This window comes from Capricornis sumatraensis, chromosome 2 (assembly GCF_032405125.1).
Source record: "Capricornis sumatraensis isolate serow.1 chromosome 2, serow.2, whole genome shotgun sequence".
NCBI classification, from domain to species: domain Eukaryota; kingdom Metazoa; phylum Chordata; class Mammalia; order Artiodactyla; family Bovidae; genus Capricornis; species Capricornis sumatraensis.
Genome location: NC_091070.1, coordinates 194,168,841 through 194,273,991, shown reverse-complemented (window position 1 = coordinate 194,273,991; position 105,151 = coordinate 194,168,841). Strand labels below are relative to the sequence as shown.

The following is a 105,151-nucleotide window of genomic DNA, read 5'->3' as shown; positions in this document are numbered from 1 at the left end:
AATGGTAACCCACTCCAGTATTCTTGCCTGGAGAATCCCATGGACGGAGGAGCCTGGTGGGCTACAGTCCATGGGGTCGCAAAGAGTTGGAAACGATTGAGTGACTTCACTTCAAAGTCATCAGAGAGTGGACTACTTCCGACTGCTTCCAAGAGCAGCTTACTGCACATGGGAAATGTCTTTGAAATCCCAGTTTTGTTTTAAAAATTCATAGGATTTTTTTTTTTTAATTTGACCACACCAGGCAGAGTGTGGACTCTTAGTTCCCCAACCAGAGATCGAACTTGTGCCGCATGCACTGGGAGTACAGTCTTAACCATTGGACTACCAAGGAAGTCCCAATATGATTTTCCACTCAATTCCATAATACATCATTCATAGCATAGCATATTCCAGTTGCTGTGCCACGTTTACTAGTAGTTTCTCAAACCCCTGATTACCTTCAAAGATCTCTCAGTATAGACATGTACTGACCTTTCACTATGAGTTCACCTTCCTTCACCTGTCCTCCAAGGTCCTGCATAATCTGACTATAGCCTCATCTCCTGTCTCCCTTCCCCTATACCACACCCAGCTTTCTGTTCTCTGAATCCGTCCCAGGTTTGTGTCCCTGTTTACTATTGCTCCTGATACTTTGACTACCCTTCTCAAATCAGAGAACTTCTCCTCTGTAAAGTCTCTGATGCAACAACCATACATTCCCAAAGTAGATTTAGAGGCTCCCACTTCAGTTTTCCATCCTACTTGGTTTATTCTGATATAATGTGATAGGAGATGACTGGTGTTGAGGGGCAGACAGATCTCAGTCAGAATCTATGTCCTATGTATACAAAATTGTGTCCTTGAGCTGGTTATATTTGTGAGCCTGATTCCTCCTCTTTAAATACAGATCCCCTGTATGGCTGTCAGTAGGACTAAAATTTCATGTATGCAGTATGCTTAGCACAGTGCTTACCTCAGATCGTTCCTGTTCTAGAAATGTTTGTTAAGTCCAAAAAGACATGAAAGTCTGTGTTCCCCCACGTAATGTGAGCTCTATATCCTTTGGGCTGGTCACAGGACCAAAAATAGAGCAGAGCTTGGTGAGGGTGATGTAGATAACCAAAGTCAAGGATTGGGTCACAAGGATGTCATGTGCTGTGCTGTGCTTAGTTGCTCAGTCATGTCCGCCTCTTTGCGACCCAATGACCATAGCCCTCCAGGCTCTTCTGTCCATGGAATTCTCCAGGCAAGAATACTAGAGTGGTTTGCCATGCCCTCCTCCAGGAGAGCTTCCCAACCCAGGGGTTGAACCCAGGTCTCCCACATTGCAGGTGGATTCTTTAATGTCTGAGCCACCAGGGAAGCCCAAACATGTAATACTTTTCCCTTTATCTTATTTGCGGAGTTGAACTGCATTGAAATGAGACAACCTGAGCAGCAGAGGGCGATAGACATTTGGGTAAAAAATGGAAGAGAGGCTGGGCCAAGTACGAAGTCATATTTTTAAAAGACTTTTAAGGTCATCAAAAGAGCAACCAGCTTCCTTTTTTCAGTCCTGTCCTTATGTATATAGTTTTATTCCCCTCTAGTCTTATAAATGTTTGCATTTACTTTGAAAAATTATTTATTTTAATTATTCAAGTGATTCATGAATATGTGCTTGCTGCTGCTGCTGCTGCTGCTAAGTCGCTTCAGTCTTGTCTGACTCTGTGCAACCCCGTAGACTGCAGCCTACCAGGCTCCCCGTCCCTGGGATTCTCCAGGCAAGAACACTGGAGTGGGTTGCCATTTCCTTCTCCAATGAATGAAGTTAATCTCATGTTTTCCACCTAAAAATTCTTTTTGATAAGCATAATATAGGTTGTAGGTGGTTGCAGTGAAATTAAGTTGCTGAGAAGTTAAGTGATTTACCTTAAGACACACAGTGAGAGGACCAGGAGAAACCAGGCCTCTTTGAATCCTAGAAACCATCTGACACCCTGTAGGAAAGAATTCAAGAGCATTGTAGTGCTCACTTAAAGAGTCAGACACGACTGAGCGACTGAACTGAACTGAACTGAATAATATTAATTTTGAGTTTAGTTCTTTAGAGATGTTATCTCTAAAGTACTAATTATCATTTATTCTTTTATTATATTATTTTTTATTATAATTAACATTTATTGCATGCTTATAATATCCCTGACGGCTCAGACAGTAAAGAATCTGCCTGCAGTGTGGGAGACCCAGGTTTGATTCCTGGGTCAGGAAGATCCCCTGGAGAAGGAAACGGCAACCCACTCCAGTATTCTTGCCTGGAGAATCCCATGGACAAAGGAGCTTGGCGGGCTACCGTCCATGGGGTCGCAGAGTCGGACACGACTGAGCGACTAACACAGCATGTTAGGCACTTCACACATCCTATTTTATGTTTTTAATGTTCACAGATTCCTTTTTTTAAAGCTAATTTTTATTGGAGTATAATTGCTTTACAATGTTGTGTTAATTTCTACTGTATAGCAAAGTGAATCAGCTATACATATACATGTATCCCCTCTTTTTTGGATTTCCTTCCCATTTAGGTCACCACGGAGCACTGAGTTCCCTGTGCTATATGATAGGTTCTCATTAAGCACCAAAGAATTGATGCTTTTGAACTGTGGTGTTGGAAAAGACTGTTGAGAGTCCCTTGGACTGCAAGGAGATCCAACCAGTCCATTCTAAAGGAGATCAGTCCTGGGTGTTCATTGGAAGGACTGATGCTAAAGCTGAAACTCCAATACTTTGGCCACCTGATGCGAAGAGTTGACTCATTGGAAAAGACTCTGATGCTGGGAGAGATTGAGGGTAGGAGGAGAAGGGGACGACAGAGGATGAGATGGCTGGATGGCATCACTGACTCGATGGACATGAGTTTGAGTGAACTCCGGGAGTTGGTGATGGACAGGGAGGCCTGACGTGCTGCAATTCATGGGGTCCCAGAGTCGGCCATGACTGAGCGACTGAACTGAACTGAACTATCTATTTTATATGTAGTATTAATAGCGTATATATATCAATCTCAATTTCCCAAATTTACCACCACCACCCTTCTTTCCCCCTTGATATCCATACATTTGTTCTCTACATCCGTGTCTCTACTTTTGCTTTACAAATAAGATCACCTATATCATTTTTCTAGAATCCACATATTTGTGTTAATATATGGTATTTGTTTTTCTCTTTCTGACTTATTTCACTTTGTATGACAGTCTCTAGGTCCATCTGTGTCTCTGCTAATAATCCAATTTCCTTCGTTTTTATAGCTGAATATCTAATTTATTCTTTACACAATTACACTTCATTTGTTCAACAAACCTTCCCTGGATGTTTAATAATACTAGGGTCTAAGGGGTGCAGAATTGAAGAAAGCAAGATTTCAACAAGAGCATATAACTTTTAGAAGACGAAAAGCACTTGTTAGTGATTATATGGTGAAATGCTCCTCCTAATGATTAAAGGAAGGCAAAGTTAAAGCAGTGGTATTTTTTAATCTTTAGATCAACAGAAATTGGCATCCTATATTTGTGAGGGTGCTGAGAAACCAGCATTCCCATACACTGCTGTTGGAAATAATAGATTGATACCTCCTCCTTAGAGATCAATTTGGTAATATCTATTAACATTTAAAGTGTGCTTTGGTATTTTTGGACGGTGGAAGAAAATATTTGCAAACTGTCTAACAGCTGAGTGACTAAGCACACAGCACAGCCCACAATAGGCTTGTATCCAGAATATGCAAAGAGCACTCACAGCACAACAATAAAAAGATAATTATTAAGAAGTGGGCAATAGAAACTTCCATGGTAGTCCAGTAGCTTAGAGTCCAGTTTCCCAATGCAGGGGGCCCAGTTTTAATCCCTCTTCAGGGAACTATCAATAGATTCCACATGCTGAAACTAAACATTCCCATGCCAAATCTGGAAGATACCACATGCCGCAACTGAGACCCAGGGCAGACAAATAAATAAATGCATTTTTTTAAAGAAAGAAAATAGGCAATATATTTGAGTACACATTTCACCAAAGACATTGGATGGGTAATGAGCACACAAAAAAACACCCAGCATAGGGAAATGCAAATAAAAATCTACAATGATGTAATGCTATAAAATTACTAGAATGGCTATAATCAACAAGAGAAATATACCAAGTGTTTATGAGGATATGATAAAAGATTAGAACTTGTATACATTTCTGGTCAGAATGTAAAATGCTGCAGTCACTTTGTATTTTTGTTTATTTGAATTTTTTATCTTGTACTAAGGACACTTAAAATGAGATCTACCCTCTTAGCAAATTTTGTATACACATGCATTATTATTGACTATAGGTACAATGTACAGTGTTATACAGAAGATTTCCAAGAGCTTGTTAATCTTGCTTAAGTCAAACTTTGTCCCCTTAGTTAGTAGCTCCCAGTTTCCCCTTCTTCCTAGCCCCTGGCAACCATCATTCTTCTGTTTGAGTCTATGAATTTGACAATTTTAGATATGTCATGTAAGTGGAAATATGCAGTATTTGTCTTTCTATAACTAGTTCATTTCGCTTAGCATAATGTCCTGAAGTGTCATCCATGTCGTAGCTTATTGCAGAATTTCCTTCTTTATTAAGGCTGAGTAGTATCCCATGTATATTTATTTGTTGTTCTTGTTGTTTGGTCACTAAGTTGTGTCCTACTCTTTGCAACCCCATGGACTGTAGCCTGCCAGGCTCCTCTGTCCGTGGGGTTTCCCAGGCAAGGATATTGGAGTGAGTTGCCAATTTCTTCTCCAGGGGATCATATATATATATATCCACTCACCTGTCAATAACATTTAGTTGTTTCCACATCTTAGTTACTTACTGTTGTGGAACCAAACTGAAAGGAATCACTTATGTCAGGGAAAAAATGGAGATGGTCAATGCAAGCACATAAGGAAAACTTAACCTTATAGAAATTTACAGCTCTCAGAAGTCATACGCCACCCAATCTTCAAACACCAAATCTGTTCACACTATTTCTAGACTTTTCCCCCCGACTCAGCTACCTTGATCCAAATAAGGAGGACCACCAGACAACCAATTAGCTGAAAAAACCAAATAAGTTCCACATTTATTCCATAAAAATTCCTTAGTCTGTGAGCAACTCAGTACTCATTGCTCCTTGTAGTCTCAAGTTTCCTGCCTTGCATGTTGAAAGCCTTGCAATAAACTCATCTTTCTGCTGTTTTGTTTTCAGTATGCAGGGTTTGAATTTGTCAAAAACCAAATTCTGTGAATAGTGAAGCAATGAACATGGTGATGCTAATATTTCAGCTCTTTTGGATAAATGCCCAGGAGTTGGGGACACTGGATTAAATGGTAATTTAATGTTTAAATTGTTGAGGTATCTCCATACTGTTTTCCATAGTAGCTGCACCATTTTGCATTCGCATCAACAGTGTGCAAGGAAAAAAGTGTGCAAGGATTCCAGTTTCTCCATATCTTTGATATTGCTTGCTGTCCTGACTGGTGTAAGGTAATATCTCATTGTGGTTCTTATTTGCATTTTCCTAATGATTAGACCTTTGAAATATCTTTTCATATGCCTGTCAACCATTTGCACATCTTATTTGGAGAAATGTCCATTCTAGTCCCTAGCTCATTTTTAGATCATGCTATTAGTTTTCTGCTATTGAGATATAGGAGTTCCCCACATATCTGGAAGATTAGCCCTTTATCAGACATCTGGTCTGCAAACATTCCCTCCCATTCCGTAGCTTGCTTTTTCATTAAGCTGATTGTTTTCTTTGCTGTGCAGATGCTTTTTATTTTGATGTAGTTCTACATGTTTATTTCTGGTTTTGTTGCCTGTACTTTTGGTGTTATTAAAATGTGCTTACAGGGAATTCCCTGGTGGTCCAGTACTTAGGACTCAGTGCTTTCTCTGCCTGGCCCAGGAACTAAGAGCCCCCAAGCCATGGGGCTGGAAAAAAAAAATTGTTACATTTTTAACCTGGAGATTTAACTTCCAAAAATGTATGCTACAGCAATTCTTACATAAATATTTACTGCAGTTTTTGTTGTTGCTGCTGCTGTTTTTGTAATAGAAGCAACACATATCCAAGGATAAGAGCTTTAACTACAAGGTAGACATTTAAAAGAAATGAAAGAGGTCTTTTCACACCAACTTTTAAAATGTTCAAATATATTGTTAAGTGAAAAAGAAAGTTGTGTAAATGACTTAATTTTTGTTTAAAAACTAACCTTCTGTATATTCATTGAAAAAAAAAAAACCTGAGAGAAAATACACTGAACTGTTAATAGTCAACTATGGGCTAGGAAGAAGAGAGGGAGTAGTGCGTAAGGAATGTCCACTATTTCTCTTACATTTTTATTTTTGTAATAGTCCTATATTACTTTTGTAAGCAGACAACAATACAAGAAAAATTTAAGGCGATGATGTCTTTACTAGACATGTTCACTTTTGTGGGTCATTTCAGAGTTTTCATACCCCTTTTATAAACGAGGTTCTGAGAAATAAAGTGATTTCAAGGTCACAGAGCCCGCCAATTCTCCCCCAGAGGTCACTTGACAGTGAGCTGACAGGACCCGCTCGAGCAGAGAGATGGGACCAATCACGTTTGCTGTGAGGTCACTTCGAAGGCCTGGGATTGGTGCTAGTATCTTAAGCGGAGCCGGCAGTCAGCAACCCCTGCAGCTGCGCGTGGCAGAAAGCTCGTGAGGGTGGCGGGAGGCCTAGGGGTTGGTCTGGGGGCACCAGCACTCTGTGCCTCAGCATCGGATGGGCTACCTGTAGAGACCTGCCCTTCTGGCTGTGGCCAGTCAGTCCCCCCAAGCCCGTGCCCGCCTAGTCTGCAGCCGTTGTCCCTGCCTCTCTCCCACCGAGCACAGGGAAAGGCAGGTCTCAGCCCTGCTCAGACTCCTTTTCAGCAGCGGTGATTACACATCACAGTCTCCATATGACTTGTCTGATCTGAAGCCAGCACAAGCGATCAGAGGCAGGCCTCACGCAATCTCTCCTTCCCTGCCTATTCTTGAGTCTCCCGCGGCTATGCTGCAGAGCTGGAAAGACCCCTGCTTTGTAGAGAAAAGGAGGGAGGGAGGTTCAGAGAAAGGAAGGGGTTTGGTTCAGAGCACACAGTAAGTTAATGACAGAACCATGCACCTTTCCTTCAGGACAGCAAATTCGATGGTAACCTTTCCAATTTTATCTTCACCTCCTCCTAACAAACACCTTCATTCTTCTCTGTCTCTGACTTCCTCTGTGTCTCAAGCCCATAAAACATCTGAAGCAGCAAGTTTTATCAAGAATGATAAAGACTTTAGAATCCCACACTTCCTGTAAGACCTTGGACTTATCTGCCCTTATTTTCCTCTCTGCTGTGGGATATTGTTCTCTACTCTGCTGCTGCTGCTGCTGCTAAGTTGCTTCAGTCGTGTCTGACTCTGTGCGACCCCATAAACAGCAGCCCACCAGGCTCCCCCGTCCTTGGGATTCTCCAGGCGAGAACACTGGAGTGGGTTGCCATTTCCTTCTCCAATGCATGAAAGTGAAAAGTGAAAGTGAAGACGCTCAGTTGTGTCCGACTCTTAGTGACCCCATGGACTGCAGCCCACCAGGCTCCTCCGTCCATGGGATTTTCCAGGCAAGAGTACTGGAGTGGGGTGCCATTGCCTTCTCCGGTTCTCTACTCTACCTTATGAGAATAAATGAGAAATTGGGAGGCAGTTTGTTATAGAGCAGTGGTTTTCAAAGTATGATCCCTGGACCATCACCACTGAAATCACCCAGGAATTTGATAGAAATGAATACTTTCCAACCCTACAACAGATCTCCTGAATCAGAAACTTCAGGGCCCAGCAATCTATGTCTTAACAAATTCTCCAAGTGATTCTGATGCATGCTAAAGTTTGAGAACCACTAGTATACAAAGGGTAAAACTACTGGGTTTGGAGTCAATTATCAGTTCTTCTAAAAGTGTCTTCATTCTGCCCAGTACTATTTGGGAGTCCTCAGGCAAAGCATGTCACCTACATGCTCTTTAGTTCACTTACTTGTGAAATGGAGGTAATGGTTCTATCTACATAACAGTGTTATTTATTTGTTTGTTCAACACATTTTTATTTGAGTGACTATTATATGACAATCACTCTTCTAGGTTCTACAGATACAACAGTGAACAAAACAGGCAAAAATCTCTGACCTCACATAATGTACATTTAATGAGACTTTTGAAGATTAATTAATATAATTATGCTCATGTATAATGCTTAGTTGGAGAAGGCAATGGCACCCCACTCCAGTACTCTTGCCTGGAAAATCCTATGGACGAAGGAGCCTGGTAGGCTGCAGTCCATCGGGTCGCTAAGAGTCGGATACGACTGAGCGACTTCCCTTTCACTTTTCACTTTCTTGCATTGGAGACGGAAATGGCAACCTACTCTAGTGTTCTTGCCTGGAGAATCCCAGAGACGGGGGAGCCTGGTGGGCTGCCGTCTATGGGGTCGCACAGAGTCAGACACGACTGAAGTGACTTAGCAGTATAATGCTTAGTATAACATGAGGACATATTAAGCATTCAGCAAGTGGAAGCTATGATAGAAAAAGCACTTGGAAGGAGTGAAATGTTCTATTAGACCTAGTTGTGAACTAAGAAATGTATGATTCATGCCCATGTCATCAAAATCTTACACAGGACTTGGTGCTGAGTAGGGCGTGGTAAATATCTGATGAATATATGTACAAAAGGCAGGGATTAATGATCTCTCTCTTGTCTGACTGGCTTTCCTTGATAATCCTTTAGAGTTGACGCTCACCAATAAGTCACACCCTCCATAAACCTTCCTCTTTTCCTACATTTGTTTATTTCACTCGATCCAGTTATTGAAAGATAATTTTCTCCACATTAACATGTGTTATGGGTCTGAAATGTAGTTGTTGTATGATAAATCTATATAGAGTGAATGAATGGATGCCAGAGAAGCATAGAAGTATACCAGAAATACCACTGAAATAGGAATCAGAAGGCTTCAATTCTAATTCCTATTCTGCCTCTTCTATAATGTTTGGTCTTAACTTAAATCTATCTTATTTTCAGATCCTCAGTCTCTTCATCTGTAACATGGAATTTACAATCCCAACTCCACCACAATGCTGAGAGGAGACAGACTAACTTTGATACCTAAGTTTTAAGAACGGCTCACACAACCGTGAATGTGTGGTCTCCTTTTCTTACTTCTCAAGAAGAATTGCTAAAAGCAGTAAAGGAGATAATGTATATCTCTTTGCAAACCTTAAAACACTGTAAAAATTAGATACTATTTCAAATCAAATAATCTATAACCTATAGAATTTATAGTTTGGAAACATCTTCTTATCCTTGCAACTGAAAGGGTGATCTTCAGCCTTGGTACCACTTGAGATCTTCGTAAGAATGCAGACTCTAGAGCCCCACCCAAACCAACTAAACCAGAATCTTCATTTTAACAACACCGGCCGCTGGCTCAGTGGTAAAGAATCTGCTTGCAATGCAGGGGACTGCGGTTTGATCGCTGGGTCGGGAGGATTCCTTGGAGGAGGAAATGGCAACCCACTCTAGTATTCTTGCTGGGATAGTCTCATGGACAGAGGAGCCTGGCAGGTTTCAAGAGTCAGACACAGTTTATCGACCAAACCACTACCACCACCACCACCATCTGGTGATTCAAATGGACAGTGAAGCTAGAAGCACTGCTGTAAATCAGGGGCTTCCCAGGGGGCTCAGTGGTAAAGAATCTGCCTGCCAATGCAAGAAGCTCAAGAGATGCAGGTTAGATCCCTGGGTTGGGAAGATCTCCTGGAGGAGGAAATGGCACCCTAATTCAGTATTCTTGCCTGGAAAATCCTGTGAACAGGAATTGTAGGGTTTGTAGGGCTATAGTCCATGGGGTATCAAAGAGTCAGACACCACTGAGCATGCACACGTGCTGTCAATCAGACTTATAGGACATAAGCATTGAAAAGATTTGAAGATCATCTTCAACTCTCTCATTTTATAGATGAGTACACTGGAGCCCTGCAATGAAAGGGACTTGTCTTTCTAAAAGGCAGATCTGTGTCACCCACACCTCACATTGCAAAACCGTGGTTTCACATTGCCCGTATTCTTAGCTCAGCATCATCTGGCTGCTGCTGACTCCTCAGTTGATACGTCCCCATACAGACTAGACAAACCAAATCACTCTGACCCCTACTCCTCTGCTCTAAACTCTTTGGGCTATTTTCTCTATGTGGGCTCCCCTTTCCACTTCACTCCAGGCTCTTCCCACCAGCTCAGACTATGACAGCCCCCAGCTTTCATTTAGGACACTTATCTAACCTTTAAGGTTGACAGTGGGCACGATTAGCCAGTTGAGGTCTCCTCTGCCTCCTGAAGCACTGTGGTTATTATCTGTTCTTACATTACTTATTTTACCAGACTGTGAGCTCCTTAAGGATGGAAACCAGGATTCAGGTTCCAACACAGAGTCAGGCACCTTGTAAGACCTCAATTTATCCCAATGTGACTAATGTTGTCTAGCATGTCTTCCAGGTCCAACTTTCTACATTTTTCAACTGTGAAACCCCAGAGAGCAGGGACTTGATATTCCTTCTCTTTCCATCTCACTCATGAGGCTCCATGTATCTGAGTACAGTAGGCACTGACTCACCACCCAGGCTGACTTGTTTAGCTGTTGGTGACAGCAGACATTCCCATGATGTGCCCCTCAGAGTGGTTCACTGCAGCATGTTCAGGGAAGTCCAAGTGACACACAGGTTGCAACACCAAGGGTAGGAAAAGGATTAGCCTTCAGAATAAATCACTTCAACTCTGGGCTGAGATCTAGTGCCTTCTAAAAATGCTCACAAGAAAAGGGAACCCTCCTACTGTGGTGGGAATGTAAGTTGGTGCAGCCACTATGGAAAACAGAATAGAGTTTCTTTAGAAAACTAAAAATAAAGTTTCCATATGATCCAGCAATCCCACTCCTAGGCATGTATCTGGTGAAAACTATAATTTAAAATGATTCATGCACCCAAAACTTCATAGTAGTGCTATGTACAATATTCAAGACAGGGAAGCCACCTAAATGTCCATCTACAGATAAATGGATTAAGAAGATGTAGTATATTTACACAATGGAATACTACTCAGTCATTAAAAGAATGAAATCTTGCCATTCGCAGCAACATGGATGCACCTGGAAATTATCATACTAAATGAAGCAAGTCAGAGAGAGAGACAAATACCATATGCTATAACTTATATATGGAATCTAAAATACTACATAAATGAGTATATTTTTGAAACAGAAACAGATTGACAGACATAGAAAAACTTATGGTTTCTAAAAGGGACAGGGGATGATAAAAGGATAAATTGGGAGTTTGGGATTAGCAGATACAAACTATTATATATAAAATAGATAAACAACAAGGTCCTACTGTTTGGCACAGGGAACTATATTCAATATCTTCTAATAAACCATGATGGGAAAAGATACAAAAAAGAATATGTACATGTATGTATAACATGTACATATTATAGATACATACACACATATGTATAACACATATGTATGTTATATGTATAACATACATACAAATGTATACATATATATACATGTATGTATAACATTTACAGAATCATTTTTCTGTATACTAGAAACTAACACATTATAAACAAACTATACTTCAATTTAAAAACTAAAATAAAAATTTGAATGTACAGAACAAAATTAAGTACTTTGCAAAAGTGTTTAGAAACTGTTCACAAGATTTCAAGCTGTGTCCCAAAAGTCAATTCCTGAGGCCTCCTATCTCCATAGAAGAACTGATACAAGTAGGTACTCAGTACATGTTGATGAATGAATAAACGATTGAATGGGTAAAGTGTTCTGGATTTCTAAAGGTAACCAAATGCTTTCAAAAAAAGCAGTTGTGGGGATTCCCTGGTGGTCCAGTGGTTAGGAGTCTGCACTTTCACTTCTGAGGGCTTGGGCTCAATCTCTGGTAGGAGAATGAAGATACCACAAGCCACATGGCTCCACCGAAAAAAAAAAAGAGAGAGAGAGAAAAGCAGTTGTGTAGGGAGAGAGTTATAACCAAATGACACATAGCATTAAAGATGAAATGTTTAAGTTCTTGACCTTTGCCCACAAGCCCTGTGCAGTCTGACCCAGCCTGCCTTGCCGGCTTTGTCTCTTCCCCTCCCATACATACAATTTTTGCCTCGTCCCAAAAGATCTGTAGCCCCTAAACATATCATCTGCTTTCATGCTCCAGTGCCTTCACACACATTTTTCCTATACCCAGAGTCCTTTCTCTTCCCCTCTTAATTTAGGTAATTCTTACTTGTCTTTCCAAGACCGGGGAAGCCTGGGAAAGACTGCTCCTGGGAAGCCTGCTCTGACTGCACAACTGCGCTGGATGCCTCTTCCGTGCTCTGGCAGGGGCCTCGCTCCTTTTCAGAGTACTGATCATGTTCTTTTGCTGTTGTCTACCTTTCCCCCCCAAAGATTTGAGCACCTTGAGGACAGAGACTAGGTCTTATTTATTTCTGTGTCCTCAGTGTCCAGTATATGACATGACAGAAAGGAGAGATATTTATTGGGCGCATTACCCAGCGGTAAGGATGGAGAGGAAAAGAGTTACCATTAGTCAGGACCTTTGTCACCCGTAGAATTCCATGCTTAAGAAGAGCTTTGCAGGGACTCCCCTCGTGGTCCAGTGGCTAAGAATCTGCCTTGCAGTGGAGAGGACACAGGTTTGATCCATGGTTGGGGAACTTAAATCCTATATGCCACGGGGCAACTACACCAGCATGCTGCAACTGCTGAAGCCAGCGTGATCCAGAACCCATGTGCCACAACTAGAGAGTCCACAAACCACAGTGAAAGATCCTGCATGACACAACGAAGCTCCTGCATGTGGCAACTACACCCAATTTCGCCAAATAAGCAAATATTAAAAAAACAACAACAAGCAAACAAAAGACCCGAAGAGACCTCAACCTTAACTCCAAACTTGTAAGTTAATTTAAGAGTACTTGTTTTAATGCTAATGTTTGGGAGAAACCAACAAAACACTGTAAAGCAACTATTTTTCAATTAAAAATAAATTTAAAAAATGAGTCCTTGTTATAAAAAAAGATAGAAGAGCTTTGCAAAGCCTCATTTAATATTTGTTGATGAATAAATTGTTTACACACATATGAAAAGGGCTGGGACAGTGAATAGTAAATGACAGGCAAGGACGCCTGGGGATGCAGAATTTTACCACCACCATCACTATCAGCCCACCCTGCCGCAAGTCCATAGTAGACGAATGAGGAGGACATTAACAGATGACCCTCTACAGAAGGGCACACTGGTGACAAGACCCCAATAGTCTGATTGGAATGACTGTTCCAAACTAGCTGCCACTTTTTCCTTTCTCCTACCCCACCCTGACAGAGAGTTACAGAAGAGTTAATGACAAGAAAATATCATCTAGATCAGTTGCCAGACCTGAAAATCAAGTCAGTTTTTTAAATTCACTCCTCTAAGCTTCAGTTTCTTCATTGTAAGAAGAAATAGTAATATCTAGCTTGCAGAATTGGCAGGAGGACTTTATAATAATAGTTAATACTTGTATAACATATATCATTGCAAGTCCTATTATAATACAAATATATTATTGCACATTATATATGTACATGTACATATATGAATAGTAACTCAATTAATCCTTACTAGAACTCTATAAGGTAAGCACAATTTTCATGTCAATTTTATAAATAAAGAAGCTGAGACACAGAAATATCACAAAACTTCGGGGTTTCCCTGGTGATCCAGTGGCTAAGACTTCACGTTCCCAATGTAGGAGGCACAGATTCGACTTCTGGTTAGGGAATCAGATCCCACATGCCATAATGAAGACTGAAGATCCCGTATGCTGTGCAACTAAGACCTGGCACAGCCAAATAAGTAAATATTTTTCTAAAAAAGAAAGAAATGTCACATAACTTTTCCAAGATCATACAGCTGGAAAGTATGGAGCAGGGAGTGAAACCCAAGCATATTGGTTTGCTCCAGAGCCTTTAATCTTAGCAAGATCTTAACAAGTATTATATGCTGCCTCTTAAGATAATTATGTGAGAGTGAAGATGTCTGGCTCATAATAGTACATAAGAAACAATGACCATAAGTAAAGTAACCCATGACCTGAGATGGCATAAAATGGATTCATATTAAGAGGTACAGTATTACCTTATTACTCTTTAAAAATGTCTTGAGCCCCATTCCTTCGACCTCTGCCGCCGCGGCCGCCGCCACCTCCGTGGAAGAGAGGAAGCGGAAAATTTATAAAAAAAATAAATAAATAAAATAAAATAAAATAAAAATGTCTTATCTTTATTACATAGTGTTTATGTACAAGTCACATAGTTTATGTAATAGTTTATGTAATGGTCACATAGTCCTGTGATTGGAAGACTATTTTCTGCTTGAACAATCTGGGCTATTTTAAGATGCCCTAAAGGTAAGCTGGCTTTGCCTTCTCCTGAGGAACTGAAACAAGTTCTTAGCACTTCAGCCAGAGAACTTTTGAGGGGCTTGAAGATCTCATGAAATTAATTCCTCCAGTCAGGCCCTGAAGACAGAGACAAATCGAATCCAGTCAGTGCTCTCAAGGAACTCACAACTAAACTGGGGAGACAAACAAAAGAGATCATCTCAATATAACAGTGTTACATTGGAGAGAAGCTTGTAAGGGACATTTAACTTAATTATGGACGGAGTGATCAGGGAAGACCTTTTAAGAGAAGGAGACACATGAAGTCTAGTATCAAAGGGCAAGTGAGACATTTGAAGACATCAAGAAGGGGTTTCTTGGTAGAGGGAATGCTATGAACAAATGAATGGGGGTTTGAAATAGCACTGTATATTCCAAGAACTACAGTACTGTAGTTCACGATGGCTAGAACAGAGCAGGAGTCATGAAACGGTAGTGCCAGACAGAGGCAGAGTCCAGATGGGGAAATGCCTCAGTTGTCAAATTAAGGGGTTTGGCCCTAATCTTATAGGTGACGTAGAGCCATTGACTCAAGTTCCAAACAAAAATATAATATGGTTTAAAAGATAATCTTGGTAGCAAACGTGGGTTAAATTAGAGGTTTAAGACTATAGATAGCTTTTAAGCACATGAAAAGATACTCAATATCATTAGTCATTAGAGAAATGCAAATTAAAGCCATAATAGATATCATCTCACACCCACTGGGATGCCCATAATAAAAAAAGATGAACAACAAGTGTCAGCAAGGATGTGGAGAATTTGGAACCCTCATACATTGCTGGTAGGATCTGAAAATGGTGCAGCTGCTTTGGAAAACAGTTTGCCGTGTCATCAAAAGTTAAATATAGAGTTCCATATGACCCAGTAATTCCACTTCTAGAGAAATGAAGACATACATTCACATAAAAACATTTACATGTAGTATTATAGCAGCATTATTCATAATAGCCAAAAAATGGAAACAATCCAAATATTTATCAGCTGATGAATAAACAGAATATGGTACATCCATATGGAATACATAATGGAATACTGTTCAGCCATAAAAGGGTATAAAGTCCTGATACATGCTACAACGTAGATAAGCCTTGAAAACATAATGCTAAGAGGGAAAAGTCAAACACAAAGGGCCACATAGCATATAATTCCATTTATATGAAATATTCAGAATAGCCAAGTTCATAGGGACATAGATTAGTGGTTGCCAGGGGCTGGGGGTAGGAAGGAACGAGGAGTGACTGCTATTGAGTACACCTGTATGTGTTGCTTCAGTTGTGTCTGACTCTTTGTGACCCTATGGACTATATAGCCTGCCAGTTCCTCTGTCCATGGGGTTCTCCAGGCAACCATACTGGAGTGGGGTGCCATGCCCTCCTCCAGGGGATCTCCCCAACCCAGGGATCTAACCTGCATCTCTTACGTCTCCTGAACTGGCAGGAGGATTCTTTGTCAGTAGTGCCACCCCAGAAGCCCTCCTATTGAGTACAGGTCTCTGGAGTTAGTGGTGATGGTGGTACAAGATTTTGAATATACTAAACCCCACTGATTAGTATTTAAAAAGTGTAAGTTTTATGACATGTGAATTATATATATGCATAGAGACTGGTGGCAGAGTGACAAGTGAGGCTGCTGAAATGGCCTAAGCAGCAGACTTCAAACAGGGGAATCCACACCCTTGGAGGTTCATGAAGAATTTCTGGGGGCCACACAGGCATAAATAAATTCCATATCTCTAACTTTTATGTGTCCATTCTTTTCTAAAACTAATCTGCCTGATAACGTGTTTTTTATTTCTCCTCTTTCACAGTAACTTTTCCCTCATCTTCAAAGGAAAGATATGTCACTGATGAACCTTGACTATCACTATGCAAGTATTGAAGTGAAGTGAAAGTCACTCAGTCATGTCCGACTCTTTGTGACCCCAAGGACTGTACAGTCCATGAAATTCTCCAGGCCAGAATATTGGAGTGGGTAGCCTTTCCCCTCTCCAGGAGATCTTCCCAACCCAGGGATCGAACCCAGGTCTCCCACATTGCAAGCAGATTCTTTACCAGCTAAGCCACAAGGGAAACCTAAGAATACTGGAGTGGATAGCCTATCCCTTCTCCAGTGGATCTTACTGACCCAGGAATTGAACCTGGGTCTCCTGCATTGCAGGTGGATTCTTTACCAACTGAGCTAACAGGGAAATCCCAATGAAAGTATTGTCCTGGGCTAAAAATATCTGGACCATCACTGAAAGGATAATTTGAATGTTCTGGACTTCTGATGGACAGCAAAGCAAGAGTGTTCAGTAAGCAATGATTAAACTGATAACAAAAATGTAGATGTCAAATTAAAAATATATGAGGAGGGCCATAGTGTCTCAAAATTCTTCTAAAGGGTACCAAAAGATAAACTCTAGAATTAGCTTTACCTTAGGATCACCAAGTTGCTTAATGTTCAAAACTCTAGTTTTGTGGTACCTTCAGATAATGGAACATTATTTAGCACTAAAAGAAATGAGTCAGTAAGTCACAAAACACATGGAGGAAATGTAATACTTAGCATTTTCATCATGTAAAAGAAACCAACCTAAAAAAAGCTACATATGCCATATGATTCTAACTATACAACATTCTGGAAAAGGCAAAACTGTGGAGACAATAAAAAGATGAGTGGTTGTCAGGGTTAGGGAGAGAAAGGGATAAATAGAACACAGAGGATTTTTAGGGCAGTGAAACTTCATACATCTAATTATGTATTTGTCCAGATCTTTAAAAATAAACTCATTTTTGGGCATCTGCTCCTGCAATAGAGAAGACAAAAAGGGAAATAAGTTTCTAGGAAAGACAGGGAGTTAATCTTTGAGCCTGAGGTTATGAGATATCAGTGGGATATCCAAGCGGAGTCTGCATTTGACATTAGATCTAGAGGCCTGGAGCCTGGGAGGAAGATTTAGGATAAAAATTTTGGACTCATCAGAACAGAGGGCTGGCCTCTCTCCTTGTCTGCATGAAACCACTGGAGAGTTTGTCACCATTCAAGAAAAGCATAGAGAGTACAAAGATAAAGAGACTGTGATGCATGGATAGGATGTTTTTAGACTTCACACATGAAGGAATTTTCAGTTTGACAAAGTTCAGGGTGCAGCCATAGGGTGCAGGGTGTGATCAGTCTAATGACTGATGTGGAAAGGGAAGTCATTAGAACTGAGGAAGTCAAGGAATTGAGAGGCCAGAGGGCAGGATGGGTCATTAAGGTGAATGTTTGAAGTCACCCAAGTTACTGTAGGTTTGTACCAGCCTGCTGGCTGCTGCTGCTGCTGCTGCTAAGTCGCTTCACCTAGTGGCTCTTTAACTTTAGTGTGGATCAGAATAAGTTGGAAGCCTTGATAAAACGTAGATTTCTGGGCCCCATATCCAGAATTTCTGATTTAGTTTGTCTTGATGGCCCAAGAATTTGCATTTATAATAAGTTCCCAGATGAGGCTGATACTGGTGGTCTGGGGACCACACTTGGACAATCACTGCGATAGAATGAGGACTGAGGACTGAGTCAGGTGTTAAGGTTTTCTATGAATGTGTTTAATTGGTGAGAGTAATGAAGAGGGAGCGATACCAATCCTAAACAACGGATTTAGAAAGTAGCCCTGACAGTTGGACACTTCACCTGAGGGTCAGTTCTTTGTTCATCTTAGGCACATACTTCTCAGTACCATCTATACCAGAAATTTAGGTCGCCTTCATCTTCCCTCTCTGGTTTAAACCTCTACCTCCTAGCACTTTGATTTCTTGCTGGAATAAAACAAAGGCATGGAATACATTTCACCTTGATGTTTGAATCAGAAATAGCTAGAAGCATCTTAACTCTGAAACCACCAACTTCAAGGGAAGAGAGAAGACTGAATTGTCAAACTGCTTTCTAACCCAGAGATTTCATTATGTGTTGGGAAGTTAAGAAAAGGAAAAGAAATCACTGCAGAGGCCATGTATAGATTAAATGAGTAACAGCTGGCATATTTCTCAGACCAATGCTCTTTCTCACAAAAAATGTTTTGTGCCTTTATGCAAGTCTCTGAAACATATATTATAAGCCTTAAAAGTTAATTTTATCTATTCACATTAAAGATCAGAAAAATACAGGATGGACTCATAACTTCTAATAAGAGAGAATGGTAGGGAATTCCCTGGTGGTCCAGTGGTTAGGACTCTGCACTTTCACTGCCAAGGGCCAGAGTTCAGTCCCTGGTTGGGGAACTAAAATCCCACAAGCTTTGTGGAGAGGCTGGAAAAAAAAAAAGATGAGGGAGAGAGAGAATATGTAATCTTACTGATTAGCCACATAAGAAAATTTACTCTAACTCATGTACCACGGTATTTGTTGGAGCACTGTTTGCAATAGCCAGGACCTGGAAGCAGCCTAAATGTCCATCAACAGATAAATGGATAAAGAATATGTGATATATATAAATAGATAATGAAATATTGCTCTACCATAAAAAGGAATGAAATTGAGTCATTTGTAGTGATGTGGAGGGACCTAGAGTCTGTCATACAGAGTAAGTGAAAAGCAAATACTGTATACTAACCCATCTATATGGAATCTAGAAAAATGGTAGAGATGAACCTATCTGGAAGGCAGGAATACAGACGCAGAGGTAGGGAATGGATGTGTGGTTACAGGGTGGGAGGGGAAGTGTGGGATGAATTGAGAGAGTAGTATTAACATACACACATCACCATGTGTAAAATAGATAGCTAGTGGGGATCTGCTGTACTGCAGAGGGAGCTCAGCTCCGTGCTCTGTGACGGGTGGGCTGGGGAGGGTGAGAGGGAGGCTCAAGAGGGAGAGGGTATATGTATACACATAGCTGATTCACTTTGTTGTTCGGCAGAAACTAATACAACATTGTAAAGTGATTAGACTCCAATTAAAAAAAAAAAAAGCTCACTTTACATCATTGTAGGTCTAGGTCCAAGGAATTTGTTTCCTTTCTGAACAAAACTCTCTGTTCATTGTTCCTTTTTAATTAAGACAAGACAGGAGGATATTTAACTGGTTTTTAATCCACATTTCTCTTCTCTGGAGATGTGTTTCTGATTCCACAGTCAGAAGTTCACACCAGTTTCCCCGTAAGCGCTTAGAGCCACCATGTAAAGAGGATTTCTCATATATTAATACCCTCTAATCTTTCAGAGCGCCCTGGCCAATTAAATACCACCTATGCCTTGTCCACCCTGGAGGCATAGATATCTAGGGAAATCAACACTCTTGCTAGGTAAGTTCTGAACTACAATGTTAGAACTGGTAGAGGGGACTTGGGGGCCATCCTTCCAGGCCATTTAACCCTTAGGACATTTTATAGATGATCACACTGAGCGCCAGACAGAGGAAAGATTTGCCCAAGGTCTCAGCATCTCAGGGTTCCAAGGTTCCTTAGTATCAAATCCCACCTCCCCAGTGTCTGGAAAGCAGCCCTTCCGACTCCTGGCGCAGTGCCCCTCAGACTCATCCTGAGGTGTACTTGTGTCTCAGCAGTGGGGAGAGCTATAAAATCCTGCTGTTTTTCTACTCAAATCACTCTTATTTGCCTTCTAGCATCTTACAGAAGGTACTAGGAAGGAGAGACTTCCCTGATGGCTCAGCAATAAAGAATCCACCTGGAATGCAGGAGACGTAGGAGATGCAGTTTTGATCCCTGAGTGGAGAAGATCCCCTGGAGGAGGAGATGGCAACCCACTCTAGTATTCTTGCCTGGAGAATCCCATGGACAGAGGAGCCTGGTGGGCTACAGTCCATAGGGTCCCAAAGAGCTGGACTCTAGTGAAGCAACTTCATACGCACAAACACACTATGAAGGAAGGATAGAGTGGGAGAGTGATTTTCCCAGTGCCTTCCTGGACTAGTATCATCAGCATCTCCTGGGAACAAGCTAGTGGCACAAAATCTTGAGCCCTTAGTCAGACCTAATGGATCAGAAATTCTGGGGGAGACACCTAGCAATCTGCTTTAACAGGTGCTCCAGTTGATTCTGATCAGTTCAGTTCAGTTCAGTCTCTCAGTCATGTCCGACTCTTTGCGACCCCATGAATTGCAGCAAACCAGGCCTCCCTGTCCATCACCAACTTCTGGAGTTCACTCAGACTCACGTCCATTGAGTCAGTGATGCCATCCAGCCATCTCATCCTCTGTCATCCCCTTCTCCTCCTGCCCCCAATCCCTCCCAGCATCAGAGTCTTTCCCAATGAGTCAACTCTTCGCATGAGGTGGCCAAAGTACTAATATTTACGACGGATTATAATCAAAAAACAATTTTGCATTAGAAAGACCTCCTGTTCACCCGGTCCTTCCTATCCTAGAGAGAAATTCCAATTCTCTTCAAGGCAATGAGGTAGTGGAATTGATTGTGGGGTCAGCATTAGTTCTCACATGACTGACTTGAGGGGTTTCCTATCTCTGAGCCTGTGTTTTCTCATCTATCAAATGGAATAGTCACCTTTTTTACCAGCCCCAGGGGATTGTTGGGAGGCTTGAATGTGAAGCTTGCTGATAAACTGCTTTCTAAAACACTGCTGTGACTTTGTAAGAGATTGCTAGAGTTAATATTTGGATTGCTACTTTCAGGCTGAAAAAAAATCCCTTTGATATTGCCTAGCTCTACGCAGAGTAGCCAGCCCAGTGACTAGGGTGGACCTCTGTTAATAGAGAGAATGCTTGTAGGAAACTTCTGCTTGGGTTCTGATGAGTGGTTGGAATGGGGCTCAGCACCTCACGCTCAAGAGAAACCAGCTGAAATTTCATCATACTAAGTTTGCTTTCTCTCATATTAAATTGGTAAGGAGGATCTTATGCTTATTTCTAACTGGAAGTCTTTTCTTTTATCCAACAGAGTAGTACAAAAGACAGTAGGCCTTCAGAGTAATTCCCTCCCTTAAAGCTTCAGGGCACTGAGTAGTAAAAAATAACATGAAATCATGCCTTAGAAAAATAAGTGAGTTGTGCTGAAATTCCTATTCCTTTGCTTTTGTCTTTTCCCATTTAACTTTCTTGAACTGCTTTCAGTATTAGGAGAAAATTGAACAATTATTAAATTTGTTTTAAAACTCATTATTAGAACTCCCATCTATTATATCCCCAACATTTTGTCTATCAGCCCCTTTCTTTGGTGACCAAGAGTTTACTATGTCACAAATACACAGTCCATTCCATGTGAGATAGTTTTTGCCCTTAGAATGTTCTTTTCTTTTTGAGCTAAAAATCTACCTTGCAAAAGCTTCCTATTCCCTCTTTGCCTCCAGCTTTGCCTTCTAGAGCGAAATGGAATAAATCGATATTTTGTCATAATAATAATAATAACAACAGCTATTTAAGAATAAAAGAATCTTCCAAATTCTGTAAACAATTGATTTTCTAGAGAAATAAATTTTCATAAATCTTGAATACATTAGATTAAACCTTGACTATAGTTAGAGACCAAAGGTCACAAGCTTCAATAGCAGGAATTTTTAAAGGATACAAGTGTTTTAGAGAGGATGAAGCACTCACTGAATTAACCGTTAACTTCTGTTTACATAGATAAGTGAAGTGAAGTCGCTCAGTCGTGTCCGACTCTTCGCGACTCCATGGACTGTAGCCCACCAGGCTCCTCCGTCCATGGAATTCTCTAGGCAAGAATACTGGAGTGGGTTGTCATTTTCTTCTCCAGAGGATCTTCCTGACCCAGGGATTGAACCCAGGTCTCCCTCGTTGTAGGCTTACATAGATAAAAGGAAAGAATAGTGTATAATTATATGCCATATATTATTGAATTTAAGTTAAATTTAAGTTGAATTCAGTTAGTCTGAATCTTTTCTCATAAAGTTGAATTTCTGTGTTTATAAAAGGAGCAGACTTTCCCAATAACATCAAAAGATTTATTTCCATAGTTCCAAAGACTCTATAAATTACTCTTTATCATCCTGAGATTATGAGTTACTATAGGAAACTATGTTTGTTGTAAAGTATTATATTTGTTCACTTTAAGTCATAAACTCTGTTTGCCAAAGGAGGTTGATTATATTCGCCAAACATGATGAGTAACTAGTTTGGTTTAATCTAGTTCTGATTAAATCAACAAAAATAAAAGTATAAAGACTCTCTTATAATAGGGACATTATAAAGTCATTCCTCATGGTAAAAAATTGTTTTAATTGTAAAATGAATAAGCAGCTCCAAGTCAGTTTTATTTATTTACTTCTAGAATAGGTCATACAGCCTTATGATTAAAAAGTCAAAAGTCTAGTCTGTGAAGAGTCTTCTACCTGTCTCCCGCTATCTAGTTGTTTTCCCTAGCAGCAATCAGACAATCAATGATGTCTATTTCTGTTAAATTCTTCCAGGGATATTTTCTGCAAATATAAGCAATCATGAATACATATTATTACCCTCACTTCTTACAGCAACACTAATATGCAATACACATTTTTAGCACCTTGCTTTTTCACTTAGCAATAGATCTTGAAGATTATTTGAAGAACTTTCTTGTTCTTTTTATGGCTGCCAGATAAGCTTTGTAGGAATATACTACTACTGTGTTTAACCAGTGTATTAATAAACTGTGTATTAATGTTTACGAATAAACATTTGTTTCCAGTCTTTTGCTATTACAAACAAAATTTGTACACATGCTTGAGTGTATGTGTAGATTAAATTTTTAAAAGTAGAGGTAATTCCCTGGCAGTCCACTAATTAGGGGACTTTCCCAGTGGCTCAGCAGTAAAGAATCTGCCTGCAATGCAGGAGACATGGGTTTGATCCCTGGGTGGGGAAGGTCCCCTGGAGGAAGGCATGGCACCCCATGTTTTCGCCTGGAAAATCCCATGGACAGAGGAGCCTGGAGGGCTATGGTCCACTGGGTTGCAAAGAGGCAGACACTACTGTATCGACTGGGCACACACACATGCACCAGTAATTAGGACTCTGCACTTCCACTGCAGGGGTCACAGGTTGGACCCCTGGTGGGGAAGGTAAGACCCTGTATGCCGTGTCACCAAAAATAAATAACTAAAAATTTAAAAAAATTAATAATATAAAAGTCCTTGTGACTTAAATATTCTGAACAATTTTTTTTTTAGAGGTAGAATTTCTGGGTCCAAGGGAATAGTAATTTAAAAATTTGATAAATACCGCCACCAAGGGACTTCCCTGGTGGACCAGTGGCTAACACTCCATGCTCCCAATGAAGGGGGCCCTGATTCGATCCCTGGATGAGGGAACTGGGTTCCACACGCTGCAACTAAAGATTCTGCATCAGCAACTGAGACCTGGAGTCGCCAAACAAATAAATAAATATTATTTAAAAAATACCACTACTGAACTGTCCGCCATAAAAGTTGCTTGAATTTACACTCCCACCAACAAAATATGAGTTCAGTTCAGTTCAGTTGCTCAGTCATGTCCAACTCTTTGTGACCCCATGAATCGCAGCATGCCAGGCCTCCCTGTCCATCACCGTCTCCCGGGGTTCACTCAGACTCACATCCATCGAGTCCGTGATGCCATCCAGCCATCTCATCCTGGGTCGTCCCCTTCTCCTCCTGCCCCCAATCTCTCCCAGGATCAGAGTCTTTTCCAATGAGTCAACTCTTCGCATGAGGTGGCCAAAGCACTGGAGTTTCAGGTTTAGCATCATTCCTTCCAAAGAAATCCCAGGGCTGATCTCCTTCAGAATGGACTGGTTGGATCTCCTTGCAGTCCAAGGGACTCTCAAGAGTCTTCTCCAACACCACAGTTCAAAAGCATCAATTCTTCGGCACTCAGCCTTCTTCACAGTCCAACTCTCACATCCATACATGACCACTGGAAAAACCATAGCCTTGACTAAACGGACCTTAGTCAGCAAAGTAATGTCTCTGCTCTTGAATATACTATCTAGGTTGGTCATAACTTTTCTTCCAAGGGGTAAGCCTCTTTTAATTTCATGGCTGCAGTCACCATCTGCAGTGATTTTGGAGCCCCCCAAAATAAAGTCTGACACTGTTTCCACTGTTTCCCCATCTATTTCCCATGAAGTGATGGGACCAGATGCCATGATCTTCGTTTTCTGAATGTTGACCTTTAAGCCAACTTTTTCACTCTCCTCTTTCACTTTCATCAAGAGGCTTTTTAGCTCCTCTTCACTTTCTGCCATAAGGGTGGTGTCATCTGCATATCTGAGGTTATTGATATTTCTCTCAGCAATCTTGATTCCAGCTTGTGTTTCTTCCAGTCCAGCGTTTCTCATGATGTACTCTGCATAGAAGTTAAATAAGCAGGGTGACAATATACAGCCTTGACGTACTCCTTTTCCTATTTGGAAAATATGAGAGTACCTGTTAAAACCACCACTACCACCACCACACAGTCTTATGAGTCTTATAGATCCTTGTTAATCTGACAGGTGAAAAATAATATTTCAAAAAAATTCTAATTTACATTTCTCTTATCCTGGGCAAGAGTGAGCATTTAAGAGCCATTGCTATTAACATCTCTTTTTCTGTGACTATTAGGTCACATCTCTGCACTTTTTCCTCTTGGATTTTGGTTCTTATAGATTTAATCTTTTTATATAAATATGACAATCACCCATTTTCTTATGATACAAACTGCAAATACATATATATAATATATATTTATATATAGTCATTTTCATCTCACGCTTCTTATGGTGGTTTTTGCATTACAGATAATTTTTATTTCCAGACAGTTGTATTTATCCATCTTTTATAGCATATACATTTTGTTTTGTACTTTAAAAGATATTCCTCACTTTGAGATTATAAAAACTGCCATGGTCCCTTCAAAAACATTTTGATTTCTTTTCTTTCCTTTTTAAAATCATTGATGTATTTTAAATTTCTCTTGAATAGTGAGGTGTAGGTCCAAGCTAAATTTTTCTAAATGGCTGTCCATTTATTGTAACACCAAAAATAGTGCCACTTTTTTTTTTTTTCTGACTTGAAATTTTACCTTTATTATACAAAATTATCAAGTATATTTGGATGTACTTTTGGACTTTCTGTTCTATTTCATTGAATAGAGGTCAATTGTGGCTCCATTCTTCATTGATGGCAGAGTCCTGATTTTTTTATGGTGATTTTCCACCACTACCATTGGTTTCTTTTCTCTTCTTTTAAAAATCATTGATATATTTTAAATATATTTAAAATTGGGAAGATGATCTTCAGATCGAACACAGATAATAAATCATTATTGGTCTAAGCTAATACTAGTGGCCTTCTTTCTTTTAAAAAATATTTATTTATTTACTTGGCTGCTCTGGGTCTTAGTTTCAGCATGCGGGATCTAGTTCCCCAACCAGGTATCAAATCCAGGCCCCCTGCACTGGGAGCTCAGAGTCTCATCCCCTGGATCACCAGGGAAATCCCTCCCTTTTCTATTTGTTGGTTTATGCATGGCCAATAGGCTTGAGAAGAACCATACTGAATGGCTACTAGGAATAATAAAAATCTATTATACATACAAAGGGGGATGTTTACAAGTTGGCAGTTGGATGTATAAGTCTGAAATTCAGAAAAGAGGTCTGGAAATGGAGGTGTCCTTTGGGGGATTATCACTACCTAGATTGTATTTTTTAAAAATGTGATAGGATATGATTATCAAGGAGTGGACATAAATGGAAAAGGCAAGAGGTCAAAGTATTGAGCCCTGGGACACTGCAGTATTTAGAGGTCAGAGAAACGTGGAGAGATGAAGAGCAGCCAGTAAGGCATAAGAAGAACCAAGGGAATGGAGTGTCATGTGGGCAAGGAGGAAGAATTGATTAGCTAAGTCTACTGCTCTTGGTATGTAAAGTAACAATGACCATGGATTTTTGTGAGTAAATGGATGTCACTGGTGTCTCTTGACAAGAGCATTTCAGTGGAGTGGCAGAGGGGAAAGCCCAACTGGACAGGGTCCCATAGGAGATGGGAGACAGGAAGTGAAGACAGTATAGTACTGGGCACCTTTGTGAGACATTTTGCTGTGAAAAAGAGCAGAGAAATGGGGTAATGGTTGGAGGGTCAAGCCCAGTCAAGAGGGTTTTTGTTTTGTTTTAAGATGGAAGAAAAGAATTTATTTTGGTATGCCAATGGAAAGAAAAACCATGATGTAGATGAGGAGAACTGCCGGATAGATGACTTAAAGAAAGTGAAACAGCAGCATCGTGGCACTGTCCTACTCAAAGTGTGATCTGTGTGCTAGTGATGGCCCACAAAAGTTTGTCACCAGTTTGTGACAGAAATTGAGAGGAAATATTTAGAAACTTTTATAACAATTTGACAGAAATTTTATGTCTATCAGATCTAATAACAGCAACAAAAAAATCTGACCTGGAGTGTCCAAATTCACAGAGATAGAAAGTAACATGGTGGTTGTTATGATCTGAGGTGAGGAGGAAATGAAGAGTTATTGTTTAAAGAGTTCAGAGATTCGGTTTTGCAGGATGACAAGAACTCTGGAGCTGGATGATGGTTGCTGCTGCTGCTGCTGCTAAGTCGCTTCAGTTGTGTCCGACTCTGTGCGACCCCATAGATGGCAGCTGACCAGGCTCCTCCGTCCCTGGGATTCTCCAGGCAAGAACACTGGAGTGCGTTGCCATTTCCTTCTCCAATGCGTGAAAGTGAAAAGTGAGAGTGAAGTCGCTCAGTCTTATGGTAGCACAATAATGTGAAGGTATTTAATGCCACTGAACTCTATACTTAAGAATGGTTGGGAGGGTTAAAAAAAAAAAACTTTATTTGGGCTTGCATTTTTGTATGTCTGTTTTTAAAATTTAATTTTTCTAGCAATTAATTTTTATCACTGCTGCTGCTGCTGCTAAATTGCTTCAGTCGTGTCCGACTCTGTGCGACCCCAGAGATGGCAGCCCACCAAGGGTCCGCCATCCCTGGGATTCTATTTTATAAAAATATAGGTTTATGGCTAACTGGGGGGAGAAAACAAGTCTTTTTGCACAGATAGTGTGAGAAGAATTGAGGAGGATTTGACCTTAGCTAAAAGGTAAATAGTTCCTTGTAATAAACAAAGGAAGGCAGAGTGTAACAGCACGGTCAGGAGCATAGCAGAGGTACAGGTAGGCTGGAGGTCATGGCAGTGATGGGAACCTAGAGATGTTTTCTTTTGGTTGCTTCAATTTCACAGAAAATTTTAAATGAAATCATCAGGTAAGTGAGAAGCTTTGGAAGTTTGAAGAGAGATCTTTGACATAGTCACTCAGTGGGGAGGGGGAGTGTGATGGAACTGGATAAATGTAGTAGGAGAGCCAAGAATTAAGGGTTTATTTGACAATAATGATATTGAATTGTAGGTGGAGGTCAGTCAGTATGATTTCAGGTTTTTCTCCACTCTACCCCATTTTGCTGCAGGTTTAGGATTAAAGTTTCCTTAGGTGAGTACAGGGAACAGAAAGAATTAGAGAAATGCAGGTGAATACCTAGGAAAGATTTTCATAACCGATGTAGAAGCTAAGCTGTTCATGAAAGGAAATGAGGATACAGGATAGTGTGAAGAACAGTGAAAAATGTATTAGGACAGTGGGTTCTGAGTCTTGGTGGACTTGATCAGTTTTGGAGCTGAGTATTAGAAGAAATGAGCTAGAAAGGAAGGAGGTTGAGGTGGGAGAGTTGGTGATTAAAACTGAGATTATATTAATAGATTTCAGCGCTAGCTGGAATCAAGATTGCAGGGAGAAATATCTACAACCTCAGATATGCAGATGACACCACCCTTATTGCAGAAAGCAAAGAACTAAAGAGCGTCTTGGTGAAAGTGAAAGAAGAGAGTGAAAAAGTTGGCTTAAAATTCAACATTCAGAAAACTAAAAGCATGGCATCTGGTTCCATCACTTCATGGCAAATAGATGGGAAAGCAATGGAAACAGTGACAGGCTTTATTTTCTTGGGCTCCAAAATCACTGCAGATGGTGACTGCAGCCATGAAATTAAAAGACACTTGCTCCTTGGAAGAAAAGTTATGACCAACCTAGATAGGATATTAAAAAGCAGAGATATTAATTTGCTATCAAAGGTCTGTCTAGTCAAAGCTATGGTTTTTTCAGTAGTCATGTATGGATATGAGAGCTGGACTATAAAGAAAGCTGAGCACTTAAGAATTGATGCTTTTGAACTGTGGTGTTGGAGAAGACTCTTGAGAGTCTCTTGGACTGCAAGGACATCCAACCAGTCCATCCTAAAGGAGATCAGTCCTGGGTGTTCATTGGAAGGACTGATGCTGAAGCTGAAACTCCAATACTTTGGCCACCTGAAACAAAGAGCTGACTCATTTGAAAAAACCCTGATGCTGGGAAAGATTGAGGGCGGGAGGAGAAGGCGGGAGGATGAGATAGTTGGATGGGATCGTCGACTCAACGGACATGAGTTTGAGTAAACTCCAGGGAGGCCTAGTGTGCTGCAGTTCACGGGGTCGCCAAGAGTCGGACACGACTGAGCGACAGAACTGAACTGAACTACAGTTATTAGAAATAAGAACAAAAGTTATGAGCAGGGAAATGAAAAGCTGAGGCAAGGGTGGTCCCTAGTGGAGAGAACCATGAGAAGTTAGGGCATTGGAGGTATAATCTAAAATAACTGAAATGATCAAGAATTATGATAATGGTAATTAATGACAGAGAACCAGAAACACAGCGATCTGAAGGTTACCGAAGAGAGTGACTGCTCTAGTCTCCTGTTAGGACGTATATTTAAAGTTTTTATGTTTAAAGCTCTGGTTATTTGACGAAGTACACCTCCTTTAAAAGCCTGGGAGAGCAAAAAGCCACAGAACCAGAGATGTGCGCGAGCTTTTGTCGGGACTCCTCCGCCGAGACTGCGCAGTGAGAGCGGAGGCGGGGCTAATCGTGGGCTCGCGGACGAGGGCGGGGCTTTGGGGGCGGAGTCTGAGCTCCGGGTTGGGCTGCGGCTGAGGCTGCTGCACTTCCAGCTTCTGAGGCCAGGAGGCCGAGGCCTGGGCCCAGCCCGGAGCCGCCGCTCGTCGGAGCCTCCTGGAGCCCCCGCGCAGGCTCAGCCTGGGGGCGGGCTCAGGCCCGGCCCGCCGCGGAACCCAGGACAGAGGCTGCATGCCCGAGGACCAGGCCGGCGCAGCCATGGTGAGAGAGCTAGGCCTGCCCGAGCCGCGGCCGCCCGCCACCCTGGCCCCCGCGGGCCTGCCCTCCCCAACTCTGATGCCCCGTGCTCCTGCCTTTACCTCCCTTCCTTGTTACCTACCCCTGACTGATCCGCTCCTTCTTCCCCTTGTGTCCCGGCCACCTGCTGGGGTAACCCCCCCCAACACCCCCTGCATCTCTCTCCACTCGGTGACATCCCCCCCTTTTTTAAGTCACCCCCCAGTGACAGCCTCTTTCGCGTTCCCCTTTGCCTTCCCCTCCTCGTCCTTTAATCCGACCTTCCTTTTCTCCTCTATGGTTTTGCCTTGTTCTCTCTTTTGGGATCTCTATACCGTCCTTCGGTTTCCTCCCTCCTTTTTGCTCCTGGTCTTTGCTCTCGCTACTTGCCCCCTTTCATCATTTTATCTCCTCTCCGTATCCTTTATCCCCTTCGTCCTCCACCATCCTACATTTCCTCTCCCCCTTATTGGATGTCCTCTCTTCCGCGCTCTCACAGCTGTCCCCATTTCCTTCTACGGGATTCAAGGGTCTAAGCAGGAACAATTTGAGGGCGGTTGCTTCCCAGGAGCTGTTGGGCGGGCAGATAGGGAGTCGGAGGCTTTCTTCCTTTTCTTTTTTGTCGAGGGAAGGGAGTAGATTGGAGAGAGCTTGCAAGCCTGATTACCTAATGTCTTTGCAAAAACTGAGTGATAGTGTGTTTTGGAGCGGCGGAGTGAGACGTGGGGTGCGGGTCGGCATGCATACTATGGCCTTATGAGATATCTAGCTTTTTGATAGAAGTAACTTAAAATGTTTTAAATTGAATATTTATTTTGAGCATCTTTTATTGTGGAAGTATAGTTTGGGAAATTTAAAAATATTTATTTACAGGCTTTTTTGTTACTCAGAACAAATGGTTTGTTTTTGTTTGGAGACTGAGACCAGGACATCTGGAGATGGAAGATCAGCTTGGCAGTCAGTTTGTGACAGTCTCCTTAGTACCTCTATTATCTTCATTTGTTTTACCCTGTCTGCTTTTAGTTGGGAGAGCCTTACATTTGCAGATTTTCTCTCTTCTTCCTGTTTGAAGCTTCAGTGGGTCTTTCATTGAGTTGGGTTACACATGGTTTGCAGTTCATTTGATTAATCCGTTGCTCCAGCATATGCAGCAATCTAAATTTCGGTCTCTGGGAGGAATAAGACATTCTAGTCAAAACAAAGTCCTGGTAATTATGTTCTCCTAGGAGGATAGTCACTTTCTGTTTTTTTCCCTATTTTTTGAAGAGTGGTTCAAAATTACTTAATTTGTGAACTTTCTCTAACTCACTGACTCTGCATTTTTAGATGGTCATTCTCCAGTGTCTGCCTGCACAACAACCCTTCACATTCACAACCCATCACACAGCTATTGTATGTTAATCTGTTTCTTCCCCTGTAATGTGAGTTCTACACAGTTACTATGCCTTACTCCAGTTATTCCCAGCGCCCAGGCAAAGTAGGTACTTGAAATGATTTCACTTTATGGTCTCATTTCCTCTCTGACAAATGTGATCTTGAACTGAAATTTGAGAAAACTAGTGGGCTACTCAGAAAGAGTGAGTTTGAGATTCTTATTTTTGGTGCAGAAAGGAAATTTATTAAGATGTGACCTTTTCAGAATAAAGAGCTGTCCCAACAAATACACCAAGTGGCTAGATTTTTGAAAGTGCTAGCCTTCCCACAGAGAGTGAATGTATGAGTACAGAGGGAGAAGTTATAAACTCCTTTTTGGGGGTTTAGGATCCAAGTGTTCCATTTGATCTGGGCTTGAAAAGTGAATAGGGTTTATATAGATCGTTTTGGGTAGGGGAAGAATGTTGTGAATGTGAATAGAAAGTAATGAAGATGTATTGTAGGTAGTAGGATTACTTTTATGTGGCATGAAGAATGCAGGAATGAGGATGTGTAGTAGGAAATGAGACTAGAATTAGATATATTAGACACGGTTATGGTTTAGACTGTTTCGAACTAACTGGATTTTTCCTTGTTAAGATACATACACACAGTGTAAAAGTATATGTATGCGAGAGTTGAAGAGAAGGCAAAATTTTAGCTTATTGTGAGCTAAAAATTATTTGTAGAGGCTACTTAAAAAAAATTTCCTTGTGTAATAGGTGTAATAGGCACTCAATAAATAGAACCAAATATTATGATAAAGCCTTGTGTTTCATATTTTTCAAAATTTTCATTGTTAGGTTGTGTTTTGAATAGTTGATGTAGCTAAGACAGGGATTCTCAAATTTTATCATGAATCAGAATTACCTGGAGGGCTTATGGTCTGCCACTTCTAGAGTTTGATTTATTAGGTCTGGAGTAGGACCTGAGAGTTTGCATTTCTACCAAGTACCATGTCATGCTGGTGTTCCTGAACTATAAGCCACATTTTTGAGAACCACTGGTTTAAGATGTAGTCCTTTTTATTCATCTAACAGTTTTTGGACTGCCATTGACTGGTGACATTGAGGATATTGCAAGTAATAAAACGGATGTGGTCTCCGCTTTTTTGTACATTTTGTCTGTGGACAGTATAGGATCAAGCAAAGAGAGTAATTATAAATGTGAAGAGTGCTAAAAAAGGAAAAGTGGCAGGATCATGATATGGGAAAGTTAGGGATGGCTTCCCAGAGGGTCTTACTTTTAGGGGAAACCTAAGGGACTAAATGACAGGAGTTGAGTTGTGTTGTAGGAAACCTGTTTAGAAGGAATAGCATATGTGAATGACCTAGTCCTGTCTCTTGCCTGCTTAACTACGTATCTTGGAGTTCTCAGCTCAAGAGAGTCAGGGAAACCCCAACTCCCCTGCCTACTCATCAAAACAAAAACACCTCGAAGTCACACACTTCCGTCATGTCAGTCTCTTTGATAGAATACACATCAATTGTAATTTTATATTTCTTGCTATGATTTTTCAGTTAATATCTGTCTCTGCCTTCAGACTGTAAAAATCATTGATACAGAAGTGACTTGACTAGCTTCTAAGGGCCAGGTGATGTTCTAGGCACTGTGGTTAAAGTGGTTAAAAAAAAGAAAAGACAGTAAACAAATATATTATGAGAATAGTTGTAAATGCTAAGAAGAAATAAAATCAGGGTAAGGTATAAAATTAAATATATTTGTGTGTGGAACTATTTCAAATGATATGGTTAGGCAGCAGCATTAATAGCTGCTATTTACTAAACATGGCTGTGTATAAGACCTGTTTTGTGTCTCATATTGTGTCTTTAACACCTAAATAGCGCCTGATGCATAACATGTGCTTAATAAATATTTGTTGAATGGATGGCTGACTTTGGGAAGGATCAGAAAGTCAGGTAGACTTTGTTGAGAAAGACCATTTCAGTTAGAGTTTTACCTTTTGAGGGTTTATTGGATAAGAATTTGAGAAGGAAAGCTATTCTTGGCAAAGGGACTGATTTGAGCATAGAAGCTGAAACCGAAGGAGGCATGATGTATGTGGGGAAATGCCTGCCGACGGGTTTGTTTCCTGGTCCTGGAAGACCCCACATGCCACGGAGCACCTAAGCCCATGCACCACAACTGTTAAGACTGTGTTCTAAAGCCCGGAAGCTGGAACAGTGAAGCCCACAAGCCCTAGAGCCTGTGCTCTGCGCAAGAGAAGTCACAGCAGTGAGAAGCCTACGCACTGGCAACTAGAGAGTAGCCCCTGCTTGCTGCAACTAGAGAAAAATAAAAGCCCTTGCAGCAACAAAGACCCACATATTCAAAAATAAAAATTAATTAATTAAAAAAATACATAAGAACTGACTTTTAACCTTAAATTAGGAATTCTTGCCCTTTTGTACTTTAAAAATCAGTAGCTCTTTTTTTTAAAATTACTTTTTATTTGACTATAGTTGATTTACAATATTGTGTTAGTTTCTGCTGTACAGCAAAGTTAATCAGTTATACATAGATTTTTTGTTTTTTTAGATTCCTTACCCATATAGTTCCCTGTGCTATACAGTAGGTCCTTATTATAGTAGTGTGTATATGTCCATCCTAATTTCCCAATTTACCCCTCCCCCTTTCCCTGATGGTAACCATCAGAATGTTTTCAGTACCTGTTACTCTATTTCTGTTTTATAAAGAAGTTATATATACCATTTTTTAAGATTACTTGAGCGCTATTATATGAAATTTGTCTTTCTCTGACTTAATTCACTCAGTATGACAATCTCTAGGTCCAGCCATGTTGCTGCAAATGGCATTATTTGGTTATTTTTTATGGTTGAGTAATATTGCTTTGTATCTGTGTAATACATATTATATGTGTATTGTACATATAAAGATATAAAAATATCTTCTTTATTCATTTGTCCATGGACACTTAGGTTGCTTCCATGTTCTGGCTATTGTAAATAGCGCTGCAGTGAACACTGCGGTGCGTGTACCTTTTTGAATTATAGTTTTCTCCAGATATATGCCAAAGAGTGAGATTGTTGGATTATATGCCAGCACTATTTTTAGTTTTTTAAGGAACCTCTAGTCTGTTTTCTATGACTGCACTAATTCATTCCCACCAGCAGTGTGGGAGGGTTTTTCTTTTCTCCACACCCTTTCCACCATTTATTGTTTGTAGATTTTTTGATGATGGCTAGTCTGACTGGTGTGAGATGATACCTCATTGTGGTTTTGATTTGCATTTCTCTAATAATTAGTGATGTTGAACATCTTTTCATGTGCTTTTTGGCCATCTGTGTGTCTTGTTTGGAGAAGTGTATGTTTAGATCTTCCATCTGTTTTTTGATTAGATTGTTTGATTTTTTTTTTTTTTAATATTGAGCTGCATGAGCTCTTTGTATATTTTGGAGGTTAATCCTTTGTCAGTTATTTTGTTTTGCTTTTGGTTTCCTTGGTTGTGCAAAAGCTTTTAAGTTTAATTAGGTCCTATTTGCTTATTTTTGTTTTGATTTTCATTACTCTGAGCAGTAGATAAATAAAAATTAGTAGGTTTTTCTAATTTTTCTATGTTTTTTTCTAAATGACAAAATAAAAAGAATGCTTCCAGGCTGCTGCTTACAAGCTTGTCTCCACAAATAAAACATTGGAAGTACAGATATTGCAGTAGTGCTTAGTCACTTAGTTGTGTCCGGCTCTTTGCAACCCCATGGACTGTAGCCCTCCAGGCTCCTCTATCCATGAGACTCTCCGGGCAAGAATACTAGGATAGGTTGCCATTTCCTTCTCCAGGGGATCTTCCTGACCCAGGGATCGAACCCGGGTCTCCTGCATTGTAGATGGATTCTTTACCATTGGAGCCACCAGGAAGTATGGTTAGTTTACTTCTAATATTGAAAATCCAAATTGGATAGAATTATCATCACATTTCTTTTTTCAATACTTAAAAATACTGAGATATCTTGATGTACCATTTAAGAGTCCTGATAAGATAAATGCACTCATTTACTCCTATTTTGTCATCGCAACTTATGTTTCCTGTCTTTCTTTTACCAACAGTTCATTATAAGAATAAAAATAATTTAAAATTACTGTTTTGTTCAGTATGTAACAATTGAGTGTCTGTAATATGATGAGCCCGTTTCCTAATTTCCACTAATTCACACATGTTCAGTAGATAAAATTTTGGATACTCTCAAACTATTCTGTTTTCAAAGGAGAATATTTTAAGTAATTTTTTCATTATATGGTAAAAAAAAATACACAAATCAGTGTCTATTTGTGTATAACTGAGTCACCTTGCTGTACAGCAGAGATTGGTACAACACTGTAAATCAACTATACTTCAATTAAATGAAACTTAAAAAAATACAAAGTAAAATATCAATGTTGAATTTAATGATTGAGTCATCCTTGAATTAGGAAAGTTTGGCTGGAACACTACTTTTTTCATAGGTTCTGAAGCTAACCCTTAAAACACACAACCAATAAGTAGCAGAAATAGTCATTATTTGCAGTGGAATAAAAGATATTTTTAATGCTAGTAATTAATAGAGGAAAATGTTAAGACAAAGTTCTTGAGTGCTGGGACATTTATTTAGAGAGCATGATCTCACACATTTAGTGAGCACACAGTATCAGATGATGTATTAATTAATCTTCACAATTCCATGCGGTTGATGATATTTTCTCAAGGCACAGTTAAGAAAACTGAGACTTAGAGAAATCAGGCAATTATGGTCATATACCGAATAAGTGACTGAACAGGATTCAAGCACAGGTTTGTCAGACCCCTAAGTCTATGCTATTTCAAACACCTTCCCTGGACTCTGAGATTTTCAGAATCTAAACTGAATTCAAGCATTTAAAATATTTGTACTATTGTTTCCATTTTAAAAGTAATTTAATATTGAGAGAAAATTGGTCAAAGAGTGTGTATAATTTTATGGTTCTTGATCTGTCTTGCCAAATCACCTTCTGCGAGCATTTGTAGAGTGTCAGATGTTGGTGGCATTCTGTCTTTAGCATTTAGATACCTTTTTCATGTTGAAAAGCTTGAGACACATGACAAGAATATACTTTTAGAACACAATAATTAGGGGAAAAGCCCCAAAGGCTGGTGGAAATCATAATTCTAATAGCATCTGTTGGGCATTGAAAGTGTACATTTCAAGATATTACTGTGTACAGAGCATACTTGGTATGAATGTAAATTTGTGGATTCTTCACTCCACAAAAGAAACCTACAGTTTAGGGCCCAACTAGTTTACAGTGGTCTTATAGGGCTGCTGCAGCCACACAGATTGTACTGCACAGCACAGGTAGCAACTGTACCTGTGGCCAGCAGTGGGTCTACAAACATCTGTATCCTGTGTACTTGGCAGCGTAAATCAAATCACATATTGGGAGTCCAGCAAATAGTTCTGTGCAGTATACGAGGATTCTTAAGATCTAATTCTTTAATGAGCTAATCATTTTATGAGAAAAAGTCCTTGCATTTTATGTTCAGTTATATTGAGCACACATACTGTTTATTATGTCTCTAGTTTTGCTTAGACTCTTCCTTTAGCCTGGAATGCTGTCTGCTTGAGTATTTAACTTTCAAGTTCCTTTTAAGCCCTACCTCCTTTGTGAAGCCTGCATTTACCCTCAGGTAGCCTTGGGCTCCTCTTCTTATGCCTTTCTTGTACATTATATGTGCTTTGGGTACGGGAATTACTGTATGGTGTTAGTATTTTTAATGAGGCTGGCTGTCTCTCCAGATTATGAGCTGTCTGTGGGTAAGTACAGTATTGTGTTTTTTCAGCTTCGTGTCTTAAACAGTTGACATAATTCCTGATACTGAAAGAATGTGTGTACTTTGTAGAGAATTGCATAAGGTGAATGTTTACTGAGATGTGAGTCATGGAAAAGGGGGAAATAGATGAACACTTCGTACAGGTCCTCTGAGAAGGGGGAAAAGAGTTTTGGTGGGAAAGAAATTTTGGATCAGATAGTTTCTCTTACTAGCATAAGTAGTAGTTTTAACCCGGGATAAACATTTCTTTCGAGAGAGTTCATCAGGAAGAGCTAGGGAAGAAGCCAGATGATTTTGAGATGAATTGCAAAGCACTATCCTTTTGTATAAACATTTACAAATTATTTGGCTATAATTTGTGGAAGTATCCTTCCAAATAATAGAATATTTAAATACAGATAGTAAAGAATCAGTCACTTGTAAATGTAGAGGGGTGGTTAAATTATTTAAACATTTTGTTAACTCTATATAAAGATCTTTTTTCTTTATTCCTATCTCCAGTTCTCCCTTGTATGAACACTTTGCTTAGCTCTCAAAAGCATCTTAATGCATGTTCAATGTCATAGTCTCCTTTTCTAAGGGCATTTAAAAAAAAGTTTCAGTGCTCTTGGTTATGTAATATCAGTTATTTTCTTTCCATAGGCCTTGTAACCTTTGGCAAGTCGTTTCACCTCGCTGTGCCTCCCATTTTAAATCTAAAGTGAAAAGGTTGTATTAAATCCTCTCTCTGTGACCTTTTACACCTGTTAAAAACTGTAGTAAGATTGTAGCATGTTAAAGGTAAATATTTTAGTAAAGTAGGTACATTCACCTGTAGTGGCAGACGGTTTAATAGGTTTTAATTTCGGGTGAACCTGAACGCTTACCTCCATTAATATACTATCCAACTTTTCACAGCGGAAACCCTTCTTTCAATTATGTTAATATTTCCATAGTATGTTAGTATTTTAAAGGCATTTTCATACACATCCCATTTATTCCTCAGTGCCATTTTGTGAGGTAGTCAAGGTAGAGGTTTAGCAGATAAGAAAACTGAGAAGTTAATTTCTTTACCTAAGGTCACACAGCTACTAAATAGCAGAGCTGGGACTGACTGCAAGCCCAGTGCTCTTTCCATTATTAACCCAGCTTCTCTGTTTACCATATTATATTTCAAACTAATGCTAGTAGTTAAGAGGAAAATAATGCTAAAGTATCTCTTTGAGTTACTGACTGCTATGATCTGCTCTTCTGCTAAATGACTGCTGACCTGAATTTTTGTATTGTTTCATGGAATAGCTTTATTACATGAGCTAAGATGGAAGGGAAGGGGATTTATTTACCTTTGCAAGCCTTGATCTTTTGTAGATAGAAATCTAGCTTCTTGCCCTTTAACACAGAGCCCTTTGCCACACTGGCCAAGCCTTGAAGTGATACATGTAAGAAGGTTGCCTTCGGTTCAGTTCAGTTCAGTCGCTCAGTCGTGTCCAACTGTTTGCGACCCCATGAACTGCAGCACGCCAGGCCTCCCTGTCCATCACCAACTCCTGGAGTTTACCCAGACTCATGTCCATTGAGTTGGTGATGCCATCCAACCATCCCATCCCCTGTCATCCCCTTCTCCTCCTGCCCTCAATCTTTCCCAGCCTCAGGGTCTTTTCCAATGAGTCAGCTCTTCGCATCAGGTGGCCAAAGTATTGGAGTTTCAGCTTCAACATTAGTCCTTCCAGTGAACACCCAGGACTTATCTCCTTTAGGATGGACTGGCTGGATCTCCATGCAGTCCAAGGGACTCTCAAGAGTCTTCTCCAACACCACAGTTCAAAAGCATCAATTCTTAAGTGCTCAGCTTTCTTTATAGTCCAACTCTCACATCCATACATGACCACTGGAAAAAGCATAGCCTTGACTAGACGGACCTTTGTTAACAAAGTAATGTCTCTGCTTTTTGATTTAGGTTCGTCATACCTGCAACTTTATTTGGTGTCTAGGGATCTCTGCAGAGTAGTTGGTGGTTTTTGCTTGTTTTTTTCTTTTTTTCTGGCCATACTGCATGGCATGTGACCAGGAATCGAACCCATGTCCCCTGCAGTGGAAGCGGGGAGTCCTAACCGTTGGACTGCCAGGGAATTCCCTAGTATTTTTTTAAAAAGAAAATAACTCCCCTCAGTCCATGGCAAATAATTGAAAATACCTGTACCCTTGAGTGCAGTATACCTGTGCCTTTACTACTACCACAAGGGGGAAGAAACTCCATAAACTAAAAAGAAATATCCCACGGAATACTACTAAAACGAGGAGTCAAAGATTGTTTCAATATCTTGAAGTGTCTTATATCCATGAAGTCAAATGACACTGTCTGCTTTTCAATCCCATTGTTTAATTTTATTGCTAGACTTGGGACTTAATATTTCTCTCTGAACATATGGTCTCTTTCTCTAGGGGCAAATAAATACTTTAAACACACCTAACAATAAATTTGTGTTGACTGTTCATTTACTCATTCAGTAAACATTCAGTGCCTATCTGTTAGACGTTCTTGTTGGCTCTGGGAATAGAGCAGTGAACAAAACATAGTGTTTGTTTTATGGAGTTTACATTGGATGGTAATAGCTAACGATTATTGAGCATTTATGGCTCCCTTGTTATCTCAGATGGTGAAGAATCTGCCTGCAGTGTGGGAGACCCGGGTTCGATCCCTGGGTCAAGAAGATCCCCTGGAGAAGGAAATGGCAGCCCACCAGTGTTCTCGCCTGGAGCATTTCATGGACAGAGGAGCCTGGCAGGCTACATGGGATCACATAGAATTGGACACGACTGATTGACTCACACACACACACTGAGCATTTAATATATGCCAGAACTTGATGTTTTTGAACTGTGGTGTTGGAGAAGACTCTTGAGAGTCCCTTGGACTGCAAGCAGATCCAACCAGTCTATCCTAAAGGAGGTCAGTCCTGGGTGTTCATTGGAAGGACTGATGTTGAAGCTGAAACTCCAGTACTTTGGCCACTTGATGCAGAGAGCTGACTCTTTTGAAAAGACCCTGATGCTGGGAAAGATTGAGGGCAGGAGGAGAAGGGGACGACAGAGGATGAGATGGTTGGATGGTATCACTGACACAATGGACACGGGTTTGAGTGGACTCTGGGAGTTGGTGATGGACAGGGAGGCCTGGCGTGCTGTGGTTCATGGGGTTGCAAAGAATCAGGCACAACTGAGCAACTGAACTGAACTGAGTCACTATTCTAAGTGTCTTACTCCTAAAATTTATTTATGGCAACAATCCTGTGATGTAGGTACTGTTATTGTGTGTTTTTATAGATCAGGAAACTGAGGTACAGGAAGATTAAGTACTTATGCTTAAACTTACATCGTTTTGTAAGTGATAGAGCTGGCATTTTAATTCAGGCAGTCTGATTTCCAAACACACACTTTTCACCACAGTATTTATTACATAGTCCCTCAGAGAGACGTCCGTAAAAAATTTATTTCTAATACTGAAATTGTCAAGTTTGTGATCTTTGTAGTCACCTGGTTGTTGGTCCAATCTTTAGGAAAAAATCATCCGAGGATATAGAAAAAACGAGTATCAGAGCCTTTTTGCCTTCTATTGGAGGATCTGTCAGTCCTAGGAACTTTTCAGGTAGGAGGTAAGATCTTGAATCTGATTCATGAATCATAACCAAGACAACTACATAAAGCCAGGGCCCTCATACCTAACATCACGCCATTGGTGAAAACATAGACTAAAAATACGTGCCTCGTGGTGGAGGGAAACAAAGGAGCGTACTTGTCTTGACATGGTCTCTGGACGGGAATAGTCTCTCTCGAGAATTTACAGTCATGAACTTTCTGCCTTATGTGCCTGAAACTTGAACTTATATAACTTGTGCAAGATCATGGCTATTAAGTAGGAAGGGAACATTTACTGAGTAATTGCTCTGCCAGGCATTGTGCTGGGGGCTTTAAAAACAGTCTCTCACTTCACCCTGACAATAGCACCATGAGATAAGTACTAATATTATCCCCATTCTACAAAGGATAGGACAGAGGATCAGAAAAGCTAGATAATTTGCAGTGTAACACCACTGAATTCAAATCAAGGTCGAGTATTCTTCCTATTAAGCACAGGGTCTTTGGAAATATCACTTCATTTTTGTGCCTCAGCTTCCTTAACTGTGAAATGAAATTTGTAATATTTTTCCTTTTACTGTATAAGGTTATTATAGGTATCAAATTATATAAAGGATGTGATTTTGATTTTTTTACTGTTAGATACTGTTCCTGGTATCATCCATGAAGTTTTTTTTCCTTTTAATTCATTAATCAAAAGAGTAAGTGTCAATCGCTCAGTCGTGCCCGACTCTTTGTGACCCCATGAACTGCAGCCCACCAGGCTTCGCTGTACATGAGATTTTCCAGGCCAAGGATACTGGAGTGGGTTGCCGTTTCCTTCTCCAGGGAATCTTCCCAACCCAGGGATTGAACCCAGGTCTCCTGCACTGCAGGCAGATTCCTTACTGACTGAGCTACAAGGGAAGCCCTTCATTATTTAATAGTTTTGAAGTCCACAAGGTCTGTCTTGAGGAATTAAGGCAGTCTTACTATTTTTTGTATCAGATGTTTCCTGAAGTAGTTTCTTGAGAAATAAAATTAATTCTGAGATGTCATCTAGTAACTTACTAATTCATTCAACAAATGAGTTATCTGATGCATTTTTTGGGACTTTAGGCCCTAAGTATAAAGGATGCCTGATCGATGAGGAGTTCATTTTTTATCACTCCAGCAACAGCGGAAGCCCCAGTCTCCTCCAGCAGTAGACTACAGTTGCAATATGTAGTCAGTTCCCAGTGTCCCCCACCTCCCCACTTGCTGGAAATGGGTAGACCACTGCTCAGAATGCTGAAAGGCTTCTTTGCCCTGACCCTGGTGACATAGTAACAGAGTGAAGCTTTTACATATAGAAAACAAACCAACCAACAAATTATATAACTAAGTCATGGGAAAGTGACTGAGTATGCCTCTAGCTGAATATTGCATAGATGACTAAATGCATCAAGAATGGAGAATATAAGAAAATTTAAAAATTAGGAAGATTAAAAGAAAGCCATAAGAAGATTAGGAAGAGCTAATGACTATCAGCATATGATTCCTCAAAGACTCCTTAGGAAGAAGTCTGTTCTGTATGATACTTGGAAGTGTTGCAAATCTCCTACTACGTATGTACAAATGTAGCTTATTGTAATTCCCGTACTTTGGAAGAGAGATTTGTAATCAGTGCTTCAGCATTGTTGTATTGAGATGATGGTATTTTTTTTTTATTGTTACTAGTTTGTGTCTTAATTGTAAATTATCATTGACTTAACCTAGTGTGTGGTTATATATATATATTTGTACTAAAAGAACTTTTGACATAAAAATTTCCAGATTTAGACTGTTGACAGTGTGTTGTAACTTGAATAGGAATCGTCCATTTTTCTTGGTGAAGGAAATGTTGGTAAAATTCCGTTGTAGTGATATTGTTAATATGGTTTTGCATTGGGAACCAGGAGGGATGGATAGGCTATGAGGTTTTTTTTGCCCCACTTACGTGGATCTTAGACAAAAAGCATTTGAGAACTACTAACTTACCTTGAATTCGTAGTCTTGAGAGGGAGATGGCCATCTAAACAAGTAAAAATTATACAGTGGACAATTGAAATAGAACTGTATAGAGAATGTCATGTGATTATATCAGTTGTATTTTGGGATATGAGGAACAGCTTCATGGAGCAGTGCACATGTGTCCTGGCTCTTGTAGTGTCGGTAGGAATTTGACAGATGAGAGGAAGAGAAGGGTATTCTAAGGAGAGAGGACAGCATGTATTAAGAAAGGTAGGCATGACTGAGTACCACTGGCGACATTTCTTCTCTGAACCTCAGCTTCTTCAACAAAGATAATCTCTTTTCTCCTTACTTCATAGAATCGTAATGATGATTGTTTTCGAGAGACTTGATATTTATCTATTTAAAGTCATTTCTGATTGCACGGGTTCTTCGTTGTTGCACACAGGCTTTGTCTGGTCTTGGTGAGCAGGGTTACTCTAGTTGCAGCGTGCGGGCTTTTCCCTGCAGTGGCTTCTCTTGTCGCAGAGCACGGGCTCCAGGTGCTCAGGGGCTCAGTAATTGTGGCTCATGGGCTCTAGAGCGCAAGCTTGGTAGTTGCGGCACATGGACTTAGTTGCCCTGCAGCATGTGGGATTGTCCCAGAATAGGGATTGACTGGTGTCCTCTGCATTGCAAGGCAGATTCTTAACCATTGGATTACCACTGGACTACCGAAAAGACTTTATAAATCGAAGAGTTAGACAGCTGTTAAATGATGAAGGTGTGGACCTACATCTTGGCTCTTGTAGCGCGAGCTGTTAGTCTCATTATTACTTTTTTTGTTTTTTTTCCTTTTCCTCATTTGAAAGCCTCCTGTGTCTCCAGGGAGGCCTGGCGTGCTGCGGCTCACGGGGTCGCAGAGTCAGACACGACTGAGCGACTGAACTGAACTGAACTGTGTCTCCCCTAGGTAGTGTCATCTCAAGACCTCTCCTAACCTCCTTTCAGTCCAGTTGTTCTTTATTTTTGTTGTTCTTTTCTTTTGTTGTTCCTTCAAGGTTCTGCTTTGTGGCATCTAAAGACAGGAGCAGAAGAGAAGATATATGTTTGTATAACTAGCTTTAATAGCAGGAAAAATTCTTTAATTGTTTATGTATAACTATGTAAGCTATGATCCATGTTGTTTAGCCTCAGAACAGTGTCATAATCTATGGAGTATAATCCTTCAGCCAGAAAGTCATTTAGTAAAACTCAGAGTCTTTATTTGCAAAATTTTTGGACACCTGAATAGAACAGAGTTCACAGGTATATTTCTTAAAATTTCTTTTTTATTTCCTATTTGCTTTCCTTTATATACATCATAACTGTCCCCCTGCCTTTCCCCTGAAACCTTTCTCAAGATGCCCTTCCCAACCCAGTCCATCACTGTTAGATGGTAAAACTTCAGAAATGTAAGACTTCATAGGGAAGGGGTGTAGGAGCAGTGGTGAGAAGTTACATTATGACCCATTTAGGAAAAATAAAAATGTGTGTGTACATGTGTATGGGTTTCCCTGGTAGCTCAGCTGGTAAAGAATCTGCCTGCAATGCAGGAGGCCCCAGTTTGATTCCAGGGTCCAGAAGATCCCTTGGAGGAGGATAGGTTACCTACTCCGGTATTCTTGGGTTTACCTGGTGGCTCAGTTGGTTAAGAAACCACCTGCAATTCGGGAGACCTGGGTTTGATCCCTGGGTTTGGAAGATCTCCTGGAGGAGGCCATGGCAACCCACTCTAGTATTCTTGCCTGGAGAATCCCCTATGGACAGAGGCGCCTGGTGGGCTGCAGTCCATGGGGTCTCAGAGTCAGACATGACTGAGCAACTAAGTACAGCACAGCATGTATATTTTCATTCATAATTAATATAATTTTAATTATATGTATAATTAAATATAAAAGGTCTATTATAGAGTCTAATATAAAAGGTCTGTTTTTACTAGTCTGAATACATATATTGAAAAGTATGACTATCATTGATAAAATAGACACTGATTTTTGGTTATTTTGAATATTTGAAAAGTGCAAATGTGAACACAGCTCTTTTTTTCAACATTTTCACAAGTTTTTGCTTTTTTTTTTCTCTTATTTTTAATAACTGATACTTTTAAGGACTTCCCTCATGGTCCAGTGACTAAGACTCTGTGCTCCCAAAGCAGGGGACCAGGTTTGATCCCTGGTCAGGGAACTAGATCCCACATGCTGCAAGTAAAACCCAGTCCGGTCAAATAAATAAATAAAAATAAATCTTATTTTTTTAAAAATAGTAATTTGATACATTTAGAAGACCATAGAAAACATTTATGTAAGCCATGAAACATAGTAAACGAACGTCTAAAAACCAGCATCCAACTTAAGAAATAGAGGATAACCACTGCCAGTTTTTCCTCTGTGTGCCCCATTCTTCTATGCTACTTCCACCCACCCCCACTATCCTTTTTTTTTTAATTTTTATTTTATTTTATTTTTTTATCCTTTTTAATTTTAAATCTTTCCCTTGCTCTTCTCTATAGGTTTACTATAACATATTGTTTAGTTTAGAAGTAGCTATATAATCTTCTGAAATTTGCTCAGTCATGTCAGACTCTTTGCGACCCCATGGACTATACAGTGCATGGAATTCTCCAGGCCAGAATACTGGAGTGGGTAGCCGTTCCCTTCTCCAGGGGATCTTCCCAACCCAGGGATCAAACCCAGGTCTCCTGCATGCAGGCTGATTCTTTACCAGCTGAGCCACAAGGGAATCCTATGCCTGTATAGATGTTTAGTTGAAAGCTTGCTGCATATACAGTTTTTGTTTAGCTTAGATTAACTTTATTCTTGGCATTTTACTGTCTTTAACCAACAAGGATCTACTGTATGGCACATGAAACTCTGGGTTATGTGCCAGCCTGGATTGAAAGGGGGTTGGGGGGAGAATGGATACATGTATATGTATGGCTGAGTCCCTTAGCTCTTCACTTGAAACTACCACAGTATTGTTAATTGGCTATATCCAAATACAAAGTAAAAAGTTTAAAGTTTGAAAAAAAGGACAAAAACAGAAAAACTTAGCCCAAGCAAACTCAAGGGTGTTTGATTATAGCTCAAGAAAACTTGAATTCTGAACAAAAATTATTACTCTACTACTGGAAAAATTCATTTAAGAATTCACTTATATCTAAGAAGTAAAATTTTTTTCCAGAAATGAAGTTTAGAGACAAAAAATAAAAATAGTTTTGATATTGTATCCTTCTCACACATATATGTACATAACTGAAATTGAATAACTTTTCATTGTTTCATCATTTCAGAATAAAATGTGAAAAAGATACTTTAAAGACTGGGTTCTAAAAAAGACTTATTCATAAACATTATTATGTAATTATCTATATGATTGATATAATTTGCTTGCCATTTCCCCCCTATTTTAGAATTTGTATATGTATTTTAGGGGGGAGTTTAGAAAAACTGTGAATAAGTCTCTTTGTGTAAATTCCTTTGTTAATATCTCTGGTTATTCCCCACCCCCGCCTTTTTTAAAATTTTTTCTTTTTTGTTTCTTGTAAATTCTTAGATGAGGTCCTGGATCCAGGGACTGGATGTTTTTAAGATTGTAATTAAGTCTTTTATATCCAGAGAAATAGTGACAATTTATACTTTGAGCAGCAGTATTTGAGAGGACCAATCTGGGTATATTTGATTTGAATGATTCACAATGTCAGGATTTTATCCAGTTCCAGAAAACACCATGTTAACAAAAAAAATTAAAGAGCTGTGCTGTTCTTTCAGACTGGTGTTATTTTTCCTGTTTTCCATAGGATATTTTTTCAGCCAGTGTTGAGGGACCACGTCATTCTGCCTGCTGTGCATGTGATAGTTAATTACAGGGCTTAGTTATCCTGTCTGATCACTCCTCTGAGAATTTATCTCTTCTGTGACTCAGCTGTCACCAATAGGGGGTGATATTTAAATCTGTATATTCAGCTCACTTCTTTCACAGAAGCATTTTTAGTTCCTTTTCTGTACTTGCCTAAGCAGACAGACTTTCCACAGCCATAACAAATTCCCTTGAGGAAATAAGTCTTTGCCTTGTCTTCTTTTCAGTCTTGTTAGTGAGATCATGGGAGTATTAATTCCTATTTCATTTTTTATTTTCAAACTTTTTTTGGACAATTTCAGACTTACAGAAAGTTGCAGAAATAACATGAATTCTCATATAGACGTTCACCCAAATCCTCCAGATGTTAGCATTTTATCTTGTGTGCATATCTGTGCTATTTCTACACACACACACACACACACACACACACACACACACACACACACCCACACAGACACAGACACAGACACTTGGTTAACAACTACTTTAAATCTTGGAGTTTTTTTAAACCTCGGGTTCTCTGTCTTCCACCCTTTTCCCTCCTTCATCTGACAGCACTCTATGGAATAGGAAAAATTAGAATTAAATATGTTGGTTCAAGGCCTAATTCTGCTACATTTTTAACCCGATGAACTTGGATGCATTGTTCTTTCTGATCTCCAGTATCCTGATATACAAAATAGCGTCTATTACACCAGCTCCACAAGTCTGCTGTGAGGGCCAAATACATGTCAAAAGGATTCTGTAGGAATGCTGGTCAATCCAGAGAACACTCAAGTATCTAGGAGAGTGCCAGGCATTATGCTGCTGCTGCTGCTAAGTCGCTTCAGTTGTGTCTGACTGTGCAACCCCAAAGACGACAGCTCACCAGGCTCTGCCGTCCCTGGGATTCTCCAGGCAAGAACACTGGAGTGGGTTGCCATTTCCTTTTCCAGTGCAGGAAAGTGAAAGTGAAAGTGAAGTTGCTCAGGCATGTCCGACTCTTAGCAACCCCATGGACTGCAGCCTACCAGGCTCCTCTGTCCATGGGATTTTCCAGGCATTATGCTAGGCACTGGGAATTCAGAAATCAGCAACTGTTTCCTGTTTGGTCACTTGTATCTTGTCAATTCTTCCTTCAAATTGTTTTTCACTTTGGATTTTTTTCCCCCATTTTCTTTGCTTTTGCCATAATCCACAGCATTATCACCACTTGTGTGAATCACTGTAACAATCAGCTGGTCCCCACCTTGTTTTTTGGCATTTATGTCAGTGCCAAACTAATAGTTGTTCCGAGGTATGGTGCAGTATGGGGCTTCCCAGGTGGCTCCGTGGTAAAGAAACCACCTGCGGTGCTGGGGCTGCGGGAGACTCAGGTTTGATCACCGAGTGGGGAAGATCCCCTGGAGGAGGAAATGGCTACCCACTCTAGTATCCTTGCGGGATAATCCCATGAACCAAAGAGCCTGGTGGGGTACCATCCATGGGGTCTCAGAGTCGGACAGACGGCAGCAACTGAGCACCTGGTGTGCGCGGGTGCGTGCGTGCTGTCACTTCAGTGGCGTCAGACTCTTTGCGACCCTGTGGACGGTAGCCCACCAGGCTCCTCTGTCTATTGGATTCTCCAGGCAAGAATACTAGAGAAGATTGTCACTTCCCGACCCAGAGATCGAACCCATGTCTCTCCCATGTTATAGTGGAAAAGATAGACTTCATAATAAGAAGATCTAGGGTTACATCTTTGCCCCACTTCTTACAAATAGTGTGACTCTGGGCAAATCTCTTTACCACTATTCCAATTTGAACTCTTTCTCTTTTAACAGGTAAATATCGGGGAGTGTGCTGGGTGCTAAGGATATACAAAAAGGGTTAATATGTTCCTTGAACTTGAAGAGCATCCTGATCTAGTGGGGGAGACAGATACAGTCATAAATAACTATGGTGTAACAGAAATTATAAAATAAACTGGCTTTGGAGTCAGATATAAAGAGCAGCTTGTGTAGTGGTAAAAGCGCAGCCTTAGCTCTGGAATCAGATTGCCTGGGGTCCAGTCCTGGCTCTGGCACCTATTAGCTGTATCATCATGGCAAATTAATAACTCCCTTAAGTTTCAGTGTCTTCATCTTCATAGAATAGGGGATACTGGTACAGTTTTAATAAGGAAATGAAATTATATATGTAATGTACTTAGCATAGTTTATTGCATATAGCACATAGCATATATGAACAAATAAAGCCCTGTGATTATGATATTATAGTATAGTGGTTTAAGAGCTTGAAAATACAGGTTTGGCCTCATTTTTTAGTTGGAGTTCCAGTTTATTAACATGCTGGCCGTGTGTGTGTATATGTTTTTTTTCTTTAATCTAAACCTCAGTTTCCTCATTAAAATGTATATTGTAATGGTGCTTGATTCATAGGACCTAGAAATTCAAAGAGCTCATGTATCTAAAGAGCTGTGAACCAGAATCAGAGACAGTGTTTCATGAAAAGTGTGTGTGTGTGTGTGTGTGTGTGTGTGTGTGTGTGTGTGTGTGCGCGCGCGCGCATGCGCTCTGTCACTACAATGATAGCTCTTGTAATCTTTATTCTTCTGCTGGCTCTTTTATCTTTCACAGTAAATTAATCTTTCTGAGCCTTAGTTTACCTATTTTGTTCAAAGCAGGTTGTTTTGAAGATTGCAAATGTATATATAAAGTTGCTGGATTGTGCCTGTCACCACACAGCTATCATTCAGTACATAGTAGCTAACAGATAACGGTGCAAATTAATCTCCCAGGTGCTGAGTCAAATTAATTCTGCCCTGGAAATTAGGAAGGGCATCATAGAACTAGTGAGGTTTGACTGATTGCTAAATGATGTGTCAGATTTTGCCGCAGAGAAGGACTCATCTAAAAAACGTTTCAGAGATGTGGAAATGCTGGATACACTGCTTAGGAAGAGATGGTAAATAGTAGGTTGCGTTAGGGAACATTCAGTTTAGTGTATCTAGTTAGTAACATGTTTAGAGGGAAAAGGAAACAGTAGAAAATGAGGCTGGAAAGGAAGGCTGGAGCCAGTTAGTAAAGATTTTTGAATACCTTGCTGTAATGTTTATATTTTATTCTCTAGGTCTCTTTTCCAACTTCCTACAGCAGAGGAAACTTGATTTCCTGGGAGATAGAAAAGGCATTTACTTGAAACCAGTGTTACAGATAGTAATTTCTTGGTAATTTTGTGTTTTATCTTAAAATTCATGCAGTTTTTGCCTTTTACTTAATATATTTGTTTCAGTACAAAAATATTTTTATTTATTAGTTAATAACTTGGTTCCGTTTCCCCCAACCTCCCATACTCATCCCCTCAAATAATCTTTGAGTGTGTTTAATGTTCTAAACACACTCACCCGGGTTTCTTTCCCCTCCACCTGTGTTTACAGTGCTGTGCTTAATGCAGGGCCCCTCGGTCCAGAACCTAGTCCCCAGGGGGCCCCAGCAAATATTTAAGCTTTACCAAAAAACAAGGTAATATTTGGAAATACAGTTAAACCATATAGCCCATTCCATTTATTTATTTATGAAGTTCATTTATCTATTCTATAAAATTGTTTTCTTTAGTTAAAAAAAAAAATGTCAAGTTAATACTGTAGTTTTAATCCCATGGCACACTCCTGCTGGGGAGCCTCTTAAAATGTGTTCCAAGCATGAGAACTATGGTTATGGATGATACAGAACCTTTGGATTTTTTTTAGGAGAGTTATAGGATAAAAGCTATGCAGTGAAGGGTTGGATTGGTCCAGATGGAGTAGAAGCCATTTCACTTAATTAAAAAGAACTTTCTCGTTTGTTCTTCCTAGAAATTTAGTCTTTGAACTGTGTGGGTTACCTTATGATCCAAACGAAATCAGACTTGACCTTCTCTCCCTCCTGCTTTTTTTCTAGTAGGAGCTTTGTTTTTGCCTTGCCTGGAGTGTGCCTAGTTGGGGAAGGGGAAAATCTCCCTGAGCAGGAATTTTCAAGAAATGAATTGTTAATAGACACCAAATTTCAGCTTCTGCTTTATCCTTTCTTTGTCCTGTGCTGCTGTTGTCTGTAAAGGGAATTCCCTGGAAATTCTAGTGGTTAGAAGGAGCTTTCACTTTTCACCATAGGCCAGGTTCAATCCCCGGGTGGGGAACTCTTGCCTTGATGCAGCCAAAAAAAATAATAATAAAATTAAAATGACTGATCTCTCAATACTTCTGTGTTAGCTAAAAATACTGGAATTTGGGGAATCACAGATGGCAGTAGAGTTTTTGGAGGAGATCTCAGATAACCTGAGTACGGTTCTAGTTTTGTCACTGGCTTGATATATATAACCTCTCTGTTGTTTTTGTTTAAATGGAGATGATTTTCCTTGTTCACATCACATAACTGCTTTCAGTATCAGGTGAGATAACAAATTTAGAATCTGCATATAAAGTTGAAAGATAGTATATTATGCTGGATAAGGGCATAGGCTCTTGGAGCTACATTTCCTGGGTCTGAATCCTGACTCTGACCCTTGCAAGCTGTGTTTCCAGACATACTGCCATTATTCTGAGTACTTTTGATCCTATTTATCTCATTGAGTCCTCACAACAACTTTATGAAGTAGGCATTATTATTATCTGCATTCAGTTCAGTTCAGTTCAGTCGCTCAGTCGTGTCTGACTCTGCGACCCCATGAATCGCAGCACACCAGGCCTCCCTGTTCATCACCACCTCCCGGAGTTCACTCAGACTCACGTCCATCGAGTCAGTGATGCCATCCAGCCATCTCATCCTCTGTCGTCCCCTTCTCCTCCTGCCCCCAATCCCTCCCAGCATCAGAGTCTTTTCCAGTGAGTCAACTCTTCGCATGAGGTGGCCAAAGTACTGGAGTTTCAGCTTTAGCATCATTCCTTCCAAAGAAATCCCAGGGCTGATCTCCTTCAGAATGGACTGGTTGGATCTCCTCGCAGTCCAAGGGACTCTCAAGAGTCTTCTCCAACACCACAGTTCAAAAGCATCAATTCTTTGGTGCTCAGCCTTCTTCACAGTCCAACTCTCACATCTATACATGACCACAGGAAAAGCCATAGCCTTGACTAGACGGATCTTAGTCGGCAAAGTAATGTGTCTGCTTTTGAATATGCTATCTAGGTTGGTCATAACTATTCTTCCAAGGAGTAAGCATCTTTTAATTTCATGCATTATAAGATGAGAAAACTGAGGAGCAGAAAGTTTAGATAACTTGTGAAACATCACACAGTTAGCAAATGAAAAGTTGGGATTTGTACTCTAGTTCCAAAGCCCAGGTAATTAACTATTAGGCACATGTACTTCCCAATAGAAGAGCAGCTGACTAGAACAGTCTTTTTATGCTTACTAATAGGAATTAATGTAGAGATAGGGTGAAGTTTTCTCTGAAAAGGAAAAATTCGTGGTGGTGAAAAAATTGTTTTTGTTTGTGAACATATTTTATCAATTGGAAAACATTTTTTAGAATGATTAATTCAGTATTCTAAATGTTCATATATTACTTCCGTAGGTTTGTTCTGTTAAAATGACTTCTAAAAATTATGTACTCAGAGAGTTCATGTCTCATCTCTGACAGTTACCCAACTTTCATTCATTTTCTTTTGTAAAATAAATAGATTATTTTGAAACTTACCAACTGAGGTCAAAGGGTAGCTTGTTTTATCTGGGTGATGAATTATAGACATTTAGAAAGATGGTACAGTGAAGAGTAGAAAAAGCAGGAAGAATTCTTACTTACAACACAGGAAGTAAGACAGAAAATGCAAAATTCTATGATGCAGAAGTTGAATTTGAAGAATTACTTCCTCTTAACTTTTTCTAATGTGTTCTAGCTACCTCTGGCTGCAGAGAAAACAGAGGTATATGACCTTTGTTACAGATGGTCCTATGCCCAGGTAAAAATAAAAGGTTTATTAACATGGAAGAAAAGAAGAACAAATTTCATGGTTGGTAGCTCACATCCTGTTACATTGGGCCAATCATTTAACTTTTGTGAAGTCTGTTTTCTCATCTTATAAATATCTTTGTGTCCACTGTACTCAGTTATTACATTATCAAACGTGTCCATGTGAAAGCACTTTGTAAACTGTAAAATGTGTAATTTAAAATAACTTTTAATTCTCGAAATCACATGGTATATAGAAAATTAGATTTATTTATATAAGATCAGTTCAGTTCAGTGCAGTTGCTCAGTCGTGTCCGACTCTTTGCGACCCCATGGACTGCAGCACGCCAGGCCTCCCTATCTATCACCAACTCCTAGAGTTTACTCAAACTCTCGTCCATTGAGTCGGTGATGCCATCCACCCATCTCATCCTCTGTCATCCCCTTCTTGCCCCCCCCCCCCACCTTCAATCTTTCTCAGCATCAGGGTCTTTTCCAGTGAGTCAGTTCTTCACATCAGGTGGCCAAAGTATTGAAATTTCATCTTCAACATCAGTCCTTCCAATGAATATTCAGGACTGATTTCCTTTAGGATGGACTGTTTGAATCTCCTTGCAGTCTAAGGAACGCTCAAGAATATTCTCCAACACCACAGTTCAAAAGCATCAATTCTTCGGTGCTCAGCTTTCTTTATAGTCCAACTCTCACATCCATACATGACTATTGGAAAAACCATAGCTTTGACTAGATGGACCTTTGTTGCAAAGTAATGTCTCTGCTTTTTAATATGCTATCTAGGTTGGTCATAACTTTACTTCCAATGAGCAAGTGTCTTTTAATTTCATGGCTGCAGTCACTATCTGCAGTGATTTTGGAACCCAAGAACATAAAGTCTGTCACTGTTTCCGTTGTTTCCCCATCTATTTCCCATGAAGTGATGTGACCAGATGCCATAATCTTAGTTTTCTGAATGTTGAATTTTAAGCCAGCTTTTTCACTCTCCTCTTTCACTTTCATCAAGAGGCTCTTTAGTTCTTCTTCACTTTGTGCCATAAGGGTGGTGTCATCTGCATATCTGAGGTTATTGCTATTTCTCCTGGCAATCCTGATTTCAGCTTATGCTTTATCCAGCCCAGCGTTTCTCATGATGTACTCAGCATATAAGTTAAATAAGCAGGGTGACAATATACAGCCTTGACATATTCCTTTTCCTATTTGGAACCAGTCTGTTGTTCCATGTCCAGTTCTAACTGTTGCTTCCTGACCTGCATACAGATTTCTCAAGAGGCAGGTCATACCATATAAAATAACTGATAGCAATTTACCCAGAGTTAACTACTGTTAATATTTTGATGTATTTATTTCAGTTTTATATTTATAGTTTCGTAAACTAATTTTTGTGACAACTTTATTGATGTATAATTCACATACGATTCAGTTCACCCAATTGAAGTGTACCCAATTTAGTGGTTTTAATATACTAATAGTTGTGCAATACACAATTTCAGAATATTTTCAAATATTTCAATATTTCAATTTCAAAAAGAAGCTATGTACTCATTAGCATTTTCTTCTCATTTTCCTACAACCCTTCCTCTCTGTTATCTCTCAGTTTAGTTCAGTTCAGTCACTCAGTCGTGTCCGACTCTTTGAGACCCCATGAATCGCAGCACGCCAGGCCTCCCTGTCCATCACCAACTCCCGGAGTTCACTCAGACTCACGTCCATCGAGTCAGTGATGCCATCCAGCCATCTCATCCTCTGTCGTCCCCTTCTCCTCCTGCCCCCAATCCCTCCCAGCATCAGAGTCTTTTCCAATGAGTCAGCTCTTCTCATGAGGTGGCCAAAGTACTGGAGTTTCAGCTTTAGCATCATTCCCTCCAAAGAAATCCCAGGGCTGATCTCCTTCAGAATGGACTGGTTGGATCTCCTTGCAGTCCAAGGAACTCTCAAGAGTCTTCTCCAACACCACAGTTCAAAAGCATCAATTCTTCGGTGCTCAGCTTTCTTCACAGTCCAACTCTCACATCCATACATGACCACAGGAAAAACCATAGCCTCGACTAGACTGACCTTTGTTGGCAAAGTAATGTCTCTGTTTTTGAATATGCTATCTAGGTTGGTCATAACTTTTCTTCCAAGGAGTAAGCGTCTTTTAATTTCATGGCTGCAGTCACCATCTGCTGTGATTTTGGAGCCCAAAACAATAAAGTCTGACACTTCCACTGTTTCCCCATCTATTTCCTATGAAGTGATGGGACCAGATGCCATGATCTTCGTTTTGTGAATGTTGAGCGTTAAGCCAACTTTTTCACTCTCCACTTTCACTTTCATCAAGCTCCACTAACCTTTCTGTCTGTACAGATTTGCCTATTTTGGACATTGAACATAAATGGAATTCTGCATTATATGTTCTTTTGTGACTGGCTTCTTTCATTTAGTATAATGTTTTTGAGATCCATCTGTGATTCCAGAAAACAATGAAATAGTATTCCATTGTGTAAATATACCATATTTTGTTTATCCACTCATAAGTTGATGATACTAGGCCGTTTCCACTTTTCATCTATTATGAATAAAGCTTTTGTAAACATTTATGTTCAAGTTTTGTGTAACTTACATTTTCATTTAAGTATATGCTTAGTGGAATTGCAAGGTTATATGGCAATTGCTAGATTGTTAAAGGTTTTCAATTTATTTATTCTTGGCTGTGCTGGGTCTTTATTGCTGTTGGGCTTTGCTGTAGTTGTGGAGAGCAGGGGCTACTCTAGTTGTGGTGCCTGGGCTTCTCATTAAGGTGGCTCCTCTTGTTGCAGGCTCTATGGTGCACGGCTTCAGTAGTTGTGATATGTGGGCTCAGCAGTTGAGTCTCCTGGGCTTTAGTGGGCAGGCTGAATAGTTGTGGTGCATGGGCTTCGTTGCTCTGCAGCACGTGGGATCTTCCCAGACCAGGGATTGAACCCATGTCTCCTGCACTGGCAGGAATCTTCACCACTGAGCCACCAGGGAAGCCCCTGCTAGATTGTTTTCCAAAGTGGCTGTACCATTTTACATTTCCACTTACAGGGTACGCAAGATCCAGTTTCTTCACATCTTCACCAACACTTGTTTTTATCTGTCTTTTGGTTATAGCCTTAATAGTAAGTGTGAGATATTACTTCATTGTAATTTTTATTTGCATTTTTCTGGTAACTAATGATGTTGAGTGTCTTTCATGTGACTCTTGGTCATTTGTATTTCTTTGGAGAAATGTCCGTTTAGACTTTTGCCTGTCTTTGAGTTGTCTTTTTATAATTGAGTTGTAAGAATTATTTGTATAATCTAGATACAAATCCCTTAACAGATACATGATTTGCAAATATTTTCTCCCATTTTTTGGGATTTTCTTTTCACTTTCTTGATGATGACCTTTGATGCAAAAGTCTTTTTGTTTTTATGAAGTCTAGTTTATCTGCTTTTTTCTTTGGTTGTTTGTGCTTTTGATGTCATATCTAAGAAGTCATTCACCAATTCAAAGTCAGGAATGTTTATCCCAAAGTTTTCTTCTAAGAACCTAATAGTTTTAACTTTTACCTTTGGGCCTTTGATCCATTTTGAGTTAATTTTTATATGTGCTATGAGGAAGGACCCCATGTTCATCCTTTTGCATGTAGACGTCCAATTATCCCAGTCCTGTTTGTTGAAAAGCCTGTTTTTTTCCCCCATTGAATTGTCTTGACAGCCTTGTTTAAGTCAATTGACCATAAATATGAGAGTTTATTTCTGATCTGATCTTTCCGTTCTATCTCGTTGATTTATGTGTCTGTTTTTATGCCAGTACCATACTGCTTTGTTTATTGTAGCTTTATAGTAAGCTTTAAAACTGACAAGTGTGAGTCTTCCCAGTTTGTTGTTGTTTTCAGAGATTGTTTCAGTTATTCTAGGTCCATTGTATTTCCATATGAATTTTAGGTCAGTTTGATAATTTCTGAAAAAAAAGAAGCTGGAATTTTGGTAGGGATTGTACTGAATCTGTAGATCAATTTTAAAATATTATCTTCTGATCCATGAATAGGAATGAATCAGAATGAATGGATGACTTTTATCAGGTTGAGGAAGTTCTATAAACTATGTATTTTAAAAAACTTACCTTGTATTATGAATATTTTTGTATTTGAGTAATATATCTTTGAATTATAATTTTTAATGGCTGCATATTATTCAGCCATTAAAATGTCACGTGTATAGTATCAATTTCATATGATTAAGAGTTGTGTTCCTGAGTCATACTTTTTAAAGATATTTTTATTTATTTATTTGGCTGCATCAGGTCTTCGTTGTGGCAGGGGTTGAACCTGGGTTGCCTGCATTGGGAGCTCGGAGTCTTATCCACTGGACCACCAGAGAAGCCCCCCTAAGTCAGTTTTTAATTTGAAGTTACACTTTGTCAGTTACCATGTGTAGAATACTTAGATGTTACTTTTCTGAGCCAGTTGTCAGTTATGCAAAGATGAAAATAATGCTTCACTACTTAGTAAAGTAGGGGTGAGGAATGACTGAAATAATGGATAGTTTATGTTAAACTCTCAGCAGAGTCATACAGAAAGCACCTAATGGATGGTAGCTGCTATAATTATATTTTAGTTATATTACTGTTATTAGGGACCTTAAGGTGTATTTATTTCTGTAATCAAAACCCTTATACTTAAATCTTTGTGCTTATTTGATTAGTTCTATATTCCTCAGATTGGAATAACTGGGTTAACCTTTCTCTATTTTGAGGGTAACACCTATAGCACATTCTTTCCTCCAAATAAACTGATCATATTTGAACTGTTAGGTTGGGATGGGAATTTTGTGGGAGGTCAAGTTGGAAAGTAAATTGGGGCTAGATTTTGGAAGGACTCGGGCATCATCAGTCTAACAATATAAGATTTTTTTCTTTTGTGTTCAGGCCCATGCATCCCACTGATGTCTTGAGCAGTAGAGTGTCCTGGGATGGTAATTTAGGAAGATTAATCTGCTGTGCCATCTTCCCTAACCATCCTTGACTGATTAGGATACCTTGCTGTATGTTTACATGAATACTCAATATATCCTAAACTATAGTATTTAATAGACTTTTAGTAAAAATGTGTTTAAATGTTTCTCTTCTCCTGCTTCTTGATAACACGGATCATATGTTGTATTCCCGCTGCCTAACATGGTATCTTGCACATGGTAGACGCTTGAATAAAAGTACTTGTTGAGCAAGTAAATGAATCTTTTGTTCTCTACTTTTCTGAAAACTAACTTGTTGGCTTTGGTTTTCCCTTTGTTTCTTCCTGGGATCCAAGGAGGAGGCATCTCCTTATTCCTTACTTGATATCTGCTTGAATTTCCTGACTACTCACCTTGAGAAGTTCTGCTCAGCAAGACAAGATGGAACATTGTGTCTGCAGGAACCTGGAGTATTCCCACAGGAGGTGGCTGATCGGCTACTTCAGACCATGGCTTTTCATGGTAATAAATAAACAGAGGAAACAAAAATTATGCCCTTTTAATTAGCATTGGGTTTTGAAGTACTGCTGTGGCCATTTAATTATTTTCATAGCAATAATAGAAAAGCCTAATTGAGGAAAAGGAATTCATTTATTTTTGCCTACCTTGCTACTTATGGTATAATTTAAATAAGCATTTTCTTTTCTAACCTGGCAAGTCCTTTTTTGTGTTTGTTTCTTCTATTTTGTTTTATGAGAAGCTGTTCGCATGGTGAAAATAACTTCTCTCCCAAAATAGCAGTTTGGAAGTCTGCTGGTCTAAAATACCTTACAGTGTTATTTGGCAGCAAGAAAATCAATAAATGTTATAATGGAAAAATTAGTTTATGCTTTTGATCTTTGAAACAGAAATCATAGCTAATATATTATTTCTGTCTTCAAAAACAAATTCTGAAAATAAATTGTAAAAGATTTATCTGTGAAATTCTGATTATGCACAGTATATTGATAATTTTGTTACCTATATGTAAGTTCTAAGTTGAAAGAGATTCAATCCTTTTATATATTTAGGGTATGTAAACTCTTACAAGTAAGAAATACAGTTTTTTCCACAACTATAAAATAGAATAAATATGGCAATAGTGATAATTATCATTTATTAATTGCCTCTTCCATGTAATATTAATGCCAGGCAGTTTATACTTTTCTTGAATTTTCTCAAAAACTTATAAGGTAGGTATTTTTATCCTATTCATATACAGATAAGGAAACTGAGGTTAATAAGAGTCACACTGCTAGTAAATGATAGAGTCCTGTTTCAAATGCAGATCTATTTTATTCTAAATCTGTTTTCTTTTCACTGCCACACAACCGTTCTACTCCTACATTAGAGGTATTCTTGCTCCTGGATGGCTGATAATGGTATATACACTTTTGTTGTGACTTTAAATAACAAGTCACACATACCCACACATACATTCAAATATGTTTATAGTTGTTATATTTTATTAAATATTAAATATAGGGACAATAAGGGACTTCCCAGGTGGCTCAGTGGTAAAGAATCCACCTGCCAGTGCAGGAGATGCAGGAAACTCAGTTCAGTCCCTGGGTTGGGAAGATCCTCTGGAGGAGGAAATGGCACCCACTCCAGTATTCTTGCCTGGAAAATTCCATGGACTGGGAAGCCTGGTGGGCTATAGTCCATGCCAGTCGCAAAGAGTCAGACACGACTGAGCAAGTGAACACACATATACAAATATATAAATTTATTATATATACTTAAAGTCACAGTGAAAGTATATCCCATTATCTGATGTGTGTGTGTGTGTGTGTCTGTAGAGAGAGAGAAACGGAAGAGAGAGCACACACAAATGCAGATAGTGCATTCGAAGGAAGGGTGGGAGGAAGAAGATGTCTGCATTCCTTGGTTTTCACTAAAGTTGCTCAAGTCTGTAGTCCCTGGATTCTTTCAACCTACTGAAGGACTGAGGGTAAATTTCAATAGGCACTATCCACATTTAAGTTAAAGATCCCTTACAAATGAGATTTAAAAGATTATGCTAGTGCTACCATTTCTTTCTGGTCTCAATTTAATGATTACACTTAGCAAGTTCAGTTTAAATATTTCTACATATAACTAGTCTTGTAAATCAAAAGAGTAAATGTTAACTGAAGTTTTAACTTCCCCAGATTCCTTTTGAAATATAACTATTGTTGATTAATAATAGCAGCTAACATTTGTTGAATGCTTATTATATACTGGGCACTGGTGAATGCTTTATATGAATAAAATAATGAAAGTAGTTTTTAAGTACATATAACTAAATAATCGGAGAAGGCAATGGCACCCCGCTCCAGTACTCTTGCCTGGAAAATCCCATGGATGGAGGAGCCTGGTGGGCTGCCGTCTATGGGGTCACACAGAGTTGGACACGACTGAAGCGACTTAGCGTTAGCAACTAAGTAATTGTCTTCCAGAGTATGTCTTTGGAAAGCTAGATGCTTGATCAGAATGTGTTTTCTACCAGTTTTCTTCAAACTGAGTTCAAATGAGGAAAGTGAGGGTCGAGAGAAACAGTGTGCTGCCCCATTTGTGTTTCTGCCAGGTGATTACCTGTCTTATTCATCACATGCACAAATTATTTAATCTCTTTATAAAAGTCATATCCACCTTCAAATAGTCAGGAGTGGATACTGCTAATAATATTGCAAAAGAAAAACCTCTGGACTGCTAGGGAATTCCTTATGAATGCTTTCAAAATTGCTAATATAAGTCTTCTAATAGTGCAATGATTTTAGAAAATAATTTATTTTAAAAATTTTACTTATTTACTCAATTCAAAGGATTAATGATATTGGTAGCAGTCCTTATTAAAATAAGCCTGATACTAAAGAGTTTTACTTACTTGATTCTATAATTCTCTTGTCATACTCTTTGCTCACTGTATCTGTTATCTCAGTGCTAAAAATTTTCCAGGAAATGTGTGTATAAGATCTAGTAATCAGAATAAGAATTTTACCATCTAAAAATATAATGTTGTTTAGCTGTTATTAATATAATATCTAACTATTAACTATTAAGAATGTAATGTCAAGTATGAATATTGTAGTGCTGTAGTCATCCATGGACAGGTCTTATGTGAACATAAGTTCTCATTTCTTTGGGATACATGCCCAGGAGTGCTACTGTTGGGTCCTATTGTAGTTGCACGTTTAGGTTTTTAAAAACTGCCACACTGTTTACAGAATGGCTATGCCATTTTACACTCTTACCAATATAAGACTGACTCAGTTTCTCTGCATACTTGCCAGCATTTGGTGTTACTACTATTTTTTAATTTGAGCCATTTTAATAGGTGTGTGTAATGATTTCTTCAAATACTTTTTCAACCCTGCCCTATTTCTCCACTCTTTCTGCGACAAATAGCTGTGTTCAAATATTTTTTAAGTCTTTTTTTTTTTTTCCCCTGTTCTTTAGATTTGGGTAATTTCTATTTTTTAAAAAATCTTTTAGTTCACTAATTCTTTCCTTTGTTCCTTTTATTCTGTTGTTGAACGCAACCATTATTGTATTTTTCAATTCTAAAATTTTCCTTTGGTTCTTCTTTATAACTTCTGCTTCTTTTTTGAGGCTTTTTGTTTTCCATTTGTTTCAAGCTTGTTTGTAATTGGACACTTAAGCATTTTTATGATGGCTCCTTTAAGACCTTCATCAAATAATTTTAACTTTTCTGATTTTTTAGTGTTGACATCTATAGTGCTTTTTTCACTTTGAGATCTTACTGGTCCTTTGTATGATGAGTGAGTTTTTATTGAAATCTGGACATTTTGGATATTGTGTTAGGAGACTTTGTTTGTGTCTCTGCCACCACTCTAGCAGTGTGGAGGCACTGCCTTGTTATTGCCAGACTGGGGTAAATGTTCTTGTTCCCCACTTGACTTCTGTTGACACCTGAGACTTAGTGCTTCTGATTACTCATTACTGCTATGCAGGAGATTGGCGTTCTCCCCACTAGTTCGCTACTGATAACCTCTCTAGCTGAGAGCCGTGTGAGTACTTCATTTCTCTTCTTCATTTGGCCTCCACTGACAGCATGTTGTAGGGAGGTGACCTCATTACTTACTGTTAGGCAGTGATGAAGTCTCAACTCTCCTCTAGGCTTCCTTTGATACCACCCCAGCTCGGAAAGGGAGAAGCACCTGATTACTGCCAGATGGACGTGGAAGTCCTGGCTCCATGCTCGGCCTTCTCCTAACACTTCTCTGTGGGGAGACTGTGGCAACTAGTTATAGCAGGAGTGAAAGTCTAGGTTCCCCTCTTGGCATTTGCTGGTGTGGATGAGGGTGAGGTTTTTGTTTATGTCTCCAACACCCTCATCCACACCAGCAAATGTGGTGAGATAAAGTCATCACTTTACTTCAGTCAAACACCAGAGACCTAATGAGGAGCCAGGACACCAATCTCCTGCATAGCCATAAAGAGGAGTGCTAAGTCTCGGGGTCAGCAGAAGTCAAGTGGGGAGCAAGAACATTTACCCTTGCTAGGCTGCCCTTTTCCTGGTGCTTTGGCCGGAGTGAGCAGATTTTGTGGCCCTGGCGGGGGAGGGGCTGTTTTTGTTTGTGCTTGTTGGTATTTCCCAGTTATGGTACAGGGAAAAAAAACCAGGAACTCCACTGTGTTGGTCTTTGTGTCCCAAGATCTCTAGCTGGCCTGCTTTCTTCTCTTGACCTTTCAGTGATCTAGCCTTACTCCTTGTCTCTTCCCACTTCCATACGTAAATCTTCAGAAATCGACCATGTTCTCTTCTCACTCATATATAGGTTTTCCCCTGTATTCTTCTTAAATTCCCCTCACCTTCCTTCTCCGTCTTTGAATTGTTCCTTCATCTTTGAAAGACCTTCTCAAGTATCACCTCTTCTATGGAGTCTTTTTCAGATCTCCAGGCATGGTAAATTACTTCCTTTTCTTTGCTTTCATGATGCTTTTGTACTTGGATCTGGTATACCTTTGGCTAGAACTGGGCATGTAGCCCTATCTAAATCCAAGGGTAGGTTGGAAAAGGTGTCCAGTAATGGGAGGAGAACCAGATATTAGTGAATATCAGTAATGCCTAACACAGTCCTGATTCTGCCACGTACTATTTCTGTGCTCTTGGAAGACCACTTTTTTGAACCCCAGTTTACTCATCTATAAATTGTAGACAATCACATTCTTAACTCACTGAATTGTTATGTTTATTAAATGAAATACTGTTACTTCGAAAGTGTAAAGTATGCTGGAAATTTTAGCTATCCTTTAACCATTTTTTGAAGTTAAAGTACTGCTTATTTTTCCCTAGGTCTCCTGAATGATGCAACTGTAGGTATTTTTAGGGGCAACCAGATGCGCTTAAAACGAGCTTGCATTCGCAAAGCCAAGATCTCTGCTGTTGCTTTCCGGAAAGCCTTCTGCCACCACAAGTTAGTGGAACTTGATGCCACAGGTGTGAATGCTGACATCACAATTACAGACATCATCAGTGGGCTTGGCAGTAACAAATGGATCCAGCAAAATCTCCAGTGCCTCGTGCTGAACTCATTAACTCTCTCTCTTGAAGATCCTTATGAGCGGTGCTTTAGCCGACTTTCTGGCCTTCGAGCATTAAGCATCACCAATGTTCTCTTTTACAATGAAGACCTGGCTGAAGTTGCCTCATTGCCAAGATTAGAGAGCCTGGATATTTCCAACACCTCGATCACAGACATCACGGCTCTGCTGGCCTGCAAAGACCGACTCAAGTCTCTAACCATGCATCACTTGAAATGTTTAAAAATGACAACTACCCAGATACTGGATGTTGTTCGAGAACTAAGACATCTGAATCATCTTGATATTTCAGATGATAAACAGTTTACATCGGACATAGCTCTTCGATTATTAGAACAAAAGGACATCCTGCCCAACCTCGTCTCCTTGGATGTTTCTGGGAGGAAGCATGTGACAGACAAAGCTGTTGAAGCTTTTATTCAGCAACGGCCCAGCATGCAGTTTGTAGGTTTGCTGGCCACTGATGCTGGCTACTCTGAATTCCTGACAGGCGAAGGACATTTGAAGGTTAGATTTAAAAAATATATTCCTTTGTCCAATGTTTGACCAATGCTGACCAATGTTTAGTTTGCATAAGACTTAAGGTGAATGTCTAATAATATATAGATCATATTCATGAAACATGACATTATATAGTAGAAAGGCCTTGCTTTAGAGTCTGAATTAATATTCCAGATTATTTGCTTCATGGCCCAGAGCAAGCTATGATGTAACTTTTCAGTTTACATTTATTTATAAAATAGATATGACTCTTACCTGCAAAATTATTCTGAAGATTAATAATTATATATGTAAAGTGCAAGTCATGTTGTAGGCCCTGGATAAATGATAGTTTTCGCGATGATAATGTTTAGGTATTTTGAACCACTTAAACATATCATATCTAAAGGATCACTTCAAAGAAACTAGGGGTGCTCCTTTGTAGAAAAGAGTAATGGGAGAGTAAGTTCTCCAGTTCAGTTCAGTCGCTCAGTTGTGTCCGACTCTTTGTGACCCCATGAATTGCAGCACGCCAGGCCTCCCTGTCCATCACCAACTCCTGGAGTTCACTCAAACTCACGTCCATCGAGTCAGTGATGCCATCCAGCCATCTCATCTTCTGTCATCCCCTACCCCTAATCCCTCCCAGGATCAGAGTTCTCCAAGAAGATCTCTATTGTAAAAATGGTAAAATCCGTCTCTTCTTAAGGTTTCTCATGCGTAATGGCTTAAATTCCATTTGGGGAACATCTACTGAACTTGGTACAACTTGAGATTAAAAGATAAAAAAGATACAGGATTTGCTTCCAAGGAGCCTGATAGTAGTAGTAAGTAGTAATGTTACAATCACAAACAACTCTAAAGCCAAGGATCAGTATAGTTGCTGTAGGAAAGTAGGAGAAACTTTTTCTCACTGGAGAATTTTGGTCTTGATGGAAGATGGTATCTGAATCAGACCTTGAAGGATAGAACTGTAACAGGTTTAAGGACAACTAGTATTTTTCTAACATACATTGTATCCTATAAATGCCTTATATTGTATATGGTAATATCTATAGATTGATATTAACTCCACTTTATAGATGAGAAACATAGAAATTATGATTTACTGTTAGTTAGAACCAGTGTTTGGATCTACATTTGTCAAATTTCAGAGCCCCATTTTTTTTCCTCTACTACTTACATCAAACCACTTAAGTTGAAGCATCATTTGATTCTACCTGGTGCAAATGGCAATATTGCATTCTTTTTTATGGCTGAGTAGTATTCATGTTTGTGTGTGTGTACCACACCACTTCTTCTTTATCCATTGTCTATCATCAGTGGACACTTAGATTGCATCCATGTCTTGGCTATTGTAAGTAATGGTGCTGTAAATTTTGGGATGCATGTATCTGTTTGAATTATAATTTTCTCCAGATATATGTCCAGGAATGGGATTCTGAATCATATGGTAACTCCATTTTTAGTTTTGTAAGGAACCTCCCTACTATTTTCCATAGTGACTGTACCAATTTACATTCCTACCAACAGTGCAGGAGGGTTCTTTTTTAGCAATCAGTATCGATCTCAAAAAAGGAGAAGGAAAGGTTAGCTATAGAACATTTTAAAACATGTCAGTTCTTATATTATTTGTAAATTTAGACTTTAAAAAGTAGAATGTAGGAAATTATTTTGAGTCACTTTTTTATTCATTCATTCAGTAAATGTGTTATTAAGTACCTCTGCATATTATGTACTGTGCTAGACATGGAGATTTGATGGTGGAGTAAAATGGCGTGATCTTGCCCTCATGGAGCTCGTAATTTAGTGAGGGATTCAGACAGTGAAGTATCATACATATGTCATGGGTGTATGATTTCAATTTATGTATTTATATATCATATACATATATATTAATACATAATGTGCACACATGTATATGCTTTAACCTGCATAGTGTTAAGAATCTAAAAGCTACGTAATACTGTATTTGAGTATGTTTAGCAGAGAGGCTCGACTTAGTTTAAGGCTTCTCTGAGGACTTGATGAATGAATGAGTGAAGACCTCACGGATGAGTAACTTGGTAGAGAAAATTCCAGGCAGCAAGAATACAGCAAAAGATGTGTGGTAGGAAGGAACATGGTACATCCAAGGAACTTCAAGAAGGCCACTGTGGCTAGAGTTCTAGAGCAGGAAGTTGCAGAGCGATGAGATGAGGCTGGAAAAAGTAGGTGCTAGGGCCAGAAATGGCAAAGTCACATGAGCCAGGTGCAGGGCAGCAGGTATGAGGAGCTAACATAACAGCTTGTTATTGAACAAGGTAAGTGTCTAGCACAGGGCTTGTGGGTAAAGGCAGCATAAAAATGTAAATTACTATGTTAGTGTTACTTGTCTGCCTAAGAAATGGGTCAGTAAAGAATTGTAAATATCAAAGGGGAAGAAATCTCAGTGTACTGGGAGTTTAGGAAGGATTTCCCAGAGGAGGTGAGCTTGATCTGAGTCCTCAAGGATGAGAGGAATGTGTCCCTAGCGCACGGCACTAAGTAATCTTCTCAAGGCAAAGATCCTCCAGTAGCTATGATTCCCGAGCAGTATGATTTTTGCTGATTGCTCTTAGCACCAACAGACCCTAGAGTGAATTACCCAGGGTTTTCAGTTGAGGCTAGTAGACATGTACATTATACAGTGCCTCTGTGAAATGAGTTTGATTTTACAAATGGAACATCATTGCTTTGAAATTTTGACTCTAGAAAACACCTGCTTTGCTGTCATCTGGTTTCCACTTCTGTCAACCCAGTGATTCTCAACCCTGACTGTAATTAAAATTACCTGGAGTGTAATTATTTGAGATGATGGGTATGTTAAGTAACTGTATCATGATGATCATTTTGCGGTATTTACATGTACAACATCATTGTTTTACACATTACACTTACATAATGTATTTGTCATTATGTATCTATAATATATATCTTGATAAAGCTGGAAAATTTTTTAATTAAAAAAATCATCTAAGTAATGAGCAATTAAATCAGAAACACTGTAGGGAGGTGGGACTGAGGCATCAGTTTTTTTTAAAGCTTCTTGGGTGATTTTAATATGTAGCCAAAATGGAGAATCATTGTTTTAAAATAATTTTTTAAAAAGATAGAGATCATTGGAACTTTGCCCTTTATTCACCTGTACATAAAAATTGATGTTTATTTTAGATTATTTATTTGACTAGTAATTTGAGAGTTGAAAAATAATAGGTCATGTTAAGAGAAGAGAGCTGAGATTGCTCTGTCTCCTTTTTAAAAATTTTCCAAGTTAGCAAAGTTGAAAAATGGGTCTGAAATGATTATTTTAATATTATGATGCTTTAAATTAATTTAGTTTGACAGTTTTGGTTTTACATGCCTCAGTAAAGTAGGCTTCCCTGGTGGCTCAGAGGTTAAAGCGTCTGCCTCCAATGTGGGAGACCTGGGTTCCATCCCTGGGTGGGGAAGATCCTCTGGAGAAGGAAATGGTAACCCACTCCAGTATTCTTGCCTGGAGAATCCCATGGACGGAGAAGCCTGGTGGGCTACAGTCCACAGGATCGCAGAGTCGGACACGACTGAGCGACTTCACTTCACTTCAGTAAAGTAGAGACAGTGTCACTCCCCAGTATTCCTTATGAGGCATTATCTGGTGCTTTTAGTGGGTGAGCGACTTCACTTCACTTGACTTCAGTAGAGACAGTGTCACTCCCCAGTATTCCTTATGAGGCATTATCTGGTGCTTTTAGTGGGTGGTTCAGAGAACAAAGGTTTGGTTTCTCCACTTTGATGTATCTCGTGTGTTTTGATCTCTTGACTCTGTGAGGGAGGCGTTGTCTGCAGTGAGGGAATGATTCTCTTAGGGGTCATGGCTGGGGTGTGTTCTTTGCCTACATCTCTGCCTGTATGTGAGGTTCTTCCGCTTACTCTGTTTCTAGTCCCAGCACAGAGGGCTTTCTTACCTAGAATTACCAACTCTGTCACCTTTGTTTCCCTACCTTATTTGCTCGCTGGTAACCATCAGTTCCCTCAACCTTCCGCTATCCCACAATTAAGATTCTTACGTTTTTTGGCTGCCTCACTCCTCAGAACCACTGGTTATATGTTAAACCCAGTATTCTCAGCCTTCATCTCATTTGGTCTAAATGCCTTTTGACATAGTTGATCTTTCCTTCTTGAAATAACCTTTTTTTTTTAAACTTTAGTTTCTAGGATATCAGATTGACCTTGTTTTTTCTGTACTTTTTGGACTTTCTCTCAGTTTCCTTTATTGATTCTTCCTAAATCTCTCAGGCCCCAAACTGATATGCCGAATCATCCTAAATTTAGGATGATTCCTAAATTTATATCTCTAACCTAGACTTCTCCCTTGAACTAAGACTTAATACGTACTTTTTAAAGATGTCTGAGCTAGTGCTTCTGCTCTTGAGGAATTCTGATCCAGTGAAGAAGAGACAGACAGTTTAAAAATAGCTTTAATCAATTGTGAGAAATTCTGTAATAGAGTTATGTGCTGAGTGCTACAAGAAAGTCTTTCCTTAGAATATACATTTAGTTTCATCCATATTTTAAATATTAATAAGGTTTAACTTAGTGGTAAAGGACATTTTTTCTGTTTTAAATAGATTGCAGAAACTAGTATATACAGACGGTTGTTTGTTTTGTTGTTGTTGTTTTCTTCTTTTTGATCTAGCATATGAAATTGATTGAAATGAAGATGCATATAGTTTGAGGAGCCAGATTGCTTGATTTGAGTAGGGGCTCAAGAAGTGTTAACTACTGAAAAAATATACAGGCCAATGAAATTTGGTTCAGATTATTTATATTCCAGTAACAAAAGTTCTGTAATTTTACATTTAAAGGTAACTTGAGGTTATATTTCATATAAGATTGTAATCAACCAAATGTGGATAAATGAAGTCTGATGAAGATTATTGTTAGTGTGTTTTCCCTCTTATAGTTTTTTTTAGCTCTCCTGATAGTTCAGTGTCTTTCCAAATCTAAAATCTAAGAAAAAGTTCAGAGTGATTCAAAAAGAGTTCAACATTAGGAAAATTTTTATTGTTCAATAACTGCTTATATATGTGAATACATAGTCAAAATCAATGTTTATGTATGTATATTATACATTCTTGTTGTTGTTTAGTCACTAAGTCATGTCTGACTCTTTTGCGACCCCACGAACTGAAGCCTTTCAGACTCCTCTGTCCATGGGATTTCCCAGGCAAGAATACTTGAGTGGATTGCCATTTCCTTCTCCAAGGGATCTTCCCCACCCAGGGATCAAACCCATATCTCTTGTGTCTCCTGCATTGGCAGGTGGATTCTTTACCACTGAGCCTCCAAAGAAGCCTATATTATACATAAATAGTATAAAAACATTTTGTAAAGAAACTTCCATTGTTATTCCCACAGTCTTACAAATGCTCAGTATATACCTTTTTGTCACTTGGTACACACATATCTTTGTGTGTGTTTCCTGGTGGCTCAAACAGTAAAGCGTCTGTCTAGAATTCGGGAGACCTGGGTTCGATCCCTGGGTCGGGAAGATCCCCTGCAGAAGGAAATGGCAATCCACTCCAGTACTGTTGCCTGGAAAATCCTGTGGACAGAGGAGCCTGGTAGGCTACAGTCCATGGGGTTGCAAAGAGTCGGACACAACTGAGTGACTTCACTTTCACTTTCACACACATCGGTACTGTAGTCTAATTCTTATTAGACCTTTGTAGCATATCCTATCAGTGGTTAAACTGTTAGCTGTGATACAGCCCTTCATTTTCTTAAAGCTGCATATTCATTACCCATATGAACATAGTTATTACTAAGTAATATATTTTAAACGTATTTATATTTGTGTTACCTTTATAATGGTGCTGCCAAAAAAAGATAATCTTCCACCTTAGTGAGAAGATTATACCTCTCTAAACAGTAGGGTTTGGGGTTTTTTTTATTTTTAATTTTTTTACCATTTTGAAATCATCACTCAGGTTGATAAATAGAACTTGGCAGCTACCCTGAAGCTCTTTCACATGCCCCATCCTGATCACAACTTCCTCCTTCCCCACAAAAGTAATCTCTGTCCTGACTCTGATGATAATCTTTTCCTTGCTCTTTTAAATAGTTTTACATAGTTTTGCAGCCCAACCATTTACCTCTAGGCACTTAGTTAACCTTGCCCACTTTTCAAAATCATACGTCTTTTCAGTATCTTTTATAAAATTCCCTCTCTATCCGTTTCTTTTCGTTATACTTTGTGTATTAAAGAATCTGACCCTTTGGTCTGTAGACTTTCCCTCAGTCTAGGTTTTCTCGATTGTATGTTTGTGGTGCATATTGACTATATTTTCTGCAGGTTGGTAGCCGGATGTGAGGACTTAGTCAAACTCATGTTTAATCCCTTTGGCAGGACACTTAGGTTTTATGTTCTTTCATTAAGGGAGTACATAATGTCTGGTTGTTTTTCTTTCTGTGATTTATTAGCAGTTGTTGACATTCAACACCTAGTTCCATTAATTCACTGAGGATCATGGTGATACTGTAATAATTTCTTTTTTTACTTATTACTGGATTACTTTTCCAAAAAGCCATTTCTTGTTATATACATTTGGCTACCCAGTGCTATATGAATCACAGTTGGGCTTCCCTTGTGGCTCAGCTGGTAGAGAATCTGCCTGCAATGTGGGAGACCTGGGTTCAATCCCTGGGTTGGGAAGATCCCCTGGAGAAGGGAAAGGCTACCCACTCCAGTATTCTGGCCTGGAGAATTCCATGGACTGTATAGTCCCTGGGGTTGCAAAGAGTTGAACACAACTGAGCGACTTTCATTTCACTTCACTTACGATAACTACATTAACCTGTATAAACGGGAAATTCCAGGATAAACCTACTTTTGAACAGAATTTTTAATGCTGAGTGGGCCCTTGATAAATCTGGGAGAATCAATTAATATATTTATTTGATAAATATTTATTGAGTGCTTATTCTGAGCCGCAAACAGTGCTGCCTGTAGGGGTACAGTGGATAGATCAGTCTACTAAGGGGATTATGGTAATGGCTATGAAGGTGATGTTTCAGGAAGACCTGACTTAGATTGGTGGGTCAGAGAAGGCCTCTCTAACGAAGTATTATTTAACTTGAAGTGAGAAGGATGAATAGAAATTATGTAAAGAGAGAGAGGAAAATTTCAGTCAGAGAGGACATTATACTTAGTAGCTTTTTCCTGGGAAAGAGCTTGGCTTATTGAAGGATCAGAAAGGTAAGTGTAGGGTGTGTGGGGGAGAAGGATAGATTGAGAGTTTGAGATTGACATGTACACATTGCTATAAAAATTAAAAAAAGGCCACTGTCATTACTAAATTGTGAGTTAGGGCGAGAGGGTTACCTTAAGAGGCAGTAGAAGCCTAATCATGTGTAGTAAGACCTTATAAATAGAGTTAAATATCTTGAGATTTATTTTAGGTACAGTATAGAAAATTTTACCCATAGACTTATTCTGGGGTCTGAGCCTATCTAATATTTATCTGTTTAGCATATGTATACCTTCACAGGGTGACTTTTCTGGATGGGTTGGAAAATAATCATAGCCATTTGTTTCAAGCTTTACATAACTATCCTGGATGCCATCCACACAAATGATGTTTGGATAGAGACAGTTGGAGGGGTGAAAAGAATCCTAAAAGCTCATCTTCTGGCTGTGTTCAAAGGTGTCTGGAGAAGCCAATGAAACTCAGATTGCAGAAGCATTGAAAAGGTACAGTGAACGGGCCTTCTTTGTCCGAGAAGCTCTATTTCACCTTTTTAGCCTGACTCATGTGATGGAAAAAACAAAGCCAGAAATTTTAAAGGTAAGAACAAGAAACTGGATATGAGAAGTGTGAAATTACCTTCCTAGATAGATGACGGTTTTGTGAAGAAAATTGGTGAAAATCTGCATTTAGTCTTTTTTTTTATAAGATTGATAATGTATAATTCTGCTTTTAGCCATAAATGAGAATGAGAGGAGATAACTGTATAGTGTTACTGAAGTTTTATAGTAATCTCATTTAAACAATATAAATGCCTTCAAGTTCATATTTGACTATCTAAAACCAGTAATCAGTGTGATATCTTTTTACCAGCTGTGGTAGAAAATAGAGTATATGACTCAAATCAGGACACTACTTGGTATATTAGCTATGTGTTGCTTCCATATATGGTTTTTAAAGAAATACAGTATTGGGATTTTATAAAGCACTTTTCCATGCTATTTATGAACCTCTTGTGCTTTTGTAACTAATCTGTGTTATTCTCCAATTAAGATATTTTACCCAAGACAGTTTTTGAAGGAAAAAAAAAGGATTCTTAATTTTGTTGATTGGGTGGGGCATTTTTTGTCAGAATGTGGTCCTCTAGCCACGTGAAGTCTGGAATATTGCTTATTTTAAAAAGCATATTTGTGAACCTCATTCCAAGAAAATTTAGATTCGGTAGGGCTGGATAAGATACAGGAATCTACACTGTAATAATCCCTCAAGGTAATCCTTATACACATTTAATTTAGAAACTAGTGAGTATAGGACTGTATTATATTTGGTCCCTCTTTTAGTGGGCACAACAGTCCCAAGAGAGAAGTTTTATCTTCTGTTTTATAGATTATGTACCTGCGGGTCTGTGAGGTTAAATAACCATAAATTAGTGGCAGAGCCAGAAATGACTTAACCTCCCGGTTTCTTAAACTTTTGAAACTAGGGTGTTTGGGTAGGAAGCAGTAGCATTTAAGTCCTGGGATGCTGGCTGCAGCTTCTGCCACCTCCTGTGTACGTACCAGAGGATATTGGTGCTGGGTATATGCACTATAATTTTTTGGTTTTGGTTACTGTGCACTTGAGTATCAAAGGGCCAGACCCGTAGTCCTGATCTGAAATATTTACTCATTCATTCATTCAGAGAATGGTGGAGAGAGAAATGTGATTCTTTTAAGAAGTTCCTGCAAAAGGAAGCAAACGAAAAGGTGGTAGTTGGCTGAGGATGTGTGTGGGTTTTGTTTTGTTTTGTTTTAGATGGGAGAAAAAAACACCTTGTTTGTATGCTGTGTGAATGATTGACTACAGAATAAAAATCTGGTATAGGAGTTGGAAGGGGAGATCAGCTGAAGCAGTGTCCTTGAGTAGATGAGAAGAGAAGAATCAAGCATTGAAGTGGAGGGATTAACTTTAGAGGGGAGCCCCTAGAGGTCATTTATGGTAACAGGCAGGCACACAGCAATTGCTCCTGTGTATGCTGGCAAGGAGGTACGTGTAAAAGCCAGAATCTGAAGTTCTTTTACAGTCACTTCAGTTTTCTCTGGGTAACTGGAAGTAAGATCTTCAGTCAGTAATGAGGAATGGGGAGGATTTGTTGGCGATTTGAGGAGAGAGGAAAAGGGGAGAAGTTATTTAGTTAGTCATTTAGGCCAGAGGGAAGTAAATGGATTTTATTATATTTTAATTTTAGCAGTGTTCTTAAGGAACTGAATGTTGGGATTTGAAAGTGAAGTTTGCTGCTGGTTTAGTCTATTTCAAGTCAGTAAGAATTTGTTTAGTGCTTGGCATAAAACAGGCCAGACCGAACTATGTCTAGGAAATACTAAAATGTTTTCTCTGAATAGAAAAGATTCATTAACATTACAGAAAAATTTCTGGACATGAACAACTTGACACCTCCCTTGACCAGGTAGGTGAATAACTATTATGTCCTAGGCTCTGCACATAAGGATAAAAAATATACTTAATATATCTTAGAAGTTATTTCAGATCAAAAGAGTAATGTTGCTATATGTTGCTGCTGCTACTGCTAAGTTGCTTCAGTCGTGTCCAACACTATGCAACCCCATAGATGGCAGCCCACCAGGCTCCTGTCCCTGGGATTCTCCAGGCAAGAATAGTGGAGTGGGTTAGCATTTCCTTCTCCAATGCATGAAAGTGAAAAGTGAAAGTAAAGTAGCTCAGTCGTGTCTGACTCTTGAAGACCCCATGGACTGTAGCCTACCAGGCTTCTCTGTCCTTGGGATTTTCCAGGCAAGAGTACTGGCATGGGTTGCCATTATCTTCTCCGTTGCTATATGAAGAGGGCTTATATGTTTTTATAAGTTGGATTAAGAGAACTCATTTCCTTTTCAGCTTGTGGTTACTGGGATGAGAAACCACCCTATGAATTTGCCAGTGCAGCTTGCTGCAAGCGCCTGTGTATTTAATTTAACCAAGCAGGATCTTGCTGCAGGAATGCCTGTCCGACTCCTGGCCGATGTGACCCATTTGCTGCTCAAAGCCATGGAACATTTTCCCAACCACCAGCAGGCAAGCATATGGGAATTCACATTCAAATGGTCTTTTTAGTGTCTACTACCCATCTCCTACCTCCATACAGTTCATTTTAGTAGACCAAAGCTGGAAATTCCTTTGGAGGCTGTGAAGTAATAAGTTTTGTGGTGTGACTGAGTGCAGGGCGATAGAGAAGTAGAATACTAAAGAATGCATTCCTCACCTAAAAGTATTTCAGTCCAAACATTGTGGGAAATAATGCAAGCCATGTAAAACTTATTGCACCTAGACCTTGAGTTAGTGATAATTTCAGCGTACAGGATTAGGTGTAGAGCTTCTGCTCTGAGCCAGACATTGGTTCAGTACTCAGTGCTTAGGAATAGAGAAATAAATAAGACATGGATTTTCTGTTTCTATCAGTATAGGTAGTCTACAAAACCTGTCCTGTTCTTTGGATGAAAACTAAAAATGCTGCTTGAATTATATTTGTAACTCTTAAAATTTAACAATGAGTTGGCAAGTTAGTAGAAAATACTCAGAGACCCAAAACTAAGTAAATTGGCAACCCAGATTGGTGAGTGGATCATTAAAGCCAGCTTCCCTCATTGAGAACAGCTGCCAAACTAGATGAGTTTTAGCCTTTGGTTTTCATGGACTCTGGAAGCCAGGTGAACAGAGAACAAAATAGGACCCATCCAAGGGCCACCAGAAGGAAGGGAGATTAGCTGGAATTATCCAGTTTATTACCCTATTTCTCATCTAATAAAAAAGATTTTAAAAATGTGCAAATAAACTTATGTGGGTCCAGTGGAAGTCTTTGAACCATAGGTGAGCAGAATAAATGTTCTAAGACATGTTATGCTTTATAAATGTTTTTTTTTTTAATAGAATCTAACAAAACAATATTTTATTCAGGATTTTTTTTCTCTCTTTGGTTCTTAGTTACAGAAGAATTGCCTCCTTTCACTTTGCAGTGACCGAATTCTTCAAGATGTTCCATTCAACAGGCAAGTGGTAGCACCAGAACTATGGGACAAAATGGAATTTTAGAAATCTGTCTTGGGTCATTTCTTACCAGTTAGGATATTCCTAGTGTACAGTTAATCAAGTAGGTGGGATTGTGTATCACTTTATAGAATGCTGAATCTACTTTTTGTAATTTAATGCTTTGATATTCATGAGAGCAGATTCTATTTTCATACCTCTTTGCATAAGAATTTGTACTGATTATAGTTTTAAGAATGTATGCACAGTGTTGTAGGCTGAAGAAATTGAAGCATATAGAGATTCAGTATCTTGCGCATTGTTTTGTGACTAGTGATTGCAAGGCCAGAAAGGATCAAGTCTAGTTTTAGCTCCAGCATTCTTTTCCCTGTATCATGCCTTGTATTATTATAGTTATTTGATACTGAATTATAGGAGAAACCTTTTAAGCAGAGGTTAAGGGAGACCATATAGCTGGATTCCAGTGAGTAAAAAGGGTTTCCTTATTTTGTAAGATGTGATTTGGGAGCTAATTTTTTTTTTTCATTTTACTATTTTAAAATATAATTTTTTAGTGATGGTATTTTCAAAAATAAATTTATACTTTATGATTTAATGAGAAGTATATTTCTCAAGCAGCAATTTTATAGTGATTTACTTTTATTTGGGTAATAGTACACTGTTATCTGACATGCTGATGGAATGAGGTACTCCATTTACTATTTGAAATAAATAATTGGTTCAGATGGTAAAGAATCTGCCTGTAATGCAGAAGACCTGAGTTTAGTCCCTGGGTCACAAGGATCCCCTGGGAGAAGGAAGTAGCAACCCACTCCGGTATTCTTACCTGGAGAATTCCATGGACAGAGGAACCCGGTGGACTGCAGTCCCTGGAGTCACAAAGAGTTGGACACAGCTGAATGACTAACACACTTTCACATGTATCTAAAGATTACTGAATTTTATTTTATAAATATATTAAGCATCTGCATTGATCACATGAAGTCATGGGTTGAAAACACATAATCTCCTAAAGAAACTTATAAACCACCCCAGAGGTTGACAGACTTTTCCTTAAATGACTAGATATTAAATGTTCCCGGTTCATGAGCCATAGGGTCTCTGTTGGACCTACTTAATCCTCCCATTATACCTCCAAAGCAGCCATAGACACTTTAACAACAAAAAAAAGGGTGGGGGGGGGATAACTGTTCCAGTAAAACTTCGGAAGACAGACAGCTAGGCCCACAGCTATAAAATCACTTGAGGTGGGCTGTTGTTTGCCCTTGATGTAGCCAGTGAATACAGTCTGCTAGAATTGAGCTCCTTTGTGGTAAGAGACAGAGATTGGTTAATATTTGCCTCTCGTGCTTAGTACTTCAGTGGGGCTGTTTGATGGATGGATCAATGAATGAATTAGGAGTATAACAGAAGACAGTCTTTCATAGAAGAGGATGACAGAATGTACTGGCCCCCCAAGCAAGGACAGAAAGATTTCATTGGCTTGGTGATCATTAAAGATTTCATTTTAGTGATGGCATTAAGATAATAAAAATAATAACTAATGTATGAAGCACTTGCCAGACACTGTGCTAGGGGTTTTAGGTATGCTTATTCGTCCTTGCAACAGTCCTGTGAAATTGTTACTCTTGTAATCTTCATTTTACAGATGAGGAAACAGAGGCACAGAGAAGTTTAGTAGCTTGCTCAAGGTGATAAGATAGTAAGTAGCAGAATTTAGATTTAAATCCAGACTGACTCCAGAGCTTCTGCTTTTTATATCCATGTCATATTGCCTTGAAACTGAAAATTGACCGCGTTGATTGTTCTGTGGGAACTGCACAAGTAAAGGCACAGAGGAAATCAATACTAGTAAAAATTAACTTTTATCAAAAGTTTGATATGTGCCAAGGTCTGTACGAAGTCTTGAGCTTTATGTGTGATATGATATAATCCTCACAACAGTCTTGTGGAATAGACTGTATTATTTTACAGACAAGAAAATTGAAGTTCAGAGAGATGAAGAAAGTTACCCAGGGTCCCAAAGTTAGTACATGGTGAAGATGATATTTGAATCCAGGCTGATTCCAAATTGTATGATGTTCTTAATGACGTGACTACATTGCCTCACAGGATAAAACAATGTATTTTATTGTTATCATTAACGTTAGGTAGAGCTAGAATTCCAACCCCCAGATTCAAAGAACTTCAGAATCCACTTTTAACTTTTAATACTAGGTTATATTATTTGATATATATGGACATGTTTTGAGACTAATAAAGTTTCCATATATCATATCCTCTCTTTTCCTGTTTTATTTATTTTTTCTCTAGCATATGTCAGTACCCAAACATGCCATATACTTTACTTATTTACTTATTACCTGTCTTCCCCACTAGAGTGTAATCTCCGTAAGAGTAGAGATATTTTTCTGTTTTGTTCACTAATCTGTCTCTAGCACCCAAAACAATATCTGGCACAAAGAAGAAGCTGAATAAATGTTTTTGAGTAAAAGAATGAGTATTCCCATTGTGCTAAGTACTGAGGGGGAACCGGAAAATACTTAAAATTATTATTATCACTACAGAATAGAAATATGGTATACCTCTAGAAGATGAATGTCAGATATTTTTGACCATATTTTCCAAACTCTCTGTTTCTTTACAGTGTTGTCAGAATTAATAATACCATCTCCAAAATACTAAGTGTACTTGTTATTCTCTATCAGTTAGGAGGAACTTTCCTTTTTTTTCTCACCCACCTAAATTGTAGCATCAGTTCCCAGCTGGAGCTCTGAAACTATTCCTGGGGCCTCCAGGGTTAATTCATGAAACTCTTCGTGTGTTTTCAGGTTTGAAGCGGCCAAGCTTGTCATGCAGTGGCTCTGCAACCATGAGGATCAAAACATGCAGAGGATGGCGGTTGCTATTATTTCCATTCTGGCTGCCAAGGTACCTGAACTCATGTTTTATAATTTTCTGTAGGAAACTGTTCCTCCTGACAGTTTAGTAAACCAGGTTAACTTATTCAAGCTGCATTCAGTATTGCAGAATTCCAGGTTGATCAGAGGTTCTGGTCTGACTTTTGGAGTCTATTACAGTGAATCATATTAAACTCACACTAGTAGATCCTTGGACATTTACCTTGTCTTCTGCTTGCTTGCAGCTTTCTACAGAACAGACAGCCCAGCTTGGTGCTGAGCTCTTCATTGTCAGGGTAAGTCTATGCAGACCCCTAAACAGTTTTCATTTTCATTATTCTCAGGCAGTGTTTGCTTATCTTCAGTGTTTGCCAGTACTTCACCAAGTACTGGTGCCCCCCAGTACTTGCCTATCTTCTGAGATTTTATATTTCAAAAGTTTGTTACTTCTAAGTGAATGTATTAATTTCTCTTCATTGGGGCAGCTTTATTCTTTAACAGGAGATGGAAAGAGTCCTGAACTAGGAATCAGATGACCCGGGGTCTAACTTGTAAACTCACTGTGTGAATTTAGATACATTACCTGGACCATTTGGGCCTACTGCTGCTGCTGCTGCTGCTGTCACTTCAGTCGTGTCCCACTCTGGGCAGCCCCATAGACGGCAGCCCACCAGGCTATCCTGTCCCTGGGATTCTCCAGGCAAGAACACTGGAGTGGGTTGCCATTTCCTCCTCCAGTGCATGAAAGTGAAAAGTGAAAGTGAAATTGCTCAGTCGTGTCCGACTCTTAGCGACCCCATGGACTGCAGCCTACCAGGCTCCTCCGTCCATGGGATTTTCCAGGCAAGAGTACTGGAGTGGGGTGCCATTGCCTTCTCCATTGGGGCCTAAATAAACCTTAATTCCTATCTAGTTCACATAGTTCTGTGATTTTGTTATTTATTAAAAAAATGTGGCATCTCTATTACAGTTGTAAGACTTTGCTAGATGCTTTAGGGGAAAAGTTAATGTAAATAGCTGATATATGATTTTGGTTTGCTTCAGTTGAGGAATTAATATAGTGAACAGTGAAAACTTAAAAGCTTTAAAGAGACTAAGTTGAAATCATGCCTTATTCCCAGTTCTGTCACTCAGCAGCTATGTGATTTCATGCAAGTCACCTACATTTTCTTTGAAGCAATAAAAAAATGCTTTATACAGTTGTTAGGAAGATTGAAAAGGAAAGAAAGATTGAAGGAATGTACTAAGTTCCTAGCACAAAATACAACACATATGTTAGATGAGTAGAAAAGGCTGCTGATTTTATTTATTTTTACTCTTTCCAGGGATGACAGTTTTAAATATGACTTTTTATTGCTCTGTATGAGTTGCAGTAATTTTGGCTAGAGGTGTATTCAAAGATTATAAGGAAGTAGTCCATTTATATGCTTTGGGAGAAAATTAAGTTTAATTTAAGTAGCAATTAGCAGGAATTAGTAGTAGTAGTAATGGTGATGCTAGCCAATTTTTTTTTTAAGCCCTTAATTTACAGATAGCCCAATTCTAGTGCCACACTCTTGGCCACTATGCTATTAAGTTACATAATTGCAACTAGATGTTTGTGTTTCTTAAAAATTTTTTCCATCATTGTGAAAGTGAAAGTGAAGTCGCTCAGTCATGTCTGACTCTTTGTGATCCTATGGACTGTAGTCTACCAGGCTTCTCTGTCCATGGAATTTTCCAGGCAAGAATACTGGAGTGGGTTTCCATTTTATATATAACTTTAAATAATAGTACTCATTAATGTTACTTGTATCTGTTTTAGCAGAGCTCCCTTTACCCCCAAAAGTGTAAACTAAAAATGGAATTATGGATGGCCCATGTAGGTCTTAAAATATTCATTTTTCAAGCTTACATTTCTTAGGTTTAAAGCTATGATAGAAATAATTTACAAATGGAATTTCAAAGCTATTATCTTATTTAAATCCAATTTAGACTTTAATTCTCTTACTACTGTATATAGTTCATTCTTTCTTTTTTTCTTAAGGAAAACATGGGGTTAGAGAGAATTAGGTCTTCCAATTCTTACTTTCTCTTACTGAGTTGGCTATGATAAAATTACTTGATATTACTCGGACTCAATTTCCTCTTCTGAAAAATGAGGACGACAGCATTACAATATAGGATATAATTTGCTGAGATGTAGTAAGTATTGGATTCATTCCCCCTTCATTCCCTCCACCATTTTTATCCCAGGATCTGAAGTGAGTATATATTGTGACCTCTTGGGTAACATAGTAGATCCTAAGTTTTAATCATTTTGCTTTTCATTTTATTTACAGGCGATTAGATTATAGGTATGATCAGAATATTATAGAAGCATTTGTGAAAATCCTTTTTTTCTTGTAGAAGGGATCAGAATATTACAGAAGTATTTATGAAAATCCTCTATTTTTTTCTGGTAAAAGGAAAAGTCTAATCCAATAGGCTGTTCGTTGCACTTGTAAAAACCTTTATAGGAAATGTTTGAACCCATGAAACTAATCCTCATGGGTTTGTTAGTCCATGTTATTACCACTAATTATAATAACAATTCAATAATTAGAAATTCTATTTTCCTCTTTCAGCAACTTCTTCAAATAGTGAAGCAGAAAACCAATCAAAATTCAGTGGACACTACTTTGAAGTTTACTTTGAGTGCACTTTGGAACCTCACAGATGAATCTCCAACCACTTGCAGACACTTTATTGAAAATCAAGGGTTAGAACTCTTCATGAGGGTTCTAGAGGTTAGAATGGGAATTTAGCCTACAGCTTTGGACATTCATTTATTGATTGATTTGAGCATTTGTTTATTATATTTGGTTCTTTAGTTATAGATATCTCTTTCTTTTTATAGTCATTCCCAACTGAGTCATCCATTCAACAGAAAGTCCTAGGACTTTTGGTAAGATACAAGCATTTCCTGCTAAGTTCAAGCTGTAATTATTTTCCATCTGAGGTATTACATAGAAAAATGCTACTCTGTTTGTAAACACATAATGATGTTAAAAATATATATCAATATAATTAAGTGGAAAAAGCAGGCTACAAAGTTACATATTTAGATTTTCACCATACTAAAAGGAAGAATATAAATTACATACTTTTCTTTATATTTTGTGGTATAGTACAAAGCTTCACTGTGAGCATGTTTTACTTGTATAATCAGAAAAAAAAGGATCTCATGAAAAATATCACTAATCTACAAATATTCTTAGATTCTATGTCTGGTAATTGATGATTACTACTTAAACAACTGTTTAACAAATCAGGTATTCCATAAGTATACTGAATATGTTAAAGGGAGCCCTCTAGGATTTTGAGACACAGAGGAGGATTAGATATTTTATCACTTTTAATCACTGAAACAGAAGTGCCTGTATAGTAAAGGCTGTTTTAGAGCAGACCTCTGCTCTTGAGGAATTAGATCACAGGAGGCATAGGTTAGTAAATTGTAAAAGAAAAGTAGATTAATGTTTATTTTCTAGATGCCGAAGTATGAGAGATGGATTTTTGCGAAAGCTGAGGGCTGGCATTTAAAGAGGACTATCTAGGGACTTCCCTAGTGGTCCAGTAGTTAGGACTTCGTGCCGCCAGTGCAGGCGCATAGGTTTGATCCCTGGTCTGGGAACTGAGATCCCACATGCAGTGGGTTGTGGCCAAAAGACAGAAACAAAACCTAAAAAAAACCTATAGTATCTGTTTACTATAGATTTAGTTAAATAAAGCAGAAAATGTAAAACTATCTAAATGCCCAGTAATAGGGACATGTTAAGTAAATTACAGTATTTGATTGTTTTATTCCTGGTTCATAGGATTATTAGATAGGAATTTGGCTCAAGTCATTATAAAGAGGAAAAGGGGAATTTATTTTGAATATTCAGAAAGATCACATAGGGCTTTAAAATTGCTTTTAAAAAAAATTTCTTAAAGAATACATGCTTACTATACCTAGTAAAACAGTGCAGAAATGTGTTTTAAAAGTATCAGGTTTTGTCCCCAACCTTCTTTTATTTTCATTTCTGTGAATTAATGTTAATACATCTTGATGTGCTTCCTTCCGTTATCTTTTTCCTTTACTTTGTGATTGAATTTTTTCAATAGTTTGAGATATTGATTCTAGTTTAATTTTTCATGATCAGAGAATGTACTTTGAGTCCTTTTGAATTTATTGAGACATGTATGGCCTGGGATATGGTCTTTCCTGGTCAATGTTCCATGTGCTCTTTAGAAGAATGAATATTCTGCTTTTGTTAGAGTGTTCTATATATGTCTATTGGTTGATATTCAAGTCTACCATAGACTTAGTGATTTTCTGCCTACTTGTTCTGTTAGATAGCATTTATCATGTTCTATCAGTTTTTGCTTCCTGTACTTTGAAGCTCTGTTATTAGGTTCAAAAACTGAATTGCTACGCCCTCTTAATTGATCCCTTTATCATTATGAAATGACATTCTTTATCTCTGGTAATATTCTTTACTTTGAAATCTCCTTTGTCTCCTTAATATAGCCAGTCCAGCTTTGTTTTGACTAACGTTGACATGGTTTATCTTTTCCCCTCCTGTTACTTTTAACCTATATTTTTCTTTATATTTAAAGTGTGTTTCTTATAGACAGCATATACTTTGCGCCCTGTTTTTTTTATCCAGTATGAGAATCTCTTCTTTTTATTTGGACTGTTTGGATTGTTTACATTTAATGTACTTATTGGTATGGTTATATTTGAGTTCATCAACTTGGTATTTGTTTTCTGTTTGTCCCATCTGTTCTTTTTTTTTTTCTTTTTCTGCCTTTTTTTGGTTTGAGTTTAATAATGTTGTTTGATTTCCTTTCTTGGTTTATTAGCTATTACTCTGATTTGCTAAGTTAATGATTATTGTGAGTTTATAGTATACATTTTTAATCACAGTCTACCTTTAAGTGATTTTATATGATTTCATATATATTATAAAAACCTTTAAAATAGTAGATTTCCATTTCTGCTCTTCTTTCCTTTATGTCATCATTGTCATGTATTTTACTTTTATATATGTAAATAAACCAATAAACATTGTTTTTTATATCAGTTATCTTTTAAGGAGATTTAAATACTTTTTAAAAACTTACACGTTTTCCCAAATAGTTACTGTTTGTGATGCTCACTTTTCCTTTGTGTAGATCCACATTTCTATAATTTTCCTTCTGCCAAAAAAGCATTCTTTAACATATTTCATAGTGTGGGTCTGTCTGCTACTGATGAATTCTTCAGCTTTTGTATGTCTGCAAACATCTTTATTTAATCATCATTTTTGAAAGTTTCTTTTTTTGCCACTTGTAGAACTCTAGGTTGATAGTACTTTAAAGATGTTGATTACCTTTTTTCTGACTTGCCATCTTTCCAATGAGAAATCTGATGTCATTGTTATTTTATTCCTCTGTATGTATATGATTTTGTTCCTTTGGCTACTTTTAAGATTTAGGATTAGCAACAACAATTCTGTGTAATTTGATTATGATGTGTTTTGATGTAATTTACTTCATGATTCCTGTATCTGGGATTTGTTGAACTTCTTGGTTTATAGTCTTGGAAGTTTGAAAAGTGTTTGGCCATTATTTCTTGAAACAAAAAATGTTTTACACCCCCTTACCCCTAACCCACTGGAGTCCTTTGGAGACTTCAATCTCGTATTTTAAGCTCCTTGAAATTCACAACTCAGTGGTGCTTTTTAAATTTTCTTCTGTTTTCTATGTATGTTTCAGTTTGAATTGTTTCCATTGTTATGCCTTCTAATTTAGTAATTGTTTCTTCTTCAGTGTCTAATCTGCTATTAATCCCAGCTAGTATATAGTTTTTATCGTTAGACGTCATTTTCTTCTCTAAAACTTCAATTTGGCTCTTTTTTAAATCTTCCAGATTTTTACATAACTTTTTGAACATATGAAATTTATTCATAGAAACTGTCCTTCTCTGCTAATTTTAGCATCTGTGTTAGTTCTGGGTAAATTGCAAATGATTGATTATTCCCCTCAGTTTGAGTTTTGTTTTCCTGTCACTTTACATGCCTGGTAGTTTTTGATTGGATGCCAGACATTTTGAATTTTACCTTGTTGGGTGCGGGATAGTTTTATTTTCCTATGACATATTCTTGAATTTTGTTCCAGGATTAACTGACTGACTTTTAAACAGTCTGATCCTATTTGATCTTGCTTTTGTGATGTATTAGGAGGATCCAGAGCGTGCCGAGGCTAGGGCTAATATTCTGTACTACTGAAACAAGACCTTCCTGAGTGCTCAGTGCCCTGTGAAAGAGTTTTCTCAGACTGGATGGTGAGAACAGGCACTATTCCTGGCCCTTTGTGAGTGCCAAGAACTTTAATCTTTTTAATAGCTCATTTTCTGCCTTCAAATAGTTTTCTCACAGTCATGCTCTGATCAGTGCTCTGCTGAATAGGGTGCTATGCCCTGCAGCTCTCTGAATTCTCTTGATGTACAGTTCTCTTCTCTCTGGTTCTCTGTCCTGTGACTTGCCTTGATCTCCCTGGATTCCCAGCTCCATCTCTCCAACTCCGTGTGTCCACTGGGCTCTACTTGAATTGTGTATCACTGTGCCACAGCCTGGGAACTCTCAAGGCAGCATCTCATCTTGTTTGTTATCCACCTCTAAAGGTCACTGTTCTTTATTACCTAATGTCTAGTATCTTGAAAACTATTGTTTCATGTGTTTTAGAATGGAAAGTAAGTCTGGCCCCTTTTATTTCATCTTGGTCAGAAGTAGGAGTCCTCATCAGTTTTTCACTGTACAGATTTAAGAATGAGAAATTTGTCTTTTATACTTAACAGAAGATCCTGACACTAGGAAAGATTGAAGGCAAAAGGAAAAGAGGGTGGCACAGAATGAGATAGATAGATAATATCACCAACTCAACGGACATGAGTTTGAGCAAATTCTGGGAGACAGTGGAGGACAGAAAAGCCTGGTGTGCTATAGTCTGTGGAATTGCAAAGATTTGGACGTGACTTAGTGACTGAACAACAACAATGTATTTCTTATACTATTTAAAAAAACACTTTCTCTTAGTGTAGGTATGTTGGCAATGAATTTTCATTTAGGTTTTGTCTGTGTGAAAATGTCTTTATTTCATTTTCAAAAGGTAAATTTTTTGGTCACTATTGAAGTCCAAGTGGACGTTTTTTCTGTTGGGATTTTTGGTTATAATTTTCATAAATTGGAATAATTTGTGCCATTATTTCTTCAAGTGTGTTTTTCTGTACCCTTTCTTATATTCTTTCTTTTTGAGACCCTGATTACAAGTATGTTAGATTGCTTAAAATTATCAAACAGGTCATGTGACAGAAGTACTCTACTGGCTTTTTGGCAGTTTTTTTTTTTCCTTTCCATGTTTTGGCTTGAATGTTTTCTACTACTGTTTTTTCATTTTTCATTTTATATATAGATACATATATTATAATTATATACATATAGTATAATAATATATATATTCTTTCTGGAAGTTACCTTTAGGTCATTTTTATATCGTCATTTTTTTTTCTCCTCAGGTTTATATGTTTCTTTCATTCTGTAATATATTTATAACATTTATAATAGCTGTTTTAAATCCTTATCTATTGGTTCTATTATCCCTGTCATTTCTGGATCTATTTTTATTGATTGACTTTTCTTCTGGTTAAGGATTGTATTTTCCTGACTCTTTATATGTCTGGTAATTTTTCACTGGTTGTAGCCATTGTGAAATTTAATTCACCTTGTTGGTTACTAGATTTTATTGTTTTCCTTTAAAGAGTCCTGGTATTCAGTTAAGCTACTCACAGATCAGGTTGTTCCATTCAAAGCTTACTTATAGGCATACCTCATTTTATTCACTTCACAAATACTGTGTTATTTTCCAAACTGAAGATTTGTGGCAAGTCTGTTGGCACCATTTTTCTAACATTATTAGCTCACTTTATGTTTATGTGTCACATTTTGATTATTATTGTAACATTTCAAACTTTTTCATTATTGTTACATTTGATATGGTGATCTCTGATCAGTGATGTTTGATGTTACTGCTATAACTAGTTCAAGGGCTCAGATGATGGTTAGAGTCTTTGAGCAGTAAAGTATTTAATAAGGTAAGTACAGTGTTTTTCTTTTTAATGTAATGCTGTTGCATACTTATTAGACTACAATATATATAGTATAAACTTAACTTGTGTGTGTACTGAAAACTAAGAAGTTTTGTGTGGGTCCCTTGATTGCAGTATTCATTTTTTTGTGATTGTCAGAAACCAAACCCACAATCTCCAAGGTATGCCTATATTTGCTTTGTTAGAGTAGCTTCAGATCAGCATTTCCCTTATTGCTTAACCCTAGTTACCCCACTATACTCAAATGCTTTGTTTCGATGAGAGCCCTTCACTCTGGCTGGTAAGAATGTTAACTATTCCTAAACCTGTGTGACTTTGGGATTTGTTCATATATTGCTTTCTGGTGGTTCTTTCCCTAGTTTCATGGGGTTTCATTTCATATCAGTAGTAAACCAAAGATTTTAGGGGATCCTCCTGCAGATGTCTTTTTCTTTGGAAATTTCTCCTTTTTATTACTCTGTTCTATAGATTTTTGCTGCTTTAGCAACCCTACACACGGATCCTTATCTCTTCAACTCAGCAAAACTGTCAGATTCTCTTTAGATTCCCCTTATATGCCCAGCAATCTAGAAACTGCCCTATTTGAATATCTTCTCTTATATCTGTACAGGGATCAGATTCCTGGTATAGCTATTCCATTGTCTCATAGCTATTGTCCATTCTCTCATATATTTTGGCTGGTTTCCCAGTAACTTGTTTATTACAACAAAGAATGGCCCATGAGTCTTTTGATGCTTTGTTCCAGATATTTCTTGTTGGTTTTTGTTTTAATGATGCTGTCTTTGCATTTTCGTGTGTATGTGTTTTAAACTTCTTAAATCAGGTACTATCTTGTAGTTGTATTGCATGAGATTCTTGCGGGAGTCTAATTCACTACTGTGTATTTGATGATTCTCACTCATTATGGATTATTTTCATTGTGAATTGTAATTTAGCATTTTCTGTGAGGCTTTGAGTTCAAGATGTGCCCTTCTCAGAGGGTCTTTGTATTTCTTTCTACCAAGCTTGGAGGAGATGGAGGGCTACCTTTGTTTGTTTGTTTGTTTGTTTATTTTGACCACACCTCACAGCCTGTGGGATTTTAGTTCCCCAGCCAGGGATTGAACCCAGGCCCTTTGTAATGAAAGCGCAGAGTCCTAACCACTGGACTGCCAGGGAATTCCCTTATTTGTTTATTTTAAAAGGTACATATTTATTTCCTTTTTTTGTCTCTGTAAAATGATACATGCTATGTAAAAAATATGAATATGGAAGAATATAAAAAATAAATGTGAGATGCCTTTTCTTGTTTGAATATATGAGATTAGAGAGGGGCACAGGAGACTTTGATTAATCATTTGTGGTGATGGAAAATTACAGGATTATGTACATTCATGTAGTGGGTAAAGTTATACCTCTCTCTTCTGTCTTCCCTCTTTGGTGGTTGGAAAAGAGAACTTAGTCTTTACAGAGGATGCATTTGGACGTGATGCCTTTCCTTTTCACTTGTCATAGAATGACTTAAGCTAGGGAGTAAATAGTTTCCTAACAATGAAAAGGCCAGGGTTTTTGGTTCCTAAGAATTGGAATCAGTGTGTTAGGAAAAGAATTATGATTTCATAGTAGATCAGATGGAGTTTTGAGAAAGAGGATTAATCTTCAGAATAGTGAGGTAAGTTGGGTCTTATATTATTTTGGAGAAAATCAAGCACAGCCTAAATTGTAAACCCCTCGATTGTTTTCCCATGTGAATAGAGGTCTTCCTTATGTACTACCTAGGCAAGCCATCATATCCCACCTCCAGATAAAACACCTGCCTTCCACAGGCCAGCAGGCAAATTTTGACATTCAGTGGAGGTCCTAGGCTATGAAGTTTTTAAGACAGAGGATCACTCTATTGCTCACGTAAACGAAGACAGCTTTCCTGTCTTCATCTTACTTAGGCTCTCTACATTATTTAGCACTGCTAATCCTTTCACCCTTTAAAAAAATCACTCATTTTTGGCTGTACCAGGTCTCCGTTGTGGTGTGGGCCCTTCTCTAGTTGTGGGGCGCAGGGGCTGCTCTCTGGCTGCAGTGCCCTGGCTTCTCGTTGCAGTGGCTTCTCTTGTTGCAGAGCATGTGCTCTAGAGAGTGTGGGCTCAGGAGTTGCAGCACACAGGCTCAGTAATTGTGGCTCATGTGCTCCAGAGTACAGGGCTCGGTAGTTGTGCACGGGCTTAGTTGCCCCGTGGCACGTGGAATCTTCCTGGACCAGGGACTGAACCCATGTTCCCTGCATTGGCAGGCAGATTGTTAACCCCTGGGCCACCAGGGAAGTACCCCTTTCATCCTTTTGATGTACTCACCTATCTCTGCTTTCTAGATACCAAACTTTCCCCTTACCTTTCCTACTGTTTTCCTCCTACCTCTTATGGTTGCTTTCAGGTTGGAGTTTCCCCAGACCAAACAGATGGTGTAAATTTGAACTACAGTCTTGCTTGAGGGCAGGCCCCTGTTTATAAATTACAAGGGAAGACTTTTCCCTTTAGGCCAGAGCCCAGATCACAATAGGCTTCTTTCTTCTGTCTCTCTGTCAGGCCACCCTTTTATTGAGGTGTAATGCTTTGAAAATTCTTGCATTCTATGCAAAGTCTTAGTATCTCTGGTCCTTACTTCCGAACTAGCATGGCTGTTAAACCCAGTTCTCTTGCACCCTGCCCATCCCCTACTGCTGTGAACCAGAGATAGCCTGTTAGGCGCTAGTTTGATTTCCTGTTTACATTTTATCCCAGACAAAAAAGTTACATATTTAAAGTTTGCTTGCTGTTTTTCACCCAGCACAACTAGATATTGTACAGCAGGAAATTTTTAGGTTATCTAGTTCACTAATTCACTTGAAAATAATCTACTATTTCTTTTATTGTTTGGGGTAGAGAGGAATAAAATCACCTATAATCCCACAATGCTAACATAGCAACAGTCTTCACCTTTTGTCCATACACATTTAAATCATTACAGTGTCATTAAGCCATTTACTGCACATAATTACTTTAATTTTTCTACTTTTTTCCCCCAGAACAATATAGCTGAAGTACAAGAATTGCATTCTGAATTAATGTGGAAGGATTTTATAGACCACATCAGTAGTCTTCTACATAGTGTTGAAGTGGAAGTCAGTTACTTTGCAGCTGGAATTATTGCCCACTTAATATCTAGAGGTGAACAAGCTTGGACATTGAGTCGCAGCCAGAGGAATTCTCTCCTGGATGATCTGGTAGGGTAACTTGCTGTTTTCTGGAAGAATACAAACAACATTCATAATGATTAAACTATCAAAGCCTCATCATGCAATACTAAATAAATATTATAATCCTTTCTGTGTGTCTTGTGTCTTTCAGCATTCAGCTATTTTGAAATGGCCAACTCCAGAGTGTGAGATGGTAGCCTACAGGTAATTAGCAAGATAATTAATATTAAGCCAGCCTAGTCGTGTTGCTTGCCTAGAGGTCATTCCTATTAGATGTATGATTGTTTTCCCTTAGGCATCTATGTTTTTACTTTATTTTGCTACCTATCATTCATCAGTCCTTCTTTCATGTTCATTGAAGACAGGTGCCAAAGTCTTGTTCTATCCTCTTGAAATTCAAAGATGAATAAGATATGGTACCTCCAAACAAGAACTTTACAGCCTAGTCAGGGAAACCAAATGTAAATCAGATATAATTTACTCTTATGCTAATTTCATAGAATGCTCTAAAATCAAAGATGAAAATACTTTTTAAAAAAAGATGAAAGTACTTAAATCTGCACTGGAAAATAATGAAAAACTTCCAGAGGAAGTAGATTGTGAACGGAGTTTTAAGTAGGGACAGACTATTTTAGGAAGAGTATTAATGCAAGGAGGTGTAGAACCAGAGAACACATTTAAAGAACTAGAAGCAGCACCTGATTTGTTTAGGGAAGCAGTTTGTAATTATTAAAGTGCATACTAGATTCTAACTTTATCTATGACAAGTGATTTGATAGATAAGTTACTAATATACCTGAAGTATTCCAGATTGCTGCATAAATATTATCATTACAGTTTATTTTGTTGTCTATTTTATAAATGCTGATGCTGCCAGTACTTTTTATTCCAATATGTTTCACCCATTTTTGGGCAGAATACTAGAAGAAATAGGCTAAATTCTGGACCTCCTTCATGATGTTCTATTGGTTAGTTATCAACTAACTTCTTATCTAGGTTTCCAAACCAAGGTCTACTGTTCTTCAGAATGTATATCTTCAAGACCAAAAGGTGCTTTTTGAGAAAAAGTACATTGTTCTGATCACCTTCTATCTTCTGCACCAAGACTTTTGTTTGAATACAATCCTTTATCAGATGGCTAAGACAAAGGAACGATGTTCTATACAGGGTCATTTATATTAGTTTAAAAATAGAAGGATGAAATTTCTGGAGTGAAAAGCTCAGGAATCATTGCTTTAGAAAATGATGCAAAGTATAAGATGTAACTTTTATTCTTTTCTTTTGAACTTTTAGGTCCTTTAATCCATTTTTCCCATTACTTGGCTGTTTTACAACACCTGGAGTCCAGCTATGGGCAGTTTGGGCCATGCAACATGTCTGCAGCAAGAATCGTATGTACCAAAAGAGAACCGTGTTTGAATGTAATTGTTGTCCTTCAGCTATATTGTTCTGGAAAAAAAAAGAAGCGGTAAAATTAAAATGATATGTATATTTAGTGTTTAGGACATTGCTGCCAGCACCCATAGTGTGTGGAAAAGTAAACTATTTAAACCAGGTTTCATATCTTTTTTTTTTTCATTATTCTTTTTTGAAGGCTGTGATGTGATGGATCTCTCTGTTAGTATTTATTAATATAAACTCATTTCATAGGTGATTTGAAATATTAAAAAGAAGCACATAAATATACCTGAATAGTAAAGTATAAATTAAATTTTCTTAAGTTAAAAATCAGATCCAAGGAAAAATAATTTGAAAAAAATTAAAAGATAGAGGGAAGATAGCAGAATTTAGATATGTAGGCCATTCATAGTAATTGATACACTCTCTGTGACTGGACTGCAAGTAATCAGCTACATGGTTCTCTTTCTGTATATAAGAGGGAAGAACATTATATATCCTCAAAGGGGTACAAAGCTTTTCTGCACAATTAAGTACAAGTTAAGTTTCTTTTATAGAGTCTTAATAGGGGCTGTGTTATAAATGGCCTTATATAAGAATGTGAGAGTCGTATTTTTAACAATAGTTTTTTAGCAAGTAGCAGTATCTTTTGTTATATTTTTTCTTGTTGCATTCTTTGATGAACACATATCACAAAAAGAGAACTCAATAAAAGTTATTCTTTGTCAGGTGGATAGAGGAAGATGGTTTAGGAAATGGGAAGCGACAGAGAAAACCACCTTGTACCCACCTAAACCTCCACCTGGAACCTTTTCTGCCTCCTCCTACTAAATTCCTGGAGCAGAGCTGTTCATTTATAAACATAAGATTGCCTCATTAGCTACACTAAACTGTCTCTGCTATAAATTTTTTTTTCCTTTCTCTGTACCTTTAGGTTCTGAGAACTCTCTATTTTTTTTTCAACAGTCTGTCTGATTTTATACCCAGCCTCTAATCTCCAGACTTCTTTCCTCATTACTTTTCACAGACTCATAGGAGAAAATAAAACATAATAAATAAATAACAGTGCATTTTCATTTAACTGGTACCATTTTTGTGACTACTCTTAGGTGTTGGTGTTTTTTCAGCTTTACTCTGTGAAGTGAGTACCCTGAAGAATTTATTCTATAATGCACTGTAATTTGGAGATTGTTAGATTATTTTATCTCCAACTCAGGTAGTTCAGGTTCCTACTTTCTTGCTTCCCTGTTTATATTTAAATGGAATTTACTTCTCAGTTTGCACTAGAAAGTTTTAATGCACTAAAAAGCTTATAGCTTTTAAAAATGAAGAGTTAGTGTAGCATAGCGATTAAGAGCACACAAGATTAGTAATACCTGGACTCAAACCATGTTCCACCGCTTACCATGTATGCCATTTTGAGCAAGTTATTAAATCTAGGACTTCAGTTTCCACATTTGTTAAATGGAAATAATAATAGTACCTGTTTCACACATTATAATGAGCATGTTCCCATATTTTGGGAAATTTTTGGCAACATGATTTACAATAATCACTTAATCTTTATTTTGTGGTGTATTAGTTTCCTAAGGCAAGTGTAACTAAGTACCAAAAATGGGTGGCTTAAAATAATAGAAACATTTTGTCACTCTGTTCTGGAGGCTTAGAAGTCTAAGGTGTGAGTAGGGCCACGCTCTCCCTGACAGCTCCAGGGGCGGACCCTTCCTTGCCTCTTCCCGCTTCTGGTGTTTGCTGCTCCGTGTGTCTTCATATCATTGTCTTCTGTGCATGTGTGTCTGTCTCTGTGTCCAGATCTCCCCTTTCCATAAGAACATCAGTCATATTGGATTAGGGCCTATCCCAGGGGTATCACATAACTTCACTAATTACATCAGCCACACTCCTGTTTCCACATGAGGTTTCTTTCTGAAGTACCGGGCCTTAGTGGGTGTTAAGACTTTAACCTATCTTTTGAGGGAGATACAATTTAACCCATAACATATGGCTATAAATTTATTAAACTTACCTAGCTACATCCCTATTGATGAACATTTAGGTAGTCTACCTTTTAATTTAAAAATTATACTCAAATGCTTGTTTTTACAGAGATATTCATTGCATCATTATTTATAGTAGGAAGTAACTCTAAGTAGCCTAGAGGTCTAGCACTAGGGGAATGTAAAATAATGTTGAAACATCGAGACAGTGGAATGATAAGTGAAGAAGACATGGTAGAAAAGTGTATGAGCAGTAACTTATATTCTTGGTCAGGACAGAGTAACTGGTACCAGAGTAGCTCACCAGCCATAAACAATAGAAATATGTGGGGGAAATTTGAAAGTTTGTTCTAGACTTAGCCAAAAGATTGCAAGGATTCTGATCCTTGAAAGGAGGGAACAAATGAGAGGGCTTTGTCACCTGGTTCTTCTTGGCCATGCCTCCTGCAGGGGCTTGAGGAACATGGTGGAGACTGGAACAAAGGGATGGAGAACAGCCACAGGCAGGGGGCGTTCCTAGTGGCCCAGGGAAAGAAGGAAGCTGGCTTGCCGTAAGAATCACAGATCCATGAGAGGAAGCCAGCCTTTTCTAGTCAACACAGCTTTGCCTAAAGCCCAAAGAAACGTCTCCCCTGGCCACAGAGCAGAGCAGACAGCCTTCTACCTCCTGGAGGAGATGGACACAGGGCAGGCTGGGAGGGCTGTTGCAGAAGAGGACGAAAGTAGCTGTTTCTTGAATGAATAAGAACGTGTCCAGGGAGGTGGTGTTGAAGATGGCCACAGTGGCCAGTATGGGGAGTCTGGGAGGCCAGGACCCCTCATAACCTCTGCCATAGGGCCAGTCTCCACTTGGCCCTGTTGTCATGGGCAGGGGTGCCCTGTGTCATGCCAGGCACAAACACCCTTAGGGAAGATTTCAGTGGGTCCAGGGATGAGGGTTGGTACATCGATTAGGAGAGGGCAGCCTGAGGGGTGGTAGCAGAGACCTCTCAGAATTGTAATCAGGGTCCCCAAGGTAAAGAGATGCTAGACCCTCCCAAACTGGCAGAGGCCTCTGTTTCGGTAACCCTGAGTCCACTCTTGGTGGGCAGCTCACCCCTCATATACACAGACATGTGAGTGGGCCTGTATACATACACAGGGGCGTGTGCTCAAGTAGATAACCACACACTGATGTGGCCTGCCCCAGCCCACATGCAGCCCTACCCTCAGACTCCGGAGTTCCCCTCTCAGAGACCTGCCTCCAGTGTGCCTATATCTGAGGGTCTCCCCAGCAGGGCACAGGCAGGGTGACTGGACTGCTATGGGCCCTTGTGGGGTGGCAGAGGGTCGGGAGGCTTGGGAAGGTTGATGGGGAAGCAGGCCCTGCTGCAGTTCCAGCAGCCCTGCTGTTTGCCATCAGATCACACTGTGTGCTGAGAGTCAGGCATAGAACAAGCTCTACAGACTCCCTGTCTTTCTTCCTGGAGGCATTTATTGGAGTAGCATAGGGAATCAAGTAGAGCTCAGCAATTTCACTGTATGGAGGAGACAAAAATCAGAGTGCAGCAAGACTGAGGTGCCTGGAATTTGGGGGCAGAACAATGCAGTTACATCTAGAAAGAACTCCAGAAATCTTCATAGGAGTTTCTTGAGTCTTAGGCTGAATACTAAGCTGTGCATGCCTAGGATGAGACTCCTTGAGGCCAAATACCAAAGAGCTGCTAACTGAACAACATGAGCTTACACAGGGTTGGAAAATATTTAAATTCCAAACAGTGGAAAGAACATAATACCTAGGGCTTTCACTGCAGATGCCAGAAGAGCCAGAGAGATTAGCCTTAAATTAAAGGCTTCTCTAAGGCAACCCTACAGAGCTTAGAAAACAAGTCTTGAAATGATCAAGCTGCTCTGTAAAAACTGTCTGCCAGAGAAAAACTATGCACTCTTTTAAAAAAGACAACAAAGTCTAAACTCAACAATATGTGTAGTTATATGATGGATTGCTAGAAGAGAAAAGAAGCAGAAAAATATGATCTATAACCAAGAGAAAAATCAGACAGTTGAAACAAACCCAGAAATGATAGTGATGATGGGATTAGGAGGGGAAATTAAAAACTTTTTTTTATAGATATGATTCAAGATTTTAAAGAAAATATGAATACCAAAAGGAGGGAAAGTGAAGTATAAAAAATAAATAAAAATTTAACATGAAAAATATCTTAGTGAGCTTAAGAGTAGATACACAGAAGAAAAAAGTTCAGTGAAATTGAACACAAAGCAAGAGAGAATATCCAAACTCAAAGAAAGCTGTTTTTTTCTTTTTTAAAAAAAAGGAACACCAGAAGTATCCTGATATAAATACCAGGCAAAGACATAAGAAAAGAAAGTTAGTGAACAGTATATCTCATGAGCATAGATGAGGATATTCTTTTTTAAAAATGTTAACAAACAGAACCTAATAGTGTATAAAAGGGACGTTACTCCAAGAATGCAAAGTTGGTTTAAGATTTGAAAATCAATATGTTTCTTCCTATTACCAGACCAGGAAAGAAGAGCAATCTCATCATCTCTGTTGATGCAGAAAAGCAGACCATTGGCCACTGCCCGTGAAAGCAGGGATTTCTACTACTATTCAATTTTCCTTCCTTGCTGGGAAAACAGTTTGCAGTTCTTTCTACAGAAGTGTTTTGATTTTACCTTTTTCAGTCAGAGTGATTACCTTCCAAACAGAATGTCGTCTATTTACCTTGGAGTTGCTGTCCACAGACCGGGCAGCTCTTTGTTGGTTATTGGAGAGCTATTTATGTGCCACTGTCCAAGTGACAATAGAATCTGGCAGCTCCTTGTGCAGTTCCAAAGTCAGTACTAGTGAGAAAGATGCTCCCTTCTCATGAGTATCCCCTCCTTATATTCTCCAGGTAGAATGACCCTATGTAAGCCGATTCCATTGTATTATTTAACTCTTCTGGGCATTGTCATTCCCATTAGAGTGTTTCTCTGATGTCACTCAAAAACACTGCGGCTCTTTCAGGTTTGAAGATCATTGTTTGTCCTTCGGTCATAAGGGTAGCTTCAATTAATGTCAAATAGCAAGGTAGAAAATGCCCTTAAATGGAAATTCTTAGTCCAAAGTCCCAGTAGTCATCTCTGGTAGGCTCACAGGCTTTTGCCATAACCCCCAGTCTGTCCTTCACATAGGGCTATCACACAGAGAATTTGTCCCTGCTAGCACTCAAGCTTCTGTTCCACACTGCATTGGTCAGGCAGTCTTACTCCCCATTTAGCGTATCTAATTAACATTGCTTGAAAAAAGGATTTATATGCTTTCTGTTTTATGATGGTAGGTAGGGAAAACCTTCCCCAGTCAGTAAAATGTTCATCCTCATAATACAGTCAGATAAAAGAAATTCACAAACCAGTTCTACAGACTTTTACCTTAATTCAGTTAATCTTTATATTCCTAACTGTAGCCTCCATTAGGACTTCATCCACAGATTTTCATCTGACAATACTGAGTAGGAGAGTGTTCCCCAGACAGACTGAAAACCTCATTTCCATAAAATATTCAGGTAGAAGAGGCACAGCTTCTTTCTAGAAAGTCTGTTTAAACATTCCAACTTTCATAATCCTGTCAATCCTTACACTTTCATTTTCTCTCGGTCTAATTGTAGCCCACATGAGGGCTTCCCCAGTGGGTTTTGGTAACTTCTCTACTTCTTGACTAAATTACCCACTCTTGCGCAAGTCCCCAGTAAGCAGTCAAGCCAAGGAATCCTGGCCTTTTGTCAGTCTTTGTCTTGATTAGATGAAACAAATGCTGGTCAGGTTTGGATCCATCTCTAAATGCCATTGGTAACGTTAACCTTTAGTAACCATAGCTCCGACTATACAGACCTTTGTCGGCACGGTGATATCTCTGCTTTTTAATACGCTGTCTAGGTTTGTCATAGCTTTTCTTACAAGGAGCAGGTGTCTTTTAATTCTATGGCTGCAGACATGGCCTGCAGTGATTTTGGAGCCCACAAAAAGAAAATCTGTCAGTTTCTACCTTTTCCCCATCTGTTTGCCATGAAGTGATAGGACCAGATGCCATGATCTTTGTTTTCTGAATGTTGAGTTTTAAGCCAGCTTTTTCACTCTCCTCTTTCACCTTCGTCAAGAGGCTCTTTAGTTCCTCTGTGCTTTCTGCCATTAGAGTGGTATCGTCTGTATATTTGAAGTTGTTGATATTTCTCTTGACAGTCTTAATTCCAGCTTGTCATTCATCCAGCCCAGCATTTCGCATGATGTACTCTGCATATAAGTTAAGTAAGCAGGGTAACAATATTCAGCCTTGATGTACTCCTTGCCCCATTTTGAACCAGTCCGTTGTTCCATGTCCAGTTCTAACTGTTGCTTCTTCACCAGCATACAGGTTTCTCAGGACGCAGGTAAGGTGGTTATGATCCACATAGTCTGGCTTGAGACCCCATGGACTGTAGCCTACCAGGCTCCTCCGTCTGTGGGATTCTCCAGGCAAGAGTACTGGAGTGGGTTGCCATTTCCTTCTCCAGGAGATCGTCCCAACCCAGGGATCGAACCCGGGTCTCCCGCATTGCAGGCAGACGCTTTACCATCTGAGCCACCAGGGAAGACCCAGTGAAGCAGAAGTAGATGTTTTTCAAAAAGTCCCTTGCTTATTCTGTGATTCAAAGGATGTTGGCAATTTGATCTCTGGTTCTTCTGCCTTTTCTAAATAAATCCAGCTTGTACATCTGAAAGTTCTCGATTCACGTATTAATGAAGCCTAGCTGGAAGGATTTGGAGCATTACCTTGCTATCATGTGAAATGAGTGCAGTTGTACAGTAGTTTGAACATTCTTTGGCATTGCCTTTCTTCGGGATTGGAATGAAAACTGATCTTTTCCAATCCTACAGCTTTTAATAGCATCTTTTAATAGCATCATCTTTTAGGATTTGAAATAGCTCAGCTGGAATTCCATCACCTCCACTAGCTTTGTTCGTAGTAATACTTCCTAAGGCCCACCCGACTTCACGTTCCAGGATGTCTGGCTCTAGGTGAGTGACCATACCATCATGTTTATTTGGGTCATTAAGACCTTTTATGAATATTTCTTCTTGTATTCTTGCCACCTCTTCTCAATTTCTTGTGCTTCTCTTAGGTCCTTGCTGTTTTTGTCCTTTATTTTGCCCTTCTTTGCATGAAATGTTCCTTAATATTTCCAATATTCTTGAAGAGATCTCTAGTCTCTCCCATTCTGTTGTTTTCCTCTTACTTCTTTGCATTATTCATTTACAGAAGACTCTCTTATTTCTCCTTTGCTGTTCTGTGGAACTCTGCATTCAGTTGGGTTTATCTTTCCCTTACTCCTTTGCCTCTCACTTCTTTTCTTTTCTCAGCTATCTGTGAGGCCTCCTCAGACAACCACTCTGCCTTCTTGCATTTCTCTTTCTTTGGGATGGTTTTGGTCACCACCTCCGGTACAATGTTATGAATCTCCGTCTACAGTTCTTTGGGCACTCTGTCTACCAGGTCTAATGCTTTGAATATATTCTTCTCCTCTTCTGTATAATCATAGGGATTTGATTTAGGTCATACCTGAATGGCCTAGTAGTTTTCCCTACTTTCTTCAATTTAAGCCTGAAATCTGCAATAAGAATCTGATGATCTGAGCCATGGTCAGCTCCAGGTCTTGTTTTTGCTGACTCCATAGAGCTTCTCCATCTTCAGCTACAAAGAATATAATAAATCTGATTTCAGTATTGACTGTCTGGTGATGTTCATGTGTAGAGTTGTCTCTTGTGTTGTTGGAAGAGGGTGTTTGATATGACAGTACTCTGTTAGCCTAATCCCTTGAATTTATTTGTCACCTCCACTATATTGGGTCAGAATGTTTTCAAGTCATATGTCTGATAAAGTGCTTGTGTTCAAAATATATCATGTACTCTGAAAACTTATGATAAGAAAACAAAGTGAGTCAAAAAACAAAAAAAATGGACAAAAGCATTGAACAGTCTCTTTACCAAAGCTTTACAGATGACAGGGGGACTTCCCTGGTGTCCCATGGTTAAGAATCTGCCTTGCAACCAGAGGATGCAGGTTCGAGCCCTGGTTGGGAAAGGAAGAGCCTCCATGCCACAGAGCAGCTAGCTTGTGTGCTGCAGCTACTGAAGCCTGCATGGCACAGCCCGAGATCCGTGCACCGCAACAAAAGATCCTGCATGACACAACGAAGATCACACATGCTACAGCTAAGACCTGACACAGGTCTTAATAATATTTATTAAAAAAAAAAAGATTTACAGATGGCAAATATACACAGATGAAAAGATGCCCCACATCATTAGGATATATGTATAGATCAATGCAATAGAATTGAGAGTCCAAAACTAAACCCATTCATCTATGGCCAAATGATTCTTGACAAGGGTGCCAAGACAATTCAGTGAGAAAAGAACGTGTTTTTCAGCCAGTGGTGCTGAGAAAACTGAATAGGCATGTGTTAAAGAAGGAACTTGCATGCTTACCTCATGCCATATACGAAAATTAACTCAAAAATGGGTTATTGGCCTAAGTATAAAAACTGCATTTATATATGCATAAATACATAAAACTTTTAAAAGAAGTAGATATAAATCTTTATGACACTGGATTAAGCAGTGTTTTCTTAAATAGGACACTAGAAGCATAAGTGATAAAAGAAAAACTAGTCCAATTGGATTTAATAAAAATTTTTAACACATTTGTGCTTTAGAGGACATCATCAACAAGGTGAAAAAACTACTCAGAATGGTTGAAAATATTTGCAAATTATATATGTAATGAGGGACTTGTTTTTAAAATGTTTAAACACAATAATAAAAAGAAAAGTGACCCAGTTTAAAAACTGGCAAAAGATCTGAATAGACATGTCTTAAGAAAAATATACAAATGGCCAATAAGCAGATTAAAAGCATTTCAACATTGTTCAGTTCAGTTCAGTCGCTCAGTCTTGTCCGACTCTTTGCGACCCCATGAACACAGCACACCAGGCCTCCCTGTCCATCACCAACTCCCGGAGTTCACTCAGATTCCTGTCCATCGAGTCAGTGATGCCATCCAGCCATCTCATCCTCTGTCGTCCCCTTTTCCTCCTGCCCCCAATCCTTCCCAGCATCGAAGTCTTTTCCAATGAGTCAACTCTTCGCATGAGGTGGCCAAAGTACTGGAGTTTCAGCTTTAGCATCATTCCTTCCAAGGAAATCCCAAGGTTGATCTCCTTCAGAATGGACTGGTTGGATCTCCTTGCAGTCCAAGGGACTCTCAAGAGTCTTCTCCAACACCACAGTTCAAAAGCATCAATTCTTCAGCGCTCAGCCTTCTTCACAGTCCAACTCTCACATCCATACATGACCACAGGAAAAACCATAGCCTTGACTAGACGGACCTTAGTCAGCAAAGTAATGTCTCTGCTTTTGAATATGCTATCTAGGTTGGTCATAACTTTTCTTCCAAGGAGTAAGCGTCTTTTAATTTCATGGCTGCTGTCACCATCTGCAGTGACTTTGGAGCCCCAAAAAATAAAGTTTGACACTGTTTCCACTGTTTCCCCATCTTAGAAAAATATAAATTAAAACCACAATGAGATGCCACTTTATACCTGCTAGTAAGGCTGCCTATAATCAAAAAGATGGACAGTGGCATGTGTTGATGAAACAACTGTCTCATTCATTGATGATGAGATTGAAAAATTATACAGTCATTTCAGAAAACAATTTGGTGATTTCTTATTAAGTTAAACATACATTTAGCCCAGCATTTTAGGTGTTTCCTCAAGATGAGTGAAATGAAAAGTTCACAAAAAACTTATAATAATAGGATGATTATAGCATTTTTAGTCATTGTAATGAAATGCTGGGGGTCAGGGGAGAACATCCAACAAATGTCCAGTACAGTAACATTAAAAAAATTTGGCATGTTCAATACAATGGAATATTTCTCAGCTTAAAGCAAAAGGACTGCTACATACAGGTAACAACTTGAATACATCTTAAAACATCATGTTGAACAAAAGTAGACAGACACATAAAGAATACATACTAGATGAGTCCATTTTATATGAAGTTCTAGGCAAAAATCTACATCGCAGAAATTAGAACAGTGGTTGCTTGGGATGAGAGGTGCAGGGGAGATTGACTGCAAAGGTGCACAAGGAAACTTTTTTGTTGTTGAAAATATTCTATATCCTGATTGTGTTGGTGGTTACACCAGTGTATCTGTTGTTCTTGTTCAGTATCTCCTGGAGTTTGCTCAAATTCATGTCCAATGAGTCGGTGACATTATCCAACCATCTCATCCTCTGCCTCATATAACTATAGATTAAATTGGGTGTATTTATTGCATGTAAATTAGACTTTAATAAATATGACTGAAACTAAAATTTAAAAGACACATGTACAGTAAATTCCCTGGTGTTCCAGTGGTTAGGACCCTGTACTTTAACTACCAAGGGTCCTGTTTCAGTCCCTGATTGGGGAACTAAAATCCCACAAGCCAAATAGCACAGCCCTCTCCCTATCCCCCAGGCCCTCAAAAAAAAGCATGTGTGCAAAAAAAATTTTTTTTTAAGTTTTAAAAATGTTTTATTAATTTAGGCTGCATTGGGTCTTCTGTTGTGCGCCAGCTTTTCTGGTTAAAACAAGCAGGGCTACTCTTTAGTTGTTGTGCTCAGGCTTTCCATTGCCGTGGTTTCTATTGTTGTAGAGCCTGGGTTCTAGGGCACAAGGGCTAAGTTGCCTCAGGGCATGTGGAATCTTCCCAGACCAAGGATCAGAATCTGTGTCCCCTGCATTGGCAGGCAGATTATCAACCACTGGACCACCAGGGAAGTCCAAAAAAATTTTTTTTAAATAATGATCATTAGCATATATAATATGACTGCCATTAAATTTTTTTTTAAATGTTGGAAATGAATTAAAGTACCTATCTTACCCATGTTTTGCGGTCAAAGATTTTCTGGACTGCCTGTCTTATGGTTATGATTTATATATACATTATATAATATATATATATATATATATATATAATGTTATGAGTGTTATCTATGACCTATATGTGAGTCCTGTAGTGTAGTGTAACATCATTGCGGAGACATTTATCAAGCTCTAACTTATGTTAATGGGCAGTAATAAAACAGCTTAAATTTAAACGAATAAATAAAAATTATTCCACACAAAAGGCAGTTAAGTGTTTTAAGGAAAGCTCTTTTCTCCTGTTTTCTTTCAGCCTCAAGGTACTGCAGCATGCTGATTGAGGAAGGAGGCTTGCAGCATTTATACAACATCAAAGAACACGAACAGACTGATCCCCATGTCCAGCAGATTGCTGTGGCCATTCTGGACAGCTTAGAAAAACACATTGTACGCCATGGGAGGCCACCTCCCTGTAAAAAGCAGTCTCAGGCCAGACTAAATTGATAGCCATAGGTAATTGGATAATGGAGTCACAGAAATTCTTTTTGTGATAAGTTCACTTGGAATAGCTTACCCTCTGTGATGTTTTAGGGGTTTCTATGATAAGAGTCATGAGTATGGGATTGACAATGTACAGTACTGCCCATGTGAACAGTCTCTGATTTGTCTTGTGATTTTTAACTTATTAGGCAAGAAGGGTCTCTTCCTTCATCATTGCCTTTTAGGAAGATTTCCACATCTTTCAGTGTTTGAACTTACCTGTGCTTAAAATTCTACAGTTTTATGATGAAGTTTGCACGAACCCTTAGGCCAGACTTTTCTGATTTTAAAGTCCCTTCCAATCAGTTTGCAGCTTCAGATAAGCTGTTAACTTGATTGCTGGCACTGCTTCAGTTGTAAATTTTATACTGCTTCTGTATAAAATGCCTTTATTCTCTGTTTGTGTATCTTTTATAAGATGTCCTTCTTAGTGTGAAAGAATGGAAATCTGAGTCCTACCCTTGAGAAAGCTACTTACTGGGTAGTGCCAGGATGGCTGGCAGAAAATACATTAAAAACTACTAAGGGAGAATAGAGGTTAGGAACTGGGAAAAGCCCTGCTCTTGAGGTATTTTTAAACTGGGACTGGCTAATCTTCTGGAACCCACCTCTCCTAAGACATTGAGCAGTAGCTTGTTCTTCATATTAGTTCTTGGAGACGTGGACTGCCGCTTCCTATACAGACTGCAGGTTACTCTCTAGAAATATTTCCCCAAGCTACCACGGTGTAAAATATTACAGCATTCTGTGTTAGAGATTAATTAACTGTCTGAATCTCTTTATGTCATATTGTGAAAAAATCGTCTCTTGCTAAAACTGACTGTTCTTTTCTCTCTATTTCAAAGTCATTTTGTTCGGTGGAATAGAGACCATATATGGTGTTACCTGCTCACTTAAAATAATTAATTAACAACAGTAAATTTTGCCACAAGAAGTTAATTTTCTTTTGTTTCAAAATACATGTATCTTAATGTTTTCATGTTAGGGAAAGATATCCACGTCTCACTGCCAAAAATAAATAAGAATTAGATGATTGTTAAATGTAATGATTCTAGTTGCAGTGCAGAAAAGGAAATATTTTGTGATAGGTTATTTTTTAGACAGTTTTCTTTTCTTTAGGAGAGTTGTTATAGTATAGTAAAGAATCAATTATAATGGCAGTTGGGAGGCAGCAAGTCACCAAGAGAGTTATTTTCCATTTTAAATTTTAGTTTGTGAATAAGGTTAACCTGCAGTCTTAGATAACTGCATTTTTTTCATAGATGGCCAAAATGTTTTCAATAGAGATTTTAAATGGTACATTTAAATCATTGTGATCATTCAGAAGCATTTTTATTTAGAAAGGAGCTGGCTTATTAGTAGTATGCTGTTAACATTTTGACATACATGTTTCATACCACTATCACAATAATCATACTTGAATTATTTGGTACTCCTTTACAGAAATAAAAACTAAAAGAAAATAGGTATTTAGAATCACTAAAAACCATTTTAAATTGCGGGTTAATTCTGACTCAAGGAATTTTTATAGGTGTAAGATAAATTTTCACAGGTTAAGTATTTCAAAGGAAATGGAAATTTCTTTTTAAAATGTCCCCTTTTCCTGGGTTTTAAATATCTAAGGCAAAATGTCAAAAATAGGATGTCCTACAATAGCTTAGAAGTTGGTAGCTGTGTGGACCATTTCCAGGTCTTCTGGCTTGTGTAGTTAAGGAAAAGCCTATTTGAGAAGTTTGGTTTCAAGTTTCTGTTGTATCCTATTTAAAACAAAAGTACATGCTCCTTGTAGGCTAATCCTAGGTTTTTTGTCTTTATAAATTGTTTTCAAATATGGCTAAAAATGTATGGAAAACAATTAACCCCTTCATTACTCAGAATAACTTGTTGATAGATGAAGACAAATATATTTAAATTGAAATTTACTACTTTGAGCACTGGTAATGGCCAGATACTTCTGAGTCTTAAAAGCAAGATAATTAGGAATATCCCAGATAGATAAAAATTTTAGTGCCTTTGTGATTGGGATGACTCTTAAAATTGTGTATCTGATGATGGCACAGAATTGTCTATAAGGTCTTAAATCTGACTACAATTCAGTATATATATATATTTATATATATATTGAGGGCTTCCCTGGTGGCTCAGATGGTAAAGAATTTGCCTACAATGCAGGAGACGGTTTGATCCCTGGGTTGGGAAGATCCGCTGGAGAAGGAAATGGCAACCTATTCCTGTATTCTTGCCTGAAGAATTCCACAGACAGAGCAGCCTGGTGGGCTGTAGTCCATGGGGTTGCAAAGAGTTGGACATGACTGAGCAACTTTCACTCATTGATATATAAATTATGAGGTGTAACTGGCCTGTCTCTTAAGGTAGAATCTATTCGGCCTCCTGTTTGCATTTGTACACTAGAATGTAATGGAACTTGGTGCCTTCAAGGGTTACCTCTTCAGTGGGTTAGAGGTGCTGTTTCAAGCACAATTTAGACTAGGGTTGAACCACTCATTGTTGAAATCATTGGTGTGCTCAGATATTGCAAATTATCACTACATCAGTCCACAAACAGCAAGATTTAAACCTACTAAAGGAAATGGAATTAGACTTTTTAGACTATAATGAGGCATGTTGTTATCAATGAGTAAAACAAGAGCAATCTAAAAGCAAAAATAATTAGGTATATCATTCTTCCCATCAAGTAAGTTTTGCTGTTCTCTTTATACTCCAAAAAAATCATTTTGTCCTTTTGTATTTGAAAAGAAACATAAATCAAGTAGTAATAAGTTACTTTACTCTCTGGCCAAATACTCAGTGGCTACTGCTCTTAGTTGAGAATTTAAAAAATCATATCAGATTCACAGACCCAGGAATTGACCTTAAATGTTGCTGTTTTCACTCCTGGACAGAAATGCTATTTAGTGGCACTGGTCAATTTAAGTGAATGACCCAGGTGGAGATATGAATCTCACAAGGCAACTGGAAATTTAATTTCATATCTTAGGTTTGCAAGCTTCCAAAGAATCGAGGATTCAAGTTTTAAAACATTGGTCCTGAATATCCAGCCTAGGAAGTTAATCTTGCTGGTGGGACCTTTTGAGTTGGCCCTTTTTCTCCCCAGTCAGTCATTTGACTGTATTTTAAATTATGCATTGCTCAGGATAGTATTGGGCCATCTTCTAGATCTTTGGAACACATTTTGATGAAAACATATTTTGTTTCAGTGTGTGCTGAATTAGGGTAGAATCAATTAATAAACCATGGTTTTGGCTTAGTGCTTTAGAATGGCTGACATTCTTCCTCCCCCTGCTCTCCACCCCTTAGGAAACACTGTGCAGCAGTACCCAAGGTTGAAAAAGAGGTCATGAGTAGCCAGGAAAATAAACTTGCTGTATTGCATATGTTGAAACCTACCCTTCTCCTGCCCTCTAATAGTATGTTTACATTATTTGGTTATTGTGCAACTTTTATCT

At 38.7% G+C, this 105,151-nt stretch overlaps 1 protein-coding gene across 1 annotated transcript; it reads left to right on the top strand.

Moving 5' to 3' along the window:
- The first annotated feature begins 42,630 nt into the window (after window positions 1-42,630).
- On the top strand, window positions 42,631-101,648 carry ZYG11B (zyg-11 family member B, cell cycle regulator). Its single transcript, XM_068961537.1, has 15 exons — window positions 42,631-42,684; window positions 52,193-52,255; window positions 57,561-57,726; window positions 62,546-63,300; window positions 70,980-71,120; window positions 73,413-73,589; window positions 74,496-74,560; window positions 77,390-77,489; window positions 77,704-77,754; window positions 80,065-80,226; window positions 80,337-80,384; window positions 88,645-88,842; window positions 88,967-89,019; window positions 90,109-90,206; window positions 101,458-101,648. Exons 1-15 carry the CDS (start codon window positions 42,631-42,633, stop codon window positions 101,646-101,648), a joined length of 2,322 nt encoding a protein of 773 aa, XP_068817638.1.
- The last annotated feature ends 3,503 nt before the right edge of the window (window positions 101,649-105,151 follow it).

Coding starts and splice junctions, on each gene's coding strand:
- ZYG11B (XM_068961537.1), top strand. CDS start 42,631: ATGAGGAACAGCTTCATGGAGCAGTGCACATGTGTCCTGGCTCTTGTA. Junction 77,755..80,064: donor CTGAGCTCTTCATTGTCAGG/GTAAGTCTATGC, acceptor TTCCTCTTTCAG/CAACTTCTTCAAATAGTGAA. Junction 89,020..90,108: donor TGTGAGATGGTAGCCTACAG/GTAATTAGCAAG, acceptor TTGAACTTTTAG/GTCCTTTAATCCATTTTTCC.